The following is a 144,179-nucleotide window of genomic DNA, read 5'->3' as shown; positions in this document are numbered from 1 at the left end:
AGATTTCAAATAGCTCTGATATAGCAGAAACCACTAAATTATGAAATTGCTAAATTGGGAATTGTATTTCAACCCAGAACAAGAAATGTGCTTGAACGGACACTAAATAACTCGCCCAGCTACAGCACTAGGGACAGATTTAGCTGGATATAAATTTGAGTCCTAGTATTTAGGCGCTGGGTGACCGGTATGGATTTAGTGACAGAATTAGACTGGGATATGGCCAAAAAATAAACAGACTATTGCTGGTTAAATGCACTTGGTGTGACAGCTTCACCCTGATGTAGGCTTTAGCCAAAAAACAACCACACCATTGAGGGTTAAATGCACTTGGTGACAGGCGCAGCTTGCCCCTGATTTAGTATATGGCCAAAAAATGAACAGACTATTGCTGGTTAAATGCACTTGGTGTGACAGCTTCACCCTGATGTAGGCTTTAGCCAAAAAACAACCACACCATTGAGGGTTAAATGCACTTGGTGACAGGCGCAGCTTGCCCCTGATTTTGTATATGGCCAAAAAATGAACAGACTATTGCTGGTTAAATGCACTTGGTGTGACAGCTTCACCCTGATGTAGGCTTTAGCCAAAAAACAACCACACCATTGAGGGTTAAATGCACTTGGTCGCAGCTTGTGCTGGCGCACCACAAGACACAAAATGGCCGCCGATCACCCCAGAAAAATGTGACTGACAAACGGTCTGTGCAGCCTAAAAACAGTGAGCAATTGAGGATCAGCAGCTCAATGATCCACAGCTGCAGATCGATCAGTTAATCAAGTCCTTTGGAGGAGTTAATCTGCCTAATCTCGCCCTACTGTCGCAGCCGCAACCTCTCCCTACGCTAATCAGAGCAGAGTGACGGGCGGCGCTATGTGACTCCAGCTTAAATAGAGGCTGGGTCACATGGTGCTCTGGCCAATCACAGCCATGCCAATAGTAGGCATGGCTGTGATGGCCTCTTGGGGCAATTAGTATGACGCTTGTTGATTGGCTGCTTTGCAGCCTTTCAAAAAGCGCCAAGAAAGCGTCACAAAAGCGCGAAGAAAGCGACGAACACCGAACCCGAACCCGGACTTTTACGAAAATGTCCGGGTTCGGGTCCGTGTCACGGACACCCCAAAATTCGGTACGAACCCGAACTATACAGTTCGAGTTCGCTCATCCCTAGCAGCTATATAAAATTCATTTTGCTGTAATTGTACTTAAGTAGAGAATAAAGTTACATTGTTATTTTTGCCACACAGTGAACATTGCAAAATTTAAAGAGGTTGTCTTTGTTTTTTATATTGATGACCTATCCTCAGGATAAGTCATCAATATCAGATTGGCGGGGGTCCGACTCCTGGAACCCTCCCCCCTGCTCAGCTGTTTGAAGAGAAAGTGTTACAACTCTGCCATCCCATTCACTTCATTGGGACGGCTCCTTCCTATTCAAGTGAATTGGATGGAGCTGTCCCATTGAAGTGAATGGGACAGCTGAGATGTAATGACACCTGCTCACCGCTGCAGTTGTGATGGCAAGCAGGTAAACAGTGAAGAGAAGGCAGTGCTCATACTAGCGCTGATCGGTGGAGGTACCAGGAGTTGGCCCCCCCAACCGATTTGATATTAATAATATTAAAAAAAGCAGACAACCCCTTTAAAATGTAAGAGGACAATGGCAGAATTGCTGGGATAATTTTTTTGTGTTCCCCAGAAAGAGTTAAAGGGGTGTTCCGGTGTTATCCAAAAACTGTTAGACCATTGGGGGTCCTACTGCTGGGACCCCAACAGATCACAAGAATGGGGGGTCCCTAGCTTTTTTGACTAAGAACTTAAAGACGTTATCTAGCCTTTACTTTAAGTATTGGCCTAGCCTCATCACTTCAATGGGAGCAGTGCTTGAGTATTGAGCTTCCTCAAATACAAGGTTGATGGTGCTGTATAGTCCAATCCACACCCAAGCAGCTGATCCAAGGGGTGCACCGCAGCGGGTACGCAATACACGGGCATTGGCCGGGTGCACCTCACACCATGGATGCAGACCCATTCACCTGAATGGGTCCGCAATCTGGGAGATGCTGTGTTGAATGGAGGCACGGATCGGATGCCTACAGAAGCACTACAGAGTGCTTACATGGGTTTTTCGCACCGCACGGTGCGGACCGTCGGATGCAGATCGTGGACCCTTATTCAAGTGAACGGGTCCGCAATCCGCATGCGGCTGCCCCACGGTCGGTGCCCGTGTATTGCCGACTGCAACTTGCAGTCCACAGCACGGGCCTGGCCAGCACACGGTTGTGTGCATGAGCCCTTAGCGTGACTAAACTCCACAGTGACAATGTGATTTGCTTAACATATGTCCGGCAATCCATCTCAATTACCCTCCAACATGGTGCAGGAAATGCTGGAGGGAAACCGAATAAAGGGGGGAAAGGGGATACCGGAATAAGGCCTGGAAACTAGGGAAGGAAGATGGACACCTCCTAGAGAAAACCCTAACTCCAGTCCTGACAGATTACCAATATAAACAGGCCCCAAAGGTAGGCAAGTTCACACACCGGTACCTAGAATCCTATCTCACCCTATAGGACCCTGGAACTAATGTCAGGACTGAGTCAACCTGTTCCTCCAAAGGGAAGGACAAACAGGAGTCTCCCTCAGGCCTAATGACAAACAGGGAAAGTCAACACACACATATATCAAACAATATCTAACAATATCAAAACATATCAAAACAAAATACAAAAGGGAACGGAAACACTTATCTTTAATGAAGCTTTGGTAGCACCAGGAACTCAGCCGAGAACCAAACACAAGCTAACCACAAGTCCAACAGAAGATATAAACCGCATAGCATAGTAGGAGAAACAACCATAAATAGAGAAGGTTAAATGACCACAATAGCAACACCTGGGGAAAGAAGGTGTGGCAAGCACTAGAAACCACATAGACGTAATTTGATCCAAAAGGAAAACATGTCAGATCAAACCACGTGTTGCCAGTCTCACAGATATCCTGCCACCTGTTGCGGGAACGTCCCTATGTCTCGCTACGTCCGTGACACCTCACACATCACATGACCCTTGTCAGCCAATAGAAGCTTGCAGGCCCTTAGTCTCCACATACACACAGTTTTACACCACGTTTCCATAACAACCCAGCCATTTTTCTTCACTGCTGTGGGTCAGCTTTAAAGGGGCAGGGTGCTGTAAATGACACTGTTAAGGGAGCGGAGTGCTGTAGAGGTCACAGTCAGGGCTGTCTTTACCGCGGGGCAAAAGGGGCAGCTGCCCCAGGCCCAGTTGCTCCTGGGGGGCCCAAGCAGCACTCAGTGACCAACAAGACTTTTTAGCCTTCGCTGCCGCACTGTCGCCGAATATTGCGGCAGGGCATGGGAGCTGTGCGCTGCACACCCCAGCGCACCCCCCCCCCACACACACACACCCCACACACACATGTGCGCTTTCCCTGAATATGACTGCAGGAGCCCAGGAGCGCGACCGAAAGTCACGTGACTGTCAGAGCTTCCGTGTGAAGAGCAACGGCTCTCAGCTAGAAGAGAAGGAAGATGGCGTCAGAGGCTGCCAAGCAGATAGCGGCGGAGCAGGTGCCTCATCCCGTGTACATATAGATATATATATATTGTATGGAGAACAACCCCGCCGCCCGCTCATTTCCCAGGGCTCCGCCCTCTAAACAGTTTGTGCGTGTCAGGCACATGTCTGATGTCTCACCCTGCATCTTTATAATCTCCTGTGTCATACAATAGAACGAACTGTAATCTGTAACGTCATATAGAGGGATGATGTCAGTGCTATAATATGCCTCTTATATGTGGAGAGCGGTGATGTCACAGATGTAATATATTACTTATATGTGTAGAGTGGTGATGTCACTGATGTAATATATCACTTATAAGTAATATATTACATCAGTGACATCACCGCTCTCCACATAAAAGTAATAAATTACATCAGTGACATCACCGCTGTCCAGATAAGTAATATATTACATCAGTGAGATCACTGCTGTCCACATATACCGGTAAGTAATATATTACATCAGTGACATCACCGCTCTCCACATATAAGTAATATATTACATCAGTGACATCACCGCTGTCCAGATAAGTAATATATTACATCAGTGACATCACTGCTGTCCACATATACCGGTAAGTAATATATTACATCAGTGACATCACCGCTCTCCACACATAAGTAACATATTACATCAGTGACATCACCGCTGTCCAGATAAGTAATATATTACATCAGTGACATCACCGCTGTCCACATATACCGGTAAGTAATATATTACATCAGTGACATCACCGCTCTCCACATATATGTGGAGAGCGGTGATGTCACTGATGTAATATATTACTTATATGTGGAGAGTGTTGATGTCACTGATGCAATATAACATTATATGTGGAGAGCAGTGATGTCACTCATGTAATATATCATTATATGTGGAGAGTGGTCATGTCACTGATGCAATACAGCGCTCCAGATGGCTACCAAAATGGTCGCCAATGCGCCTTAAAATTTTCAGATGGCGACAAGACTACAGGCCTGAGGTCTATTTGGTAGTAAAATCCCAGCGCAGGCAGGCGTGATGATGTCATCACGCCCGCCTGTGCCAGGACATGGTGAGGTGTGCGTGTCTGCGTTGCACCATCCCTCACCGTAACCAGCAGCTAGTGAGCACCAGTGAAAGGACACAGGTGAGTATAAGATTTTAGCTTTTTTGTTTGGGTGTGGGAAGGCGGGATCCAGGGGGCCCAAGTAAATTCTTGCCCAGGGTCCAATTAATATTAAAGACGGCCCTGGTCACAGTTAAGGGTGCAGGTAGGGTGGCAATTCAGGCCACCCTCAAAAGACGGACTTAAAGCCATGCCACTCCCCTTCCACTCCACAGCGGGTGGGGATTGAAAAAATGAAGGTAAAAATCTACTTCTGTCAGCTGCAGAGGTGGGAGGGAGGGTGACTTTCTCCATGTAGCTCACGCTCAGACAGCACAGTGAGTTAAGGGGACGGTCCGATATGGAGGTCCATGTTAAGGGGCAGATTGCTGTAAAGGCCGCTGTCAAGGGGACGGGATGTTGTGGAAATCACTGTTAAGGAGATGGGGTACTACAGACATCACTAATAAAGAAGCGACTGCTCTGGAGGTCACTGTTAAAGGGGCAGACTACTGTGGAGGTCACTGTTAAGGGGTTGGAATGCTGTGGAGGACACTGTTAAAGGGGTGGGCGCTGTGGAGGTCTCTGTTTAGGGGGCAGTGAACGGTGGAGGTCACTGTTAAGGGGACAGTCCGCTATGGAGGTCAGTGTTGAGAGGTGGGGTGCTGTAGAGGTCACTGTTAAGAGGGCAGGGTGTTGTGGAGGTCACATTTTAAGGGACAAAGCTTAGTAGAGGTCACTATTAAGGGGGTGGGTTATTGAGGAAATCACTGTTAACAAGATGGGGTACTGTGGAGGTTACTAATAAAGGGGCGGCCGCTGTGGCGGTCACTAATAAAGGTGCGGCCGCTGTGGAGGTCATTGTTAAAGGGGAGGGCGCAGTGGATGTTATTATTAAGGGGGAAGGCCGCTGTGGAGGTCACTTTTAAAAGGGGCGGGGTACTTTAGATGTCACTGTTATAGTGGATACTGTCGATATCTTTTAACGACACACACAAACATTAAATGAAATAGATGAAATATACCCGTGCTAAGCCGGGTCCTTCTGCTAGTATATTATAGATTGTAAATCCTCATGGATATATCAGTCTGTATCTCAGTTATTTAATGTTTATTGTACTTGTATGTAAAGCTTTTTTATGCACAGAACCATGGAATTCATAGCACTAACTCCCTAAGGACAAGGCCAATTTCTTTATTTTTTTCCGTCCCACCTTCCAGGAGCCATTTGCTTTATTTTCCGTTCACACTGCCATATGAAGGCTATTTTTTGCAGGACAAGTTTTATTTTTAGATGGCACCATTTCATTTACCATAGCTTGCATTGGAAACAAGAAAATTATTTGTGGGGTGAAATTGAAAAAAAAAAAAATTCTGCCATGGTTTGTTTGGGTTTAGTGTTTACTGCACTCACTACGTGCCATAAAATGACATGGCAACCTTATTCTGTGGATTGGTATGATTATGGCGAGACCAAATCGATATAGTTTCTATTATGTTTTACTACATAAAAAAATATATCACTTTTTTATTTTACAATCTACAGAGCTGTGTGAGGGGCTCATATTTTGCGGGACGAGCTGTAGTTTTTATTTATTTTATTTTTATTTACCATTTTAGGATACATATGACTTTTTGATCACTTTTTGGTAAAACATTTTTGGAGGACAACTTGACCAAAAAAAAGCACATTAAAACATAACATTTTTTTTTCTGTTATGATGTTCACCACACACAATAAATATTTTATATTTTAATAGTTCAGACACGTACGTACTATGTTTATTTTTCTCATTGTGTATTCATTTTTATATGTAAACTTGGTAAAGGGGGGGGGGTGATTTAAAAAAAAATATTTTATGTTTATTTTATTTTTGAAAAGAATCAAAAGCCATGGGCAGATGGGTAGGAGTGTACAGTCTAAGGCCTGATTCACATGGATGAGGTCTGGATCAGTTGCGTCTGCCGCACGGATGGGACCCGTGCATTGGGGACCAAAAATTGCAGTCCCCAATGCACGGAACAGCCGCACAACTGCCGTGTGCAAGAGGCCTAAAGGAGGCAGCCACTCCCCAAAACATACAATGCTAAAAAGTTGGACCAAACAATATGAAATAAAAGACAGGTGCACACCACAATGGCTAACATGCAAAAGCAAACAAACGTTATATATGTAGCAGCACAGTTTTGTGCACAAAGACACGTGCAGACACTAGAAACACGGGTTCATCTGAATTGCATTACTGCTATACTTACTATTCAATAAAAAGGGAAACTTTTTGCACATATTTTTGATCAAATTTATGTTGGGCACATCTACCAACGGTAGCTTCTGCAGATGGGAAACTAACACTATCAGACCTGCACTATGCGGAGGTCCAAGCAGAAGAAGGCGTTTGCTATTATACTATCAGACCTGCCTCTAACTTTTTAGCATTGTATGTTTCGGGGAGTTGCTGGACTGTGCACTCTCGTCCATCTGCCCAGAGGTTTTAAGCAGAGTATAATATAGCTGGATTCTACACTGGCCAGAATTTTGTAGGTTTATTTAGGCCACCTCATCCAGAGGCGTTGCTAGGTTAAAACACTCGGGGCCTGGGCCCCTGATGTTTTGTCCCAGGCCCCGAATGTCCTGCCTGCCTGCTAGATACAACTGTATTGCCATCCTCAGGACAGCAATACAATTGAATCTAATACACTGGAAGATCTGAAGGACCTGTGGTGAAATCACAGGTCATGTGACTAGCAAAACAGGCAGTGGTTGAGAAGTACCTGCGATGATGTCACCATCAGGTGACCAGTGCAGGAGAGGGCAGCAGTGAAGAGGAGAAGAAGCTGAGGTGATGTCTGCTACATGAGGAGAGGTAAGTGAAGGGGGAGGCAGAGCAATGCTGGGAGTTGTGGTTATTTAACTGGGACTGTATGTTAGGACTGAAGGGAGGGATGTTATTTATATGGGACTGTGTGTTGGAGGTGGCTTGGGAGGGGGTCATGTTATTTACATGGGACTGTATGTTGATGGCGGCTGTGGGAGGGAGTGATGTTATTTACATGGGACTCAATGTTGAGGGGGAAATGTTATTAACATAGGACTGTATGTTGTAGGTGGCTTTTGGGGGGGGGGATGATGTTATTTACATGGGACTGAATGTTGAGGGGGTGATGTTTACATGAGATTGCATGTTGGAGGCAGCTGGGTAGGAGGCAATGTTATTTACATGGGACTGTATTTTGGGGTGGGGTTGGAGAGATGGTGTGATGTTATTTACATGGGACTGTATGTTGATGGCGGCTGTGGGAGTGAGTGATGTTATTTACATAGGACTCAATTTTGAGGGGGAAATGTTATTAACATGGGACTGTATGTTGTAGGTGGCTGGTGGGGGGGGGAATGATGTTATTTACATGGGACTGAATTTTGAGGGGGTGATGTTTACATGAGATTGCATGTTGGAGACAGCTGGGTAGGAGGCAATGTTATTTACATGGGACTGTATTTTGGAGGGGGCTGTAGAGATGGTGTGATGTTATTTACATGGGACTCTATGGCGGAGAGAGGGAAATAGTGTTATTTACACAGAACTGTATGTTGGAGGGGCTGAAGGGAGGGGAGTGATGCTATTTACATAGGACTGTATTTTGGAGGGGGCAGGAAAGATGGTGTGATGTTATTTACATGGGTCTGTATGGTGGAAACAGGAATATAATTACACGGGGCACTGCAGGGGGCATTATAAATACTGGGGGCACTTTAGGGTGACCATTATAATAGTAGGATGGAGTATAAATACTGGGGGGCACGTATTAGTACTGAGGGGTCTATAGAAAGCTTTATTACCACTGGGTGAAAAATAGGGGGCCTTATTTCTATGGGGGCTCTGTGATGGTATTATTAATACTAGAGGGCTCTTCAGCTAATGGGGGCACTCTTGGGGAGCATTATCACTGTTGGGGGCACTGTAGGGGGCAGTATTACTAATAGTGGCATTCTAGAAGGGAATTACTATTGGTGGGACTATGAGAAGCACTATTACTATGGGGGCACTCATATTTCTTCAGGATAGTATTTGAGGGTATTAGGGAGCACAGCGAGCACCAGAATAACACTGTGGGGACTCCAGGTTGGGGGATAATGATAGAAATGTGGGAAAGCTAAGATGTCTGTGTGTTACACTCTGTAGAGACGAGGTGCGGCTGAGAGAAGTTATATGAACCTAATGGAGAAGATGACAGAGAAGATCTACATCAGAGAAGACGTCACCTGGAGGCCCTGGATGTGACAGGTATGTGCTGCTGTATAGCAAGTACAGCAAAATGCGGTGTGTGTGTGGGGGGGGGGGGGGGGGGACTTAGAGAACTGGGCCATATTCATTGGGGCTTGGGCACCAGATCTTTTGAGACTCTAGCTACGCCCCTGACCTCATCATTGGTAGATGGACCCAACATAATCTTTTTATTTTTATAAAAAAAACGGTTTATTGAAAAATAAAATACACAAGTATACATACAGTAGTTCTGTCAATCCATTGCAAATAGAGCAAGCAATACATAGAGATATGTTATATACAGAGCCAGCTCAGCACATGGTCATACTAAATGGAGCCACATAGAAGTATTATAGTTGGTACATAGCATACTCAGCAGTGAGAAACAGAACTATAATCTAACAAAAACAAAACATATTTTAATAATAGTGATCTTGACTTTGACCGACCACACAGGGGCATGAGGCAAAGCATGTACGAGAAAACCGAGCAGCGTTTGCAGTCACCAAGAGTTAAATGCCTACATTTGTGGCCAAACGTTTTGAGAATGACACAAATATTAGTTTTCACAAAGTTTGCTGCTAAACTGCTTTTAGATCTTTGTTTCAGTTGTTTCTGTGATGTAATGAAATATAATTACACGCACTTAATACGTTTCAATGGCTTTTATCAACAATTACATGACATTTATGCAAAGAGTCAGTATTTGCAGTGTTGGCCCTTCTTTTTCAGGACCTCTGCAATTCGACTGGGCATGCTCTCAATCAACTTCTGGGCCAATTCCTGACTGATAGCAACCCATTCTTTCATAATCACTTCTTGGAGTTTGTCAGAATTAGTGGGTTTTTGTTTGTCCACCTGCCTGTTGAGGATTGACCACAAGTTCTCAATGGGATTAAGATCTGGGGAGTTTCCAGGCCATGGACCCAAAATGTCAACGTTTTGGTCCCCGAGCCACTTAGCTATCACTTTTGCCTTATGGCACGGTGCTCCATCGTGCTGGAAAATGCATTGTTCTTCACCAAACTGTTGTTGGATTGTTGGAAGAAGTTGCTGTTGGAGGGTTTTTTGGTACCATTCTTTATTCATGGCTGTGTTTTTGGGCAAAATTGTGAGTGAGCCCACTCCCTTGGATGAGAAGCAACCCCACACATGAATGGTCTCAGGATGCTTTACTGTTGGCATGACACAGGACTGATGGTAGCGCTCACCTTTTCTTCTCCGGACAAGCCCTTTTCCTGATGCCCCAAACAATCGGAAAGAGGCTTCATCGGAGAATATGACTTTGCCCCAGTCCTCAGCAGTCCATTCACCATATTTTCTGCAGAAGATCAATCTGTCCCTGATGTTTTTTTGGGAGAGAAGTGGCTTCTTTGCTGCCCTTCTTGATACCAGGCCATCTTCCAAAAGTCTTCGCCTCACTGTGCGTGCAGATGCGCTCACACCTGCCTGCTGCCATTCCTGAGCAAGCTCTATACTGGTGGCACTCCGATCCCGCAGCTGAATCCTCTTTAGGAGACGATTCTGGAGCTTGCTGGACTTTCTTGGACGCCCTGAAGCCTTCTTAACAAGAATTGAACTTCTTTCCTTGAAGTTCTTGATGATCCTATAAATTGTTGATTGAGGTGCAATCTTAGTAGCCACAATATCCTTGCCTGTGAAGCCATTTTTATGCAACGCAATGATGGCTGCACGCGTTTCTTTGCAGGTCACCATGGTTAACAATGGAAGAACAATGATTTCAAGCATCTCGCTCCTTTTAACAGGTCAAGTCTGCCATTTTAACCCAATCAGCCTGACATAATGATCTCCAGCCTTGTGCTCATCAACATTCTCACCTGAGTTAACAAGACGATTACTGAAATGATCTCAGCAGGTCCTTTAATGACAGCAATGAAATGCAGTGGAAAGGTTTTTTGGGGATTAAGTTAATTTTCATGGCAAAGAAGGACTATGCAATTCATCTGATCACTCTTCATAACATTCTGGAGTATATGAAAATTGCTATTATAAAAACTTAAGCAGCAACTTTTCCAATTTCCAATATTTATGTAATTCTCAAAACCTTTGGCCACGACTGTACAGTCCCGACGGTTCGGCTCCCATCAAATAAGCAACAACCAAAGAATATAGCAGTCTAGAGAATGAGCTTAGTATCAGCCTCCTAAAGTAGAGTCGTAAGCGGTCCAGACAGACCATATGGCATGAAATTTCTCAGGGTATCTCCGATGTAGATAAATCAATTGTTTATATGAAAGTAAGCTATTCACAATACGGACCCATTGATCATAGGATGGTATAATATTGTTTATCCAAATCCTAGCAATCAGCTTCCTGGCTTAAAGGAGTACTTCATGTAGGAGCTGGACATAAGAAGTGGATAGCATTAAGGTTTCCATGAGTACAAGTAAACAGAACTGGGGGGGGGGGACATTAGAGGAACAGGAACTCCTATAAGGTCACTTAGGAATTTAATAACATGTACCCAATAGGTTACATAATTTTGATCAAAAATATGCGCAAAGAGCTTCAATTTTTTATGAATAGTAAGTATAGCAGTAATGTCATTCAGATTAACCCATGTTTCTAGTGTCTACATGTGTCTGTGTGCATGAAACAGTGCTGCTACATATAGTGTTTGCTTGGTTTTGCATATTTGCCGTTATGGTGTGCTCTTGTGTTTTATTTCATATTGTTTGTGCTAGTCTAACTTTTTTGCATTATAATGTATTATGGAATTATTCACCACTGGCAGGATCTTGAGTGTCTATAGACCTGTAAACACGGAACCTTAATCACAAGCGGTTCATAAAATGTACCTAGATTACGTCTATAGACACCTTAAAGGGTTTCCCATCTTGGACATTGGGGCCATATCGCTATGATATGCCTCCAATGTCTGATAGGTGCAGGTCCCACCCCTTGAGCCTGCAAAGTGCTAGAGGGCGCAACGCGCATGCACGGCCTTCCTCAATTCACTTCTATGGGAGTGCTAAAAATAGCCAAACACGCTGGAAGTCCTATCGAAATGAATGGTAAGCGCACCGCGCAACCTTGGCCACCGCTCGGCTATTATCGGCGCCTTCATAGGAATGAATGGAGGGTGGCCACGCATGTGCAGTAAGCCCTCAGGCTCTTTGTGGGTTCCATTCTAAGTATAAGTGCGGGTCCTAGAGGTGGCATCTGCACCTATCAAACATTGGGGGCATATCACCCCTTTAAAAGGGAGACTGTCACTTCCAAAATCCTGCCCTCCAATCCTGAGAAATGCTCCTTTTTACTTTTGTGCAAATAAGGTTTACAGAGCACCATGTGCACTAGTCTTCACGACTGGTACTAAAATTTCTGGGATGCCAGTGCGGTACAAACCTTACATGGTGGTATGATTACTTTGAAACTAATTTTGTAGGTGACAGACCCCCTTTAAGATGTCCATTTTGAGTTTTGCTCATAAACCGACAACTGTGTCTCACTTCATCTTATTACATTTAAAGGGCATTTTCATTTTTCTTTCTCCATTAGTTCCTCAGCAGAAAATTATGGAGGAATGTGTTATGTACAGCATTGAGTAACATACTAAGACACCCAAACATGTAATGTTATATAAGGTTAAGTATATAAGATGTGTTGCTAGACATGACTAAACCCACGCAAAAAAATCTGTTTCCTTCAATAACTTTGAAACTCCCTACATGATGAATTCTTCCGTGTAGGTCTGTTATCAGTGCGTGACAACAACTTGCCGCCCATTCTTAAAACAAAGGCTTCAAACCATCTATAGTCTCCTCAGAAAGAAGGATTGGAAGAGGAGTTTCCTGTCTATTGAGCGAAAAGGGCAAACAACATGCCTAAGTGTCCGTGACAGGTAGCTCTCTAACACTAATTTATTTGCAGGCAACCAAGTAGTTGTAAGTTGTATATCCTGCAGAGGAAAAAGATTAGTTTTCATGATGTAGAACCAGCACAAGGATATCAACTATCTGTAATTATCAACATCCACTTGACAGGGTTCAAGGGAAAATACAACTTTTCAATATATTTTTAATATATATATATACACAGGTCCTTCTAAAAAAATTAGCATATTGTGATAAAGTTCATTATTTTCTGTAATGTACTGATAAACATTAGACTTTCATATATTTTAGATTCATTACACACCAACTGAAGTAGTTCAAGCCTTTTATTGTTTTAATATTGATGATTTTGGCATACAGCTCATGAAAACCCAAATTTCCTATCTCAAAAAATTAGCATATTTCATCCGACCAATAAAAGAAAAGTGTTTTTAATACAAAAAAAGTCAACCTTCAAATAATTATGTTCAGTTCTGCACTCAATACTTGGTCGGGAATCCTTTTGCAGAAATGACTGCTTCAATGCGGCGTGGCATGGAGGCAATCAGCCTGTGGCACTGCTGAGGTGTTATGGAGGCCCAGGATGCTTCGATAGCGGCCTTAAGCTCATCCAGAGTGTTGGGTCTTGCGTCTCTCAACTTTCTCTTCCCAATATCCCACAGATTCTCTATGGGGTTCAGGTCAGGAGAGTTGGCAGGCCAATTGAGCACAGTAATACCATGGTCAGTAAACCATTTACCAGTGGTTTTGGCACTGTGAGCAGGTGCCAGGTCGTGCTGAAAAATGAAATCTTCATCTCCATAAAGCTTTTCAGCAGATGGAAGCATGAAGTGCTCCAAAATCTCCTGATAGCTGGCTGCATTGACCCTGCCCTTGATAAAACACAGTGGACCAACACCAGCAGCTGACATGGCACCCCAGACCATCACTGACTGTGGGTACTTGACACTGGACTTCAGGCATTTTGGCATTTCCCTCTCCCCAGTCTTCCTCCAGACTCTGGCACCTTGATTTCCGAATGACATGCAACAGTCCAGTGCTGCTTCTCTGTAGCCCAGGTCAGGCGCTTCTGACGCTGTTTCTGGTTCAAAAGTGGCTTGACCTGGGGAATGCGGCACCTGTAGCCCATTTCCTGCACACGCCTGTACACGGTGGCTCTGGATGTTTCTACTCCAGACTCAGTCCACTGCTTCCGCAGGTCCCCCAAGGTCTGGAATCGGTCCTTCTCCACAATCTTCCTCAGGGTCCGGTCACCTCTTCTCGTTGTGCAGCGTTTTCTGCCACACTTTTTCCTTCCCACAGACTTCCCACTGAGGTGCCTTGATACAGCACTCTGGGAACAGCCTATTCATTCAGAAATTTCTTTCTGTGTCTTACCCTCTTGCTTGAGGGTGTCAATGATGGCCTTCTGGACAGCAGTCAGGTCGGCAGTCTTACCCATGATTGCGGTTTTGAGTAATGAACCAGGCTGGGAGCTTTTAAAAGCCTCAGGAATCTTTTGCAGGTGTTTAGAGTTAATTAGTTGATTCAGATGATTAGGTTAATAGCTCGTTTAGAGAACCTTTTCATGATATGCTAATTTTTTGAGATAGGAATTTGGGGTTTTCATGAGCTGTATGCCAAAATCATCAATATTAAAACAATAAAAGGCTTGAACTACTTCAGTTGGTGTGTAATGAATCTAAAATATATGAAAGTCTAATGTTTATCAGTACATTACAGAAAATAATGAACTTTATCACAATATGCTAATTTTTTGAGAAGGACCTGTATATATATGTATTGTGGGGACTCGCTCTGGTAGTCAGGACAAGTGGGTGCAGTACAGAGGCAAAATGCAAGTTCTTAACTCAAACCGTCAATGTTTATTCACACTTGAGGCAATCTCACAAAACAGCGTGTAACTTTGCAGTCTTGGTGTTAATTCACACACAGTGGAAAGTTCATATAACACAAGTCACCTTGCTGGCAGTTCTGCCTCCAGTAGTCCACAGCAGGCTTTAGGGGGCCTGTTTCCCCAGCGTACGGCTCTCAGCCCTCCAGCGCGGCACAAAGCCTCAGATCCCAAAAACAGAGACATCTCTGCTGAGCCCAGCTGCCTATTTAAGGACAGCCAGGTGCTATCAAAACACGGACCGGCACACACGGACCGGCACTTAAACTCCGGTCCGGTATTTGACCTCACCTGGCTGGAAACCAGTCCAGCCACACATGCTGAGAGGAAAATACCTGCCTTGCCAGACACAACCACTCACTGTGTCACAGTATATATATACAGTATATAGTTAAATCAACCTATTTATTGCATTGTTAAATCAACCTATTTATTTCTTTTGAGAATAATATTTGCTAATATTAAACCACACATTTAGGAGGAGTATGTATAATACAGAACACTCCCCTTGAGTTGCCAGCTTGATATAAATCTAGCAGAGCAATGAATGTAGAGATCTCTGGATTCATGTGAGGTACAGGGCTGGTTCTAGCTTTGTCAGAGACTGTCATGTACTATATGATGTCTGATTGTTATTTTTTATATTAGTCATGGGATAACTCCTTTAAATTCAAAATGGACCTTTTAAGGTGTCTGCAGACATAATCTACAGTAGGTACATTGTGTGAACCCCCTGTGATCGAGGGTACATGTACATGGCAAAGTTATGCAGTGATATTCTCTATGCAGGGATAGACTAGGAACTTAAAGTGGCCCTGGAAAAAATATACTAAAAGTGGCCCCATTATGTAGTCTGGTGGAAGGCAGGGCCAATACAAGTAGGTAGGACCAGCAATACCATATTGTGGCATATTATACCACCCCAACGAAGCCAAAGACCACAGTCCATTACAAAATACTGCCTCCAGCAGCACAAAATACATCTCCAAAAACTTCCACTGGCTGTGTAGGAGGAGGGCTCAGGTGGGCCCCTGGACATCGGCCTACTGGGAAACTTCCCTGTAAGGTCTATGGCCAATCTGCCCCTGTCTGTATGGCAGAATGCTGGAATCTGTAACAGAATCCCACCAGATCTCATTATACTCAATAGGATTCAGCACTGTCAGTGTTCAGCCTATGCCATATCCTTATTTTTATGCTCCTATACCGGTACAGGTGAGGAAGATGTGAACCTAGGCTAAGTCTGCTCAATAGATAGATTTGTAGCCTGATGGAGCGAAAAGTGTACAAGTGAATTAATGAATCAACATTAGGAGGATAAATTACAGTGCCTCTTCACAGCCATAAATACCATCTCAGGATCAGTAGCACTTTATATAGTCTTCATAATGAGTCACCCCACATTATTAATGAGATACCACCAGAAACAAGCAGACAGACATGTCTGAAAGCAGCTTTAAACTATCACATTTCTACCCATCTGTTAATGTCCTATCCTAAGCACTTCAGAAGGATAGTATTTCAGGAAAATATTCTGTATTGAATTTTCTGAAAGACATAGAAGGCTGAAATGATACAGTTCAGAGAACAGGGTGGGGATAGTGAACCCAACATATTTTAGGACACTTGGCACTGTTATTTTCTTTCCAAATCCAATCTATCAATACACCTTGCACAACTGATGTACTCAGGGATTAAAACCGTGTGTTTACCTTGCATAAGAATAAATCATTGGCATTTCTAACTTCGCCTTAAGAGAAACAATAAGCAATCATTTCACAAAGCGTCTTCACAGAAGCAACATTTTTATGCGTCTTTTCAACTGCTGTTTATGATATTGAATTAAAATGGTACAATCACATCTGCATTCAGAAATTCATCAGGCTGATCTGGCAGAGGAACCAGCCGCAGGAGTTCACTGTATCAGCCATAATGCTGTGCAACGCAGGATCCGCTTTGAGATTATAATGGGATCTGACGGGGATCGGACCGCTTTCTGTCGGAAATGCTGGCTTTTGAGCAGACGAAAAGTTGTACATGCAGGACTTTTTGTGCTTTGAGATTATAATGGGATCTGACGGGGATCGGACTGCTTTCTGTGGGAAATGCTGGCTTTTGAGCAGACGAAAAGTTGTACATGCAGGACTTTTTGTGCTTTGAGATTATAATGGGATCTGACGGGGATCGGACCGCTTTCTGTGGGAAATGCTGGCTTTTGAGCAGACAAAAAGTTGTACATGCAGGACTTTTTGTGCTTTGAGATTATAATGGGATCTGACGGGGATCGGACCGCTTTCTGTGGGAAATGCTGGCTTTTGAGCAGACGAAAAGTTGTACATGCAGGACTTTTTGTGCTTTGAGATTATAATGGGATCTGACGGGGATCGGACCGCTTTCTGTGGGAAATGCTGGCTTTTGAGCAGACAAAAAGTTGTACATGCAGGACTTTTTGTTCTGCCAAAAGTTGGCCTTTAAAAGAGTTTTCCAAGACTTTAATATTGGTGACCTTTCTTCTGGAATTCTAATATTATTACTGTAGCCAACTCAAATTGCCTATTACTAATTATTCTTTGATGCACAACTTTCAGAAATATTCAATTTCTGAATTTATGAGCCCAATAGCCATATTTTTCTCCATTCCTTTCCCTTCAGTGAATTTCTGCATTTATTGATTAGCGCTGTGGAAATTAATGAGATATGTTGTTGTATCTTTTATCGCGCCAATTATCAGGAACCAGCATTTGTACAAACACTCATTCCTGATCATTGCCCAATATAAATACACCACTGATCTTTCATGCTGCACCAAAAATCTGCAAATGACAGCAGCATATCGACCTGTGTAAACAGGGGATTTGCTGCCGTCAATATGAAAACTGAATGGGGGATGAAAGGGGCCATTCACATTGCACTGGGTGGTGGGAAAGGCTGTTTAAACTAGTGCTGATCAGCTTGTATATTGTTAAAAGGTGCTAGTTGTAGGCCCGACATTGACCAGTGTATCAGAAACCTAAGTCATCCTAGCTCCTCCTAGCAAGGCCAGGGCCATATTGCACAGAAACTTAAGCAAAGAGACAGTGGTCATCAAGATCAGAATATTGGTTGTACAGTGGGGAAAATAAGTATTTGATACACTGGCGATTTTGCAAATTTTCCCACCAAACGGAGCCGAAACGGAAACACAATGGAAACAAAAGCGGAACAACGGATCCGTGAAAAACAGACCGCAAAACACTGAAATAGCCATACGGTAGTGTGAAAGAAGCCTAAGGGAGTTGAATTTGAGGGTAATTGAGTAGATTGAGGGAAATGAGAATGAAGGGGTTAATCCCAAAAAGCTACTGGAATGTAAAGTATATTGGATTGTTAAATTGGAGACAACTGAATGCAGCCTGCAACTATAGAGTTTCTATCACTGGATTTATATGTATATAATGATTATTGTATAAAGGATAACATGTAGGTAATATTCTCATGTGCAATGATGTTAAAATTTTAGAGTTTGTATATAGGAGAAAGAGCCAGCCCCTCTGGTGACTAGGACAGCAGGATTGTGCATGGGATGGTGCTTTTTCCTATAGTGTGCAAGGCCGGCCACTGCTGGTGGATTGCAGGGTGGTCGTAACCATGGAAACGGGAAGTGTATAATGCAATGGAAAACTGAATGAAGACAGTAAAAGAGACAATATGGACAATCACAATACATTAGTAAGTGCCTTATATTAACTTTCTCTACATGATAAATGCCAATTGCTGAAGTGAGACAACCCCTTTAAGGATAAGGAGGATCCTGTCTGTTATGCACGAGGAAGGGGGCAGTGCCCCTGAAACATTGTATGGCAGAATCTGATAGATTATACTTCGGCTTGAAAAGGTTCTCAACACGTATCGATTTTATGGAAAAGATATGAATAAAGAAGTTTATTTAGTGAGTGGTCTGACTCATGCATGATTGATAGGCCAGAAGAAGGTGCGGTTCTGATTGTTTTGAACATTGTTCACATTCAGAGGTGGTGGAACCAATGGGCAGAAAAAAAATTAATAATTGTGCAGCAACACAGTGATTTTAGAGGTTTGACATGCACCCTGCTGCTCCTTTCATTCTCTATAGGGCCACAGGAAAGCCAAGAGTCATACACAGCTATCTCTGGCAGTCCCATAAAGAATGAATGAAGCAGCAGGACTCATGCCCGACCTGTCACTGAAGCAGATTGGGGGAATGGAACCAATTTCTTTAGATATGAGGGGTTCCAGCAGTTGGACCCCCACAGATTAGTTAGTTATCCCCTGTGCTGTGGATAGGAGATAACTTCCGAACTTAAAGGGGTTATCCAACCCCTATAATGACCCCCCCAATGCCCGGGCCCCTCATATAGGTTATTCTTACCCCGCTCCCCGGTACCTGTATCGCTTTTGATCCTCGCACGGCCATCGCTGCATCTTTCTAGCATCACCCAAAATGATAGGGAGGCTCGACCTCTTAGCGCCCTGCTATTGAAGGCTCTCCCGAGATGCAGCATCAGCCACTGAGAGGATTGTGCACTACTCAGAGTCAGAGAATCAAAGACCACCAAAGGCCGGGGTCATTTGTGACAGAAAAATAAGTTCAACAAAACCGAACGTATTAGGTCCCTTTCACACGGGCGAGTTTTCCACGTGGGTGCAATGCGTGAGGTGAACGCATTGCACCCGCACTGAATCTGGACCCATTCATTTCTATGGGGCTGTGCACATGAGCGGTGATTTTCACACATCACTTGTGCGTTGCGTGAAAATCGCAGCATGCTCTATATTGTGCGTTTTCCACGCAACGCAGGCCCCATAGAAGTAAATGGGGCTGCGTGAAAGTCGCAAGCATCCGCAAGCAAGTGCGGATGCGGTGCGATTTTCATGCATGGTTGCTAAGATGACTATTCACTGTATTTTTTTCCCTTATAACATGGTTGGAAGGGAAAATAATAACATTCTTTAATACAGAATGCTTAGTAGAAGGTCAATTGAGGGTTAAAAAATAAAAAAAAATTAACTCACCTCCTCCTCTTCATCGCGTAGTTGCCGATCTCTTCTTAATTCTTTAATCATGAGCTGCCGGCTAAAGGACCTGTAGTGACATCACATCACATGGTCCATCACCGTGGTGATGGACCATGTGATTTGACCAGGTGATAAGCTCAGTGACGTCACCACAGGTCCTTTGACAGGTCCTGAAGAAAGAACAGGAGACCGGCAGCTACTCGATCATTTGGAGGAGGTGAGTTAAATTTTATTTTATTTTTTAACCCTCAATTGACCTTGTACTAAGCATTCTGTATTAAAGAATGCTATTATTTTCCCTTATAACCATGTTATAAGGGAAAATAATTACATCTACACAACACCGAACCCAAACCTGAACTTCAGTGAAGAAGTTCGGGTCTGGGTACCACATTCAGCCCTCTTGGGCTTTTTTCAGGTTCGACTGAACCTGGGCCCAAACTGTGCACAGTTCTTTAGCTACCAGATCAGCCTTTGGAATTTGTGAGGAAGACAGCGAAAATGAACTAAAACGCAGATGGAAACCAAGATTTTTTAAAGAAAAGAGACATACTAATAGATGAGTTCACCTGTTTGTTAATGGCGAATTCAGCCAGCGGCAGATTCTTCACCCACAGCTGTTGGTTGTCGGAGACATAACACCTCAAATACTGCTCCAGAGACTGGTTCAAACGTTCAGTTTGACCATTGGTTTCCAGATAAAAGGCCGAAGAAAAAGACAAAGAGATGTTGTATTTGCGACAAAAGGCCCTCCAAAACCTAGAAACAAATTCAACACCTCTATCCGAAACCACATTCTCTGGAATTCCATGTAACCGAATGACACGATCAACAAACAGAGAAGCTAAAGTCTTGGCATTAGGCAGTTTTGACAGAGTGATGTAGTGCACCATTTTAGTAAATCTGTCCACAACTACCCATATAACCGACTTACCCTCAGACACCGGCAAGTCAGTGATAAAGTCCATGGAGATATGGGACCAAGGTCTACTAGGGATGGGCAGTGGTCGTAACTCCCCCCACCGGACGAGACCTAGGAGTCTTGGACCTGGCACAAACCTCACATGAAGACACATATGAGTGGACATCTTTAGACAAAGTAGGCCACCAATAAAACCTGGAGACAGGTTCCTTGGTGCCATTAATAACACGGAATTATGGCACTCAGCCAACAGTCGGAGACGTAAATGACCCGGGACAAATATTTTTTATCAGCAGGAGATTGTAACAGAGCCAAGTGTTGCCCTGCAGTTATTTCAGAGGAGATCGAAGCCACAATGACACCTGCTGGTAATATTGGTTCTGGTGGAGTAACGGGAGATTGAAAAGCACAAAAACTGCGGAATAAGACGTCTGCTTTAATATTTTTACTTCCTGGCCTGAAAGTAATACAAAAATTAAAACATGTAAAGAACAATGCCCACCTGCCCTGGGATTCAAACGTTTAGCAGATTCCAAAAACATTAAATTCTTATGATCCGCAATTACTGTAACCTGATGTTTAGCTCACCATTCCTCAAAAGCACATTTAATAGCAAGTAACTCTCGATTACCAATGTCATAATTTCTATCGGTAGAAGAGAATTTACAAGAAAAGAAAGCACAAGGTCTCAGGTTAGTGAGAGTTGATGGCCACTGGGAGAGTATTGACCCAACTCCATCCTCAGAAGCATCAACCTCCACAACAAAAGGCTACTCTTGGTCAGGTTGAAATAATACTGGGGCGTTAACGAAACACCTCTTGAGTGTTTCAAAAGCCTTTATGGCCTCTGGTAACCAATTCACTAGATCAGCTCCCTTCTTTGTTAAATCCGTGAGAGGTTTGGCAATAATAGAAAAGTTCTTAATACATTTTCGATGATAATTTGCGATAATTTCCTGCATATCCAACTTTTTAGTCCGGTGGCCTCTCACCGCGAACTGCCGTACTGCGCCGGAGCTCCAGCGGCACAGCGAAATAGTGGAAGGACGGATCCGACAGGGTGAACAGCCTGTCGGATCCGTCCTGCCGCAAGTGTGAAAGTACCCTTAACCCAAACGGCATCACTAAATATTCATAATGACCCTCTGGGGTATTAAAGGCCGTCTTCCACTCATCCCCCTTGTTAATTTGGATAATATTATAGCCCCCCTGATATAAAGTTTAGTGAACCAGTAAGCTCTAAGAATTTGATTAAACAGGTCTGGAATCAACGACAGCTGGTACTGATTCTTAACAGTTATCTTATTCAACTGTCTATAATCAATACACAGTCTCAATCCCCCGTCCTTCTTAGCAACAAAGAAAAACCCGCCACCATAGGAAACACTGAGGGTCTAATATGTCCTTTTTGTAGACTCTCCTTCAAGTAGTCCCTCATAGACTTCTGTTCCGGACCTGACAAATTATAATACGACTCCTAGGGTACTTAGATCCCGGAACAAGGTCTATGGCACAGTCATAACGTCTATGAGGGGGAAGGATATCAGCCTCGGACATAGAGAAAACATCAGCAAAGTCACTAATGTATGTGGGAAGAGAGTTTGACTCCTCAGAGATCCAAGCCTGAATAACAGGTAGACAACATGAATCACATTTCACCCCCCATTTCTCTAATTCACCCGTGGACCAGTTGATGACTGAATTAGGAACCTGGAGCCAAGGTATACCCACTACCTCCACAGGTACATTATTTTGAATAAAAAAAGTACACTCCAAATGACAGACCCCAATAGTCAAGGTTACTTCCAGAGTATAATATTCAACTGTCCCGTCCACCAACGGCGTGGAATCAATAGCAATGAAATGAATAGGGTTAGCAAGGGACAACATGGGCACACCAAGGGAAAGAGCAAAGTTATGGTCAATAAAATTAGCGGCAGACCCAGAATCAACAAATGCCCTCCCAGAGCCCTAACTGGAGCCAAAAGAAACAACCACCGGCAACAACACTTTCTCTTTAACCACCTTGGAAAGTACCTTACCCTTCTGGGCGTCAGGATGTGGAGATCTCCCGGAAGGAGGAACTTTAGGACATTGCCGTACCCAGGATCCGATTATCCGCAGTGGAAGCAGAAACCCTTTTGACGTCTCAGATCCCTCCTGGTCATTCTGAGATGCATGGGCTCGTCTGGAAGATTCTCCAATTGGATTCTTGAGGGTTAGGGATCGGATGTAAGCACCAGAAGTGGAGACGTCAGTTTTTCACTTTGTCTTTCCCTAATTTGTCGGTCCAGTCTAACAGCTAGAGTCATAGTCTTTTCTAGAGTGTCACGGAGGGGGTAACTGACCAACATATCTTTCAAGTCTGAGAGCCAACCAAAACTGACATCTAAGCGCTGGATCCTTCCAACCAGAGGAAACGCACCATTTCCGGAATTTGGTGCAATATTCCTCCACGGGTCTGTCTCCCTGACTAAGAGACCTTAATTGACTCTTAGCTACGGTCGACTTATCAGATTTATCGTACAATACACTTAAGGCCTGAAAAAACGATTTAACATTAGCTAGACAAGGTGAATCCATGGGGAAAGAGTAAGCCCATTCTTGCGGGTCTCACTGCAACAAAGAGATAACAATGCCTACCCTTTGTTGTTCAGAGCCCGAAGAATGTGGATGTAAACGAAAATAAAGCTTGCAGCTTTCTTTAAATGCCAGCAAATTCTTCTTATCCCCTGAAAAACTGCAGTTTTACATGAGGTTCAAGATTTTGAGCGGAAGAGGCCGCTATAGGTGGGGTTTGATATCATTCTTGCTGCTGTAGCCTCTCTGCCAAATCCTGCACCATTTAAGCGAGACCATGTACCTGATCCGTAAGGACTCGCATAGGGTCCATGATATTAGGTAAGGCCTGTGATTCTATCACGTAGGGGTGGGTACAGTAAATCCCTGATTTCCACCCGCACCTCTGTCTCTTTCTACTTGCACAGCCTGTCCTAACTGACGGCGCACAACTTGGCGGCGGTCCGTAGCTTAGATATGTGCAGGGGCCTAAAGAGTGCTAAAGTAACACTTAGAGTCAGGTACGCAAGGGAAAACACAATAGCAAGGTCGACACAAACCGAAGCCGGAAGCCAAGAGGTCACGTCAATTCCAAGGAGGTAACAAGGTCGAGGTCAGAAAACAAAGCCGAGGTCCAAACACAAAAGCTAAGTAACAATAGCAACGCTGGTGAAGGTAGAAAGACCAATCACAGGCAACCTGTGGCCAGCAGGCTGCCTGTTTAAATAGCCCAGACTGGTGAGTTACATGATGTGGCCAGCGTCACGTGACTGACATAACACAGCCCAACATAGCCGAGCGCCATTCATCATTATCGGCGCTTAGCTTTCCTGCTGCTTGTTGTCTAGGGGATGGAGGACGCCGGCCATGCAGAGCAGGCATGCGCGGCTGGATCCTCCCCGCCCCCTGGTCCCCATGAAGACAAGGACGCCGCCCGCATCTTCGCTCAGCTATGAACGCTGAATGCTGGCGGCTCAGAGAAGGGAGAGTGCGCTGCCAGCTCCCAGTGACACTTAACTATGTGTGAATTTTTCAAATGTCGCAAAAATGGCGCTTCTCACGCCCGACAAACCCCTGGTCTACTTTTACACATAAAGGTGTAAACCACATTGCACTCACGCCACATATGTTATTAAGGTGCACCAGTTCATAAAGTTAGTGCAGGCACAAAAAGCTAAGACCAGACTTAAAACTGACATAAAAACAACCTTAAATGATAAATGTATACAGTATATTCAAATGAAGGACATTTATTAAGCTCTGTACGCCACTATGGTTGCTTAAAAAAGTTGCAGATTATGAAGCACGCCATGTGTGCACCATAATTTGCAACTTCTTAAGCTTATTAGCCCTGCTAAAAAAAGGGTCGTGGCTTGACAGGAGGAGCGTCACTTTGCACCGTCCGCCTCATTTACTATAACTTTCGCCAGAAAGTGGTGGAAGTTATAGCTAAAGTCTATGCCAGCCTGTAGCTAATGTAGACTTCAGTTCATAGCATATTGTAGGGCAGAGATGCATCTGCTTCTTAATACATTAGGCGCATCTCACGCCAGTGCAGAGAATTCAAGACTGATGTATGGATGCACCAGTTTTGATAAATGTCCCTCAATGAGTTTCAAGTTTAGCATGTTCTTTGCATCACTGGTCAATTGAATTCACAAGTACCACATGTTATTGTTTTTGATCTATTGTTCATGTTCAAATGCTTTTTTTTTTCCTCAAGGAGAGAAGGGTTTATAGCATATTTTGGGAAATAAGGTATTAAGATTCTGGCTGCACATTGTTACAATATTAATATGTCTTATGAGCCGGTGTTCCTGCTTAGTCTGATGAGCGTGGCAGTGAACTCTCCTCACCCGTAACATAACACTGGCTGCCCAAACTTCTCCCAAACTGGGCTTGTTCTCTCCAAACCCACCGTTTTGGTTTTGTGAAGCAGTTTTTGAAGGCAAACTCAGGTGTGGATCATAAAAGGACATAAAGTACAAAGGACAGATACTTCTTAGGGTGGGTTCACACTAGCGTTAGGGATTCCTTTATGGCGTTCCGTTATAACCCAACATAACGGAATTCATAGGATGGAATGCAAAACGGAAGCCTTCAAGAGGCATTCCGTTTTGCTCCATCCTAATAGAAGTCTATGGGAAAATTTAACAGATTTGTCTGGGTCCCGTTATGCAAGGCGGAAAACAAAGTCCTGTCGACAGGACTTTGTTTTCCGTCTTGCATAACGGGAACTAGACGGATTAGTTTTGATTCCCATAGACTTCTATTAGGACAGAGAGCAAACGGAATGCCTTTTAAAGGCGTCCGTTTGGCATTCCGTCATAATGCAAGTCTATGGACAGCAAAATGGATCAGCCCTTCCGTCTTATGGATTCCGTTATGTTCCGTTATAACCCTGTTATAACGGAAAACCATAACGGAATCCCTAACGCTAGTGTGAACCCATTCTTACCTGTTTATTTGAATCCACTCCTAGTTTTGGCTTCAAAAAGTGCATACAAAAACCTGACCGTGTGCTGCACCCTAACATTGAACATTATAAAAACAATGCAAGCAATATGACTTTGCCATCCTCTCCACCATGAAGGGTGTCTTCCCCCACACCCTTACATTACAGTTCCAATAGAAAATATGCTGTTGACATAACGCATAGATGTGTGGAGTCCTTCTGAGCCAGATCTAGCCTTTGTATCTTCTCTCCATATTTACTAATAGAAGAGGGTCTTGAACTTGTGCCTCTCTACTATTAAGGGCTTGTTTACACGACCATTGGTGTCCCATGCTGTAAACCGCAAATTGTAGTCCGCAATGCACGGACACCTTCCGTGGGGCAGGCGCATGGGGATCGTAGACCTATTCACTTGAATGGTTCTGCAATCCATCCGTTCCGCAAAAAGATAGAGCATATTCTATCTTTTTGCAGTGCGGAGGCACGGAATGGAACCCCAGAAAGCTTCCGTAGTGTTTTCCGTTCCGTGCTTCCGTTCCGCATCTCCGGATTTGCGGACCCATTGAAATGAATGGGTCTGCATCCGTGATGCAGAATGACAACGGAATAGTGCCAGTGTATTGCGGATCCGCAAATGTGTTCCGTAATTCTGAATTCCCTAAATGGCTATTCAAAAGTAGGTTAATTTTGTATAGTGACAAGGTTTAGATTCTATACAGTAAATTACCTTGATATTAGGTAGAGTAGTGCTAACTTTGCAATTGGTGCTAATAAAGGAGAAGATAATGGATCGTGTCTTTAGGATTATTAAAGGAACATGAAAACTACTGGCCAAATACTGGGTCATGTCCGACCTTTTTATAGGCAATATTTGTAGGTGCGCAGTACAACATGATGAAATCTGTGGATCTGTGAAAGGCTGAATTCAGCTGTAGGTTACCAGATGTGCTGGAAATATACACAGAGATGTGTTATTAGCAATACAAGACAGAAGTGGACACCGTGGTCAGGAGTTTAGTCTATGACTGGACGTCAACCTGCGGGGACATTTTATTCCCATCGCTTCTGTCCCAAAGCTCACTTTTAAACAGTAGAAAACCAAAGTTATTCTCTGCTGTCAGGTGTCTCAGGACCTTCCCTGCAAAGTCTACAACGCACGCTTTTCATGCTGCATTGGTTTCTGCTTTAGATTACTTCCCTCTTTAAAACAGTAACCCTTTCATATCCAACAAGCTATCAGGCAAATGTGTTATTTGATGGAAATGAGCTGCCGTATACTGGTATTGAGCCTCTCTTACTGGGCTTCAGTGGTGAAACGCATTTTGAAGTCGTGCAACTATTAAGACTAGAATATAATCATAGCAAGATATAATAATTTTATTGTGTTATTCAGTTGCTTTGTAGCAAATATGTATGTGGTCTTTTAAACAGGAAATTATCATGAAATACAAACCAGTATAATAATAGACACTGCATTTATATTCATGAGTACATCGACAGAAGCTTCTTTTCCAGTGCTGAGCTTTGTATATTGTATTTTATTTGTAACCAGCATCCATTATGTGTAGAAAACCTCTGTGTATTCTAGGTGCAGACTATTTAGTACTATTTTTTTAAATAAATAACCTATATTTTATAGATAGGTAATAGAAACTGGCAGGGGCGTACAGAGATCTCATAGGGCTCCATCACAAAACTTAGTATGGGTCCCCCCTACCTCACTCATTTCCCAGAGTGCATGCCTCAATGGGGAATGCAAAGCACAATGCCTCAGATTTACAATTTTATTTTATTAGGCAAAATAAATTTTAATTTTAAAAAAATATTATAAAAAAAAAGTTGCTCTCACAATCACCCACTTTATCCACCTTCTGTGTCAGAAAAAAAGTGGGTCAGGTGCTTCAAATATATGGCGCTCATCTCGAACAACAAATTTCTCAATGTATTTACAGCAGACAACTGACACAGATACATTGATAAATTCTCCAGGTTCACTTCAAATATTACAAAGCTGTCTGCCTGCAGCTACCACAAGGGGGAGCTAAGTGCATAGGAATTTATACAGTGCAATAGAAGCTATTATAATATCTTTGCACAGAGCTCCCCCTAGTGATGGCAGCATGAAAATGCTGTTTCTTCACATCCGAACGGAAGCAGAGAAGAAGGAGATCAATGTTGGGTCCTCCCTCCCGGTCCAGTAACAGACACGTGGTCTTAATTTATTGAAGGAATGCCACTAGAAACTGGTGAGTAGAAGACAAACATAGGATCATAGATATTTGATTTAGACCTACTTCACACAAACGTGTGTCCCCTATGGCCATGCTGCGAACCGCAAATTGTGGTCCGCAATGCACGGGCACCGACCGTGGGCCAGCCGCATGTGAATCATGACCCCACTCACTTGAATGGGTTCCGCGACCCCTCCGTTCCGCAAAAAGATAGAACAAGTTCTATATTTTCGCGGAATGGAAAAACGATACGGAACCCCACAGAAGCACTCCGTAGTGCTTCTACTCATGTATTACAGCAGTTAATAGTCCAAGATCAAGGTGACAGATTCCCTTCAAAAGCCAAGTATACAAAAAGCCAGCATTCAAAAGCCAGTTCATCTTATATGAAAAATAAAGAAACTGTGCAAATAGTCTTAAAATAGAAATTTTTACAAATGTTGTGTTTCTACAGCTCCCGTGCAGATCTATATGTTTCCATAGTAATAAGCAGCAAGCATACCTTGTATAGTCTGATCCTGCAGTCATACTCGCTTCTATCTGTTCCTATTCTTGCTGACTTCCTATTTCGTACCTTGGTAAGTAGAAGACAGACAGAAACGTTTGTTGGAAAGTATAACTACAGGATTAGACTACTCGTTTGCCGTCTGCTACCATGGACATACGTAGGTCAGCTTAAGAACTGAAATAAAATTACAGGGAACTGTTCCTTAAAGGGGTTGTTTGTTCAGTCATTGAATATTGCTCCACCTGGAGTATACCACGACCCGATTCAGAACTTCACTCAGGCTCCACAATTATATCACACTGTATACACTTATCAGAGGTGACATCAGAACAAAAAAGACAAATAAACAGACTTCTTTAGCTGCAAGGAAGAAAGGAACTTTCCCATGTTTATCCTGAACTAACTGCAATTCCATTTTAAAAGGAGATTTCGATATATCACCTAAGACAGGGATATAAAATCCCAATGCGCCATTTTTCTACATGTATAACAAAAAATGGCGTTTATGGCATTTGCTGTCCATGTAGTTTATGGTACATTGGACAGACAAAAAGAGGAATAAAGGTAGTAATAAATGAACATAAATCTAATATTAGATGATATATGGAAATGCAGGAGGTGAATGCAGGTGAAACAAAGGAAAACAAGTATAGTGAAACTACATTTTTGCAACACTGTTATGAAATTGAAACAAAAATGGCTAGTGTTGGATTGCATTAATGAAGGTACTACTCTGGCAGAAAATAAACAGAGATTGGTACAATACGAGGCTAGATGGATAATAAAAATGGAGACACTATATCCTAAAAGGTTAAATGAAATCTGCAATTTTAAGTTATTTCTATGATCAGTATCTCAGTAACTCGTTTTAAATGCAACATGAATATTTTATGTACGTCTGTGAAAACTGAAGCTATTAATGAATATATGTAAATGTGAACTGATGATGATGGAAAGAGAGATTGTACAATAAAACTGGCTTTTTTGACACCGTATTCTTTTTTTTACAGTGTTCACCTGAGGGGTTAGATCATGTGATATTTTTATAGAGCAGGTCGTTACGGATGCGGCGATACCTAATATGTATACTTTTTTTTATTTATGTATGTTTTACACAATGATATAATTTTTGAAAAAAAAAAATCATGTATTAGTGTCTCCATAGTCTGATAGCCCTAGTTTTTTCAGTTTTTGGGCAATTGCATTAGGTAGGTTATTATTTTTGTGAGATGAGATGACGGTTTGATTGGCACTATTTTCGGGTGCTTATGACTTTTTGATCGCTTGCTATTACACTTTTTGTGATGTAAGGTGACAATAAATGGCTTTTTTGACACCTTTTTTTTTTTACGGTCTTCACCTGAGGGGTTAGGTCATGTGATATTTTTACAGAGCAGGTCATTAGGGACGTGGCAATACCTAATATGTATACTTTTTTTATTTATGTAAGTTTTACACAATGATATCATTTTTTTAAATAAAAAAATCATGTATTAGTGTCTCCATAGTCCGATAGCCCTATTTTTTTCAGTTTTTGGGCAATTGTATTAGGTAGGGTATTATTTTTGTGGTATGAGATGATGGTTTGATTGGCACTATTTTGGAGTGCATATGACTTTTTGATCGCTTGCTATTACACTTTTTATGATGTAAGGTGCCAAAAAATGTGTTTTTTTTTAACTTTTTTTTCTTACGGTGTTCACCCGAAGGGTTAGGTCATGTGGTATTTTAATAGAGCAGGTTGTTATGAACGCAGCAATACCTAATATGTGTACTTTTTTTTTTACATTTAACAGAATAAAAGCATTTGTGTCTCAATAGTCTGAGAGCCATATTTTTTTTTGGGGGGGCGATTGTCTTAGGTAGAGGCTCATTTTTTGCGGGATGAGGTGACAGTTAGATTGGTACTATCTTGGGTGGTATATGCCTTTTTGATCGCTTGGTGCTGCACTTTTAGTGATATAAGGTGACAAAAAAATGTTTTTTTAGCTAATTTTTTTTTACAGTGTTCACCTGTGTTCATGTGATATTTTTATATAGCCGGTCGATACGGATGCGGCGATATCTAATATGTCTTTTTTTCTTTTTTTCCCAATTTTTTTTTATTTTATTCTTTATTTTGGAAAAAATACACTTTTTTTCACTTGAAACCTAATTTTTTTTTAACTTTATTTTCTTAACTTTTTTCATCTTTTTTTTGTCCCACTTTGGGACTTCATCTTTTTGTTGGTCTGATTCCCTTTACAATGCATCACAATACTTCAGTATTGTGATGTATTGGCTGTAAGTGCATTACAGACTATAATACACTTACTGTCACGGATGTAGTAGGGGAGAACACTAAAAGACAACAAGAAAGAAGGGAAAAGACACTAGGCCTCACCGCTAGGGAAGGAAAAGGGTCACCACCTATAAAACCCTGCTCCTGGCCCTAACTCCTATCTGTATGGGCACCTCTCGATGGTAGAGATGCCCATACACAGGAACCTAGAAAACCCTGGTGTCCCTCGGATGCCCTAATGACAGGGCAGAGACAACTCGCTCCTTCCCTGGTGAAGGAACCAGCGTCTTGCTGAAGGGCCTAGTAAACAACAAAGGTGGGGGGGAATACAAAATACAACAAGCGGAACACTTAACTTCTGAGGCTGATGGATCATGGATGATGGATGAACAGGACTTCAACTAGAACCACACTCCAGGTCTTCCAAAAACCAAATGAAGCTATCCAGAGCTAGGAGTGATAGGTAAAGTCAGACTAAATAGAGGCAGGTAAAGGTCACCTGATCCACACCTGAACAGGAGGTGTGGACATACAGACATAGTGAAACCAAAACCAAAAAAGGCTGTCAGATCACTAATGTGCAGATAATCTTTCAGACCTTCTAAAACATGTCACTGGTGTGTCCCAGTACCCCCCCCCCCCCGTTCTACAGGTGACCTCCGGGCACCCAGGACCGACCTTATCAGGATGAGCTCTGTAGAATGCTCTTACCAGACGACTAGCATTAACATCGGTCGCTGGAACCCACATCCTCTGCTCTGGTCCATACCCTCTCCAATAAACAAGATACTGGAGGGATCTCCAGAGAACTCGGGAGTCCACAATCCTCCTGACCTGGAATTCTAAATTGCGGTCCACCATGACAGGAGCGGGAGGCAAGGAGGACGGCTCCACAGGTTCAACACATTTCTTTAACAACGATTTATGAAAAACGTTATGGATTTTCAATGCCTGAGGAAGTTGAAGACGGAAGGCTACAGGGTTAACAATGGCAGTGATCTTATATGGACCAATAAATCTTGGTCCCAACTTCCAAGAAGGTACCTTAAGTTTAATGTTTCTTGTAGACAGCCACACAGAATCACCCAATCTCAGGTCCGGACCACTCATACGTTTCAAATCAGCCGCACGCTTATACCTGTTGCCCATCTTTTCCTGGTTATTTTGGATTTTACGCCAAATAGAAGACAAAGAAGAAGAAAATCGTTCCTCCTCAGGAATGCCAGAATTATGAGCACCAGAAAATGTACCAAACTGTGGATGGAACCCATATGCTCCAAAAAACGGCGACTTATCAGTGGATTCCTGTCTACGGTTATTTATAGCAAACTCAGCTAACGACAAAAATGAAGACCACTCTTCCTGATTCTCTGAAACAAAACATCTCAAGTAAGTCTCTAGATTCTGATTAGTGTGCTCCGTCTGTCCGTAAGACTGAGGATGAAAAGCAGAAGAGAAGGACAATTGTACACCCAGACGAGTACAGAACGCTCTCCAGAATCTGAAAACAAACTGAGTCCCTCTATCGGACACCACATCAGAGGGAATGCCATGTAGTTTCATGATGTTGTCGACAAACACCGGCTCAAGGGTTTAAGCATTGGGTAGACTAGGTAATGCAACAAAGTGTGCCATTTTACTAAAACGATCGACAACCACCAGAATCACAGTCTTTCCCGAAGAATTCTGTAAATCCGTGATAAAATGCATGGACAAATGGGTCCAAGGTCTGGACAGGATGGGCAATGGAAGCAGAGATCCGTAAGGCCGAGTATGTGTCACCGTAGCACGTGCACAGGTACCACAGGCTGACACATAGTCCTCAATACACATACGCAACCCCGGCCGCCAGAATATGCGAAAGATGAGATCGACAGTCGATCTACTCCTAGGGTGCCCAGCAAGCACCGTACAGTGATGTTCCTCGAACACCTTGTGACGTAATTCGGAGGGAACAAACAACTTCCCCTGAGGACAAGAGTCCGGAGCATCCTCCTGTGCCTCCAACACCCTGGCCTCGAAATCAGGAAAAAGAGCGGATATAACCACCCCTTTAGATAAAATGGGATTAGGGTCATTAGACTCAACCCCCCCCCCCCCCCCAGGAAAGCTATGTGACAAACGTTCTTAACCCCAGGGCGGTAAGTGACGATGAAGTTAAATCTGGTAAAAAAAACAATGACCATCTGGCCTTCCTTGGGTTCAGTCGCTTAGCCGACTTCAAGTAGGCCAGATTCTTGTGATCCGTAATTACCATAATAGGATGAATTGCTCCTTCCAACCAATGCCGCCATTCCTCAAATGCCAACTTAATGGCCAGCAATTCCCTATTCCCCACATCATAATTCTTTTCAGCAGTCGAGAGTTTTTTTAGAGAAAAATGCACATGGGTGCCATTGACTGGGTGAAGGACCCTGCGACAATATTGCTCCTACCCCTACCTCAGACGCGTCAACCTCAACAATAAGTGGCTGAGACACGTCCGATTGCACCAGAATAGGGGCCGAAGCAAAACATTCTTTCACAGCAGAAAAGGCCTGAAATGCCGCAGCAGACCAGATAGAAATATCAGCACCCTTTCTAGTCATTTCTGGTAAAAGTTTAACCACCGATTAATAGTTCAAAATAAATTTATGGTAGTAGTTGGTAAACCCCAAAAACCGCATAAGCGCTTTCAGATTTTCGGGTCGATCCCAGTCCAACACGGCACGAACCTTCTCGGGATCCATGCGAAAACCTGAGGATGAGAGCAGGTAACCCAGAAATTGCACTTCCTGTACAGCAAATACACACTTTTCCATCTTAGCATACAACTTATTCTCTCTTAGGATCTGTAACACCTGTCTCACATGATCCTGATGAGTCTCCATATTAGGTGAATAAATTAGAATGTCAATAAGGTATACAACGACAAACCTCCCCACCAGATGATGAAAGATGTCATTGACAAAGTGTTGAAAAACCGCAGGAGCATTGGTTAACCCAAAGGGCATGACCAGGTTTTCAAAATGACCCTCAGGGGTATTAAATACGGTCTTCCACTCATCCCCCTCCTTGATCCTTACCAGATTATATGCCCCTCTTAGATTCAATTTAGAGAACACCTTGGCACCGACAATCTGACTAAACAAATCCGGAATCAAAGGAAGGGGGTAAGGATCACAGACGGTAATACGATTGAGCTCACGGAAGTCCAGACATAGTCTCAGGGTACCAATGGGGACTTGGATGGTCTAATATGTCCCTTTGCCAAATTCTCAGTAATATACTCTCGCATAGCCTTTCTTTTGGGTTCCGAAAAATTATACAACCGAGATTTGGGCAATTTAGCTCCGGGAATAAGATTGACGGGACAGTCATACTCCTGGTGCGGAGGCAACTCCTGATTACCACTCTCAGAAAACACATCAGAAAATTCAGAAATGAACGAGGGTACAGTTTTAGTGGTAACCAGAGAGAACGATGCATTAAGACAGTTGTCCATGCAAAAATCACTCCAATCGAGAATCTTTCTCGTTTGCCAATCAATGTTAGGGTTATGTTTGCTTAACCATGGTAAGCCCAACACCAACGGACCAGGCAAACCCTCCAACACATAACAGGAGATAGATTCCTGATGCAAATCACCTCTTAAATTAATGTCATTCACTACCTGCAACACGCATTTTTGGGCGAGAGGTGCTGAGTCAATTGCAAAGACAGAAATACTATTCTCTAATGCATTAGTAGTCGATAAATGCTTAGATTTTCACAGTTTTGGACTCTAGCGCCACCTCGGCAGACAGGAAAAAACGGGTACTACCAGTAAAAGACAAAAGTAGGTTTTCTTGCTCCCCACCCACACTACCAATAGTAATTTGGGGATTAAACTTTTTTTCTTTTTGTTTACACCTTGATGCTGCAAGTATGGACAAATATTCACAAAATTTCCCTTCTTGCCACAACAAAAGCAGACTTCTTTCACATGACCCAAGCTTTTGCCAGTAGTTCCAGGAGTAGCTCCTCCTAACTGCATAGGCTCATCACAAGGCACAACCACCCGTGTCTCTCAATCATAAGTGTCCAAGAAAGCAGTACCCTTGTTGGACAGTACGTCCTGAAGATGAGGACCCCTAGATCTCTCCCTCAGGCATCTATCAAGACGTACAGCAAGGGACATAGCTGCTTCCGATGACTCAGGATTTTCATGAAAAGCCAATGCGTCCTGCAGTCTCTCAGAGAGACCCTGGCAGAATTGGCTACGGAGAGCAGAATTGTTCCACTCTGTATCCATAGCCCATCTCCTAAATTCAGAGCAATAGGTCTCTGCAGAACGTTCTCTCTGCCACAAACCCCGTAACTTGGTCTCGGCCTGAGAGATCCGATCCGGGTCATCATAGATAAGACCCAAGGATCTAAAGAATTCATCTACCGACCGGAGGGACGGTCATCCGGTCGGCAGAGAAAAAGCCCAAGATTGGGCGTCCTCTTTAAGCAATGAAATAATTATACCCACACGTTGACACTCATCACCAAAAAAATAAGGACGCAGCCTAAAGTATAATTTACATGACTCCCTGAACCGGATGAAATTGTCACTACCCCCGGAAAACCTGTCCGGGAGAGCTACCTTCGGTTCAGGGCAGGCCTGGAACCCACCACTGGAACCAGCAGCCTGTGGACTCTGAATCTTCAAAACCATCGCATGGAGGTCTGCTACCTCCAAAGTCAGATTCTGCAGCTGTTCGACCAGTGCAGTTATAGCATCCATAGCTGCACAGATCAGAACAAAAAATGGCGGTATGGGCTCTGGATAATGTCACGGATGTAGTAGGGGAGAACACCAAAAGACAACAAGAAGGAAGGGAAAAGACACTAGGCCTCACCGCTAGTGAAGGAAAAGGGTCACCACCTATAAAACCCTGCTCCTGGCCCTAACTCCTATCCTTATGGGCACCTCTCAATGGTAGAGATGCCCATACACAGGAACCTAGAAAACCCTGGTGGCCCTCGGATGCCCTAATGGTAATGACAGGGCAGAGACAACCCGCTCCTTCCCTGGTGAAGGAACCAGCGTCTCGCTGAGGCCTAGTAAACAACAAAGGTGGGGGGAATACAAAATACAACAAGCGGAACACTGAGGCTGATGATGGATGATCAGGACTTCAACTAGAACCACACTCCAGCTCTTCCAAAAACCAAATGAAGCTATCCAGAGCAAGTAGTGATGGGTAAAGTCAGACTAAATAGGGGGAGGTAAAGGTCACCTGATCCACACCTGAACAGGAGGTGTGGACATACAAGCAACACACAGACAAAGTGAAACCAAAACCAAAAGAGGTTGTCAGATCACTAATGTGCAGATAATCTTTCAGACCTTCTAAAACCTGTCACCGGTGTGACACTTACAGCCTGTTTGCCTGTGAGATCCAGGGGGGTGGATCTCACAGGCTCTCCCGGAAAGCAGCCACGATGCCTAAGGAAGGAATCAGGCTGCCTACCTTGCCTTCGGGTCCCTGTCACAGCAGCGCGGAGATCCGATGGCTGCTTCCTCCCTGCACGGACATCGCACGTGCTGCGGTCAGCGCTGACCGCGGCCGTGCAGGGATTAATCCGCCAGCATTGGTGATTTCACCAATGTCAGCACATACAGCAGGGGCCGGGCTATCAGTGACTGCTGGACCCCTGCCGCTGATCGGTCTGGCGCAGCTCTTGCAACCGCCCGATCAGCGTGCCGTACATTGACGGCGCTGGTCGTTAAGTCACGTCCAGTTGCGCCGTACATGTACGCTGCTGGGCATTAAGGGGGCGTGATCCCTAAAATGTTGTGCAGCATGGGGTAGCAATCAGTTCAGCGTTCTCAGAATACTTACTATGCATTATAGCGATTTATTTATATGAAAAATTAAAGGACTGAAAAAATACAAGCAAAGCTTCAAAAGAGTGAGTATTATTTATACCTCACGAATAACCTTTTAAACAAGACTAATACGACTGAGTGGCCTTAAAGGGGTTGTCCCACCAAAAAAATTCTACAGTTTTAAAACCAGCACCTGGATCGGAATGCTTTTGTAATTGCATGCAATTAAATATTTAGTATAGCCACTGAGTTATTCAATAAAATGTATCTGTATGAGCGCTACCTGCTGTTTAATTTTTCCTTATTTCTTTGACCTGCTCACTGAGATGGTCACACATGCTCAGTTTCATCCTTCAACTTCATAGGGAGAGCAGAGACACGCCCCCTTAGCTGCAGCAGAAAAGACACTCCCCTTGAGCTGTCAGCTTGATATAAATCTAGCAGAGCAATGAATGTGGAGATCTCTGGAGCCATGTTAGGTGCAGGGCTGGTTGTAGCCTTTATTAAGAGAGATATTTTCATGTACTATATGATGTCTGATTTAAATTTTTTACATTAGTCATTAGATAACCCCTTTAAGACTATTTGCAAAGTAAAAATAAAATAAAATAAAAAACAAGGGCTTCTTTAAGGTAAATAAAACATGGATACATTTAACAGTCTAATTTATAGGCCACAACTGTTGATACCCATGGTATGGTCGATAGTTCTATAACACTTTAAAGTAACTTTTGTGCCTCAGCAGATGTGTTTGATCAGAAAACAAGACGAGAGCAGTGTACTTTTATAGAATTTGTCCCAAACATTTAGCATCAGATATGAAAATAATCAAATACTTCACACATTCGAGGAAATCACTCAGCGAAATGTACCAGAATTCTGGCTCAAATTATGCCTTTTAACTTTTGCCCTTGCCATGTGCCAAATGTATTGCTTTAGACACTGTTTTGTTTTCCTACAAATTTCTTACATTTTTGGCTTAATCCACCAGATGTATTAACGGAATGCACCATAATTTTGGTTCCAAATATTGGTGCAAGCTGGTAAGTCCAGCTCAACTTATATCAGTTGTGTCAGAAGCCAGACACAACTATATGTGTTCTCAAGGCCGGCTCTATCATAAAGCAGCCTGGCTGCTTGAGGGCGCGGCAAAAAATTAAGTTGCTAACTTACATTTACCTCGCTGAGCCTGTGTGCCGAGCAGTCCGGCTGCCCCCACTCACAGAGCGGCACGCAGCTGACAGGCTGAGGCAGCAGCCGCAGCAACACACACTCTGAGCTGGTGTATTTAAATCTCATTTAACATGTCTTTCAGAAAACTTTCTCCTGGGATTCGAACTCATGACCTTTCACATCAGAGGCAAGGCATTTACCCACACAGCTATGAGAGCTGTATAGCCAGTTACTTTAAAAAAAAAAAAAAAAAAAGAAAAGACTTCTACTGTAGATAACTTTGATACCTAGTGTACATACACATGACAGCTGCCCCAGCACACTGTGTATGGATGTAGCAGAGCTGGGTGTGTTGGGGCAACTGTCATGTGTATGGTTGTACACTAGGTATCAAAGTTATCTACAGTAGAAGTCTTATATACATATGTATATAAATTATTTTTATTTTTTTAAGTAACTGTCTATACAGCTCTTATAGCTGTGTGGGTAAGTGCTTTGCCTCTGATACAGAAGGTCATGGGTTTGAATCCTATCATAAACTTCTCTGAAAGACTGGCTAAATAAGAACACGAGCACCAAATCTTCAACACTAGAGGCTCGTGGGAACACAGGAAGAGGCCTGCATCGCATCGCTGACATGGAGGTAAATATAAAAGTGTTTTGTTTTTTTTTAAATACCGGACTGTTACTTTACTGCCACGGGGAGGGGGGGCTATTGGTGCCATGATACTGGCACATGGAGGGGGGAGGAGAGAGGCACTTGATACTGGCACATTAGGGGGCAGGGGGAGAGGATGGCATTATGATATTGGCACATGGGGGGGGCAAGAAATGGACATGAATCATGAGGGGCAGAAATGTGAAATGATGGAGGGGGCTAGAAATGGATATGAATCATGAGGGGCAGAAATGTGAAATGATGGAGGGGGCAAGAAATGGACATGAACCATGAGGGGCAGAGATGTGAAATGATAGGGCGGGGGGGCGCCAAAATGTAGATTTGCTTGTGTTGACAAAAATCTTTGCACCGGCCCTGTGTGTTCTGCACTTCAGTCCACTGATCCACTGTCTACACACTTCACAGCGCCAGACAGGAAAACTATGCATCTGGCATCACAACGGATGTACTATTTCTGCATCATATATAGACGGCCTATGTCACAGAAACACACTGCAGTCCTGCCATGCAATATGTACTGCATACGTGCACCCGGATTTAGGGCTCTTCCAGAGGAGCGATGTATGAAACTCATCCATGTTCAGGATGGCAAAGATAGATGAGTGTCACACAGGTGACATAATGCGCAGGAGTTTAAAGACTTCAAAGTGATGTCATAGGTTTCAACATATGGTTTGCAGATCAGACCCTCAATAGCTGAAAAGTGGACACATATTAAATCCATTAGACTGATCCCAAGAAACAGAATCTAGTCCACATCTTTGATCAATAGAGCTTTCACTGTAGGTAATCTAGGTATTGTCTGCATCGAACACTTGCTAGATAAGGGTACTTTCACACTAGCGTTATTCTTTTCCGGTATTGAAATCTGGTAAAGGGTCTCAATACCCGTGAAAAAAACGCATCAGTTTTGCCCTAATCTATTCTGGATGGAAAGCAATCCATTCAGTATGCATCAGGATGTCTTCGTTACGTCCCTTGTACGGTATTTGACCAGACAAAATACTGCAGCTTGCTGCAGTATTTTTTCCAGCCAAAATTCTGGAACAATACCAAATTAATTTCCATGGAGATGTATTAATGCCAGATCCGGTTCCAAGTGTTCCGGAAATTGCAGCGTCGATGGATCCGATTTTTGGGCCTGCGCATATAGGAGAGATATAGGAGGAGCTGGTTTCACTTTTGATCTTTAATACTTTAAATACTGGTTCCATTATTCCTGATGATACTGGATAAGATGGATCTGGTATTTCACCGGATCCGTCTAACGGATCTGGAAAAAAAGAATATCAGTTTGCATACTGTTTGGCGCATCCAGCAGGCAGTTCTGGCAACGGAACTGCTTGCTGGATTCTAACAAAGCTAGTGTGAAAGTACCCTTAGTCATAGTACTTGCAAGTAGATTTCATTTAGCTGAATTCTGAGAGTTATTGATTTTGCCAGTTCTCGCTTCCTTGGCTCTCTCCTTCAGCATATGGCTATAATTATTAAGGTTTGATACGGAGCCAGTTCATTTTGAATCAATCCCACGAGGCATCACTGAAGTGGTACAGTTAAACAAGATAAGAATCCTTGTAACCCAGGAAAAGTGGGCCTCACCGAAATAGCTGTGTAATTGAGTAATGAGCAGAGATACCTCAGAAAGCTTTCGATTGGAACACAGAATGACCCAAGAGCTGACAGCACAACTAGTTTACATTACTGCACTGAATGCTGTAACTGGCAATGCTGAGAAGCTGACAATCCGTTCTATATTGTGTGGTACATTTATTTATGACAAAACTGACTTCCCGAGAGCTCTTCAGCTGCTTATCCTGGTATGGGCTCATGCATACGAACGTATTTTCTTTCCATGTCCGTTTCGTTTTTTTGCGGACCATATGCGGAACCATTCATTTCAAACGGAAGTTATTCCATGTGCATTCCGTTTCCGTAATAACCTTGGAACACTTTTAGACTACTTTCACAATTGCGGCAGAGTGATCCGGCAAGAAGATCCGTCCGGAGAAACGGATCTGTTCTATGCTTTTTTCGCATTTTTACCGTTCTGCGCATGCGTAGATTGGAAGGACGGATCCAGCATTGCGATATTTTTACATTAATGTACATTAATTACATTTCAATGTAAACTAATGCCGCAACTGATCTGGAATCTTGGACGGAGATAATACCGCAGCATGCTGCGGTATTTCCTCCGTCCAAAACGCCGTTCAGTGACTGAACTGAAGACATCCTGAACGGATTTCTCTCCATTCAGAATGCATAGGGATAATACTGATCAGTTCTTTTCCAGTATTGAGTCCCTATAATGGAACTCAGTGCTGGAAAAGAAAAACGCAAGTGTGAAAGTTCCCTTACTTATCCAAGTACTTATCTCGTGACACATTGTACTTCATGAAAGTCATAAATTTGAGTCAATATATTTCAGTTTTTTGTGAGACAAGGTAACAGAAAAATGGCTGTTCTGGCACAGTTTTCATATATTTTTGTTTTTATATTCATCTGACAGGTTAAATTACGTGCTATTTTTATAGCGCAAGTTGTTACCGATGTGACGGTATCAAATATGTCTACTTTCTTTGTTTGTTTGTTTCAGTTTTAAATAATAAAGCATTTTTGAAAAAAAATTATGTTTTTGTGACTATTTTCTGAACACCATTTATTTTTTATTTTTCTGTCAATCGTCTTTTATAGAGCCGGTCGTTATGGACGCGGCGATACATAATATGTGTTTTTTTCTTTTTTTTTCAATTTTTTATGATAAAATCAGGGGGAAGGGACGTTTTTTTTTTATCCTGGTATGGGCTCATGCATACGAACGTATTTTCTTTCCATGTCCGTTTCGTTTTTTTGCGGACCATATGCGGAACCATTCATTTCAAACGGAAGTTATTCCATGTGCATTCCGTTTCCGTAATAACCTTGGAACACTTTTAGACTACTTTCACAATTGCGGCAGAGTGATCCGGCAAGAAGATCCGTCCGGAGAAACGGATCTGTTCTATGCTTTTTTCGCATTTTTACCGTTCTGCGCATGCGTAGATTGGAAGGACGGATCCAGCATTGCGATATTTTTACATTAATGTACATTAATTACATTTCAATGTAAACTAATGCCGCAACTGATCTGGAATCTTGGACGGAGATAATACCGCAGCATGCTGCGGTATTTCCTCCGTCCAAAACGCCGTTCAGTGACTGAACTGAAGACATCCTGAACGGATTTCTCTCCATTCAGAATGCATAGGGATAATACTGATCAGTTCTTTTCCAGTATTGAGTCCCTATAATGGAAATCAGTGCTGGAAAAGAAAAACGCAAGTGTGAATGTTCCCTTACTTATCCAAGTACTTATCTCGTGACACATTGTACTTCATGAAAGTCATAAATTTGAGTCAATATATTTCAGTTTTTTGTGAGACAAGGTAACAGAAAAATGGCTGTTCTGGCACAGTTTTCATATATTTTTTTTTATATTCATCTGACAGGTTAAATTACGTGCTATTTTTATAGCGCAAGTTGTTACCGATGTGACGGTATCAAATATGTCTACTTTCTTTGTTTGTTTCAGTTTTAAATAATAAAGCATTTTTGAAAAAAAATTATGTTTTTGTGACTATTTTCTGAACACCATTTATTTTTTATTTTTCTGTCAATCGTCTTTTATAGAGCCAGTCGTTATGGACGCGGCGATACATAATATATGTGTTTTTTCTTTTTTTTTTCAATTTTTTATGATAAAATCAGGGGGAAGGGCCGTTTTTTTTTTTTCTTGAAACATATTTTTTTTTTACTTTATTACTTTCCCACTCTGGGAATTCAACTTTTGGGGGATCTCATCCCCTCTGCAATGCATTATAATACATCTGTATTGTAATGCATTGCCTGTTAGTGTATTACACTGTGTAAGGATTCTTTCAGGCCTCTTTCACACGTCTTTTTTTTCTGTTTACGGGCCTTTTTTTGCGTTCCGTATACGGAACAATTAATTTCAATGGTTCCGTAAAAAAACTAGAATGTACTATGTATGCATTCCATTTCAGTATTTCCCTTTTTCCGTTCATTTGAAAGCTAGAACATGTCCTTTTATTGCCCGCAAATCACGTTCCGTGGCTCCATTCAAGTCAATGGATCCACCCAAAAAATTGAACACATACGGAAATGCATCTGTATGTCTTCCGTATCCGTTCCGTTTTTGGGGAACCATCTATTGAAAATGTTATGTCCAGACCAATTTTTTCTATGTAATTACTGTATACTGTATATGCCATATGGAAAAACGGAATAGAAACACAACAGAAACAAAAAACGGAACAATGGATCCGTGAAAAACGGACCGCAAAACACTGAAAAAGCCATACGGTCGTGTGAAAGACGCCTCACATGAGCGAGTATTTCACGTGGGTGTGATGCGAGAAGTGAACGTGCAGTAGCCAGGTACGGGTGGATGATATTCTGTATTTGCTGTGACGCCAATTGCAGCATGCGCAGGGTACTATCCCAGGGCCTTTCCAAGGTGTTATAACGTACGTCCCAGATTAGGAATGCCAGAGTGGGGTAATGGCCTATAATGTCTCTATAGTTTTGTGGGAGGTGTGTCACAGTGTCTCCTACCTGGGCACGTCCGGACTGCAGCAAATTTGAGTGTAGTGATAGTAGGAGTAATAGAAGAACTTTGCAGAATAAATGATGTCCAGACCTTTAGATGAAGTTCAAACGTTGCTTTACTTAAAACAACTTGCATCCAAACAGTATACAGCTTTGGTCTCTTGGTCCCAGCAGGTTTTGACAATGATTGGCAGGAATGAGTACTTCTGAGTTAAATGTGGAGCTTGCAGGATAAACGTCTGATAGCTCTGTAACTGTGGCAAGATTAGCTTCTGCACTTATCTGTAGCTTCTGCTGTATGGGGACAGACTAGCTGAGGAGCAATAGGCTTCTCTAAGGACTCTGGACTTCTCTCACAGATGGATTCTCAAGGAATGCTTTCTTCCTGGAACTCTGGAACTTGTCTGTAGTTTCTGCTTTCTTCATCCAGCAGAGCTGAAGGCGATCTAGCTGGGATATATATGGACATGTCTCAGCCGAGACTATGTCCTTGCTGTCCTCCCTAAGAAGGGGTTCTCCTGGACACTAACACACAGCTTTCCCCTAGCAGGGGTGGCTGGTACTCTCCACTAACTTCCTTCTCCACCTATACTGCAGGATGTGGGTCCAGCCCACCTCTACACAGAGGGGGAGCTAAGCTGGAATAAACCATTCCAGCTCAGATACACTAAACTGTAACTTGTACCTGTCAATGAGTTGCTGCCACCTACTGGTAACCAGGCTAATTACATGAACAATTGCATTTAAAGGGAACCTGTTACCAGGATTTTGTGTATAGAGCTGAGGACATGGGTTGCTAGATGGCCGCTAGCACATCCACAATACCCAGTCCCCATAGCTCTGTGTGCTTTTATTGTGTAAAAAAACAACGATTTGATACATATGCAAATGAACCTGAGACGAGTCCTGTCCCTGACTCATCTCAGCGACAGGACTCATCTCAAGTTAATTTGCATATGTATCAAATAGTTTTTTCTTACACAATAAAAGCACACAGAGCCATAACTGCTACCTCTGCACCCCCTATAGATATGTTTGCTTGTGATACGTCAGAGGTTAATGTTTGAAAAAAGAGCAATATATTGATGTCATCTGTCATCAGGATAGGTCATCAATATATGATTGGTAGGGTTTTGATACCCAGGACCCCACCAATCAATTGTTTGCAGAGGAGGCATTGCTCCATCTGAGTGTCACTTCCTTTTCATTACACTGCACTTCTTCTCGCCCCTCCACAGGAGACGACACATAGTGTGATGAAGAAGAAGCACCGACCCCCACTGATCAGATATTGATGATGACCTATCCTGACTAAATGACTGAACAATATGCCAGTAATGTAGGTTACGTTAGTGTTTACTCCATACTTTCTTTCCCCTATCGTCCTCCGGCAGCACATCATGGGTTGATAGTGTGACATCTTCTTTCTAGGACCGCCCACCTAGTAAAAAAACAAGTAATCAATTAATTAATTAAATTAATAGCCTCCCCTATAAGGGTCACCTCCCAGAATGCCTTGGCGTGTTTTTTATTTGTCCTCTTCAACATAGGATGTAGCCCACCTAAAGAAGAATTCTGTTGGCCGCATACCTTGACACGGTTTAAGGCCCCTGGGGAGTGGGAATAGCCATGGTGTCCCCTGGCTTCCCTCCCGACCGCTCCAGCGCCATCCCCGAAGTCCCTGGGTTCTTCAGCAGCGGGGCTTGGTTCTCCGGATTACAGCGCGATCTCCCTACCGGAAGTCAAGTGCCGGTTTTTCGCCTGTGGAACGCATCGTGACACGCAGGCGCTTCCGGATGACGTCATAGGCGTGCCGGCCCCATTTGAGCGCCAAATTCAAATTGTATAAGGTATTTAGAGCGGATTTTAGCTGGAGCTCGGTGCCCTTTGTACCAGGCAGCAGAGCTCTAGCATTTAAAAGGTATTGTTTTGGATCTCTTCATACTGTCAGGAGAATATCTGTTTCTCTTTCTGCCTCCATGATTTATTTTACCTCCCTTGAATTTCAGATGTCCAGCGCATCAAGCAGGGGGGAAAAGAGATCCAGAAAGAGCAGACACAGGATGTGTCAAGCCTGTGAGCAACCGCTCCCTGATGATTTCCCGCAGGATTTATGTCAGGTGTCACCGTGATACGCAAGATTCCTCGCCATCCAAAAAGAAACAGAAGTCTCAGTCATCCCTCTGTATTTCCTGTCTTCACCAGTTACCCGCGGATCATTCCTCCAATATTTGTGAGGATTATATTCAGCCAGATAATCCGTCAGATGCCGAAACAGAAAAAATTATGTCTCTGTTCAAAGCGTTCCTCAAACAATCTAAAAAGAAGGGATCAAAGAAGCCATGTTTATCCCCATCATCTTCTGAGGAGTCTCTTCGTTCGGAAGGCAAGATTTCTTCTGATTCAGATTCGCACTTCATAGAAGATAATTTTTTGTTTAATAAAAAAGATGCGAACCGTTTAATAAAATAAGTTAAAAATATCATGGAAGCCAGTAAGGAGAAATCCGGTACTCGTGAGGAGGATGATCTCTTTTACTTCCCTAAAAAGAAGGCTCCCGTGTTTCCCAGCCACCCGGTTCTAGATGCAATAATGCATAAAGAATGGGAGCAGCCGGTAGGAAGGATTAATCTAGGATCTAGATTTAAAAATATCGACAAGACTGATCCTGCGGAATCCACAAGTTGGGAGACTCCCGCCAGAGTAGATTCAGCAGTAACCAGATTAACAAGAAAATCTTTCTTCCCTTCAGATGATTCAGCATTGTTAAAAGACCCTATGGAGAAAAAGGCGGATGCTCTACTTAAGAGATTACATACGTATCTCGCTTCCATGAATAAAGCAGCTATGGCCACGGTACCTGTAGCCCGTGCTCTGAGGATTTGGCTTAGCCAATTAGACAGAGACATTGAAGATGGCGTTTCCAGGGAAGATTTACTCCTGCAACTACCGTCTTTGAAGCTGGCAGCAGAATTTCTTTGCGACTTTCCAGTTGATTCCTTAAGGCTTATTGCTAAGAACATGGCACTCGCTAATTCCGTTAGAAGAGCCATATGGCTAAAACTCTGGTCTGGAGACCCCTCTTCAAAGAGTAACCTGTGTTCCCTTCCCTTCGAACCTGCCAAATTATTCGGCTCTCATCTCGATAAACTTCTTGAGGCCAATATGGAAGATAAAGCGTTACATTTTCCACAGCCTAAACGCAGAGATAAAAGATTTCTTCGTCCCTACAGGGGTCAAGATTCCAGGAGATCTACCTTTAGAGGCCGTTCCAGTCATGGAAGATCTGGCCGTAGAACCTGGATTCCTACGGCGAAGTCTAGAAAGAAGACCGACGATAACAGATCTACCAAACCTGAATTCTGACGCCAGAGGTCAGAAAGTGGGAGGACGCCTGGCATTCTTCTACCCCAAATGGCAGCAGATTACTTCAGATTGTTGGGCACTGAATGTTGTTCACAATGGCTATGCTCTAGCGTTCAACCATCTACCAAGAGACAGGTTTCTTCTCAACGATGGAAGAGACCTAGAGATCATCCAGCTTTTAAAAGAATTCGTAGAAAAAGGAGCCCTAGAACCAGTTCCAGTTCATCAAGAATATTCAGGCGTCTACTCCAGAGTCTTTCGTGTTCCCAAACCTGACGGAAAAAGCCGCTTAATTATAGATCTCCGTTATGTAAACCGTTGCATGAAAAAGATCCATTTCAAAATGGAAACAATAAGGTCCATTACTGCGGTCCTCAGGAAGAATCAGTTTATGTCCTCCCTGGACTTAAAGGACGCATACCTCCACATTCCGATCCAGTTACAATCAAGAAAATACTTTAGAGCCGCCATCAGTATGGGGAAAAGAACGATGCATTTCCAGTTCAAAGCCCTCCCGTTCGGCTTGTGTTCTGCCCCAAGGATCTTCACAAAGATTGCTGTCATTGTTGTTGTGGAACTTCGTCTTCAGGGGATTCAGATCTTCCCCTATTTGGACGACTGGCTTGTCATTGCAGAGTCAGAGAGTCTTCTGCAGCATCATCTAGAAGAGACCATAAAACTTCTCCAGTCTGTAGGATTCCTGTTAAACTGGGGAAAGTCCGATCTGATTCCTTCCACTTCCAAGATTTTTCTCGGCTTCCTGATAGACACAGTCTCCATGAAGTTATACCTTCCTCTACCAAAGATGGAACTATTAAAAAAGGAAGTAAAGACACTAATATCTCTGCCGTCACCGTCCGTCCACAGAGTTATGAAAACACTGGGACGTCTGACAGCTGTTGCGGATGCAGTGCCTTGGGCGAATATCCACACCCGAGATCTTCAGCAGAATTTACTCCAGTCTTGGCGGCGCAGCCGTTACCAGTTGGGGGCAAAGGTGAAGTTATCTTCCTCCATAGTACAGAACCTCAAGTGGTGGCTTCACTCAAGCAATCTGATCAAAGGGAAGAATTTCCAGTTTCTCTCCTCAGTAACCATCACAACGGATGCATCCGGCCAGGGCTGGGGAGCGCACCTCCAGAACAAGTGGGTGCAAGGCCGCTGGTCCCCCAGAGAAATGAGACAGTCTTCAATTTACAAAGAATTGAAAGCTGTACTGTTAGCACTTTACAAGTTCAAGACCGAGGTGTCATGGAAGTCAGTGCTGATCCGTTCAGACAATCTTGTCACGGTATTCTATTTGAACAAGCAAGGGGGCACGAGGAGCAGGCTCCTGCTGCAATTATGCAAGAAGATTTTCGAATGGGCAGAATCACATCTTTCGGAGTTGAAAGCTCTGCATATCAGAGGCTCCTCGAATACTCAAGCGGATCTTCTGAGCAGGAAGATAGTCAACCAAGCGGAATGGGAACTAAATCCTATTGTCTTCCAAAGCATTGTAGCCAAATGGGGTTGTCCGTCCTGGGATCTGATGGCATCTGCAACGAACAAGAAGTTAAGCAGGTTCTGTTCTCTGAAGATCTCCGACAATCCTGCAGTGGTAGATGCTTTCTCAATGAGTTGGAAGAACCTTTCCGCCTACGTTTTTCCCCCAGTTCCTCTCATTCCGAAGACATTACGGAAAATAGTAGAAGAGAAGCCTCTATTTATAATAGTGATAACCCCCTTTTGGCCAAGGAGGTCATGGTTCCCGCTCCTCCTTCATCTGTCCAGAGGAGAATTCTGGAAGCTCCCTCCACGTCCGGATCTTCTTCTCCAGAATGGCCTATATCATCAGAGTCTAGACCGTCTACATCTTACCGCCTGGAAGTTGAAAGATCTAAATTAGAAGCAAAAGGTCTCTCACAATCTGTCATTAATATTCTAAAATATGGAGGAAATTTGTTTCCTGGAGTTCTGATTCTGGCCATAATGACCTTGATGTCTCTTCAGTACTGCAATTTCTTCAAGATGGGTTTCAGAAAGGTCTCAAACCCAATACCTTGAGAGCCCATATGACTGCCATTAACTCCATGACAGAAAATAGATTCCTTCATCACCCTCTAATCCTCAGGTTCTTCAAGGCAGTTAGAAGACTACAACCAGTGCTTAGGGATCCTACACCTTACACTTATTTGGGACCTTTCCTTAGTCCTAATGAGCCTTTACAAGATGTAGACCTCAAATGGCTTTCTTATAAGGCTTTATTACTCATGGACGTCACTTCCGCTAAGAGGCTGGGAGAACTACAAGCCTTGTCGTCCAGATTTCCCTATGTACGCTTTTTACCAGATGGAGTCCTATTGCGTACAATTCCGACTTTCCTGACGAAAGTGCCTTCTTCAGCTAACAAGAATAGGGAATCATTTCTCCCGGTATTTTTTCCTGATCCAGTTAATGAGCAACAGATACTTCTGAATACTCTAGATGTTAAAAGAACATTGCAAATCTACCTCCAAAGAACTAAAGACTTCAGGAAAACCGAAAATCTTTTTGTTCTCTTCGCTGGTCCAAGAAAGGGACAACTGACTTCTAAGGACTCTCTTGCGAGGTGGATAAAGTCCACAATTATGGAAGCCTATTCTCTTGAAGCCCTTCCTCCACCCTTTCCAATCAGGGCCCATTCCACCAGAGCTGCAGCAACCTCCTGGGCAGAAATGACGCAAGTTCCCATTGAAGATATTTGCAACGCCGCATCATGGTCCTCGTCTCTGACGTTTGCTAAGCACTATCGTCTGGACATCAATGCTAGGAGCTCAGCCTTTGGTACTGGGGTTTTGTCAGCAGCCTTGGATGAAAGTCCCTCCCTATGAGATCTATAAAAATCCCATGATGTGCTGCCAGAGGACGATAGGGGAAAGGAAAAATTCGTACCTGGGATTTTACTTTCTTTGAGTCCGGAGGCAGCACAAGTTTACCCTCCCTAATAAATTGCTTTTGTGCAAATGTTTGTCTGAGTCTATTTCTTTAACACGCCGAGGCATTCTGGGAGGTGACCCTTATAGCGGAGGCTATTAATTTAATTAATTAATTGATTACTTGTTTTTTTACTAGGTGGGCGGTCCTAGAAAGAAGATGTCACACTATTAACCCATGATGTGCTGCCTCCGTACTCAAGGAAAGTAAAATCCCAGGTACGAATTTTTCCTATATCCACTCACTTAAATGTACCATGTCATTTTTCAACATATAGATACATCATGTGTGATATGTAATGTTCCTTTAACGGGAATCTGTCACCAGTTTTATGCTGCTAGGTCCTAACAGCTCCAGTGCATGTTAATAATTCCCCATATTCATGAGCTCATGGCTCTCCCCGCCCACCAGCCTCTGATTGACAGTTTTTTTTTTCCATTTGAATTAGTAGCAGGTGGATGGTGACGGCCATGAGCTTGAATTTTGGCAGTCTGAAAAGCTGTAGTGAGAGCACATATCTGTGAGATGACACAGCAGTATCCTGCAGACCTAGAGTTAGGGCTCATGCACACAAACATATTTTTTATCCGCTTCCGTTCCGTTTTTTTACAGGTCCGTATGCGGAACCATTCACCTCAATGGCTCTGCAAAAAAAAAAAAACTGAAATTACTCTGTGTGCATTCCGTTTCCGTATATCTGCATTTCCGTTCTGCAAAAAATAGAACGTGCCCTATTCTTGTTTGTTTTGCAGACAAGGACAGGCATTGTTACAATGGATCCTCAAAAAAAACGGATGCAATACGGATGTCACACAGAGGCCATCCATTTTTTTTTTTGCGGATCCGTGTTTTGCAGACACTAAAATACATATGGTTGTGTGCATGAGCCCTTAGTAGTAAGCAGGCAGAAAGTGTTTTTTTGGGAAAAAGTTGCTTCTTGAGACTGATCCACCCATAGTCCTGCATTTCAGGCAGTTAGCAGCGAAGCTAAGTGTTGCTTGCCAATTGCCACACCATCTCAGGGCGTAGATAGGGCCATAGAGCAGATGAGCACCACAATAAAGACATGTGGCTTAAATCAGGGTTAGCCAATTTGCACTCCCTAATTCCAGCACCCTGAATCAGAAAGAGACCTGTAAGGAAGGCAGGTTGGGCCTTGAAAACCTGCCCGCCAGATGCCGTGTCAAGAGACAGTGTAAAATGTGACACAATAAAACAACCTGAAGAAACGTCAGTGCACAAAGTGCTGTGTGTGCCATGAGGAGAAGCCATCTTCGTTGGTCCCAAGCAGGAGAAGACTGAGAGACAGAATGTCATCACTCAGGGAAGTTGAGTACAAGTGGGAGTAAGGCCTGCATTCAGGGGCATAGCTAAAGGCTCATGGGCCCTGGTGCAGGAGTTCAGCTTGGGCCCCCCACCACCACCTTCCCTAGGTCATTAATATCAGACTGGCAGGGGTGTCGGGAGATCAGCTGTTTGAAGAGAAGGCAGTGCTGATATGAGAGCTGCTTTCTCTGCTCTATTCACCTACTCACCGCAGCAATTGAAGCAGAGCAGAGAAGGCAGCGCTCGGACGAAAAATAATGCGGACAACCCCTTTGAAGACATACTTGGAAGACATTACATACAGCGCTACAGAACATACAGGGTAATACAACTCCACATATGTACCTCTTCCATCCAGTGATGTCTCCTCTGATGTAGATATTCTCTTTCCTCATCTTCTCCTTCAGACCAGACTGCCATGGTGACTTCTTTCAGCCGCGTCTTGTCTCTGCAGAGTTTAACAAACAGTATATGAATGTGCAGGGTGATATATCTACAGTGTTGAACAAAGTCAATCACTTGCAGTATAGACCCCAAAAACAAAATGAGGGAAAAAGAGCGCCAAACCCCTTATCAAAGTACAGTTAGAAATAAAATAGAATTGGAATAGAAAGCACCACTCGCAGTGATAAAATAATATAGATGGTATAGTAAGTAATGATAAAAATGTGAAGTGCCCAACAGGGCAATTTCACACAAATAACACTCACTTCCCTGGGGGGTAGTCATCAGGATAAGCATAAAACACCTGTGACTTGACCCCCCCCCCCCCCCTTCCCGGCCAGGATCGCATGTAGAGTCGTAGTGATGGAAGGCAGCAAAAATCCAGTGCTCCTGAAGAAGGGGAATTGTTGTCCCCGAAATGCATCGAGCCACATATGTATATTAAAGGTGATTGATCAGGAGCACTGGATTTTTGCTGCCTTCCATCACTACGACTCTACATGCGATCCTGGCCGGGGGGGGGGGGTTCAAGTCACAGGTGTTCTATGCTTATCCTGATGACTACCCCCCAGTGAAGTGAGTGTTATTTGTGTGAAATTGCCCTGTTGGGCACTTCACATTTTTATCATTACTAACTATACCATCTATATTATTTTTATTATTTCTATAGGGTTCTAGTCGGTCCTATCTATATAGCTGTGTATATTCAGGGTCTTCTACCCGGAGTACCCACTATCTTTACTCCACGCTATTGTTTTATGATACATTTTGTGCAATATAGTAGTTATCACTGCGAGTGGTGCTTTCTATTCCAATTCTATTTCATTTCTAACTGTACTTTGATAAGGGGTTTGGCGCTCTTTTTCCCTCATTTTGTCTTTGGGGTCTATACCGCAAGTGATTGACTTTGTTCAACACTGTAGATATATCACCCTGCACATTCATATACTATCCTGTTAAGTGCCTGTAATCACAAACACTTCTTGGAGCTGCCTCCCCCTCTCTACTCTCTTCTTTTCCTCATCCCAACCACCCCTGTCGGCACCCAGATTTTTTCATTCCTTTGGGATACGCTGTGATCCCTACGGGTCTGAAAGCTTTTTTTCTCTGTTCTATATGAGTTTAACAAACAGACATCTTACTTTCCTACTTTTCCATCATCCTCCTCACCTTTTCAACGCCCCATTCTGCTCCCCCCCCAATCCCCTATACTGTAGAAACAGTCCCCCTGAAAATACTGTTACCACACAGATAGTGTGCCAGTACAAAAAAAAATACCCCCTTACCTTTCAGATCAGACTCCCATATCAAACCCCAGGTGAGACCCCCCTATCTCAGTCTAGACCCCCTTTAGATCTCTGTCAGACCCAAATTAGACCCCCATTAGACCTCAATGTCGGATCCCGCCCCAATATCAGACCTCAGATAAGACCTCCATTAGACCTCAAGACCCCCATATAAGACACTCAGACCTCTAGACCCCCATTAGACCTCAGACTAAACATCCAGACCCCCATTTCACCTCCAAACTCCCATATATGACACCTATTAGACCCCCAATCAGACCCCTGTTAGACTTCCAGACACCCATTCAGACCCCCATCAGACCTCCAGACCCCCAATCGGACCCCCATTAGACCTCCAGACCCCAAATCAGACCCCCATTAGACCTCCTGACCCGCAATCAGACCCCCATTAGACCTCCAGACCCCCATTAAACTTCTCTAGACCCCTAGTCTCATTAGATCCTTCAGACCCCTAATCAGACCCCCAATCAGACCCTTTAGACCCCCAATCAGACCCTTCAGACCCCCAATCAGACCCTTTAGGCTCCTAATCAGACCCTTCAAACCCCACACAGACTCTTCAGACCCCTAATCAGACCCTTCAGAAACCCAATCAGACCCTTTAGACCCCCAATCAGACCCTTTAGACCCCAATCAGATCCTTCAGATCCCCATACAGACACTTTAGACCCCAAATCAAACCCTTCAGACCCCATGTCAGACCTCAGATCAGAATATAAAATAAATAAACAAATTTACCTCTCCTGCTGTGCCGCTCCTATTCCGGTCAGGTCTCCTGGGCTCTCATCTTTTATCAGGTCCCGCGCTGCAGTCACCTGACCTCCTGCAGCGTCAGGTCAGAGTGCGCTATGTACGTACTGATGCTGCAGGCAGCCAGGAAAGAGCAGCACCGGCCCGGGAAGAGTGAGCAGGAGGAGGAATAAGTACTGTACATAGCTCACAGCGCTTCTCTCCCCCTCCTCATGCAGACTAGTGAGAACTTTCGTTAGTATTCCCTTTATAACATGCAGTGCATCTTATAAAGGGAAATATACAGCACCCCTGGCAAGGGGGGCCCTCTGCACCCCCCTGGCTTAGGGGCCCAGTCGCAACTGCGACCGCTGTGACCCCTATAGTTACGCCAGTGCCTGCATTACGCCAACAGATTATCTGACCAATTGCTGTCCAGTCAGACCAATAGTTGGTGTATATAACAAAAGATCTGTGTGTGTAAACGGCCATCTGACCAATAATTGGTCAGAAAATATGTTTGATAATCTGTTGGTGTAATACAGGCCTAGGCCTCTTGCACACAAACGTTTTTTTATTTCCGTGTTCATTCCGTTTTTTTGTGGACCGTATGCGGAACCATACACTTCAATGGATCCGGAAAAAAAACGGAAGGTCCTCCGTGTGCATTCCATTTCCGTATGTCCGTATTTCCGCATTACGGACAAGGATAGTACTGTTCTATTAGGGGCCAGCTGTTCCGTTCCGCAAAATACGGAATGCACACGGATGTCATCAGTATTTTTTGTGGATCCGTTTTTTGTGGACTGGAAAATACAAACGGTCGTGTGCAAGAGGCCCTAAGCTGTTGCCACTTAAAGAGGCAGTGTACCTATTTAGCCTACAGGCTCTGAAAAGTCTGTGCCCTCATTGAGAGACTGTTGTAACCATAGGAGACTGTAAACACTAAGCCAGTTGCCTTTTCTGAGAGCTCTTTGGTGCATATTTATCAAATTATTGATGGCACTTTGTAGGGTAAGGGAATGAACCATGCCAACATTAATTTACGCACAACCTTAGCCTTCATATTGTCGTGAGTTAATAGAAAGTAAATTCAGATTGTAAACCCCTGCGGGCAGAGTCCTCTGTCCTACTGTACCATTCTGTAACTCATCTTGTTCATGCTCATTGCAATTGTCTGTATAATGTATGTATATCCCTTCTCATATGTACAGCGTCATGGAATGAATGGCGCTTTAATAATAAATAATAATAATAATATATATTATAAAGAATAATAAAAACTATTTGTTAAATTTGTGTAAAATACTACTAACTGTAATCCAGCTTTAAATTCTCTAATAGTTATACTGTTGATTAAAATGCATATAGTGTGATTGAAACAAAGATGATTTGTAATTGTATAATTCATTGTATCAGTTTATTTTGTTAGTTCACATATGTTGGGAACAATGGAGCACAGGTAAGGGAGGAGTATATGCACACAACACTAAGGGCTCTTTCACACGAGCTGATGCCGTGTGTGGAATCCCCTGAGTGAAATAGAGTCAAGCCCCGCTCCGGACAGCAGAGACACGGAGCTTTGATCTTTTTACTACAAAATCACGGTGACAACTTTATCTCACTGTGATTTTGTAGTAAAAAGATAAAAGAGAGGCACGGAGCATTATCAGTCATGTTAATGCTCCGTGTCTCTGGTGTCTGGAACGGTGCTTGGCTCTCTTTCACGCAGTAGATTCCACGCACGGGATCCACTTGTGTGAAAGAGCCCTAAGGTGTCTTCTGACGGAGTGAAAGTTCAGAATGGACAGTTAGGCCTCTTGTACACGAACGTGTCAAATTGCGGGCCGCAATGCATGAACACCGACCGCGGGGCAGCCGCAGCGGATCGCGGACCCATTCCCTTTATTGGGTCCACGATCAAGGCGTTCCGCAAAAAGATAGGACATGTTCTATCTTTTTGCGGAACGGAAGTACGGGATGAAACCCTATGGAAGCACTCCGTAGTGCTTCCGTAGGGTTCCATTCCGTGCTTCCGTTCTACACCATTCCAGATTTCTGGATTTGCGGACCCATTGAAGTCAATGGGTCCGTATCAGTAATGCGGAATGCACACGGAACGGTGCCCCTGTATTGCGGATCAGCAAATGCGGTCCGCAATACAGCCAAGGGGCGCACACGTTCGTGTGCAATAAGCCTTAAGGAGGAGAAAGTTAAGGGGCAGTCAGGAGAGTAAAAAAAGGACAGGACAACATTTTCTGTCTGACCTATGAAGAGATAGAAAAGTATAGTATAGAAGAATTGGGGGACATATTGTAATACGCCCCCTCTAGTGATGAAAAACAGGATTACAATTCTATATGATACACCAGGATATCATTAGGTGTTCAGTAGTAGTCAGATCTGATATCTCCACAGTGAACCTTTACAAATTGCCTTTTACTGCTGGATTGTATTCAGAGTGTGATCTTTGCAGTATTTTAGATATTTAGAACTGTTCTTATTAAAGAAATATCTTCAAAACCTCCAATCCTAGACTACTGTGCAACGTGACATTAGACATGTAAGGATACCTCACTTTTAAACTCCCATCCTCTTACCTTTGGCGTAGTCGGTAGGATGAATTTAATATCAAAAGAACACAGAGTAAGTGCTATAACTACAGTATAACACCAGTCAGCTGATGCAGACAGCTATAATGAGAGTACCAAAATATGACAGCACATTGCACCCGCACTGAATCCGGACCCATTCATTTCTATGGGGCTGTGCACATGAGCGGTGATTTTCATGTATCACTTGTGCGTTGTGTGAAAATTGCAGCATGCTCTATGTTGTGCGTTTTTCACGCAATGCAAGCCCCATAGAAGTGAATGGGGCTGCGTGAAAATCGCAAGCATCCGCAAGCAAGTGCGGATGCGGTGCGATTTTTTACGCACGGTTGCTAGGAGAGGATCGGGATGGAGACCCGATCATTATTATTTTCCCTTATAACATGGTTATAAGGGAAAATAATAGCATTCTTAATATAGAATGCTTAGTACAATAGGGCTAGAGGGGTTAAAAAAATATTAATAATAATTTAACTCACCTTCATCTTTGCTGTGTACAGGAAAAGGACCTGTAATGACGTCACTGCTCTCATCACATGGTCCGTCACATCATCCATCACCATGGTAAAAGATCATGTGATGGACCATGTGATGAGCGCATCAAAGGTCCTATTCCTGTGCACAGCACAGATGAAGACAGAAGAGATGCCGGCTGCGCAATCAAGTGGATTAAGGTGAGTTAAATTATTTTATTTTTAACCCCTCCAGCCCTATTGTACTATGCATTCTGTATTAAGAATGCAATTATTTTCCTGTATAACCATGTTATAAGGGAAAATAATACAATCTACACCTAACCAGGGGCGTACCTAGAGCATTTGGCACCCGGGGCGAACCCTTTGAATTTCCTCGTGCTTCCTAAAATAATGGTGACCAGGTTACAAAGTGAAAGTAAGAAGCCCGGCAACGTGAGATCACTCATAATACCGTGCAGCCAGCCAATCCCCTGTGATGTCACAGGCCTATAAAACCCTCATCCCTCGTGGTCTTTGCCATTGTCCTGTGAGCTGAGCATCAGGAGTAACATGATTAATAGTAGAATATTGGAGAGGGAAAGTGCAGGGAGACTGCAGGTAGACTTATTCTGAGTCTGGCTTTTTTAATTCCTCCATCCTTTATCCTCATATTCTACTGGCTTTACTTCTTCCAAATCATCCTTTAAAGTCTCCATGTCCTAGAAAAATCAGCAAGATGCAGAGAGAGGAGTAGCTCGATGTTCCTGATGACATATTCTCATTAATATTAGATGATGTGGAAAAGGAGGAAAAGCAGATGGCAAAAGAAGGGCTCCTACCTGTAGGGCAGGAAAGCGCTGGGTTGGAGAAGTGGGTATGCCACAGCTTGTTAATATTCTGTGTTTACTGCAGGAGATTGCAGGGCAGAACAGAAATAATATGCATATTGTCCCTCTACCTAATCAGCCAAAACCCATACCAGTAACAGCCCCTGTTTAAAGGTGCCACACAGCCATTAACAATGAAGACTGATTATAAAGTGTGGTCTTTATTATTACATGAAAGGCAGCTGAGGGCTAATTGGCCTTCAGAGCAGCATGGCCGGAACCCGCCTGCAGCACGGCTGCTCTGTGTGGCCGTACCATAAGGCAGAGTGGCCTGATTTATAGCAATTCCTGACAAATTGAATTTCTTGGCTAACTTTAACAAATTTGCTGAATAGAAATTTTTCTAAACTTCACTCATCTCCAAAGGTCAGCATGAGGGTGAGTTCAACAATTTTAAGTTGGTCTACAAGGATTATGGAAGAGGTTGTCACAAAAGGATTCTGACGGATGTGGAGCGGTGCTTGAACCAGATTGTGAGACCAACTTATTTAAGGACTTCATAGTCACACTTTAAAAAAAAGCCATAAAAATAGGTAATAAGAAAAAGTTATAGAAATACAGAGAGATGAAACTGATAAGATCAGTGTAGCCACCAGAGGCGTACATAGGAATCACTGGGCCCCATAGCAAAAATCTGAATTGGGCCCCTTAACCCCGCCTACTACCCACCATGGCCCCTCCCACTTCCTGACCTTGCTCCTCCCATGCCACACCCCCATTAAATACATTTATACATGACCTACAGAAACTGTTAGGGGTTTCCTGGGGGTGACCTGTCACATGGGATATCTGCTGCAGCCTGCAGGTCTCCTTATTTGGGGTGCCATGTTAGGCTACTTTCACACTTGCGTTCGGGTCTCCGCTTGTGAGTTCCGTTTGAAGGCTCTCACAAGCGGCACCGAACGGATCCGTCCAGCCCTAATGCATTCTGAGAGGAGGATCGGATTTGGGAGGCGATTTAGATGAACTTGGAGGCGTTATTAGTTTTCAAATTTAGCCGGGCACGGCACTTCAGAGGGGCGTTCCTGGGCACAGTGGAGAAAGAATAACGCCCCTCTGGGCTCCTTACAGCGTCATTTACATATCATAAGAATCGATTTTTTGAAGAAATGACAAGACTCACAATCAAAAGAACAAGACAGATGGAAAAAAGGTACTCATGGATCCATGTTTAATAAAGTACCTTTTTTCCATCTGTGTTCTTCTTTTCCATGTCAGTCTTGTCCTTTCTTCTAAAAATCGATTCTTAGGATATGCAAATGACGCTGTAAGGACTGGAGCCCAGAGGGGCGTTTTTCTTTCTCCACGGTGCCCAGGAACGGTGCCCCTCTGAAGTGCCGTGCCCGCCTAAATATGAAAACTACTAACGCCTCCATGTTTAGCTGAATCGCTTCCCAGAGGCGTGGCTAAGTCCTCAACACCCGCCCCCCTCCTCAGCGCCGCGCTCTGCAAACACCCGATCCTCCTCTCGTCGGCGTCCCAAATCCCGCGCAGGCGCAGTGCCGGCGATTGCCTGCGCCTGCGCTCTGATAATACGGCTGAGGGCAACAGCTTCAACATCGTCACTGGGATCGGCGCATGCCCAGTGACGATGTTGAAGCTGTTGCCCTCAGCCGTATTATCAGAGTGCAGGCAATCGCCGGCACTGCGCCTGCGCGGGATTTGGGACGCCGACGAGAGGAGGATCGGGTGTTTGCAGAACGCGGCGCTGAGGAGGGGGGCGGGTGTTGAGGACTTAGCCGCGCCTCTGGGAGGCGATTCAGCTAAACATGGAGGCGGAGGGGGGGGCGGCGCGGAGATGAGTTGATGTTGGGGCTAGGGCCGGGCCCTGGGGAGAAAAGCAGGCTGCAGGTCATGAGTGGGCAGGGCTCAAATAGTGTGGGCAGGGCCTTATCTGCGCTACGGACCCCCCAGTGCCGCGGGCCCCATAGCAGTGGCGTGGTCTGCCTCTATGGGCGGTACGCCACTGGTAGCCACACATGTAAGGGTGCGTTCACACTTCAGTTATTTGGTCAGTTATTTCAATCAGTTAGGCCTCTTTCACAGTACTGTTTTATTGTACGTTTTGCGGCCCGTTTTTTGCATTCCATATATGGTCCGTATACGGAACCATTCATTTCAATGGTTCTGCAAAAAAAACCAGAATGTGTTCCGTATGCATTCCGTTTCCGTATTTCCGCTTTTCCGTTCCGTTGAAAGATAGAACATGTCCTATTATTGCCTGCAAATCACAGTCCGTGGCTCCATTCAAGTCAATGGGTCTGCAAAAAAAACGGAACACATACGGAAATGCATCCGTATGTCTTCCGTTTCCATTCCGTTTTTTCTGAACCATCTATTGAAAATGTTATGCCCAGCCCAATTTTTTCTATGTAATTACTGTATACTGTATATGCCATACGGAAAAACGTAACGGAACAACGGAACCATGAAAAACGGACCGCAAAACACTGAAATAGCCATACGGTAGTGTGAAAGAGGCCTTATTGTGAGCCAAAACCAGTAGTGAAGTCTCCAAAGAGATCAGGTGTAATTAGTTGATCTGCACTTGTTCTGTGTTTTTGACCCACACCTGGTTTTGGCTCACAATAACTGATGGAAATAACTGATCACATAACTGAAGCGTGAACGCAGCCTAAACTGTTAAAAAAGGAATAAGTCTCAAGATTGATCAGGAACCAATACAAGCACATCTGAATGGCATAGCTAGAGCAAGACTCTGTTACGTCCGTTCCATTTTTTTTGCGGCCCTTAGGCTGGGTTCACACGAGCGTGTCCGGATTAGGTCCGGATGCGTCCCAGTGTATTGCGGCAAACCTGCGATTTGGTACGCAATTGCAGTCAGTTTTGACTGCGATTGCGTTCCGATGTTCAGTTTTTATCGCGCGGGTGCAATGTGTTTTGCACGCGCGTGATAAAAAAAACGACTGTGGTACCCAGACCCGAACTTCTTCACAGAAGTTCAGGTTTGGGTTCGGTGTTGTGTAGATGTTATTATTTTCCCTTATAACATGGTTATAAGGGAAAATAATGGCATTCTGAATACAGAATGCTTAGTAGGTGGTCAATTGAGGGTTAAAAATAAAATAAAAAAATTAACTCACCTCCTCCTCTTGATCGCGTAGTTCCCGGTCTCTTCTTTACTTCTGATATGATGAACTACCGGCTAGGACCTGTGGTGACGTCAGATCACATGCTCCAATCACATGGTCCATCACCACGGTGATGGACCATGTGATTGGAGCATGTGATCTAACGTCACCACAGGTCCTTTAGCCGACAGCTCATCATTAAAGAAGTAAAGAAGAGACCGGGAACTACGCGATCAAGAGGAGGAGGTGAGTTAATTATATATATTTTTTTAACCCTCAATTGATCACCTACTAAGCATTCTGTATTCAGAATGCCATTATTTTCCCTTATAACCATGTTATAAGGGAAAATAATACAGTGAATAGACTGTCACCTAGCAACCATGCGTGAAAATCGCACCGCATCCGGACTTGCTTGCGGATGCTTGATAAACGCACAATATAGAGCATGCTGCGATTTTCACGCAACGCATAAGTGATGCGTGAAAATCACAGCTCATGTGCACAGCCCCATAGAAATCAATGGGTCCAGATTCAGTGCGGGTGCAATGCGTTCACCTCCCGCATTGCACCCGCGCGGAAATCTCGCCCATGTGAACTCAGCCTTAGGCCTCATGCACACGACCGTTGTTGTGGTCCGCATCCGAGCCGCATTTTTTGCGGCTCGGATGCGGATCCATTCACTTCAATGGGGCCGCAAAAGATGCGCCTACCATGGGGATCACGGGTGGCGGGGAATCAGAGTTCCAGGCCAGAGAGGGAGCGTGAGAAAGAGAGACCACATCCAAGGGAAGATTCATTTTTTTTAATTTAAAATTATAGAGTTGAAATATGGGAGAAATTATTAAAGCGTAAAAGTGTGAAAACTTTTCAAAGTTTAAGCATTGAATGAAAGGATGTGGCGCGCATTAATTACTGAATAATATATTAAATTTTATTCCCTGTCACCTATGCATAGCAGGTGTTTATTCACGTCTAAAATTGCATAATGTCAACCCAAGAATGTCACAGAAAAATTATTGAAATGTATTAAGCACCCCAAAATTTGTGAATTTCACCAAAAAATGTAACTGACAATAATTTTTTTTTAAAACCTGTCTACTATGTATAGCAGTGGTACATCACACCCAAAAATTGGTGAACTTCACCGGAAAATGTAACTGACTATCGGTTTGATGTATGCAAATGTGCAGCACTCCACGTTTTTGTATCCTTTGAGTCCATAAAAAAAATGCATATGTTAACGTACATTTTTTTTCTACCATAGAACTCTATGGTGAACGGACGCCACTGTACGGCATCAGTCTGAGGCATCTGTTAACGCATACATTTTTGGTATGCATTAAATGGATGTCAAAAATGTGATGTGAACCCAGCCCTAGTGTCAGAATAAGCACCAGTACAAAGCCGAGCAGCTGAGCGGAGAGGGGAGGCCGCCATGTACTGACAGAGCGCACCTGGTCCTGGTGGTCAGTGGTGAGGACTGTGCTTCCCAAGGATCATTTTCTACTGGGAAATACAGGCCACAGTATAATACACTAGAATCTATATAATATAAAGATATTAGCCCTACCCCCGAATGATAATACAATTAGGTTGTCATTTATTATATAGAAATACGTCTATGTTAGGCTACTTTCACACTGCCGTTTCAGGGTCCGCCTGTGATATCCGTTTCAAGGCTCTCACAAGCAGCCCCAAACGGATCAGTTTAGCCCAATGCATTCTGAATGGATGCGGATCCATTTAGAATGCATCAGTTTGGCTCCGTTCCGCCTCCATTCCGCTGCTTGCAGCGTTTTGGTGTCCGCCTGGCAGTGCAGAGCCATACAGATCCATCCTGACTTACAATGTAAGTCAATGGGGACGAATCCGTTTACATTGACACAATATTGGTGCAATTGTAAACGGATCCGCCCCCCATTGACTTTCAATGTAAAGTCAGGACGGATCCGTTTGACTTACACTTAGACTTAGACTTTTTTGACTAAGTGTATGCAGACGGATCAGTACTGAATGGATACCATTGTTTTCATTTATAGGTGCGGATCCGTCTGTGCAGATACCAGACGGATCCGCACCTAACGCAGGTGTGAAAGTAGCCTAAGGCGTATTTCTGACACAGATTGTGGCGCAAAGGGGTGGGGGGCACAGTCACATGACCCTGTGACATTATAAGGTCCTTATGGTGAATACAGTTCATACACCACCATAATGAGAGGCAGAAGAGTGAGACAGGGGTGTGATTATGTGGCTAGAGATAATAAATGTAACTTTAGGCCAGTACAGGCCCCAAAAATTAGGCAATAGGCATTCACCTGACAGCAAAGAACTTTGGATTCTGTGGCTGGAGGTACATTAGGCGGTCACAGGATAAATATGTAACTGTCGGCCAGTACAGGCCCCAAAAATTAGGCATTCACCTGACATAAAAGGTCTTTTGTGCTGCTGTATATACATAAGGCAAGGACCAATCTGGGATGAGGAAATTCAATTACACGTGGTCATCACAGGTGTTGAATTCCTCCTAGATCCATGCCTCATTCATTTTAAAAAATGTTAGATAGTCCACACTGTCGTGAGCTAGGCGAGTGCACTTATCGGTCACGATCCCCCCTGCTGCGCTGAACGTCCTTTCAGACAGAACACTTGATGAGGGGCAAGCTAAGAGTTCCATGGCAAATTGTGCCAGCTCTGGCAACAGGTCAAGCCTGCACACCCAGTAGTCCAGGGGTTCCTCGCATCTCAGGGCGTCCACATCGGCCGTTAACACCTGTCGGTCTAGGCGTTCCCTGAGGCTGGATCCAGAGGACGGCTGTTGATGGGTTGGCTGCAAGAATGATCTCATATTCAAAGTGACCAACACATCTTCAAACCGCCCTCTTCTTGCATGTGCGGTAGGATTGGTACCCACAACTGTTTCTCTATGGGTGGAAAATCCTCTGCCAGCGCCCATAACAGCAGAATGCAGCAAGGCCTGGAAGTTGGAGTTCGAGCGCGTCGGGCAGTCACAAATCAGACGTCTGACAGGCAAGTGGTGTTGCCGCTGAACGTCAGCAAGGTGATCCATGGTCATGTAGGATCTTCTAAAATGGCAAGAGATTTTCCTGGCCTGCTGCAAGACGAATTTGGCAACGAATCGCTGCACGACTAAGTTCAGGACGTGTGTCATGCACGGCACGTGTGTCATTTTGCCCTGTTTCAGCGAGCTCAGCAGATTGGCACCATTGTCGCACACCCCTTTACCAACTGTCAAATTGAGCAGGGTTAGCCACTGTTCGTCCTGTGACCGCAGAGCTGAAAGCAGTGCAGGACCGGTGTGGCTCTTGACTTCCAGGCACAACAGTGCAGCACAGCATGGCAACGTCTCACCTGGGACGTCGAATAGGTTCTGGGGAGCTAGGGGGTTGCTGTGGAAGAGGCGGTAGAAGTGGAGTGGAAAAGGAGGAGTCAGCTGAGGAGCAGATGGAGGATGGAGTAGGGGGAGGAGAAGAAGAGGCAGGCCTGCATGTAATCCGTGGCGGTAACACCCTATCCACATGGGTGCCACAGGTTACATAATTGATGGCCGTCAGAAGGTTCACCCAGTGGGCAGTAAAAGTTATGTACCTTCCCTGTCCCTGTTTGCTAGACCACATGTATGTGGTCAGATGTATCTTGGCACCGACACTGTGTGCCAGAGATATATTAACTTGCCGCTGAACGTTGGCATATAGTTCAGGGATGCCCTTCTGGGAGAAATATTTCCTTCCGGGGACCTTCCATTGCGGTGTGCCAATGGCCACAAATTTTCTAAAGGCCTCAGAGTCCACCAATTTATATGGCAGTAGTTGGCAGGCTAGCAGTTCCGACAAGCCAGCGGTCAGCCTTTGGGCAAGAGGATTATCCGGCGTCATCATTTTTTTACGCTCAAACCTTTGGGCCACGGAGGCCTGCCTTGTGCCAGATGAACGCGACGATGGCATGGTGGAAGAAGAGGCAGGACATGGAGCGCCGGGAGTGTGGCTTTGTGGGTTCTGACGGCATTGCTCCCACTGAGCTTGGTGATGGGAGGCCAGGTGCCTTCTTAACGGGGTCATCCCCGAGTGAGTGTTGGGCTTACCGCGACTTATGTGTTGACAGCACAGGCTGCAGGTGGAAACACTATTGTCAGCAGCTGACACATTAAAAAAAGCCCAAACTTCGGAGCCATGTGCCGGCGTCCAGGGAGCGCCAGATGTGACCTTGCATGGTGGATGGCTCGCTCCAGATACATTTGCAGTCTGCTTTTTGCCTCCTGTGCACTGCGAGTTCTGCCTGCTTCTCCTCCCTATCTGCTGCTCCATCTCTCCCTCTAAACTCCCCTCCTCTTCCTCTCTTGTGAGCACCCACGTGACCATTGACACATCATCATCGTCACCTTCACTACCACTGACATTAGAGATCTCGGAGCAGGCAGCAACACTGCGGCTGGGCCGAGCTAGGTACTGTGGTCAGATCGTTGGGTGGCGGCCGTTGCTACCTCCTCTTCCTCATCCAAGGCCAAGAATGGCTGCGCATCGGTAAGGTCTGGGAATGGATGGGAAAATAATTCCACTGACTCGAGTGGAGGGGCTATGGTGGTGGTGGTGGTGTCTTTGGGGGTGCACAGAGCAGAAAGTGAGGAGGGTGCACATACAGAGGATGCAGAAGGCTGAGTGAGCCACTAAACCAACTCTGGTGCTTCCTTTGATATAATCGCACGCACCTTCTCCAACTTCCCACTTAGGCTCTGGCCTGGTGCACCTGACCGACCCCTACCACCCCTGCGGAACAGCCTGCATCTTCCTCTGCCTGTCATTTTCAAAATGACCCTGTGCCAAAGTCCCTAGAGAAGAGCAGTATTTGGGGAAACTGATATATGGCAGGCCTCAATCAGTTGTTAGTTGAAGCTGGTATATCACCCTCAAGCAGTAATTTTGTGGACGCAGGTATATGGAAAATCTCTATTACTATTTTTTGGAAGCTGATATATGGCAGGCCTCAATCAGTTATTAGTTGAAGCAGGTATATCAAAACCTGCAATCTGTATTTTGCGGACGCAGGTATATAGAAAACCTCTATCACTATTTTGTGGAAGCTGATATATGGAAGGCCTCAATCAGTTGTTAGTTGAAGCTGGTATATAACCCTCAAGCAGTAATTTTATGGACGCAGGTATATGGAAAACCTCTATTACTATTTTTTGGAAGCTGATATATGGCAGGCCTCAATCAGTTAGTTGAAGCAGGTATATCAAAACCCACAATCTGTATTTCATGGACGCAGGTATATGCAAAACTTCTATCACTATTTTGTGGAAGCTGATATATGGAAGGCCTCAATCAGTTGTTAGTTGAAGCTGGTATCTCACCCTCAAGCAGTAATTTTGTGGACGCAGGTATATGGAAAACCTCTATCACTATTTTGTGGAAGCTGATATATGGCAGGCCTCAATTAGTTGTTAGTTAAAGCTGGTATATAACCCTCAAGCAGTAATTTTGTGGATGCAGGTATATGGAAAATCTCTATCACTATTTTGTGGAAGCCGATATATGGCAGACCTCAATCAGTTGTTAGTTGAAGCAGGTATATCAAAACCCGCAATCTGTATTTCGTGGACTCAGGTATATGGAAAACCTCTATAACTATTTTGTAGAAGCTGATATATGGCAGGCCTCAATCAGTTGTTAGTTAAAGCTGGTATATCACCCTCAAGCAGTAATTTTGTGGACGCAGGTATATGGAAAATCTCTATCACTATTTTGTGGAAGCTGATAGATCTCAGCCCTCAATTCAGTATTTTCTAGAAGCATACAAATGCATTATAATATACTTTCTATGTTAGAAAGTATATTAGAAGTATATCACACCCCTCTGTGCATCACACCTATCGTTAGCACAACGTTACCAGTCCTTAAAAGGACTTTTGTGTCCCTATTAGCTAGAGTTTGGTGTCCCTAAGTTCATAACAGCCTGTCCCTGCTCCAAAATGCAACCTCTCCCAACACTGGCAAAACACATAATGTAAAATGGCTGCCAGATCGGGTTCTGTTATAGGGTTGGGGGGAGGTGTCCATGTGCTGAAACATCTAAATTGGCTGTTCTGTCGCACCTGATGGGTCAAAGTTCGGCGCAATGCAAAAGAATATGGCACGCGTGGACATCGCCATATGTTCGCATGTTCGGTGGATTGCGAACGCACAAAGTTCTCTGCAAACCGTCCGCCGGGCAAACTGCAAGGCCATCACTAATCACCCACAATGCAATGCATGCAGCCAATCAGCAGCCAGCCAGCCCTGTGATGTTACAGCCCTATAAATAGTCTGAGCCATCTTGGATTCAGCCATTTTCCATTGTACTTAGTGCAGGGAGAGATGTTAGCAGGCGCTAGGGACAGGGGTAGAAAAGACTTTAAAACTTTTATTTGGCTGAATAGAAGTACAGGGAAAAATCATTAGAAGTCTAGGGAAGGATTGGGAGGAATTATTCCACACTTTAAAAGGAGAACAGGGTCCAATAGGGGAGTGTACAGCCTGGGTAATAGGAGCAATCCTATTACACCTTGCTGCACTGACTGGGGATCCAAATTGCCATTACACTGCTGCTTTTAGGTTTGCAATAGATGATACCTCTGTAATTCCAGCTTGCTTGTTATTGGGGTGCAAGTGCTGTGTGATACAGCCATTAACAGGGTGTGTTACTAGGAAATATTTCTACGTCTTATTAGCCATTGTGCGGTGCAGTTATATGTTTTAAAGCCTTTTTTGTGGTGTATTAGTGGAAAAAAAGGCTTGTTAGCTGTTGTTCGGTGAAGTGACAAAATTAAAGCCTTTTTTGTGGTGTATTAGTGGGGAAAAAAAGTCTTATTGGCTTTCCAGAGGTCTAGTTATATGTTTTAAAGCCATTTTTGTGGTGTATTAGTGGAAAAAAAGTGCTTAATTGCCGTTCAGAGGTCCAGTTATATATTCTAAAGCCTGTTTTGTGGTGTATTAGTGGGGAAAAAAGGCTTGTTAGCTGTTGTGCGGTGAAGTGACAAAATTACAGCTTTTTTGGGCGTGTATTAGTGAATAAAAAGTCTTATTAGCTGTTCAGAGATGCAGGTATATATGTTTTAAACCTTTTTTTATGGTGTATTAGTGGGAAAAAAGGCCTGTTAGCCGTTGTACGATGAAGTGACAAAATTACTGCCTTTTTTGGGGTGTATTAATTTCCTTTTTATTTATTTATTTGATCCAACAGTATGTCAGACAGAGAAGTAACAGGCCCTGCACAGGGGAGGGGCAGAGTCCTAAATGTTTCTGGCGCAGGCACAGGTTGTAGCAGAGTAAGGGGGTGTGGCAGCAGGGGTCACTTTGAGAGGCCTGAGTTCCCGGTGTCATTTAGTGGTCGTGTCTTGACCAGCAACCAAGGGGTGCTTAAATGGTTGACTCGGTCATCCACTTCGTTCCAAGTGACATCAGACACCCCCAACCAACAGTCGGTGCGTTCGTCAGACACAACCCTTAGTTGGCATTGCCCGGCAGCAGGTCCTGTGCCCTCACCTGTTCTCAACCTGCCTCTGTCCTTTTCTGTTCTCTCAGCCAGACAAGTATTATATGCTGTGGGCTCATCTCCACTACACAGTGAGGACGAGCTACTAGAGGACAGTCAGCAGCTACTGCCCAGCCAAGAGAATGCTATAAGAAAATACCATCAGCTCTACACCAAGTAAAAAAAGTATCAATAAAATGATCTGGGGCATTGTCATCAGAGAAACCACCAGTCCATGGGTAGCACCAATAGTATTAGTCCAAAGAAAAGATGGGACTATCCGATTTGATGTGGATTATAGGGAACGAAATGCATGTATACACACAGATGCATAACTATTGCCAAACATAGAAGGATCATTAGCAGCAATGCGTAAGGCTCGATATTGAATCACCCTAGATCTCGCAAGTGAATATTGGACAGTCAAAGAAGTAGATAGAGAAAAGACAGCTTTCATTACCCCAATGGGTCTTTTCAAGTTCAAGCTAAGGCCTTTTGTATTGAATAATGCACCAAGTACATTCCAAAGACTCATGGAGCGCTGCCTAGGAGATCTTAACTTTCAATCTGTCATGATTTATCTAGATGATATTATATTTTCTAGCAACTTTGGAGAACATGTAAAACATCTGGATAGAGTCCTAAAAGACTAAAGAGCTATGGACTAAAGCTGAAACCTGCCAAATGCTGATTGGCAAGGAAAATAATCCAGTACTTAGGCCATATGGTTAGTGCTGAAGGAGTTACACCTGACCCAACACAGTGACTCAGGTAAGGTCATTTTTAGGCTTAGTGGGTTATTATATACACATATATCAAGATTGTTGCAAGGATTGATGTTGTGAAGGACTACTACATGGAAAGAAAAAATTAGCCCATGAATAGAGTGACATAATTAGGTAGATGAACAATAGAATGCCTTTAAGGAGCTGAAAAGATGTCTTGTTAACGCACCACTTCTGGCCTATGTAGGTTAGAGTCCCTAATCTATCATTCCAGTTATACAAAGATGCCAGTCTACAGGGATTAGGGGCTGTTTTATCTCAAGTACAAAAAGAACAAGAAAAAGTTATTGAAAACCTGAGACCAACTTAACATAATCCCATAAATTATAGTTCTTTCAAATTGAATCTATTGGCCATCGTGAGGACAGTCAATCAAATATATACAGAGTATCTAACAGGAGCCTAAATCAACATCTATATAGAAAAATATCCATTTGCCCATATAAACACAAGCAAAGTATGTGCTCTTGAACAATGCTGGGCTGCAAGATTATTGATTTTTGATTATGTCATACATCATAAACCAGGAAGGAACAACAATAACACTGATGTTCTATCACGATAACCCTATGAAACTCCTAAATGAGACCCAGACTAGGAGTAAGAAAGCATTAAAATCCCTCCCCTCTGTGTAACCCCTGTTCCATCGTATGATTGCAATCCCATCATATCCAGTGACTATTTGGAACTATGTGTAAAAGGAGAATGGAAACAGAAAGAGGACCTTGATATACAAAAACTACACACATGGATACAAAATAACACCGACACGGTCAGGCATAAGAAGAAGAGCTGACAGAAAGAGGAAAATTAATGATTTGACAGTGGGAATGACTCCAAATCCATGAAGGAGTCTTACATAGAAAAACATGGATAGCTAGGGACCAACAGTAGGTATTACTGTTACCGGCTGGAATAAGTGTGTATATTAATACATATGGACATTATTGTTCAGAGAAGACAAAACAGAGGGTTAGAGAAAATTTCTATAGTCCAAAACTGACTCAAATTATTGGACAAGTCTGTCAAAGCTGTGCCAAGTGTATAGTCTATAAAAGACAAGAACAAATCAATATCATACCACCACAGACTATAATTACCCGAGAACTATTTACGTTATTGACAGTAGATTTTTATCAATATATGAGGTACGACCAGCAACTGCAGAGGGCCCTACAAAGATGCTTCGCCCTTGTGGATTCACAATTCCCACCCATAAGGATGATGAGTATGAAGCAAAGAGGAAGGGACTTACTAAGACCACCACATGAAAAATAATAGAATGGATCCCTTAACTTACAGAGAATAGGATACCAGTAGAAGGAGAAAGAAACATTAAATGAAATAGATTAAATATACCCGTACGAAGCCGGGTTCTTCTGCTAGTTGTGTTTTAACCCCTTCCCGACATATGACATAAGAGAACATCATGGTGGTAGGTGCGTTCCCACATTTTGACGTACTATTGCGTCATGGTGATCGGGAGGGCACTGGAGCCTGGCCCCTGCTGTATCTGCCGGCATCGCTGTACAAGCCAATGCCGGCGGATTAATCCATTCTATGCCACGATCAGCGCTGACCGCGACATAGAAGGGATTTGATGCTGGTGAGGGAGCCCATCGAGTCCCCATGTTGCTGTGAAGGCAACCTGATGCCATGCAGAGGCTGCCCAATGCCCTGCATGGCATGGGGAACTGTCTTCTTCATCCAGCCTCAGGTCCGGTCTCCTAGGCAACCATAGTGTATTACTCAGTGTAATACACTAACAGGCAATGGATTACAATACAGATGTATTGTAAAGTATTGCAGTGGGGATCAGACCCCCAAAAGTAAAGTCCCAGAGTGGGACAGAAATAAAGTTTTAAAAAAAGTCAAAAAAAGAGTTTTTAATAAAAAATATAATGTTTCAAGTTAAAAAAGAAAAAAACGCTCCTTTACCCTGATTTCATATAAAAAAAAATAGAAAAAAAAGAAAACACACACATATTAGGTATCGCCACGTCCGTAACTACTGGCTCTATAAATATATTACATGATACACCTCGTCCGATAAACACCATAAAAAAAAGCCATTTTTGTCACCTTACATCATAAAAAGTGCAACACCAAGCGATCAAAAAGCTTATACCCCCCAAAATGGTACCAATCAAACTGTCACCTCGTCCGACAAAAAAAGAGACCCTACCTAAGACAATCACCCAAAAATTAAAAAAACTATAGCTCTCAGAACATGGAGACACTCAAACATCATTTTTTTGGTTTCAAAAATGCAATTATTGTGTTAAAGTGAAATAAATAAAAAACAGTATACATATTAGGTATCGTCGCGTCCGTAACAACCAGCTCTATAAAAATATCACATGAAAAAACATTTTTTGTCACCTTACATCACAAAAATTGCAACACCAAGCGATCAAAAAGGCGTATCCCCCAACATAGAACCAATCAAACCGTCATCTCAGCCCGCAAAAAATAAACTCCTACCTAAGACAATTGGTCAAAAAATAAATAAAGCTATGGCTCTCAGACTATGGAGACACTAAAACATCATTTTTTTTGCTTCAAAAATGCGATTATTGTATTAAAACTTAAATAAATAATAAAAAGTATACATATTAGGTATTGCCACGTCCATAACGACCTGCTCTATAAAAATATCACATGACCTAACCCCTCAGGTGAATGCTGTACAAATAAATAAATAAAAACTGTGCCAAAACAACAATTTTTTTTGTCGCCTTGCCTCATAAAGTGTAATAATGAATGATCAAAAAATCATATGTACCCAAAAATGTGCCCAAAAATGCAAAAAATTTGCCTGCAAAAAATTAGCCCATGCACACCATATTTTTTTTCTGCCAATCGTTTTGATTGGCAGAAAAAAAAATGGCGTTCAGAAAATGGAGACACAAAAACATATTTTTTTCAAAAATGCTTTATTATGTAAAACTAAAACAAACAAACAAAGTGGACATATTTGATATCACCACATCCGTAACAACCTGCTCTATAAAAATAGCGCATGACCTAACCTGTCAGATGATGGCATTTTTTGTTACCTTGCCTCACAAAAAACTTAATATAGAGAGATTAAAAATCTTATGTCATATCATATCTTCACATATGTTAGGAACAGTGGAGCACAGGCAAGGGGAGAAATATGCACAGGTGTCTCCTGACAGAGGTCACGGTTCAGAAGAGTCAGAGAGGAAAACGTTAAGTCAGGACAGGTCAGGCTGCCATTTTCTGTCTGGCCTATGCTATTGATAACATAGATAAGAAAAGAAGGCAGTCATTGAAGTGACAGAAAATAAAGGTATAGGAGAATCGGGGGACATATTGTAATACGCCCCCTCTAGTGAAGAAAGATAGAATTACAATACTATATGATACACCAGGATATCATAAAGTGTAGTAGTCAGATCTGATATCTCCGCAGTGAACCTTGACTTTGTAAACTGACTTTTACTGCTGGATTGTATTCAGAGTGCGATCTTTGCAATATTTTGGATATTTGGAACCGATCTTATTAAATACTAATCTTCAAAACCTCCAATCCCGGACTATTATGCAATGTTACTTTAGACATAAAATGATATACCTTATTTTTACCCCCCGTACCCCCCCTCCCCCGCCCGGATAATTTGTAACTTTTTACTTTTATTGCCACTTTCAAAAGTAGTAAAGGTGAGGCTTAGTGAAGGGGGGGGGGGGAGGCGTGGCATGTCGGATTTACTATTACCTTTGTTTGTTTCATTGCAAATCCATTGTGGTAGTGTATAGAGCCAAAAATAGGAGGTATAGGAGAATCGGGGGACATATTGTAATACGCCCCCTCTACTGATGAAAGATAGAATTACAATACTATATGATACACCAGGCTATCATAAAGTGTAGTGGTCAGATCTGATATCTCCGCAGTGAACCTGGGCTTTGTAAATTGACTTTGTAAACTGACTTTTACTGCTGGATTGTATTCAGAGTGCGATCTTTGCAATATTCTGGATATTTGGAACTGTTCTTATTAAATTGTAATCTTCAAAACCTCCAATCCTGGACTATTATGCAATGTGACTTTAGACATAAAATGATATACCTTATTTTTCAAAAGTAGCAAGGGTGAGGCTTAGTGGGGGGGGGGGGGGGGATGAGTGGCCTGTCAGATTTACTATTACACCACAGTAAACTATAGTTCCAATCTACAGCAGCTCATTACTGGAGTAGATTTGAATTGCTAAATTTCTGGTGTACGTACTTGTTAGACTCATAATTTAACACTTTTGGAGCATCTTTACCAGTTGGGGGGTGTCCATACATACTCTCACACTGTCCAGTTAAGGTTACCAGTGTCAGGCTGTGTAGGGACACACCTCTTTACCAAGGGGAATAGTAACACCCAATTGCCAATTTATTCATATATTTTTAAGATACAGTCAGGTCCATAGATATTGGGACATCGACACAATTCTAACATTTTTGGCTCTATACACCACCACAATGGATTTGAAATGAAACAAACAAGATGTGCTTTAACTGCAGACTGTCAGCTTTAATTTGGGGGAATTTACATCCAAATCAGGTGAACGGTGTAGGAATTACAACAGTTTGCATATGTGCCTCCCACTTGTTAAGGGACCAAAAGTAATGGGACAATTGGTTTCTCAGCTGTTCCGTAGCCAGGTGTGTGTTATTCCCCCATTATCCCAATTACAATGAGCAGATAAAAGGTCCAGAGTTAATTTCAAGTGTGCTATTTGCATTTGGAATCTGTTGCTGTCAACTCTCAAGATGAGATCCAAAGAGCTGTCACTATCAGTGAAGCAAGCAATCATTAGGCTGAAAAAACAAAACAAACTTATCAGAAAGATAGCAAAAACATTAGGCGTGGCCAAAACACCTGTTTGGAACATTCTTAAAAAGAAGGAACGCACTGGTGAGCTCAGCAACACCAAAAGACCCGGAAGACCACGGAAAACAACTGTGGTGGATGACCGAAGAATTCTTTCCCTGGTGAAGAAAACACTCTTCACAACAGTTGGCAAGATCAAGAACACTCTCCAGGAGGTAGGTGTATGTCTGTCAAAGTCAACAATCAAGAGAAGACTTCACCAGAGTGAATATAGAGGGTTCACACAAGATGTAAACCATTGATGAGCCTCAAAAACAGGAAGGCCAGATTAGAGTTTGCCAAACGACATCTAAAAAGCCTTCACAGTTCTGGAACAATATCCTATGGACAGATGAGACCAAGATCAACTTGTACCAGAGTGATGGGAAGAGAAGAGTATGGAGAAGGAAAGGAACTGCTCATGATCCTAAGCATACCACCTCATCAGTGAAGCATGGTGGTGGTAGTGTCATGGTGTGGGCATGTATGGCTGCCAATAGAACTGGTTCTCTTGTATTTATTGATGATGTGACTGCTGACAAAAGCAGCAGGATGAATTATGAAGTGTTTCGGGCAGGGGCGTACACAGAAATCATTGGGCCCCATAGCAAGAATTTAGATTGGGCCCCCATGCCCGTTCCTAGTCCCTCCTACTATGCGCCCTGGCTCCTCTCACTACCCTCCCTAACTTCTCCCCTGCCCCACCTCATGCAGAAGTATTTTGTTCTACAAAATGGCAGTACTCATGTCGGAACCCAACAGACCCATTAGGCTACTTTCACACTTGCGGCAGGACGGATCCGACAGGCTGTTCACCATGTCGGATCCATCCTGTGGCTATTTCGCCGTGCCGCCGGACCGCCGCTCCGTCCCCATTGACTATATGGTGCACGGCGAAAGTCGCCGGACTAAAAAGTCAGCATATATTGACAAGAATCTGGGGCGTTACATGATGTAATAGCACCCAACTTTCCTGCTGTCCAGCATGGCACATGCTTAGAGACATGAGAAAAGTCCTCTGTGTCATGCAGGACAGCTGGGAGACACTGTCATTACTCGCTATCCTGCATAACACATGTGCAGACAGGAGTCTCTGGGAAAGCTGGGTGCCCCCCCTGCCTTTCCCTGTTCTTATTATCTGCATTTATGCCTTGCAGGATAGCAGGAAATCTGACTGACATTACATGATGTAACAGCACCCAGCTTTTCTGCTGTCCTGCATGGCACATGTGGAGAGACGAGAATAGTCTGAGAAAGCTGAGTAACACAGCTCCCACCTCCCCTCATATCTTCTCCTGCCTCTGCACTTGTGCCATGCAGGACATCAGGAAAGCTGAGTCACATTACATAATAGCACCCAGCTTTCCTCCTGTTCTGAATGACATATGTGCAGAGGAATAGCCTGGGAAAGCTGAGTGACACCCCCCCCCCCTCACTGTCCTCACTGTCCTCACTGTCCTCACCTACAAGTGGTCACTTACTTCATTACTGGTGGGGTAGTGGCAATCCAGAGAGGAATCAGGCATAATGGAGCTAACAGGCGGGAGGCGGAGCTAGCCGGTGGGAGGCGGGGCTAGGAGGCGGGGCTAGGGGCGGGGTTAGCAGACGGGAGACAGGAATATAGACGGGGGCGGGGCCTCTCCTCCGCTGCGGGCCCCTCTTTCTCACGGGCCCCATAGCAGCTGCGTGGTCTGCCTATATGGTAGGTACGCCACTGGTTTCGGGCAATATTATCTGCTCATATTCAGCCAAATGCGATGCTTTACAGCGCAGATGGACAATGACCCAAAGCATACTTCAAAAGCAACCACAGAGTAATTTTAAGGGAAAGAAGTGGAATGTTATGCAATGGCCAAGTCAATCACCTGACCTGAATCCGATTGAGCATGCATTTTACTTGCTAAAGACAAAACTGAAGGGAAAATGTCCCAAGAACAAGCAGGAACTGAAGACAGTTGCATTAGAGGCCTGGCAGAGCATCACCAGGGATAAAACCAAGCGTCTGGTGATGTCTATGCGTTCCAGACTTCAGACTGCAAAACCAAGTATTAAAAAGTGAAAGTTTGATTTATGATTATTATGTCCCATTACTTAACAAGTGGGAGGCACAGATGCAAACTGTTGTAGATCCTACACTGTTCACCTGATTTGGATGTAAATACCCTCAAATTACAGCCGACAGTCTGCCGTTAAAGGACATCTTGTTTGTTTCATTTCAAATCCATTGTGGTGGTGTATAGAGCCAAAAATGTTAGAATTGTGTTGATGTCCCAATATTTATGGACCTGACTGTAAATAACAAGATTCACTCATCACAGATTTCTAAGAAAAGATGCTCCATTGCAATTTCATTGGGGAAAACATGAATTTACTAAAACAGACACTTCAGGTGTATCTATTCTAAACAAATCAAAATCATTGAAAATTTTGCCCCAAAAAAATCAGTTTTTCAGAGTTTGCTTTGGCCAAATCACTCCCAATGGCACCTGCCATTTCACACATCAGAAGACAGCATGTTAGGGCGGGGGATGATATTGAAGGAGGATCACATGGCACCACCCTGGCCAGTGGGCTTGCCCATAATGCCTTGCAGTCAGCCTCAGCCAATTAGGAGGGACTATACTGATTATACTGACACGCATCATAGGCGCTATATGGCATCCCAACCATGAAATGCAGATGTCTTCTGGGGTTATACAGTGCTGTGATAGGATGTGTGACGGAGATAGAAAGAAAATAAGTCTTATTGTTAAACCAGGGTACAGCTAGTTTAGTGTCAAAAGTGGTACAATACCGACTATAAATGAGTAATGGAAGCTCTTAGCGCACATACGTGTCGGGCCCATCTACCATGCGTCAAGGTGCCTTGTAGAGGGGCCCGACACGTATGTGCGCTAAGAGCTTCCATTACTCATTTATAGTCGGTATTGTACCACTTTTATCTAGAATTACCCCCATTTCTTAGCTCTATTGTTTGTATATATAACGGTGTGCAGCCATTTTGTTTTTTGTAATTATGTTTGCTTTATGGATATGCACCTGTGATTCTGAAGGTTTTAGTCTAAATTTTCTTTGAATCAGGCTACCAGTCATTTTTATTGAGTGCGGCAGCAGTATTTAAAGCTATACCACTCAATTGTTTGTTAATTTGTGTTTCCTCCATGGGCAACATATAATTCACAATCACAGACACAAATCTTTTACAGTATAAATCCCGGTGTTCATAGTATACAACCTGATGCATATTTCTGCATCACACAAACCATGTATTGTATTTGATTCTGTCCAATTGACCTTATTTTTTTTTAAAGATATGTTTCTCAAAACAGATTCAGTTGATCACAGACTAGGAAATCTAACTTTGGATTGCAAAACACGGCACCTTAATAGGGGGCTAGTTTGATACATCCTTGCTATAAGGACCCCTTGTCTCTATGTATAGCACTGATGTTTTATCATCATGCGCATGTCATATCATTAAAATAGATAGGTTATTTGTAAAATACAGCTCCATAATGACTTGTGTAACAGTTATATTTATAATAAAATATACAAGGCAATGTTATATTTGTTTTATATAGCCTGTATATGAGTGTAGATGCAAGCCTCTAATATTGTACATGATTACATTACTACTCTGGCTTTTCCTATAGACTGATTTAGTTTGCAGAAATATCAGTTGGCAACTGTAAAGAAAAAAGTGAACCACATCTAAGTAGGAAAGATCAAAACATCATGGTTTCAACTGCTATTATAAAACAAGATTATCTCCCTGACACTGGATCTTTCAGGAACTGAGCAGCAGTAGGCGTTCTCGTGATAGGATTATAGTGGTATCATCTAAAATAACTCCTCATAATGAATAAATGCCCCATTGCTCTCATAAACACACTCTGTAAGACTTTCAAAGTTTCAAATAATTTATGTGCCACGGTCTACTACATCTCCATAGCTCAGTCTGTTTCTGTTTAATTCTGGGATACCTAATTGCAGTGGAACACTTTAACACCGTTAAATTAAAACAAGCTCGGCTACTAGCTTGTTCTTGCCTAGGACCTGGCACAACTTCAAAAAAGTTAAAACCCAAAGCAATCTCAGATGTTAAATTCCTACCAAAATATTCAATGTAACAAAGGCCATGCAACATATCATTATCAGACTGAACTAATGCGGAGAGGGGGAGACTCACGAAACGAGATATTTCATCTGCAAAGTGCTTTAATGGCATTCAGTGTCTATTTGGAATAGTTTTAGCCACATTAAAGCTCAGAGTTTGGAGCCCAGCAAGGAAGTGTTTAAATGAGAATACGGACAAATCAGCATAATTTGATGTTTGTGTATTATTTTACGCCGCGGCGTTTACATTCTCATCACGTGTCCTTAAAAATGGCTTTGAATGATCTCACTTCTTTCCAGCCTTTGAAAACGAACTTACGAGTTAGAGAACGTAAAAAAACATGTACCTAAATAATGGAGTTTAACTCAGAAGTGACTGATAAAATGAATCAGCTCTAGTCAGTGGCGCACCTTCCATAGAGGCAGATCCCATGACTGCCATTGGGCTACAGGGATGGAGGAGAGTCAGGCGTTAAACTCCTTTTTCTGTCCACAGCATGAAAACACTGCATTTTCATGCAGAATGCTCTAGAGATTGTTACAGCTTCCATTACAGTCAATGGTAACTGCATAATTTTCTTGGCACTGAGCTCCATCTAGTGGTCGATTTATGCAGTTTCATAATACACCAAGGGAGTTGTATGGGGAGTTTTAATTATTTATCTCAGTTGTGTGATATAAAAATATTAAGAAATACATTGTTTTTGAAGCACCTGTTCTACTATTTCCGACCTAGAAGTTGGATAGAGTTAGGCAGGGCTGACTTGTTTACTACAATTTTTAATAACATTTTTTTCTACATAGATTTGTCAGAAATCTGGGGGTCGCACACTGCGTTCCATGTTGTCTGGGAGTGTTTGAAGCATGCGTACTGGGAAACCTATTGGGGCAGGAGGGCCCATACTAAGTTCTGCTATTGAGCCCTCTGAGATCTGTGTACACCCCTGGCTCTAGTGTCTTAGCTTCACAGACCTATTTTGTTTAGCTGACAGTTTTTCTTTCAAGATTAATGTGCTTATGAAAACCGTGTGCGTTACTCCATGAGGCAAGCTTGAAATCCATCAACATTACCATCATAATGACACAATGCTGGGAGAGCAAACGAAATGACAAACAGAATCTAGTTTTCACAGAGACCAGTGTGTGTTAAGGGAAATGGTCTGTAGCAGATCCTGGCCCAGATCCAAAAACTATTCCAGCTTGGTTTTTAACACTGAAAAAAAAAATATATATATATAAGGGACGTCGACTTATAGCAAGAAAGCTCCTCTCTGGTAACATTAATCTTCATGTGTTGTGCAAGTGGTAATTTGCCTAATATGTCATATCAGTGGTGTAATAATGCCTAGTAATATTGTCGATATGAAATATGACACATTCCACCTGCACCTCTCGGGTGGTGATCCCAGTATTTCTGCTGCTGAAACGACACTGACTCTCAGGGGAGAGGCTAGATTATTTTTTATTGCAGGCATTAAACATGTCAGTGTGTAAACATGTATTACCTAAGACTTGGATTTTAGGTTGTTGACACATATGGTCATTTAATCACATTTCTTTTGTCTTAAAGGCTGATACTATTCTTTGCACATTATTATTTTATAAGCTATTTAAAAAGAAAAAAAAAAGATAGAATTGCTTTGAAATTTGAATATAATTACTTATATAGTCAAAAAGATAATTTACCATTAGTTTACAAAAATTCCAAGATTCTAATTTGGTTGAATCTGCTGTCAAATTCCATACCGTCTGAATAAATTCGTCCAAAGTGCCTCAGTTGCCCTGAAAAGTCATGTATGATACTCTGTGGTCTTCTAGGACTGTAGTATCCATCCCCTTTAATGCCAGGAAGGCATTAGTAATGACAAAGTGACAGTGACATATATGGCTATGGGTAATTACATGGTAGCCGGTTCAAAATCAGCCTGTCCAAAAATACACTGCAATGTCAGATGTTTTTAAAAATGAAGTAAATGGTCCAAAAATATCCAATTTTGGTGGAAAATACCTACTTCTCCTGATTTGTAAAATGGTGGCTGCCATTTTGAGTAATGTTTAGGATTCTCAGAAAGTAGAATCTTTTGGGAAATTTGTAACAAATTTCATTGATTCTCTACTTACCATTCATTGATATTGTTAGTTTCTGTGATAAGGCATAGAGCTATAAATTATACATGGGAGAACAGGGGCAGCTGCAGTTCATGAATATCAGGACTTCAGCCATTGACACCTGCTATAGGGTCATACAATTTAGCCAGTTTTCATATGCAATAATTTAACAGCTATAACTTTTTATTAGTTCAGCTAGCTATGTGATTTTTTTTTGCAGTTTTTTTATGGGAATAATTCAGATTTCTTTTCATATCATTTATATACAAATAATTACATTCTTAAAGGGGTTGTCTCATCTCAGACAATGTGGGCATATCGCTATGATATGCCCTCCATTATTCTTATAGGTGTGGGTCCCTTTATTAGGAACATAGCCCTGCAAAGTGGTGGATGGAGGACTCTGGTCCGGCCACCACCAAGCTCTCTCTCCATAGAAGTGAATAGGACTACACTGCGCATGACCAGCCACTGCTCCCATTCATTTCTATGGGCCCCGCAGACATAACTGAGCCAGCACTTGGCTATTTTTGTCGACCCCATAGAAAATGAATGGAGGGCGGCTGCGCATGCGCAGAGCACCCTCCACCTCTTTCGGGGCTCTGTTCTCAATATAGGTGCGGGTCCCAGAGGTGGAACATGCACCTATAAGACAATGAGGGCATATCCTAGCTATAAATCCCCATTGTCTGAGATGAGAATAACCCTTTAAGGCTTGTGCGACACTAGCAGAACAGTCCTCTGGAGCGCTCAAACAATAGTGTGAAACTAGCCTGGGAATTTTTAGGCTTATAAATTAAACAAATTTTTTATTTTTTTTTTGTTTGTTTTTGCATTTCAGCTTTTTTTCTTCGTGATAATTTATTATCCTAAAATAGACATTTTTGCATTCATTGTTGTCCATTTTTTCATAATTGGTTCTTGGCTAGTGGTATTAAAGGGGTTGTCCGAGTTATGAAAAAAAATAATGTAGCACTGAAAATCTGATATATAACTGAGCTAAGCAAGTTTTATGCAGAAAAAAATAATATTTTTCCTCATTTCCCTGGTTCTTTTTTGTCCCTTTGTTTACATGCAATAAAAACAATATCTGCCCCTCCCCCTGCTCTGCTAAGGGAGTGGATACAAGAGCTGCCCTGAGTAACATGTCTGCCTGCTGGGAGACTCTACAGCATGTTGTATGTGTAGGACTACAAGTCCCAGCTGTATAAGGACACTGCTAAGGGAGTAGATACAAAAGCTGTCCTGAGTGCTGGGAGACTCTGCAGCATGTTGCATGTGTAGGACTACATGTCCCAGCTATATAATGACACTGCTAATACACACAGGATCTTCCACCTACCTTCTTGTGTAATGCTCTCTCTAGTATATCAGCTCCAGTGCCCAGAATTGTCCCTGCCTGCAGAGCTGTGCAGCTGAAGGGGTTAAGTATCCTAGCAAAGAGTAGACTGCAGTGAAGGGGGCGTGGCCAGCACAGTGAGGTCTCGTTTACAGGCTTGTAAACGACCTTTATCAGAGCAGGGAGAGAAGCTGACATCACAGGTCATGTGACCCTCAGTGAAATCTGAGAAACCAGCCACCGGAGATAAAGTGAGTGAATTGGAAAGCTGTTACATTTGCTTAGTTAGGAACATAGAAAGAACAAAAAAATAACTCGGATAACCCCTTTAATGATGATGAACTTTTTTTGGAGGGGTGCATTATGTTTTTGAGTAGTTTTTAAAACTGTTTTATTTTTTTATTTTTATGGTCTGTCCCTCAAAGATCAGAAAAGAGGGGGACTTTAACTTTTTAACACTACGCTTTTTCATTGTAACTGGGGCTGCATAGTTGCCCCAGCTAATGGATAAATCTGCCCAGTACAAGTGACACTTGTCACTGTTAGGCCTCTTTCACATGGGCGTCATGTTTTTTGCCTGGATAAGATGCGGGTGAGTTGCGGGAAAATGCACGATTTTTCCACGCGAGTGCAAAACATTGTAATGCGTTTTGCACGCGCGTGAGAAAAATCGGCATGTTTGGTACCCAAACCGGAACTTCTTCACAGAAGTTCGGGTTTGGGATCGTGGTTGTGTAGATTGTATTATTTTCCCTTATAACATGGTTATAAGGGAAAATAATAGCATTCTGAATACAGAATGCATAGTACAATAGCGCTGGAGGGGTTAAAAAAATTACCATGGTGATGGATCATGTGTTGACTGGAGTAACGTCACCACAGGTCCTTTTCCTGCAATCAGCAAAGAAGAAGACAGAAGAGATGCCGGCTGCGAGAGCAAGTGGATTAAGGTACTATGCATTCTGCATTCATGTTATAAGGGAAAATAATAAAATGATCAGGTCCCCATCCCGATCTTCTTCTAGCAACCGTGCGTGAAAATCGCACCACATCCGCACTTGCTTGCGGATGCTTGCGATTTTCATGCAGCCCCATTCACTTCTATGGGGCCTGCGTTGCGTGGAAATTGTACAATATAGAGCATGCTGCGATTTACATGCAACGCAGAAGTGATGCATGAAAATCACCGCTCCAGTGCACAGCCTGATAGAAAGGAATGGGTCAGGATTCAGTGCGGGTGCAATGCGTTCAACTCACGCATTGCACCCGTGCAGAATACTCGCCCGTGTGAAAGGGGCCTTAGGGCTGTGCTGTGTCTAGTTATACCCAGTAGCAGCCTAACAGAACAGGCATCTTGGTGACCATTAGTGTTGGGCGCGAATATTCGAATAGCGAATATTAATCGCAAATATCGGCACTTCGAGAATTCGCAAAGATTTAGAATATAGTGATATATATTTGTATTTTCGAATATTCTAGATTTTCTTTCATCTGAACCCATGATCCCTCCCTGCTTCTTGCTTGTGGGCAAAGAGAAGGCTACAATATCTTTGTCTGAGCTTAGCAACGTCCATAGCAATCAATAGGAAAGTTGCCTACCAATTACTATATAAGAACCTCCCCAGCAGCCATTTTCTATAGTTTTTTGGAGTTCTGAGAGAGGCAGCAGTCTCATTGCTGTGCTCTGTGCTTTCCATTCATTACATTAGATAGATAGTTAGATAGCTTATATATAATACAGATAGTTAGTTTGAGTGTAGGTTATATCCTGATATAGTGTAGCTGATTCCAGTGCAGGGTGCTAGGTAGTGTGATAGGTTCTGCTGTCCATACATACAGGGCCGACTCCAGGTTCATGTGGGCCCTTGGGTGATAAATCCCAGTGGCACCCTTGAGGCATTTTTTTAACATTTATATGTCACCACAGTGACCCTCTATTCACAATAATGACCCCCCAGTCGCCCTCCATTCAGAATAATGACCCCCAGCAGCCCCCACACTGGGGGTTATACTGTTTGGAGGGGGAACTGAGGGTTATTATAATGTATGGTGGTCACTGGGGGTCATTATATTGAATGGAGGGTCATTGGGGATCATTATACTAAATGGGGGGCACTGGGGATCATTATACTGTGTAAGGGGCCCTCACAGTGTAATGACCCCTCCAGTGGCCCCCTCACATACCTATCATTGCTGGAGCGCAGGGGAGCAGGCTGTCCTGTCATTCACTAACCGTAGCTCATCTCCCTGTGCTGATTCTCTCCTCAGGCCTGCTGCAGCAGAGAGACATCACCGCTGGGCCGGGCCTGGAGGAGAGAAGGAGCTGTGCAGTGATGTAGCTAGAACTGACTGGGCCCCACAGAAAATTTTAATACACCCCCCCATTGGTTTCACATCACGTTTTTCCTATCGGTTTGATGTATACAAATGTGTAGCACTGTTTTTGTATCATGAATTAAACAGTAAAAAATGCATCCGTTAACCTATATGTTTTTTTTACAATGGAACTCTATGATGTACGGACGCCACTGTATGGCATCAGTCTGAGGCATCTGTTATTAATGTATACCTTTTTTGTATACTTTAAATGGATGGCAAAAATGTGATGTGAACCCAGCCCTAGTGTCAGAATAAGCACCAGTACACAGCGGAGCAGAGAGGGGAGGCCGCCATGTACTGACAGAGAGCTACCTGGTCCTGGTGGTCAGTGATGAGGACTGTGCTTCCCAAGACTCATTTATCTATTGTGAAATACAGGGCACAGTATAATACACTAGAATCTATATAATATAACATTTTAGCCCTACCCTGTAATAATAATACAATTAGGGGGTCATTTATTAAATAGAATACGTCTATGTTAGGCGTATTTCTGACACAGGTTGTGGCGCAAAGGCCCTTAGCACCGCAATCTGCAACTTTTCCCCACTCATGCCAGGTTTAAAAAAAGGGGTGTGGGCAGGGATAGGTATACAGTTATGGCCATCCAGTTTTTGGATACCACCGCCATACAGTGACAGGATAACACCTCTGTACAGTGACCAGATAACACCGCCATACAGTGACCGGATAAAAGGATATAAGGGGGCACAGTACAGGGAATAAATAGGGGCACTGCACAGGGTTTGGTAAGAGGGCACAATGCAGGGTATAAGGGGGCACAGTATGGGGTGGGGGGCACAGTCACATGACCCTGTGATGTTAGAAGGTCCTTATGGTTAATGTGGTTCAGACTCTACCATAATAAGAGGCAGAGGAGTTAGACAGGAGCCCGGGGCCCTGGATGGACAGGAGGGGTGGTCACAGCAAATAGGTGGAAGGGGCTCTGAGGGGGATTCATACAAGAAGTAGTGGCAGGAGGTCTGTGCAGGGCAGCAATAGGAGATAGGAAGGTGTAACAGGAGCTCTCGATACATGAGGGAGGAAAGGAGACAGCAGGGTCTCCATGAGGATGAGATAAGACAGGATATAAAGGGGGGGGGGGGGCAGGTGTCATGGAGGCAAACTGCTTAATGAGGCAGTAAAACAACCAAATAGCATGAAGCTGCTGGCATACAGCATCCAGCAGGAACTCGAAGAGTTCAGCCGGCTCACCCTCCAGTCCCACAGAGAAGAGACAGTCACAGTGCAGACTCACAGACTGTGTTCACACTTCTGCTCCAGCCCTTGGGTCTCTCTCCTCAGGCAGCACGTCTTGTGTACAGGGGGTGTGTCTGAAGCTCTGCAGCAGCCGGCCTCATGTGACTATCAGAGGGCCCACAAGAGGGGTACTGCGTAAGGGAAATTACAGCAGTGTCATTGATGGAAGCTCTCATAGCAGCTCAGAAAATATAACAAAAGTGACCCACACCTGTATTGCGCGCCCATTACGTGAATATTACATTGCCGATTTTCACAATCAAGAAAATAATCGTGAATTCGCAAATATATGATGAGTATTCTACAAGATATTTGCAAAATATTGCGAATTTCAATATTGCCCCTGCCGCTCATCACTAGTGACCATGTGGCCAGTCACATGATCACCAGGATAAATAAGGCCGTAGCACTGCTCTGGCTCTATACTATACACATCACTCATTGAGAATTGTGCCCTGCAGTCTTTAACAGTGGGGGACACACAATTTGGCTGCCCAATCAGTGCTCATCTGGCTAAATTCTGCACTATACATGTACTACAGCATGTTCTTTAAACACCTGAACTGTCTGAATATACTGTATAGCAGGTGGTACTAAAAGTTTCACTAACTTTTCACATAACTTTACATAAATCAATTGTATGCAGAACCATAAGAAACTCTGTAAAAGATTTATCAGTGAGATATGTCTAGTTGTCATGTTGTCAGCTCTTTACCTCTCCCCCTTTCTTGCTAATTGCTTTTCACTTTCAAAAATGCCTTAATCCTGTCCTAGACAGGAGCAGCCCCAGAAGAGGCTCATATTACACATGTTAATGCAAGTCAATGAAGAGGGAAGGGGGAGGAGTGAGCAGGAGCACACACAGACAAGCAGACCGCTGTAGCTATTTAGGCTTAGATATAAACTTTATTATTCACTACCGTACAGGTCAGTACTTCTCTGTAATGCCTTTCATGATCTTGGGGCTGCTTCTGAGTAAGTAAGAGAAGGTTAGCAAGCAGATTCTCCTCTACTTTCCATGTGCAGTGTATGGCTAGTCTCCTGCCATCACCTCTGGAATAACAGCAAACTACACATTCAACATGCACATAGGAAAGCTGAAAATGACAGATACAAGTGATATAATGGGCAGAAATAGTTTTATACATTATCTACACATACTGTATTACTGTAAAGATGTATTAATGTAAAAATTATTGAAAGATTAGTGGCACCTTAACCATTTAAGAAAATGTTAGGGCAGCATAAATCTTTAATTTCAATGGTATTTTTGTAATGCTTCGGTTTCCCTATAGTGGCACTTTTAGGAAGCTGCTCAGTTTATAGTTTTTATTGATTACAGGGAGTATTCAATGTAGCAGAATATCCTGTGATAAGCTGATTGCCAGGAGACTTTTCTAGCAAAAAGACACTATAATGGTGGAGTGTCCTATTGAATTGAACAGCAAGATCCTTTGTTAAAACAAAATCTATAATACCAGGGAATTGGTAAAACCGGTTTTAGCGCAGCCAACTATAGTACTAAAAACCGCTAAGCAAGCATAAGCAGCAGATATACCTGCACTGAAGCCTGGATCACATGTAAGAAATATTGTGGAGGTTACAAGATCATCCGATTCCAAAAATTGCATTTCATGTTTTTGAAGATTCTTTTGACCCTTGGCTATCACATTGTCCATTCTGAAAAACATTTTAAAAAGTGCCCATTTATTCTTTGAAAAGTTGATATACTTCAAATACAAATGCAAAGCCTTTGATAAAGATTGATTATTCACTGAAGGTTATGAATTACACACAGTTGCTTCAATACATTTGTCATGAGAGTTTATTATTTATAATTGCACACTTGAAAATTTTCCTGAAGGGGTTGTCCAACGAAAAATATTCTACAGTTTTCAAACCAGCACCTGGATCTAAATACTTTTGTAATTGCATGTAATTATACATTTTGTATAGCTACTTAGTTATTCAATAAAAGGTATCTGTATAGTGCCACATAATTTCTTATCTCTTTGTCGGCTCACTGAGGTGGCCGCACATGCTCAGTTTCATCTTTCAACTGCCTCCTGAGCTGTGATAGGGAGAGCATGGACACGCCTCCTGAGCTGCAGCAGAGAAGACACTCCCCTTGAGCTGCCAGCTTGATATAAATCTAGCAGAGCAATGAATGGGGAGATCTCTGGATTGATGTGAGGTACAGGGCTGGTTCTAGCTTTGTTAGAAAGAGATTGGCATGTATTATAAGATGTCAGATTTTTTTTTTTTTTTACATTAGTCATGGGATAACCCCTTTAACTATAATCTAATGTGAAGGAAATATTTAACCAGTGATCTAGGCTTTTAGAAATCAGTCAGTTGTTACAGTTTTGATTACTAATCCCATAGGCCTATTTCTGGTTGCTCCAGTCTCTGGTTTAGGCCCCATGTACACGACCGTGTTGCTGATACGTAAAATACAGATGTCGCCTGTGTTGCATTCACATTTTTTGTGGACCCCCTGACTTCAAGGGGTAAGTGGTCCACATTTTACAGACAAGTATAAGACATGCTCTATCTTTTTATACGGATGCAGAAAGAAAGCTGATCATCCATGTACTTTCTGCATCCATATGTCCGTTTTATAAAAATATAGACTATGTCCACAAAATGCTCACCATGGACCCATTAACCAAAAAAATGGGTCCGCACATACAATGTAGATGGCACATGGACTACAGGCGTATTTTGTGGATCTGCAATTTGTGGACCACAAATATAGATATGGTCATGTGCATACTTTTATGCCTTTTTCAATGAACATTTAACCTCAATTGTAATCATGGCATCTGATTGGTCACATAGACTGCAATGGTATTTTATTTCAGCCTGTTGTTCAAGTCTCTTTAGGTAGACTAAAAATAAAGTGAAAAAATATCAAAGAAAACACAATTAAAAAGTCAAATCACATCAAATAAATGTCTGAAAATGCCTGAATACCATATTGGAAAAAAATTGAAATGCCTCTCCTGTTTTAGTAGATTTGCCTGCCACAAAAAAAAAATACAATAATAAAGTCATACATACCCTAACAGATTACTTTTACATAGTTCAGTATCTAAAAAAGTTAAACTGTTATTTAAAGTTATTCACTATCCACAGACTAGGGGACAACTATTCCATCAGTGGGGGACCTACCACTGGGACCTCCACCTATCACAAGAACAGGGACCTCATACCCCATGGAGCCCTCTAAAATGAATGGAGCGGCAAGTGGGGCATGGAAGTAGCTGCTCCATTTATTTCTACAGGAGTTCTGGAGATAGCCGAGTACAGCGATATTATTTGAGAAGAAAGATCTGATCAGGATAATGGACAGCAATAATGTGGCTGCACTTTAGCACTACAATTATGTTAATCTAATGGAGATCAAAGTTTAGTTCATTTGGAACGCTAGAAGTCTGGGAAAGATACAAAAGGCAAAATCTGGTCAAATTAAGGCAGTCTAAATAAGGCCTTTTTCCTGTTTTGGTGGTACAAGATGATTGGTACAAGTCTACAAGATTAATGAACATCATATTATATATAAAGAAATATATCATATATCCATCATGTCTGCGGTTTACCAATAAGCTGAAGTAGGTTGTTCGGAAAAGCTATTACCCACAATCGCCTCTTAAATTACTGAGAAAAATAATATTTGGTATTGGCATATTCATACTTCCAACTTGAACCCTACAGAGAATCAGTAGAAAGACTTAAAGGAGTTCTGCATTTTGTTTAAACTGATGATCTATCCTCTGGATAGATTATCAGCATCTGACTAGTATCAACTGGCCTGGTTGGGGCTAAGCCCTATTGAAATGAATGGAGCTTAGCTGCGTCCAGGCCAGTTGATACTAGTCGTGACGTCACTGGGCATGCGGTAAACAGTGAGAAGGCCACGGCGCTGCTGGAGCACCGCTGCCTTCTCATGCAGCTGATTGGCAGGGGTCCCGGTTGTCGGATCCCCGACGGTCAGATGCTGATGATCTATCCAGAGGATAGATAATCAGTTTAAATAAACTGCAGAACCCCTTTAAACAGTGCACAAAAATCTACTCATAAACTACTCAATGGGGATGTCTTGTGAAAAGGTATGTATTTTCTTGGAGAAGAACTAGCTAGTACCTAAGAAAGGTTATGCAAAATTGCTTTCTTACAGAAGAAACTGCTTCTCAATAAAGACTTGAAAGATTTTTTTTATTCTGGAAATAGCACCACTTTTGTCTATCTTCTCTGTCCGGCATTGCTGCTCACCTGAATAGAAATGAGCTGCTATACTAGACACAGCCAATGAAAAAGTTTGGCACTGTTTCTAAGGAAAAGAGCAGAACCACTTTCTAAAAGTCCAACAAGTATGTAGATCGCATAGTCTTTGTATTCTGGAATATTATGTGTTTAAATATACTCTCTCATATTGAACATGGTAGAAAGAAAAACTGAAGAAAAAAGAGCTCCAAGGAGGGTGCGCCTCCTAAACAATACTCCACCCGTTCCAATGAAGATAAAGGGACATTAATCTTTATTTGATACAGCGCATCACCATTTAAGACCAATAGACAACATGTTTTGGGGTTAAAACTCCATCATCAGGTCAAATGGAAATATACTATTTGATCTGATGATGGGATTTTAACCCCCGAAATGTCTATTGGACTTAAAGTGTAACTGTTATTCTTTTTTTTTTTTATTTTTTATGTATAGGCGCAGTGATACTGACCATTCTTTTAACATACTTTAATTACTGAAATCGTACATTTCTATTAGAAAAATAGCTTAAAGTGGGCCATTGTGTGCATTAGCAATGCTCCGTCTTCTGTTTACTTAACTGTGGAGACACGCTGCTGACTGCTGCCCTGCCCTTACTGCCTCTCCGAATGTATCTATATATATATATATATATCTACTGTATATATATGTACAGAGAGGCAGTGAGGGCAACAGCAGTCAGCAGTGTGTCTCCACAGTTAAGTAAACAGAAGACGAAGCATTGCTAATGCACAAAATGGCCCACTTTAAGCTATTTTTCTAATAGAAATGTACGATTTCCCTAACTAAAGAATGTTACAAAAAAAAGTATGACATTTACACTTTAAATGGTGATGTGCTGAATAAAGATGGAATTTCCTTTATCCTTATTGGAATAGATGGAGTATTGTTTGGGAAGCACACTAACCTTGGACTTCTTTTTTCTTCAGTTTTTCTTTGTGTCTCGACTATCCATCCCAAGGGTCCTCCTCAGTGGGTGAGTTCCTGGTAACTGAATCCTGCATCCTCAAGCCCAGGTGGGCCTCCATAATGCATGACAGTTATGTTACACACAAACCTCTCAGGTGAGCACCTTTCTCAGGTGACCACACAGTATAGACATCATTACCCCAAGGAGACCTGTGTCCTTCTTTCTAGTTTTTGAATATTAAACATGATGTCTGAATTGCCCGCAGCAAGTTTTAGAGCAGGAGAAGCTGAGCAGTTTGTTACATAGTTTTGTAGGAAACAATTCAGTATAACTTGTATTTTATTCCTTTAAATCCCTATGTGTTCTAAACTTAAGAGTCCAGTGGGTACTAAGACCGCCTACTGGACTCCTAAGCATAGAAAGAGCATGGATGTAAATGTACAAAGTACACGTTATACTGAATCTTTTGCCACCAAACTATATATCAATCTGCTCTGCTCCTCCTGCTCTATATCATAGTGCCCACAGATGGGCTGAACCTACAATGTGACAGGTTCCCTTTAGGCTGCATCACAACATCATTGCAGCATTTGTATGGACACAATAGAACAAACAGTTATTGTTCTTCAGGATAAACCAGATTTTGCAGAGATCATTTACTTTATTTCATAAAAAGAATTTTTTCCCACATATTTAGAAAGGGAAAAATAGAAAATCAGCCTTTGAAATGCAGAGCAAAGATTGACAAACAGTTGACTGCTATGGGTTGCAATGGGTCAAGTCAGCAACAAAGCACAACAAGGCGTGTAATACAGTGTTTAAACACTCACACCCTTCACGTTTAGTGGGTATCTCAACTGACAAGGGTGTTTGCGAATGCTACAAAATGCAAAAAACCATGAAGAGTTTTATTTATTGGGTCTCATTACATTTCCATGCATGATATTGAGCAAATAAAGTCAGGGCAGAGAATAAAGGGACATACTTGGATCCTTCCACAAGCTGAGTTTACAAATATGTTGATACATGTATGTTTTTGTGATAGCCTAAGTCAAACAGACAAGACATGAAGACAGATGTCTTAGACTTCTCATTCTATACCATGTGAGCACATTGTACTGCCCTTATGTGCATTTTATGACAAGCTCAAATTTTGGGCTGTAGAACAGTTCCACAGCCAGGCAAGTATAGAGAGATTGAATCACCAGAAACTAAATACAGGTAAATAAATGATATATTCTAATGCCGGCTTCAGATATATCAGTTGTGAGCAGCCAGTTGTTTTAGGCAGGCAGCTGGACACAGCGGATGTATGTGTACCCCACTTCAGTGCCCAGGCATGGCTTCTATAGACTAAGGGTAAATGCACATGATCCGGATTGCATGTGGATTTTCAGTGCAGATTTGTGTGCTGAAAACCCACACCGTCATTCATGTATATTGTATTCTATGAGAATTTGAAATTCTCATGCAAACAATGCAGATTTTTTTCTGTGCGGGTTTTGACCTACGGTGCGGATTTTAAAATCCACGGTATATCAATTTAATTTATTTTTCATAACCAGATTTTCTCCATTCACTTCAATGGGGAGAGTAAAATCTGCACCAAATCCGCACGTAAATCCACACCAATTGATGCGGATTGTCCGGACGCATTTCCCTGCGGACACCTGCGGATTTCATTACTGATTGTCTGTACATAAATCCTGAATGTCTACATTTACTCTAATAGTGCCAGAGAAGAAAGCATAGCATTCAGAAATTTTCTGTCTGGCGTCAGACAGTGATGCGTCAGAAGTATGTGAACGTATGGGATCGGTTCTGACTTCAGTTCTGCTTTATGGGTGGGCCTAACCAGGTCATTTTATTTATCATTAGGGATGAGCGAACTCGAACTGTATAGTTCGGGTTCGTACCGAATTTTGGGGTGTCCGTGACACGGACCCGAACCCGGACATTTTCGTAAAAGTCCGGGTTCGGGTTCGGTGTTCGTCGCTTTCTTGGCGCTTTTGTGACGCTTTCTTGGCGCTTTTTGAAAGGCTGCAAAGCAGCCAATCAACAAGCGTCATACTACTTGCCCCAAGAGGCCGTCACAGCCATGCCTACTATTGGCATGGCTGTGATTGGCCAGAGCACCATGTGACCCAGCCTCTATTTAAGCTGGAGTCACATAGCGCCGCCCGTCACTCTGCTCTGATTAGCGTAGGGAGAGGTTGCGGATGCGACAGTAGGGCGAGATTAACTCCTCCAAAGGACTTCACTTGATTAATCGATCGATCTGCAGCTGTGCATCATTGAGCTGCTGAAATTCAAATGCTCACTCACTGTTTTTAGGCTGCCCAGACCGTTTGTCAGTCACTTTTTTCTGGGGTGATCGGCGGCCATTTTGTGTCTTGTGCGGTGCTGCGACCAAGTGCATCCAAGCTGCGACCAAGTGCATTTAACCCTCAATGGTGTGGTTGTTTTTTGGCTAAAGCCTACATCAGGGTGAAGCTGTCACACCAAGTGCATTTAACCAGCAATAGTCTGTTCATTTTTTGGCCATATACTAAATCAGGGGCAAGCTGCGCCTGTCACCAAGTGCATTTAACCCTCAATGGTGTGGTTGTTTTTTGGCTAAAGCCTACATCAGGGTGAAGCTATCACACCAAGTGCATTTAACCAGCAATAGTCTGTTCATTTTTTGGCCATATACTAAATCAGGGGCAAGCTGCGCCTGTCACCAAGTGCATTTAACCCTCAATGGTGTGGTTGTTTTTTGGCTAAAGCCTACATCAGGGTGAAGCTGTCACACCAAGTGCATTTAACCAGCAATAGTCTGTTTATTTTTTGGCCATATACTACATCAGGGGCAAGCTGCGCCCGTCACCAAGTGCATTTAACCCTCAGTAGTGTGGTTCGTCAAGCTGTGACACCAAGTGCATTTAACCAGCAATAGTCTGTTCATTTTTTGGCCATATACTACATCAGGGGCAAGCTGCGCCCGTCACCAAGTGCATTTAACCCTCAGTAGTGTGGTTGGTCAAGCTATCACACCAAGTGCATTTAACCAGCAATAGTCTGTTCATTTTTTGGCCATATACTAAATCAGGGGCAAGCTGCGCCCGTCACCAAGTGCATTTAACCAGCAATAGTCTGTTCATTTTTTGGCCATATACTACATCAGGGGCAAGCTGCGCCCGTCACCAAGTGCATTTAACCCTCAGTAGTGTGGTTGGTCAAGCTATCACACCAAGTGCATTTAACCAGCAATAGTCTGTTCATTTTTTGGCCATATACTAAATCAGGGGCAAGCTGCGCCCGTCACCAAGTGCATTTAACCAACAATAGTCTGTTCATTTTTTGGCCATATACTACATCAGGGGCAAGCTGCGCCCGTCACCAAGTGCATTTAACCCTCAGTAGTGTGGTTCGTCAAGCTGTGACACCAAGTGCATTTAACCAGCAATAGTCTGTTCATTTTTTGGCCATATACTACATCAGGGGCAAGCTGCGCCCGTCACCAAGTGCATTTAACCAGCAATAGTGTGGTTATTTTTTGGCCATATCCCAGTCTAATTCTGTCACTAAATCCATACCGGTCACCCAGCGCCTAAATACTAGGCCTCAAATTTATATCCCGCTAAATCTCTCGTTACCGCTGTCCTGTTGTGGCTGGGAAAGTTATTTAGTGTCCGTCAAAGCACATTTTTTGTTCTGGGTTGAAGTACAATTCCCAATTTATCAATTTCATAATTTAGTGGTTCCTGCTATATCAGAGCTATTTGAAATCTATCCCTAAAAGGGTATATAATATTCAAGGTGCACATAGGGTCATTCAGAATAACTTCACACACACGCTACTGTGCATTTCCAAGTCTAATTCTGTCGCTAAATCCATACCGGTCACCCAGCGCCTAAATACTAGGCCTCAAATTTATATCCCGCTAAATCTCTCGTTACCGCTGTACTGTTGTGGCTGGGAAAGTTATTTAGTGTCCGTCAAAGCACATTTTTTGTTCTGGGTTGAAGTACAATTCCCAATTTAGCAATTTCATAATTTTGTGGTTCCTGCTATATCAGAGCTATTTGAAATCTATCCCTAAAAGGGTATATAATATTCAAGGTGCACATAGGGTCATTCAGAATAACTTCACACACACGCTACTGTGCATTTCCAAGTCTAATTCTGTCACTAAATCCATACCGGTCACCCAGCGCCTAAATACTAGGCCTTAAATTTATATCCCGCTAAATCTCTCGTTACCGCTGTCCTGTTGTGGCTGGGAAAGTTATTTAGTGTCCGTCAAAGCACATTTTTTGTTCTGGGTTGAAATACAATTCCCAATTTAGCAATTTCATAATTTAGTGGTTTCTGCTATATCAGAGCTATTTGAAATCTATCCCTAAAAGGGTATATAATATTCAAGGTGCACATAGGGTCATTCAGAATAACTTCACACACACGCTACTGTGCATTTCCAAGTCTAATTCTGTTAGTAAATCCATACCGGTCACCCAGCGCCTAAATACTAGGCCTCAAATTCAAAGCATGAACTGCAGTGGAGTAAACACCTTAAAACCAAGGAAGTCACTCAGGCTCCCCCTGCTACCTCTTCTGCTGCTGCCGCCTCGGCCTCTTCTGCTGCTGCCGCCTCGGCCTCTTCCTCCGCCTCTGGAGCAACGTTGGCACCTGCCGCCCAGCAAACAGGGGATGTACCACCAACACCACCACCACCACCTCCGTCACCAAGCGCCTCAACCATGTCACACGGCAGCGTTCAGCTCTCCATCTCACAAACATTTGAGAGAAAGCGTAAATTCCCACCTAGCCACCCTCGATCCCTGGCCCTGAATGCCAGCATTTCTAAACTACTGGCCTATGAAATGCTGTCATTTAGGCTGGTGGACACAGACAGCTTCAAACAGCTCATGTCGCTTGCTGTCCCACAGTATGTTGTTCCCAGCCGCCACTACTTCTCCAAGAGAGCCGTGCCTTCCCTGCACAACCAAGTATCCGATAAAATCAAGTGTGCACTGCGCAACGCCATCTGTGGCAAGGTCCACCTAACCACAGATACGTGGACCAGTAAGCACGGCCAGGGACGCTATATCTCCCTAACTGCACACTGGGTAAATGTAGTGGCAGCTGGGCCCCAGGCGGAGAGCTGTTTGGCGCACGTCCTTCCGCCGCCAAGGATCGCAGGGCAACATTCTTTGCCTCCTGTTGCCACCTCCTCCTTCTCGGCTTCCTCCTCCTCTTCTTCCACCTGCTCATCCAGTCAGCCACACACCTTCACCACCAACTTCAGCACAGCCCGGGGTAAACGTCAGCAGGCCATTCTGAAACTCATATGTTTGGGGGACAGGCCCCACACCGCACAGGAGTTGTGGCGGGGTATAGAACAACAGACCGACGAGTGGTTGCTGCCGGTGAGCCTCAAGCCCGGCCTGGTGGTGTGCGATAATGGGCGAAATCTCGTTGCAGCTCTGGGACTAGCCAATTTGACGCACATCCCTTGCTTGGCGCATGTGCTGAATTTGGTGGTGCAGAAGTTCATTCACAACTACCCCGACATGTCAGAGCTGCTGCATAAAGTGCGGGCCGTCTGTTCGCGCTTCCGGCGTTCACATCCTGCTGCTGCTCGCCTGTCTGCGCTACAGCGTAACTTAAGGCCTTCCCGCTCACCGCCTCATATGCGACGTGCCCACCAGGTGGAACTCCACCTTGCACATGCTGGACAGACTGTGCGAGCAGCAGCAGGCCATAGTGGAGTTTCAGCTGCAGCACGCACGGGTCAGTCGCACTACAGAACAGCACCACTTCACCACCAATGACTGGGCCTCCATGCGAGACCTGTGTGCCCTGTTGCGCTGTTTCGAGTACTCCACCAACATGGCCAGTGGCGATGACGCCGTTATCAGCGTTACAATACCACTTCTATGTCTCCTTGAGAAAACACTTAGGGCGATGATGCAAGAGGAGGTGGCCCAGGAGGAGGAGGAGGAAGAGGGGTCATTTTTAGCACTTTCAGGCCAGTCTCTTCGAAGTGACTCAGAGGGAGGTTTTTGGCAACAGCAGAGGCCAGGTACAAATGTGGCCAGACAGGGCCCACTACTGGAGGACGAGGAGGACGAGGATGAGGAGGAGGTGGAGGAGGATGAGGATGAAGCATGGTCACAGCGGGGAGGCACCCAACGCAGCTCGGGTCCATCACTGGTGCGTGGCTGGGGGGAAAGGCAGGACGATGACGATACGCCTCCCACAGAGGACAGCTTGTCCTTACCCCTGGGCAGCCTGGCACACATGAGCGACTACATGCTGCAGTGCCTGCGCAACGACAGCAGAGTTGCCCACATTTTAACCTGTGCGGACTACTGGGTTGCCACCCTGCTGGATCCACGCTACAAAGACAATGTGCCCACCTTACTTCCTGCACTGGAGCGTGATAGGAAGATGCGCGAGTACAAGCGCACGTTGGTAGACGCGCTACTGAGAGCATTCCCAAATGTCACAGGGGAACAAGTGGAAGCCCAAGGCCAAGGCAGAGGAGGAGCAAGAGGTCGCCAAGGCAGCTGTGTCAATGCCAGCTCCTTTGAGGGAAGGGTTAGCATGGCAGAGATGTGGAAAACTTTTGTCAACACGCCACAGCTAACTGCACCACCACCTGATACGCAACGTGTTAGCAGGAGGCAACATTTCACTAACATGGTGGAACAGTACGTGTGCACACCCCTCCACGTACTGACTGATGGTTCGGCCCCATTCAACTTCTGGGTCTCTAAATTGTCCACGTGGCCAGAGCTAGCCTTTTATGCCTTGGAGGTGCTGGCCTGCCCGGCGGCCAGCGTTTTGTCTGAACGTGTATTCAGCACGGCAGGGGGCGTCATTACAGACAAACGCAGCCGCCTGTCTACAGCCAATGTGGACAAGCTGACGTTCATAAAAATGAACCAGGCATGGATCCCACAGGATCTGTCCGTCCCTTGTCCAGATTAGACATTAACTACCTCCCCTTAACCATATATTATTGGACTCCAGGGCACTTCCTCATTCAATCCTATTTTTATTTTCATTTTACCATTATATTGCGAGGCTACCCAAAGTTGAATGAACCTCTCCTGTGTCTGGGTGCCGGGGCCTAAATATATGCCAATGGACTGTTCCAATGTTGGGTGACGTGAAGCCTGATTCTCTGCTATGACATGCAGAATGATTCTCTGCTGACATGAAGCCAGATTCTCTGTTACGGGACCTCCCTCCTCTGCCTGGGTGCTGGGCCTAAATATATGCCAATGGACTGTTGCAGTGGTGGCTGACGTGAAGCCTCATTCTCTGCTATGACATGCAGACTGATTCTCTGCTGACATGAAGACAGATTCTCTGTTACGGGACCTCTCTCCTCTGCCTGTGTGTGTGCTGGGCCTAAATATATGCCAATGGACTGTTGCAGTGGTGGCTGACGTGAAGCCTCATTCTCTGCTATGACATGCAGACTGATTCTCTGCTGACATGAAGCCAGATTCTCTGTTACGGGACCTCTCTCCTCTGCCTGTGTGTGTGCTGGGCCTAAATATATGCCAATGGACTGTTGCAGTGGTGGCTGACGTGAAGCCTCATTCTCTGCTATGACATGCAGACTAATTCTCTGCTGACATGAAGACAGATTCTCTGTTACGGGACCTCTCTCCTCTGCCTGTGTGTGTGCTGGGCCTAAATATATGCCAATGGACTGTTGCAGTGGTGGCTGACGTGAAGCCTCATTCTCTGCTATGACATGCAGACTGATTCTCTGCTGACATGAAGACAGATTCTCTGTTACGGGACCTCCCTCCTCTGCCTGGGTGCTGGGCCTAAATATATGCCAATGGACTGTTGCAGTGGTGGGTGACGTGAAGCCTCATTCTCTGCTATGACATGCAGACTGATTCTCTGCTGACATGAAGACAGATTCTCTGTTACGGGACCTCCCTCCTCTGCCTGGGTGCTGGGCCTAAATATATGCCAATGGACTGTTGCAGTGGTGGGTGACGTGAAGCCTCATTCTCTGCTATGACATGCAGACTAATTCTCTGCTGACATGAAGCCAGATTCTCTGTTACGGGACCTCTCTCCTCTGCCTGGGTGCTGGGCCTAAATTTATGAAAATGGACTCTTACAGTGGTGGGTGACGTGAAGCCAGATTCTCTGCTATGGGACCTCTCTCCAATTGATTTTGGTTAATTTTTATTTATTTAATTTTTATTTTAATTAATTTCCCTATCCACATTTGTTTGCAGGGGATTTACCTACATGTTGCTGCCTTTTGCAGCCCTCTAGCTCTTTCCTGGGCTGTTTTACAGCCTTTTTAGTGCCGAAAAGTTCGGGTCCCCATTGACTTCAATGGGGTTCGGGTTCGGGACGAAGTTCGGATCGGGTTCGGATCCCGAACCCGAACATTTCCGGGATGTTCGGCCGAACTTCTCGAACCCGAACATCCAGGTGTTCGCTCAACTCTATTTATCATCTTCTAAATATACAAGTAAGGCTACTTTCACACTAGTGTTTCTATTTTCCAGTATTGAGATCCGTGCTATACCGGAGAGCAAACCGCAGCAAGCTGCAGTTTTCTTTCTGTCATGGGATGCAGAGCAAAACAGATCCGGCATGACCCACAATGCAAGTCAATGGGGACGGATCCGTTTAACTCTGACACAATCTGACACAATAGAAAACTGATCCATCCCCCATTGACTTTCAATGGAGTTCATGACGGATCCGTCCTTGCTATGTTAAAGATAATACAACCGGATGCAGACTGTTGTATTATCAGTAACGGAAGCGTTTTTGCTGAGCCCTTCCGGTGCGCTAGTATGAAAGCCTAATACTACAAGTGATTCTTTATTAAATGCATTTTGTGCCTTTCTCCAGTTTATATGTAAATGGTCAATTGTTGCTAGCAATATTATTATTATTATGTTATACTTTATTATGATTACTTCTATGATTAGTTGTGGCACTTTTTGCTCAAATGTAAATAAAAGCTGAGAAATGTTTTTCCCCCACAATAATGCCTCTTGTACATCGTCTTATTATCTTTTGGGAGACACCTATGTCATTTACCGTCAAAAAATTACTTGCTGGTTGAATAAAAGTAACTTTAAGTCAAAATTTGCCAGAGGTATGAATAATTATGGGCAGCACTGTATATATGGTTTTCAAACTGATTGTTAATTGCTGTATGGTTTTCAAGTAAATCTGCTATTTAACTACATAATACTGTAGCCATGAATAAAGTCTTAAAGGAGTTGTTGTACCATTAAATGCTGTTTTAATATAATTCCGGATGAAAAATAGTTATTTTTATTTACTTTCTGTTACAAAAATACTTGAGTTGTGAGATATTCTCTTTACTTTGTTGGACTCCCTGTTGTTTAATCTGTATAGTAATACTGAGGTGGTCGCACATGCTCAGTTCCATTCTTCAACTGCCACCAGCTAGATCTACTTTAAGGAGCGATGAGAGCTACTTTAAGAGTGCTAAAGCAGAAAGGACGTGCCCCCTGAGAAAGGAAATGCTCCTTGAGAAAGGACACATCCCCTGAACAGTCGGCTGGAAAAAAAATCTAGCAGAGGAACTGGGGCAATGAATGGGGAGATTGCTGGAGCCATGGGAGGTACATTATTGGTTCTTGTTAGAGATTGTCATTTACAATATGATATCTTTTTTAGTGATTTTCATTTTCTCCAGCAATCATGGCATAACCCCTTTAATGGCCTTTTATTCGCCAAACCATATCACAATTCACACCTGAGAATCACATGAGCTTCCCTTTGGGTTTTAGAATAATGCAACAGGTCATATTCTGATTACTATGACAATTTTCTGACACAATTGTATCAAAAAGAATACTGTTCAGACCAGTTACTACAGATGGGGCAAACTCATTGAGTGCTCAAGGTGGTGGTTTCAGAATGTTCAGCAGGATAATTGTGGAATAAACAATCATTTATATAATTGACACATTAGACCTTTCCCCACCGGTGTTTCTGTGCATTTATTAATATAAGGAAACAATAAATTGTGTCCCAGATGACTTGCCTACTTTGTCTACCCCTTGCCTCCTCCAGGACCATAATGATCTGTTGTTACAGCAACACTTTCAGCAAATGTGCTTGTGCTTACAAAGTAAGAAAAATTGATATATCCCTGTTATTGTGGGATATCGAGTGCACATACTGTATCCATGTAAACAGAATATAATAAGGGTATAGGCAACCATTTTTTTTCTGCCTGCATGTTGCACGCAACTTTCTAAATAGAGACCAGTCTTCTGGCTGCTACTGTCATCAGCTCTCAATTTGGTTCGACTGCTCTCTTCCATTAGACATACAGAGACTTGCAGACATTCTTTTGTTCGCATGATTTATTTCTTTACGACAACAAGCTATATCCTATTTTTAAAGCATTTTGAACACTGAATGGGAAACACCATTTTAGCAACAAGACAGATATGTTATTTTCTGTTGTTAAATATTCCAGAGAGACAAAATACTTCATTCTACTAAACTTTAAAACAACAGGTAAAACAACAAAAGATTAATGAATACAAAAAGATCACACTGACTCAGGAGCATACTGGTGCTCTATACGAATGTGCATTGTGGGTGTGAAACATTATGACAAGTGAATGACTTTCACAAATGGCGGTGATGACAGACACATTCATTTACAATGTATGAAATGTAGCAATTGCTCTTTTGAGAGACATATTAATTGCATTTCTGCTGGTGACATAGCTCTTCACTGTCTGAAGAGCCATATGCTGTTGCTTTTTATTGAATCTATTGATCAAAAGTGTTCCATGGAATTAACATTGTGTGTTTTGTCTACTGTACACAAAGTATTAGATCAATTTGTATTCAATCTGTGTGATGTGTAGTTTCATTTTTATTTTAGCTCCAAATATCTGGGCAGATTAATCTTTTATTTTTTTTTCTGATACAGAGATTCAATTCCATTTCTTTCTAAGACAGAGGTCCAAATGCCCTTCTTCCTGATACAGAGGTCCAAATATCTTTCTTTCTGAGACAGAGGTCCAAATGCCCTTCTTCTGATAGAGGCCAAATGCCCTACTTTCTGATACAGAGATCAAAATGCATATCTTTCTGATACAGAGAGCCAAATGCCCTTCTTTATGATATAGAGGTCCAAATACCGTTCTTTCTGCGACGGAGATCCAAATATCCTTCTTTCTGAGACAGAGATCCAAATGTCATTCTTTCTGATACAGAGATCTAAATGTCCTTCTTTCTGATACAGAGATCCAAAGGCCATTGTATCTTATACAGAGATCTAAATGTCCTTCTTTATTATATAGAGGTCTAAATACCCTTCTTTCCGAGACAGAGATCCACATGCCCTTCTTTATGATATAGCAGTCCAAATTCCCTTATTTCTGATACAGAGGTCCAAGTGCCCATCTTTCAGATACAGAGATCCAAATGCCCTTCTTTCTAAGACAGATATCCAAATGCCCTTCTTTCTAAGACAGATATCCAAATGCCCTTCTTTCTAAGACAGATATCCAAATGCCCTTATTTATGATATAGAGGTCCAAATGCCCATCTTTCTGATACAGAGGTCCAAGTGCCCATCTTTCAGATACAGAGGTCCAATTGCCTTTATTTCTGATACAGAGATCCAAATTAGCTTATTTCTGATACAGAGGTCCAAGTGCCCATATTTCTGATACATAGGTCCATTTGCCCTTCTTTCTGATGCAGAGATCCAAATGCCCTTCTTTTTGATACAGAGGTCCAAATGCCCATCTATCTGATACAGAGATCCAAATGCCTTTTTTAACTTCACATAAGTTTGGTGTCATGCTAAAGTTCCTGCTACCACCACTTGAGAAAGCACACCACACTGGTGTCTGCAATTCCCATTCGAACAAATAATAAATCTGTCTTTAACAGGCCAATTTTATAATATTCTTCTGGCTGTGTAAAGAGGGAAATGATATATTGTATCAGAAAAACTGAGCTGTGATCCTTAGGCCTCATGCACACGACCGTGGGGAGTTTTGCGGTCTGCAAATCATGGATCCGCAAAACACGGATGGCGTTCGTGCGCGTACCGCAATTTGCAGAGCGGCGCGGACAGCCTTCAATATAAATGCCTATTCTTGTCCGCGGGACAAGTTATATCTTTTTAGCGGGGCCACGGAATGGAGCAATGGTTGCGGACAGTACACGGAGTGCTGTCTGCATCTTTTGCGGCCCCATTGAAGTGAATGGGTCCGCATCCGAGCCGCTAAAACGGCGGCTCGGATGCGGACCCAAACAGCGACCATGTGCATGAGGCCTTAAAAAATATATATTGTATCTTTACAAAAAATGTTAAATAAGCTGAAATTCTGTTCCTAAATTGAAGTATACTGTATTTTACAAAAAAATAAAAATACCAGACAAGTTGGGATTCACTTGTTTGGCTGCACAGCTGAACTGTGTAGTTTGACCTCTATTTGTGGATGAGAAATGTTCATCCATACATGTGAGGTAGAAGCAGCCAAAATTAAAATCAGCAAAATAAAATTTTAATACATATTTGTCATTAAATTTTCAACACGTGCAGAATTCATATCAAAATTAAAATAAAATCCTTTAACTTTCAATTTCGAGCATGGGGTAATATGTGACAAAAATAAGATGAAAATGTAAAAATTCCTTTGTCTTTTCATTTAAAATTTTTAAAATTTAATTTTTATTACCTATCCTGCTATTTTATAGTCAATATTAAAAATAAAATGAAAACTAGAAAAAAAAATGTAAAAACGAGAGTTTGACATTCATTTTTCATCTTTATTTGTGCCAAAATTCAAATGAAGACAAAAAACAATTTGAATTTTCATTTTCAAGTTGTCATAATATTCAAATACATACAGATTTGTAAAATTAGCATTAGTGGGTAACATGTGAGTGAACATGTGAAAAGATGTTAATGACCAATATTCTTACATTCTAATAGAGGGCACTCTATTAGAATAGCGGGAGTGTAATTTCAGTAGAGGGCGCTCTCCATAACAAGGTCAGCAATTTTGGGGTCACTTATATTTGTGGTTGCTCCTCCTATCCTTCACCAGTCTGATGTGATCGGTGGTCCCGCCCTCCTCCTCTGCCTCATGAACCTCAATGGCTTGTTCCTTTCCGTGTAATATCTCTAGACTGCTAGAAATGCTATGTATAAGAAAGCAATTAGCCTACCTCTTTCCACATAAGCTCGTCTAGCTCACTCTGTAGGGCTTCAGACTGGGTGTAACAAACCCCGTTAGTAGTAGCGTCTGGTTCGTCTGGTTTACCCGAATGGAGAAGCACGCAGTGAGTATAGCCCTCCGTTCGGTGCTGGTTCGGTAGATTCCCAAGGTGTAACCGCCAGCAATGTCAGCGGTATTACTCCCACACACATCACAGGTACCCAAACAACAGCCGAAACGTGATGAAGGGTGTAAGAAGACTCTGTTTTTTTTTTACCCGAACTTGTATTTATACTGTACCCCCTGAAAAGGGGGGGAAAGCTTCCCCGGGGGAGGCAAGAAACAACCAATAGTACATGCGTTACAGTTTGGTTTCTCCCTTTGTTTGCCTGGAGACAATTAGTCCAGACACTGTATAAACTAACTATCGCCAGACAATAAACCCATGAAAATTGCCCCATAGACAAATTACAGGGTACAATTACAGGCCACACAATACGCATACAATACGCATACCTTCACAGGTCTTCCCCTTTGTCTGCCTGGAGATAATTAGTCCAGACACTGTATAACTTAATTATCTCCAGACACTAAAGCCACGATAAGTACCCAATAGACAAATTACATGGTACAATTACAGGCCACACATTACGCATATCTTCACATGGCTCCCCCTAAGTCCATGGGTCGGCATATCCATCTAGACCCTGTCGGGTTGGCTCAGAGATGTCCGAAGAATGAAAGTTTTGATGTGTCCAAGTCCGGTTGACAGGACAATCCATCCTCATTCCCATGTTGTTTGCCTGGCCTGTACTGCATAGTAAAATTGTACGGTTGTAAGGCCAGGCTCCAGTGTAATAGTCTTGGATTGTCCCCTGAGACGCGGTTCAACCATACAAGCGGATTGTCATCAACACAAAGGAGTGACCATACAAATAGGGTTGGAGCCTCTTTAAGGCCCACACCAGAGCTAAGCATTCTTTTTCCACAGTGGCGTAGCTGACCTCCCGGGGTAACAGTATCGTGGATGCTCCAACCCATCTTCCCCCACCTGGCTCAGCACAGCTCCCAGCCCATACATGGAGGCATTTGTGTGCACAAGAAAGGTTTTGTTATAGTCTGGTGCTGCCAGCACAGGTGCCTTGCTGAGGGCTAACTTTAGTTGCTGGAACGCTTCTGTGCACTCCGGAGACCAGGTTACGAGCTTGGGAAAGGCTTTTTTTGTTAGGCCCTATGCCCTAAATATTGGACCTCCGCCATTCCTAAATGGCATTTGTCCGGTTTTAACGTTAGTCCGGCGGTCTGGAGGCGCTCTAAGACCCTGGCTACATGTTCTAGATGGGATTCCCATGTGCGACTATAAATGGCAATGTCATCCAAGTACGCACATGCAAAGTCCTGAAACCCCTCCAGAAATCTGTCAGTCATTCTCTGAAAGGTAGCCGGCGCATTCCTTATTCCAAAGGGCATAACCTTGAATTGGTATAGCCCGAATGGAGTGACGAATGCCGACTTGGGAATGGCTGCTGGCTCCTGAGGGATTTGCCAGTAGCCTTTGTATAAATCTAGCGTGGTTAGGTAATGACCCCCAGCCATCTCATCTAGTAACTCGCCAATTCTAGGCATGGGGTATGCGTCTGTTATAGTGCGGTCGTTGAGCTTCCGGTAGTCTACGCAAACCGAGTCGTATCGTCTCGCTTTGGCACCAGTACTACCGGAGAGACCCAAGGACTTTGGGATGGCTCTATCACCCCTAGCTGCAGCATCTCTTGTATCTCCGCTAGCATATTATCTCGAACAGCTACAGGGATACGGTAAGGCTGCTGTCACAGGGGGGTGTCTCCCTGAGTCTCTACTCGGTGGACTGCAGCAGAGGTATACCCCGGGACAGCAGAAAACATCTCCTTGTATCCCTGTAGTAATTGAGAGGCTGTCTGTTTCTCCTCAGGGTTTAACCCCTCGCCTATTTGCACTTGATCTATAGAGATAGGGTCAGTGGTGAGTAAATCTGGCAGGGGTAGGTTTTCACTATCTTCCCCTGCCGGCGCGCACACCGCCGCTATATCCTCTGACCATTTGTAATAGGGTTTTAACATGTTCACATGAAAGGCACGTCTGAACCTCTCATCTGAACTCTTGCACACTATGTACGTAGTGTCGCTTAGCTTCTCTACTACCTTAAAAGGGCCTTGCCAAGATGCCTGTAATTTGTCCTGCTTAACCGGCTTCAGAGCCCAGACTTGCTGACCTATGTCAAAGACCCTATCTCTGGCACCCCTATCGTACCATCTCTTTTGGCGTGTCTGAGCCATCTGCAGGTGTTTCCGAACAGATTCGGTGAGCGCCCACAGCCGGTCCCGAAACTCCAGCACATAGTGGACGATCGATACCCCCTCCTCCCCTGTATTGCCCTCCCAGTGCTCCCGTATGAGATCCAGGGGTCCTCGGACTCTTCTTCCGTAAAGTTCGAAGGGGGAGAATCCTGTGGATGCCTGGGGCACTTCCCGGTAAGCAAACAGGAGGTGAGGTAGGAATCTTTCCCAGTGAGGATTAGACACTGTGAAGGTTCGTAGCATCTGTTTCAGAGTGCCATTTAACCGTTCACAGAGTCCATTTGTCTGAGGGTGATAGGATGTACTGAACAGGAGTTTCACGCCACAACTTTTCCATAATTTTTGGGTCAGATGGGACGTGAATTGCGTCCCTCTGTCCAATAGAATTTCCCTCGGGAATCCTACTCGGGTGAAGAGCCTTACTAGGGTTTGTGCCACGGTTTCAGCCTCTATATTGGACAGAGCCACAGCCTCCAGATACCGAGTAGCAAAATCTACCACCGTGAGGATGTAGCTCTTTCCAGATATGTCCGATTTGCGGAGCGGCCCTACTAAATCAATGGCTACCCTGCTAAAGGGTTCTTCAAAAATAGGGAGGGGGTGAAGTTTAGCCCTCTGGCGATCCCCCCTCCTACCTGTCCGCTGACATATCTCACATGTCCTACAGTATAGTTTAATGTCTTGAGAAAATTTGGGCCAAAAGAAGGTCTGCGTTAACCAATCCTTTGTTTTGGTCACTCCTAAATGCCCAGCCAACGTAATATCGTGGCTAAGCTTTAGCAGTTCTGCTCTAAACTTCCGGGGTACTACTAGTTGCCGTTTAACTACTTGGGTATCTCCCTTCCCGACTCCCCCGTTATCCCATACAACAGCCCCTTTTCCCAACTAAACCGTTCTTCCCCCTGCTCTTCCATGGGTTTCTCTGCCTCCCTCCTGTAACCTGGTAAGGTGAAATCCCCCTTCTGAGCCTGCTCAAACCCTGCTGGGGTATCCCAAAAGGGAGTAGGGGTCTAGGGGGGCAATAGGGATGATTGTCCTACCTGAGGTTCCTCCGGGTGTGCAGGTTCTCTCCTCCGTGCTTGAGCCCTGGTAGTAAAGGGTAACCCTTCCATTGGAGATTGGCCAGCCAAATGGGATGTAAGGCAACCCACATCATTCCCCAACAATACTTCGGCCGGCAAAGTTTGCATAATGCCCACATCCATCTGTTTACTGCCGGTGCCCCAATTCAAAAGCACCCTCGCTGTAGGAAGCTTGTGGATAGCTCCCCCTGCTACTCGAACTGCCACAGTGCGGTTGGTGCGAGCAGACGGTCGAATTTGGTGCGGCTGAATAAGGGTAATTGTGGCCCCAGTGTCTCGTAGAGATTCGGCCTCCTCCACATCTACGGTAACCCACTGTCAGTGATTCCGGTTGTCAGTTTCCGCCTATGCCGTATTGGCCTCGTACAAAATGTTCCACTGTTCTTCACTGGATGCAGGGTGGACATTAGGCTCCTGCTGGTAACAGTGAGCGGTGGACTTGTAAGGATGTGCAGCTGGTGAGCCCCCTCTGTTTCTGAGTGGACAATGGGGCTTAATGTGCCCAGGTTGGTTGCACAGAAAACACACTTTGGGTTGATGCCTGGGGTTTGTAGTTGCTTGGTAGGGTACGGGCTTTTGTATTAGGGAATAAGGGACAAACGGTTTGGAACTGGCTCGTACCTCTTTGACTTCCGACTGTCTGGTGTCCTGATACTCATCCGCCAATTTTGCTGCTTCTTCTACTGTTTTTTTTTTTTTATCTCTCACCCAATGTCTGAGATCCTTCTCCAGATCATCATAGAATTGTTCCAACGTGAGGAGCTGCAAAGCATCCTCCAACGTTGAAGCTTGGGATCCCTGCAGCCAGTTGTGTGCTGCCCTCTTTAACCTGCATGCCCATTCGGTGAAAGAGTCTTTCCCAGTCTTTTTTAATTCTCTGAATTTCAGGCGATACGCCTCTAGGGTGATGGAAAATCGAGACAGCAGTACCTCCTTTATCTTTTGATAATTCCGAATGTCCTTGTCCGGTACTGCTCTATAAGCCTCTGCCGCCCGCCCAGTTAACTTGCTGCTGAGTACTGCGACCCATCTTTCTTCCTCCAGTCCCTCTAACATGTATTGGCGTTCAAAGTCTTTTAAAAAGCTGTCAATATCTGCTCTGCTGTCATCAACATTTTTAAAAGCAGCATGATTTACCTTTTTAGGATATCCATTTGTAAATCCAGGGGAATGTAGCGAGTCCCCTTGCATTGACCCGGTTCTGAATCACCTGTACCACAGCCCCTTCTGAGGGATTTGGTCCTAGAAGCCGAATAAACCTCTGCAGTTTCTTTTCCAGCTCATCTGGTTCCGTATTCCCTCTCTCCATATTGCTGGCTCCGTCACTCTGCGTCAGTTCGGCAATTAGTGCAGCTTTCGACTTGTTACTTGCCGCAATCCCTCGAGCTTCCAGCAAGTCTTTTAATGTGGTTCTCTTTAGTAGCTCGTACTGCTGAGACATTCACTTATTCTCCTGTCCGGGACGTCCCTTCGGGATACGACATCCCTCTGCTTGCCACCAATTGTAACGAACCCCGTTAGTAGTAGCGTCTGGTTCGTCTGGTTTACCCGAACGGAGAAGCACGCAGTGAGTATAGCCCTCCGTTCGGTGCTGGTTCAGTAGATTCCCAAAGTGTAACCGCCAGCAATGTCAGCGGTATCACTCCCACACACATCACAGGTACCCAAACAACAGACGAAACGTGATGAAGGGTGTAAGAAGACTCTGTTTTTATTGACCCGAACTTGTATTTATACTGTACCCCCTGAAAAGGGGGGGGAAGCTTCCCCGGGGGAGGCAAGAAACAACCAATAGTACATGCGTTACAGTTTGGTTTCTCCCTTTGTTTGCCTGGAGACAATTAGTCCAGACACTGTATAAACTAACTATCTCCAGACAATAAACCCATGAAAATTGCCCCATAGACAAATTACAGGGTACAATTACAGGCCACACAATACGCATATCTTCACAATGGGTTGTGGGTTCAGAGTCCCCCTGTGACTTGTTCATTTTTTTCTTTGATAAAATGTTTTTCTGCTTTATTAATAATTGCTTGTAACACACTATATTCACAAATTATTTTCTTAGAATTGACAAAAGCAAAGAAAATAGTACTGTCAAAGCTGCCCTCATTTATGAACAGTTATATGCCATTCTCTGACTTCTTCTCTGCTCAGGCCAGGTCTAAAAAAAATTTACGTCTGATTTAGTCGTAGAAAATGGTCTAAATGTAAGACAGCAAGGAAGCTGACTTACATTTAGAATCGGCAGTAGATACACCGAATTTATGTAGAGGCCGTTGCCTCTACTTAACTCCGGTGGATCCACTGCCAGCGCAGGGACTTATTAAGACCGGCATCTAAAACGCTGATCTTAATAAATGTGCCCCTAAGTTTTTTCAGTAACTGCTGCATGACCAGTAGTTCTTGTTTCACATGAGTTTTAAATGCATGAAGCACTCAGGCCCTTTTAAAGTTCTCTTACTTTAGAACAAGTGTAGACCTATGGACTCCTATCACTAATAACGGGGTCGGTCCGTATTCAGTCAAGACTGCTACATGTGATATGAGATAGAAGTCCTGTTCAATGTGAACATATTCTTAGCTTAAAAGAAAAAGGAAAGCCTAATATATATATATATATATATATATATACTGTATACATAGAGAGGGCGAGATAGTTTGTATGTTCTCCTCATATTTTTGTGGGTTTCCTCCGGGTACACATTCCAAAGACATACTTATAGGGAACTTAGATTGTGAGCTCCACTAAGGGACAATGAGTGATGATTATGTCTGTAAAGCGCTGCGGAATATGTCCGCGCTATATAAGTGAGTAAAATAAAGTATACATGAAAATTTGATAGTACTGAAATTAATAAAATATATTGAATAACAAAGTTAAAGATAAGCAAATAAGTTAAAATGTGCTTCACAGTGATACCTTCATTACAATAAATTTTGTACCAATTCTTATTTCAGCAAATTCCGATATTAGTTATGTGCTACTAATGTTTCCGTCTGGTAGGAATATGTAACTATTGTTATTTATTTTAAACTGATAAATATACACATTCATAATTTCAGGCTCCATTGACTTTTATGGAAAGCTGTAACAGTAAAGTTTCATTTTTGAAAATTTTACTCCCTAAAATTCTGTTTCTCTTGCGGAAATATTCCCTGTCTATATCCGTAGGTCACTATGTGTCCATGACATAGGACAGGATTTAAAAAAAGTCAAACAACAGTTAAAAAAAATATAGATATGAAAAGCAATCTTGCAATTTGCCAAAAAATTTACAAAATTTAGTATGTGAAGTACCACCTGTCCACATATAATGCTGCCACTGAGCAACCAAATAATGCTGCCTTACACTGACCAAATAATATTTTCATACAATGACTGAATAATAGCCCCACACAGTCCCTAAATAACATCACCATGCAGAGACTGAATAATACCTCTGTGCAGTACCTCAATAATACCACTATAAAAAAGGATGGAAAAACAGATCTCAGATGAAAATGGCTAAAAACGGATGCCAACTGCGCATTATGGATGCTTAAAATACAGGACTTTATATGGCGTATAACTGTTACTTAAAGAGTAATTAAACCTTTATAACAATTTTTAATATGATGTCCCTAATGCCCTAATAAAACTATTTCTAATGTACTTTATTAATAAATTTAGTTTTTTCTTATACTTTTACTTCCCTAAAGCGCACCATTCACTGCACGCTTAAAACTCAGTTCTTCGTACACTGGGTACGGGAGTGTGAAATTTATGAATGGGTAGCAGCAACGCTGTGAGTACGGGCCGTAGCACATATTTACTAGGACATTAGGGACATCATATTAAAAACTGTTATAAAGATTTAATTCCTCTTTAATAATTCAAATTATGGACACAGCTTCTCTACAAACCTCATCTTTGGAGCTTGTATGTAGGAACCTAAACATTACTGTTAATATAAAAAACAGAATATGGACATGTAGCTTCAGCCCCCCTTTTCTACTTGTTTTTCTGTTTAAATATACGCATTAACGTTTTGAAATTTTAAAATAAAAACATAAATAAAAGCATTCTACAGGGCATAATCATGATGCAGATTAAGCCAACAAATGCAGTAATGATTGACAAAGTAGCATTCTAATATATGACATTTGCAATTGTTCACTGACGCTTTCTTCTCCGTCAGATCCAGAGCATTTTGACATCTTTGGCAAAACTTTTGGCATTTTGGCTAATCCTGTGTCCTGGAGATATTTGCCTTGAGAACTCAATAGTTGAAAGGCAAATAATAAAAATCTATTTTGTCTTTTTATGATTATGGTATTTCAACTGGGTGGGGTCTAGGAATGTCTAGCAAACATGAAGAGGGTCTATTTGTTTAATATACCTGAAAACCTGGAAGGCTACCAACAGAGCAAAAGAAAGCTACACTGATTATGTATTTGGCAGTGCACCATGAGGCTGTCACAGGTGAAAAAAACGTGAGTGTTGCAAACAAAATGACAGAACAGAAAGTACACTATTTATATATTTGCCAGCACTCTATCACAACTAGACAAAAATCCCCAAAATCAGGCACAAACCAATAGATATATAAATTATTTAAACGCTAGCAATATATGAGCATGTCTCAAATATGTGACACATTTTTTATTTAGCAGACACTTTGAGGAAAAAATAGGGTAGGGAAGCAAAGCCTTAGGCCCCATGCACACGGCCGTGTTTCACAGCCGTGTGCGGGCAGTGGAACCGCGGCCTGGATCCCTCCTGAGAGCAGGAGCGCACCGCGTCACTGGTTGCTATGACGCCGTGCGCTCCCTGTTGCCGGCACAGAACAGTAATACACTGGTATAGATCATACCAGTGTATTACTGTATTGCGGCGGCAGCAGGGAGCGCACGGCGTGCATGGGGCCTTAGTTTGGAATTTAAGAGAGTGATTGCTGGTGACTGTTTAACCAAAGTAACACATGGAATGGGTGGTCTTCAGAAAGATGTTTAGTTTGGAAAACATAGATTAAGAGTAATGGTATAATACCAATCAGAGATTAGTAAATTGATTTGGCACAAGTCAAATTAGTTAAGAATTTCCCCAAAATTCTGATTTCAGCAAATCCAAAAAAATTTCGATTCGGTCTGCATGAATCACTCAAAATGACAGCTGTCTTTTTGTAGTGTAGAAGACAGAGAAGAAGGCATTTTTGGACAGTTTTTTTTAACTTTAAAAAATTAACCACTTAAAGGGGTTGTCACACTTGTGCGCATAGGCCAGTCCCTATAGTGTGCAAGCATGGCTACTGCTGCTGGATTGTGGGGTGGTCAGAACTAGTGGATGTGAGAAGTGTATAATGTGATGGAAAATGAATCAAGCCAGCAATGGAGGCAATATGGACAATCACAATACGAGTAAGTGCCTTGTATTAACTCTGTCTAGAACTCCATTAAAGGGTTTTGTCACAAAACATATTCTACATTTTTCAAACTAGCACCTGAATCTGAATACTTTTGTAATTGCATATAATTAATTAGTATAGACACCAAGCTACTTAATAAAATGTATCTGTATAGCGCCACTGGTTGTTCATTTCCTTCTTTTTTGTGATGATGATTCTACTCGGAGCAAGACAAGCCAGAATCATAAAATGCTGTTTGATCCTTTTTAAATCCTGTCTGCTGAAAGTTAATTGTCCGTAATATGAAAGCTTAACATATACCTTCATACTTACTTTGTACTTGGTCGGGACTTATCTACTTTATAGCCACATAAGCCAACGCACAATAAGACGTACAGCAATCAAAGGCTGACGGTATATATCATGTAGATAATCATCACAATGATATCATGCTTCTGGTATTCAATTAATCAATCAAGGGAAGACAATGAGGTGAGATGTATCCATGTGATAACAAAATACCTAACTGATCAGTCAGGCAGAGTAGTGAGATGGTTCTCTATCTCTGGGAGATACCTCTTTACATGTTGCTGATCAGTCAGAAATTGAGAAAAATGTAGCGTGTAAAGATATATATACATATATATATATATATATATATATTAGATAGGATAGAGATAAACGGCACTGTGAACAGTTAAAGGGGTTATCCGATTTCTGAAACATCCCCCCTATGTGCCGGGCCCCTCACAGGTAATATACTTACCCCGCTCCCGGCGCCGCTCCTGGTCCCGGCACCACTACTGCTGCTTCTCCCTGCACACAGATGAAAACATCCGGTGTCAGGAGGAGCAGGCAATGGCAGGCGGGTATGGGAATGAGCCTCCCTAGCGTCACCTGCGATGCTAGGGAGGCTGGTCCCTGTCCCCACCTGCCATTGGCTGCGCCCCCCGGACATCGGATGTTTTAATCCGTGTGCAGGGAGAAGTAGCAGTGGCAGTGCGGGGACCAGGAGCGGCACCGGGAGTGGGGTAAGTATATTACCTATGAGGGGCCCGGCACATGGAGGGTGTTTCAGAAATCGGATAACTCCTTTAAGCAAGTTGAAGATGAAATGATCTTCAAAAGGCATACATTTTAAGATAAAACACACTTTTAAACATTTTAAGCAATATCAGTGTGTTATTTATTTATTTTTTTATTATTTTTTTTTTGAGTGAAAAAAGGAAAGGAGTACCTTGCAAAAGTGAGATGTGAGCGCTCAGATAACTTTGACCAAGGTCTCATACCTTAAATAGCCTGTTAATGTTAAGGCTTGTTCACAATCATCATTAGAAAAGGCCAGCTGATGCAAATTTCAAAGCTTTATAAATAACCAGACTCTTTTTACCTAGTCCCAAAAAAAAACAGCCATAAGTTCTTCTAAGCAGCTGTCTATTACTCTGAAAATGAAAATTGCGGAGGCCCACAAAGCAGGAGAAAGTTATAAGAAGATAACAAAGTGTTTTCAGGTTGCCATTTACTCAGTCCAAAATCTAATTAAAAAATGGCAGTTAACAGGAATAGTGGAGGTCAAGAGAAGGTCTGGAAGACCAAAAGACCTTCAGGAAGAGTTAGCAGTCTCTGGAGTTGTGTCTACTATTCTGCAAAATCTGGACAAATATGGCCTTCATGGAAAGGTCATCAGAAGAAAACCTCTTCTGCATCCTCACCACAAAATTAAGCATCAAAAGTTTGCAAAAGAACATCTAAACAAGCCTGATGCATTTTGGAAACAAGTCCTGTGGACCTGTGAGGTTAAAATAATACATTTTGCCAACAATGAGCAAAGGTATTACAAGAAAGTTTAGAGGCGGAATATTAGTGATAGGGACCCATCCGCGGAATCCACCTTGACGCGTGGTGGATAGGCCCCACACAAGTTTGATCAAAACGTGCGCTAAGAGCTTCCATTGATTTCAATAGTAGCTATAGTACCACTTGAATTTAGAATGATCCCCATTTCTCAGCTTTACTGCTAATGTGTGTGTGCAGACATTATTTTTTTATTTATTATGTTTGCCTTATGGATGTGCACCCATGACTATGATTATGAATAAGAATATGCCAGTCTAAACTGTCTTGTAATATTTATCTGAGGGTGGCGCCTCTTTTAGACTGAGCACACGCCCATCTGCCTGGAGCTTCTGAGTAAAGTACAAATGAAGCTGGTTCCTTCACTGCCCTGATAATGTGGACTTGAATAAGTCCAAGAGAGGCGGTATATTAGTGATAGGGACCCGTCCGCGGAAGCCACCTTGACGCGTGGTGGATGGGCCCGACACAAGTTTGATCAAAATGTGGGCTAAGAGCATCCATTGATTCCAATAGTAGGTATAGTACCACTTGAATTTAGAATGATCCCCATTTCTCAGCTTTACTGCTAATATGTGTGTGCAGCCATTATTTTTTTATTTATAATGAGCAAAGGTATGTTTGGTGGAAAAACGGCACAGAATTTCATGAAAACAACACCTCTCCGACCATTAGGTATGGGGATGGATCAATTGTGCTTTAGGGATGTGTTGCACATGTGTTGGAACTGTAAAAAAGCTGTAGAGGATGGCTTCTACAATTGGATGATAATCATAAGCAGACCTCAAAATCCACAATAGACTACCTCAAATGATGCAAACTGAAGGTTTTAACCTCACAGTCCCCTGATCTGAACATCATTGAAAATCTTTGGATAGACCTCAAAAGAACAGTACACGCAAGATGGCCCAGGAATCTCACTGAACTGGAAGCCAAAGAAAAATGGATGAAAATCCCTCAAATAAGAATTAAAAGACTTTTGGCTGGCTACAAAAAGTGTTTAACAGCTCTGATACCTGCCAGGTTGTTACTAGGCACAAACCATGCAGGGTGCCCAACCTTTTGCTTTGGGTGCTTTTCCTTTTTTGTTATTTTGAAAATGTTAAAACTGAAAATAAAAAAATTGTTTCTGCTTAAAATACAAAGGGACAGTGTCATCTTTAACTTTATGCCTTTTGGGGATCATTTCATCTTCAACTTGCTCATCTGTTCGCATTAACAGTAATTTTAACAGAGGTGCACAAACTTTTGCATGCCACTGTAGATAGATAATAGATAGATCCATAGATAGACTGGTTGATATAGATAGAAACAGGCATTGAAATCAAGACACACTCTGAGTTCCATCTCTTTAGCTTCTGTGTGCACAGGTGCTCTAACAATACAGAACCTGAACTATAAGAGATTTTCCACCTCTACGCTTTGTGAATGACTGGAAAAGAGTTTAAGATCTGGAGAAGCAAGGATTTAGAACTATCTGTGTGCACCTTGTAATAGGACCTGATAGTCACTCCCAGGAATACTGCATAGACCACATCATTTAATCAGCAATACATGCTTGATGTATATCTTTTCTTATATTACACTGTCTCTTTAAACTCAGTAGTCTGAAGTTGTAATATGTCGTTCTAATCTTGTAAATAAAGGTCTGAATAACAAATTGCTATATTTCAGCGACCATGAAGCATTAAGTCATTGTTGTGAGTTATATATCCTAAGCTGCAAATATATAACAAATATAATGATGGAATAATCCTAAAACCAATCATATTTATTAATAAGTCTATAATATCAATGAGTCAAATCCTAAGCTCAAAACTACAAATAGAAAGAAAATATAGTGCTAAAAGAATGGACGTTATTCATACAAAAATTACAATAACAATGTGCAATGGAAATATATTAGTATATAATGCATCATCCTTCATTAAAAAGAATTACACAGATCTTTAATACGCCACGGATATATCTTCTATAAAGATGAACTTGTCAGATGTTCCCGTCTTTGGCTGTTGAGTGATGTCCAGAATTATTCCCTTATTTATTATTTCTCTGTCAACAAACTACATTATTAGAATTTTTTCATCTGATTTCATTTGCAGATGTGAAGAACCTGTCAGACCTACAAAATGAAATTCCTTTTTTTTTCCTATGTATTTCTGTGTCTAAGTGCAGTAATAAATATGGCATTTAAGAGAGAAGGTAAAATAAACATGTTGCATAAATGACAGAAAAGGCACAATGAAGATGATTCACGATGACCTGTGGAGATGGGTCTCACGGCATATTAATGTATGGCAGCATGCAGATATGACACTATCTTCATTAGACATCTGAAAATACAGAGATGGTTAGGTGTGGAAATAGAATAATGCAGCCGCAGCCAGACAGGGAGTTATCTTCTGTTATTTTCTACCTGTGCATGCAATCATTTTTCCCACGGAACCTCCACGTAGCCGGATGGGGGTGTTGACGGTATGGTATTTGGTTAAACAAACTAATGAACATGATGACTGCTGTAACACATAGTGGTGGAGCTGCTCAGAGAGGACCTCAAATTTTCCTCTCTTTTTTTTTTTTTGTTTCCTGCCATTAACTCCTTTTGGACTGAAGAATGTTGTGACTTTGTTTTGGGGGTTTTATTACTCTTCTATACAGATGAGATAATTGATTCTAAATGAATATAATTCAGACAGATTTTTGTAAAAATTTGAGTTTTATTCCAATTTGAAGTTTTTGGTGATTTTTAATTGGCGAGAGAAGAGAGAATATAATAAAAATACATTGAAAAAGTCAGAGAAAAACTATGAGTCCTAGGAGATCGCAGAGTGGCACGTTAGATTCGGGTAAAAAACGATTTGGACCCAACCCAAAGCCGTCAACCAATTCAACCAAATTGAACCTGAACCAAATCCTAACCAATTCGTCTCCACTCTTATCTTTCAGTTGATACAACTGTATGGGGCCTTTATCTTAGCATTTCAATTTAAAAAAATTACTTGGTCAAAAATGCGGGGAAAAAAGCGTTTCCACCATTGTGTTTCTTTATTTTAATAATTGTTTCATTCCAATAGTTTATTTTTTAACTATAATGTACTGACATATATATATATATATATATATATATATATACTGTATGTATAGAGAGAGATCTTATATGAATCCTGAGGTATGTGAGGGAGAACGGCGAGGCAGGAAACCATTGAGCTCCCTGCTCATCAGTTAACTGGAAAGTTTCCTGGTGGGGTATATGGCCAATCCACCTCATAGTATATCTATAACCAGACAGCCCTGGGCAGGGAGTATGTAACTGCCAAAACAGGGGTTTTTTCCTCCATTTTAGATTATTGAATAAAGAATGTAGTTTTAAAAGGGAAATCGTTGATTAGGGCATAGGGTTGTTTTGACCTTTGGGCAATTTGTATAAAATTGCATATTTATCCTTCACCCACTGTGACAGATATTGGTGAATTTCTGCTGATATAGTACTGATGACATCACCAGAGATGCCTATTTATCTGTGCTCTTTTATCTCAACCATTATCAGTGTTGACCGTGCCATAGCAATCACTATGACGAGAATGCTGGTTATGGTATGGTAGCTGACACCTTCATCTTGCTGTGATAAGCGTTGTGTGGCAACAGGTTTATAAAAGTTATAATGCTGCCAAACGTTTTATTGTGTGTAATAAGTTACAGTAGATATAGGCCACATGCATACAACACGCATACGCCCACACATTGAGGTGTGAAAATATAAACTGATGAAAAGACACTCAGCTGAAAGCAAGTAAGCAAGACAAGCATTTTCCAAGTGCAAAGATGCAGTGCTGGAGCAGTCATTCAACAGATACCAAAAGCCCATGACTAACCCCATTGACTAAGTGCAAAGAGGTATCTCCCAAGGAAAGAGAATCATCTCTCTAGCGCCACCTCGTGGATCTGGTTCCCTGTAAGTCAAATCCAACTTTACTGTGGAGAGCTTCCAGTGAGTCTCCATACAGGGCTGGTATCTTTAAGAACCTTGCCTAAGCCCCATCGAGTAAGAAAAAGGTCCATCAGATTCTGTTTTGTCTTTAACAGAAAGAATACTGCTGCAGTGTTCACATAGCCTAACCTGTACTAGAACATGGACAACTAGAATGTTCTAGATTGCTATAGCTACCATTTCTACAATTAATTTAGCATTAGTATGACAATGTAAAATGTTTTCCTATCTTACTTCAGTTGTGCTCATTCAGCTCAGAGCTTAAAATTGTGACAGTTTATTACTTAAAGAAGTTGTCCCATCTTACAAAGCTACATTCATTTTGTTCCTTTTAGCTTAATAATAAACATACCATATGCATATTACTTTCGCTATGGCCGTTTTCTCTCCCTATTCCTAATTCTAGTCCCTTTGTTTATCGCTTGTTGCCAGGGGTTACAGCCACTGCAGTGATATTTTAGCGGCGGCCGCGATTGCACAGTGTCTTCCATTCCTTGATCTCAGCTGTAGTGGCTGGAACAATGGAAGCACATATATTCACCCATGTTTGGCATCTCCCACCCTGGCCACCTCTCTGCTGCTCCATAAAAATCAATTGAACTGCTCCTGGTCATCCTAGGGCAACCACACTTACCATGGCCAGTTGTGAAGACTCTTTAGGAATCTCTAGCTGGAGACACTAATGATAGAAACAGTTAGTAGCTGCATCGGGAGAGTGCCAGAACAGTCAAGCAGTGCAATGACATCAACAGAGCGCTGCTTGCTTCTACTATCAATAAGATTTGTTGGTAAACTCCCCCAAAAGAATCATTGCTTCCTGGTCCTCTTCACCCAGCACCGGCCCTGCACCAGGTCCTCACAGTATACAGCTAGAAGACTTAGAGCACATAGAGGTGCACTATGACCTGACACTGTGCAATGTCAGGATGCAGTGCTGTGCTGAAGAGCTAGAGTGATGGCGATGTCTGAAGGGGAAGAAGAGAGGTGAGTAATTTTTTTTATCTGCTCTGACGTCTTCATTTAGGGGACAGAGGGGTGAGGTAGGGACTACAGCAGTCTGATTTGGGTCTGTATAAATGTGAAGTTTGATCTGGGGTCTGTGTACAATTGGCATCTGATCTTGTGTCTCTGTAAATTTGGGGTCTGATCTGAAGTCTGTATACATTTGGGGTCTGATGAGGTCTGCATAAATTTGGGGTCTGATCTGGGGTATGTATGAATTTGCAGGTTGATTTGGGGTTTAATCTGGGGTCTGGATGCTTTTGGGGGCTGATCTAAGTTGTGTGTGAATTTGTGAGCTGATCTGGGGTCTGTATGAACTGGGGGCTGATTTGGGGTATAATGTAGGCTCTATGAATTTGGGGGCTGTTCTGCAGTCTTCAATAATTTTGGGGTCTGGTCTGGAGGTCTGTACTCATTTAAGGATCTGTAATCATTCTGCGGTCTGGTCTGTATAAATTGTGGGTTCTGGTTTCAGAGTTTGTATTAATTTAGTGGTCTTTTGTGGTCTATTTTTTTGTGGCATTCTAACCAGTTTTCAAAAATAAATTTAACATGGCTGGACAACCCCTTCTTAATACAGACCGTATTAAGAAGGGGTTGTCCAGCCATGCTAAATTTATTTTTGAAAACTGGTTAGAATGCCACAAAAAAATTGTGATATCTCTCAGATCCCACTGTCCTCACCACTAGGGGAGCTCTTGGCGTCATTCCAGGCATGACTGGCTGAGGTGAAGCTCAGGGATGGTGACTGCTGTACATGTGATATATGTGGATATTCCACACATGTAACACAGAAGAGTGAGGATCCTGTTTTGGCTGCGAGAACTGCAACTGCACTTCCTCACTGTACAACTATAATTATATCTTACTTCAAATGAGTGTGGCCCATTAAGTGGAAATTTATCTGTGTACGGCCCATATATCCAGCCAGGTTTAAGACCCCTGAGCCAGTTTTTTTTTAACTAAAAAAGGCAGGTAGGTAAATGTCCAAGACAACATGCTTAAATGTCATCTTTCAAAAATAAGTGCTTGGGCTATGATGTTTGAAACAGCATAGCTGACCGGCAAATGTGGTTAAAAAATTGTTCTGAAAGTAAAGGAGTTGACTGCAAAAAGGTTTAAGCCTCTGCTTTTTCTGACTTCAGTTGTGCACAAGGGAGAGAGGTGTTATCAGTGATTGATAGTATTCCCTGTGTAATTGTGTATACAAAGATAGCTGTCAGTCACTGATAGCTGTACACAGGGTAGGTGTTATCAGTGATTGACAGATTTTCTCTGTGTAAGTGTGTATATAGAGATAGCTGTCAGTCACTGATAGCTGTACACAGGGGAGGTGTTATCAGTGATTGATAGTATTCCCTGTGTTATTGTGTATACAGAGATAGCTGTCAGTCACTGATAGCTGTACACAGGGGAGGTGTTATCAGTGATTGACAGATTTTCTCTGTGTAAGTGTGTATACAGAGATACCTCTCAGTCACTCATAGCTGTACACAGGGGAGGTGTTATCAGGGATTGACAGATTTTCTCTGTGTAAGTGTGAATACAGAGATAGCTGTCAGTTATTGATAACATCTCCCCCATGAACAGTGAAATCAGAAATAGCACAGACATAAATGTATTAATTACAAGTTATACTAAATAATTTCCAACAAAACTATATATTATTCTGCTCAGCTCTTCCTGCTCTATAACATGCTGCCTGTAGATTGCACTGCATTTCATGACAACATGTTCTCTTCAAGCCAGTTATTAGCAAATAAAACGATATTACTATAAAACATACTAGTACTCTGCTGCAGATAATTACCAAATAGTAATTATTTTAAAGAATCCAGATCTGCACTGGTCCAGCTTCTCTAACGTCTAGTAATCAGCTGTTATTTAAGCTCACTTTATGCTACAAGGAAAATGCTAATGAATGGCCGACCATGCCACACCCACTAGAGTATGGTATTTGCATATTAAGTTTTCCTATAGGACCTTGTGAGATCTGTATAAAGATATGCACAAGCCAAAAATATGCAGTAAACATAAAAACATAAGCATGTCATTTGAAGATAAATGTATAACCTTACTTTATACAAGGCTTTGTTGGGGAATTATATGGGTCATACAAGTAATTTCCTGAAATGTTAATGAACGTAATGTAACACATCAGCTAATATTTATATTACTTTTGACAAATTTCTAGTGGATATAGGAGACAAATTGCCATATTTCTATGCTATTGATTACTAAATCACATTTTATAACAGCAGCACACATTTCAGGACATCTTCAGTTACCCGGGGATATCAATTCACAGAGGAATTTCCATTTGAATATTATTATCTTGACACACAATATAGATATTTACATAGGACAGTAGTTTGCCAAAAGTTTTCTCCTACTTTTGTAAGTGTGATGACTGATGAGCCCACAGTGTATTAATTGTCTTATTATTCACACAATGGGAATGTGTTTATAGGAGTTTCTCTGTGGTTGTGTTAACTCCGCTCCTTGGTGTTACATAGATAGAAAAATGAGCATGACAAGCAGCAATTACAATTATTGGCCAGCCTAATTATGTTGCCACCAAACAGCAGCACATTTTCATGTTTTTCTTTATTAAGTGCTTCCTTATGTCAAATCTCAGAAAACATTCCATGTGTGAAATGGTGTAAACTTTTAAAGATACATCTGAGAACATATGTTGATGTGAGTAGGTTTATTGTTGTGTTGCAGTATAAATGACATTTCAATTCTTATATATTATTACATAGTAAAGTGGTTGTCTTAGGCTACTTTCACACTAGCGACAGGATGGATCCGACAGGCTGTTCACCCTGTCGGATCCGTCCTGCCGCTATTTTGCCGTGCTGCCGGAGCGCCGCTCTGTCCCCATTGACTATAATGGGGGCGGAGGCGAAGCTCCCGTGCAGCACGGCAGTGCACGGCGAAAGGCCGCGGGACTAAAAGTACTGCATGTCCGACTTTTTAGTCCGACGGCCTCTCATCGCGAACTGCCGTGCTGCGCCGGAGCTCCGCCCCGTCCCCATTATAGTCAATGGGGACGGAGCGGCGGTCCGGCAGCACAGTGAAATAGCGGCACAACGGATCCGACAGGGTGAACAGCCTGTCGGATGCGTCCTGCCGCTAATGTGAAAGTACCCTAATTAGGAAAATCCATTTTTTATATACCTGTTAGCAGGAGTGTACACAGAACTTAGTATGTCCCCCAGACTCACCCAGTTTCTCAGTATATGTGAAATAATCCCAGGCAATAAGGAACACAGATTTCTGGTGAAAATGCAGTGAATCTATATTGGGAACAGGAGATGCAGCCATGTGGTCTACCTCCATGGTAGATATGCAACTGCCTATTAAGGAATTCTGAGTCTATAGAAGGGAGTCCCAGGAGAAATTGTAAAAGAGCATTTCTCCCTCTGAAGCACCTGTCCTGTTCTTCATTGACTCGTTAAAGGGACTGGGAAGTGTGTAATGATTCATTTCCCCTGTGGAAGTACTTCAGCACATTACTTACACAGTTGATCACTCACTGGGAGTCCCAGTGGAAGAAACCATTGTGATCTGCTTATTGTGAAGGGACATTTCCAATAAGCAGGTATTGTCCAAACTGGAGAACCCCTGTAATAATTACAGTTTTAATTACTACACTTTCCAGCTTAGCAGACCATATGTATATATATATATATATATATATATATATATATATATGTATATATCAATTAGTTAATATTTTAAAACACTCTGGTCAATGGTAGATAATCTAGTCAGATTTTATGGTCATTCACTACCGATAATGTGGCTTCCTGATGTTTCCTGTAGTCTCTGGCATAGTTTTCCAGCCTGGTGATACTGATGGGCTATCCTCAGGATAGGTCATCAATATTAGGTCAGTGGCAGTTCGAAACCCAGCACCCCTATTGATCAGCTGTTTTTACCAACCGCTTTCACCAGAAAATAAATAGTGGATGAAGCCAAGACCAGAAGCCCATAGTGTAGTTGCGTTGCTGGAGTTCAGCTACTATTCGCCGCAGCTGATTGGTGCATGATCTCATGTAGATAGCCTATCCCGAGGATAGGTCATTTATATTATTAATCAGAAAAAGGGGGAACGACCCACGGGGGTGTCAGGAAGAAAGAGGGGGGGGAGGGGAGGTCCCGTACCCACCCAATGCACCCACAGTGACACCCCTGATAGATAACTCGGCACAAGCTCCCGAGCACAATGTCAGAAAAGAGGAAAATGGAGCCTGGAGTGCCAGATAATGAATGTTATCATTTTTTTATTATGGCATAGCAAAAACATCAAAATTATATACAAGAGATGCAGTAAGACAAGGAACAAAAAGGGAGGAGGGAAGAAAGAGAACGGCGCCACCCTGGGAGGGACACTCCGGTCGTGAGTGATAATATGGAGTAAGCGGAATAAGAATATGGTAAAGGAAAAATAAATTACCCGCAGATACACAGTGTATACTAGATACAAAGGGGTGAGTCACAAAATAACTGCAAGGCCCAACACGGGCATAGACATATGCATCCAGCCAAGCAGGACAAATAGCAAGTGAGACTCACCAATATCAGACAGGGAGTGGACCAACCAGGATGGCGCTACCCCAACGCGCGTTTCGGCGTGCCTTCGTCAATTAGTTAATATTTTAAAGCACTCTGGTCAATGGTAGATAATCTAGTCAGATTTTATGGTCATTCACTTTTAGACATACCGAGAATGTGGCTTCCTGATGTTTCCTGTAGTCTCTGGCATAGTTTTCCAGCCTGGTGATACTGATGGGCTATCCTCAGGATAGGTCATCAATATTAGGTCAGTGGCAGTTCGAAACCCAGCACCCCTATTGATCAGCTGTTTTTACCAACCGCTTTCACCAGAAAATAAATAGTGGATTAAGCCAAGACCAGAAGCCCATAGTGTAGTTGCGATGCTGGAGTTCAGCTACTATTCGCCGCAGCTGATTGGTGCATGATCTCATGTAGATAGCCTATCCCGAGGATAGGTCATTTATATTATTAGGCTGGAAAACCCTTTTAAATATACATCGGGTCTGAAAATTGAGGACAACTCTTCCTTAAAATGAGCTATTGTCAATACATGCTGGACCATCTGGATCATGTCTGGAAACTGTATTATAGTGCTCCAAGATGACAGAAGAGTGAGCTATCTTATGCCCTATTAGGATTTATACAGATTGAGCAGTTCTAAACTTGAGGGTGATATCACCTTGCAAAAAAGTCAATTAAAAGTTTCTTACCATTGTTTACTTAGCTAATTAAGGATCATGATGAGAATCGCTGCATTTGTATGTTAGAAAATATTGGTGACCAACGAATTGGATGCACCATTCCATGTAACTGGTCAATTTTAAATTGGTGAATTCTGAATGTAGCAACATGATAGTGAAGGCAGTCTCGGTGAAGGCTTGTTTCATCTTGTCAGATACAGTCAAGAGCTTGTTTGTTTTGGCTAAGTGAACGAGAGATGATAAATTAGAATGTAAAGCACTGTACAACCATCCTAATGCTATAGCAATGCCAAGATGATTGAGGTCAATAGTGCTTGTATCAGAACAAGAAGCCAAATATAGTCCAAAGAAAGAGGCGAACATCCCTGGATGACAAATCTATTTTGTACAATAATGTTGCCTTCAGCTGTAAATCATTTCTGTATTTTCTTTTGCATTTTCAAGTTAAGATGCTGCCACACAGAGTAGTTGTGATTCAGTTGTGATGCAGTTAGGTTATGAGTAAGAACTGGTAAGTTCGAAACTTGTTAACCGGGCGGTGGAGAGAGTTGATGTCTGTATAGCTGTATTTTAACCAAAGACTAATAAAGATAACGGCAACATATACAACCCTGGATGCTGGAACTTCTTTTCTGTGTTTGCACCAAGGACTTGTCCGGTCGTGCAGTGGGATCATATGGTAAGCTGGAATGTAATCTATTCAATGACTCAGTTAGGGTATGACCACATGGCACGGTCATGTGATGCTTGCAATGCAGCTGCGCTGCATTTAAATACCACGCAGCTCTACGGGCTGTAACAGGCCCTAATAAATCTAATGAGACCAAACTTCTCCGTGGGTCTTGTGGGGACTCTGGTAGACAGGATTAGCGGACGCAGTATAGAGGCAACAACAAGTTCTTTGGATCAAAACAGTTCAGTGTTTTATTGACACTTTAGGCAAGTGACAAAATGAACAGTCATATTCAAACAAAAAGTCACCTTGCGGTATTAGTGGTAATTCACACCATGCAGCAATTCTGCCTCAAAGAGTTCTTGCTGACAGCAGCACCAACCTGTTTTCACGTCAAACAGGTAGCAAGCCTTCATCCAGACACCAGGCTCCCAGATCCCAACACAGTGAGCTCTGCCAGACTCTGGTTCCACACTCTCCAGGATCCCACTTCCCAGGATCCCACTCTCCATCCTCTCTCAATCTGAGGTTTCTTTTAATCTCAGGTGATTGTGGCACCAGGTATTGCCTCAGGCCTGGCAACTGATGGGGAAGATATGGAAAATCCTGACATACACCTCCCCTAACAGCCATGAGGCCTGCCACTGCCTCACAGTCTGTATAGTCAATTTTCACGTGGTATTGAAGGGGCCACCCGGCCATTAACAATATAGACCTACCAAATAGTGCGGTCTCATTAGTTCAATTAGAGCCTTCTGGGACCCATGTGCAACAAGACCACACCAGGTGGTCGTACCCTTACTGCATCAACAAATATGTTTTCACAATGTAGTTAAAGAATTTGGCCAGTTGCAATTATCTAAATGGTAAAAAGTTTAAACCTAAAAGTGTTCATTCCTTACAGAGTAATGAGGGAGGAGTTGTAGAGAGCAATGAGGAGAAAGTAAAGCTATTAAATATTTTTTCTTCACTTTATTCACATAAGGAAAATGAACTGTCACAAAAACTCAGGCCATCACAGTGCCGAATTACATGCACACTAGCACGCAGCACCTCAGCCTAGAGGTTGCTAGCTCAGGCAGGATAGTGACTGTTTGTAAAGCTCCGTTCCTCACACTAGAGGAAAACGGCGCTAGGCAGGGATCTCTATCACTGTTTGTTTGTCCATTACCTCGGTTAGTAAAATAACACTGAGGCTTTGGGCTCTAGTATTAACCTGGTGCACACAGCTCCTGATGAAATGCATCCCCAATGCATGGAAACGCGTTGAGCTGTTGCCAATAAGGGACATGTCAGGGCAACTATTGCTCCTTTAATCCACCTGGAGTGATTGCTATTGCTCTGCCATAGTCCAGCACCTGTGATTATTAGTGCAGTGAGAGTCTGCGCGCTGGCTCTCACTGTTTTGGAGTGGTGTTTGGTGAAATTCCCATACCAATACATCCCCTCGATACCTTTCACCCTGGGATACACATCTTGAACCCTGTGGTGGAATGAGCCCCTTATGCTAGTAGCTTGTGAGACTACACTGGCAATCCAGATGGTGGTGCTATTTGGTATATATCAGTGTTTTCACAATTGTTAAAGTCAGTTTTGCACATTATACTGACGGTTGATACCCCTTATTTCTTAATCAGACAATTAATAAAGACATTATTATTTTGTTTTAGCGCCTATCCCCATGTTATTTGCTCTATTGTATTTATAGGCGTATATTCAATATATCATTTCAATTTATTCCATAAATGTCAGATAGCTGAAGGTTCCACCTCTGAAGTGAACAGAGAACAAGCCATACATGTGCGGCCACCTTCCAGTCACTGCTATGGAAGTCCTATAGTAGTGAAGGGAGGGATGGCCTTGTTTGTGTGGCTTGCTCTCCATTCACTACTATGGGCCCCTCCAAAAATAGCTGAGTAGGCTCAATCGACTGTTTCTGGAAATCCTGTAGCAGTGAACAGAGAGGGCGTGTCCAGTTCTGAGCCCCATGCTTGAGATAGGAGGTATGACCTGTATCTTTCAGATATTTGTGACATATCATATTGCCATCTCATTGACATATCATAAATGTCCCAGATGGGAATAGTCCTTTAGGGTTTATGCACACCAACGTATTTTCTTTCCGTGTCTGTTCAGTTTTTTTATTTTACGGATCTGTTTTTTGTGGACCGCAAAATACATACGGTCGTGTGCATGAGCCCTTTAGCTAGGAAGTTTCTCTACTTTTCAGGGCTAGTACACGGTGTGGGAGGGGGTATGTGTGATCACTGGTGTGACAACTGGATTGGCAGAAGTTGCAGTTGTAACAGTGCCCAGTGCCACTTAAAGAGGACCTGTCATCTCACCAATAAACTAAATCTGACACTATACTTTGATCGCTTGCTTTCTGCTGATTGCAGAGAATTTCGCTCCATACATAACTGGAATTGTTAGGGCAAAGCCCCTACTTCTATGATCTGCTAGGGTCCAAATCAGATAAAAGTACGAGTATACTCGGGAGAGATAAATGACACAGGCTCAAGGTTGTATCAGAATAATGTCTCGCTCATCTTTATTGGGCGGATACTAAATATTTATACCCTTTTTCTAGAACTCAAGCCAAACACAGATATCGTCATTTTACGTAAGCATCACATGATTCATACTAACTTATTTTTGATGCTTGCAAGTCAAGCATATTTGATTACAAAAAAACTTATCTTAGCCTTGAAAAGTACACATACTTGAGAACTAATAAGCAATTAACTTTGTCTCAAATACACACGGCTCAGCAATTCTCAATTCTGACCTAAAATAAACCAGCAAAGTAAAATGGAACCCAGGATACAAAATGAAGGTGCAATCCCTCACAACACCATTAAATCCTGTACCTATGTTAATTAACCCATTCCCGACCGTCGTATGCATATATACGTTGGAGGTCAGGACTTTAAAGATTTGCAAGCGCAGAGGGCGCCACAGCTGACCACTTCATGTGTGAGGTCAACAGCCGGGAGCGCTCCCAATAAGAAAGCAGTAAAATTCTGTTAGACTCCTATGCTGATGGATTGGAGTCCATGAGAAAAGCAGTCTAATGATTGCATGTTATTAGGCAATCATGGGATTTATTAATCGCCTCTGGACCGCCTAACGCAGGATTGCGGTCCGAAGGCGGGCGGTTTAGGCTCCTTCACGCACCGGCGCGTGATCTCGCGAGAGGCGAGATTTCCTGTGAACGTGCGCACACACTCCATGGATCCGCAAAACACATACGGACGTCTGAATGGAGCCTTACAGGGGGGTGATCAATGACAGGGGGGTGATCACCCCATATAGACTCCTTGATCACCCCCCTGTCATTGATCACCCCCCTGTAAGGCTCCATTCAGACGTCCGTATGTGTTTTGCGGGTCCACAAAACACGGACACCACATATCTGCAAAACACGGACACCGGCAATGTGCTTTCCGCATTTTGCGGATCCGCACATTGCCAGAACTATATAGAAAATGCCTTTTCTTGTCCGCAGTTGCGAACAAGAATAGGACATGTTCTATAGGCTCTACAAAAAACGCAGTGTTCACCCGATCAGGCCTGATCTTGTGCGCACACTTGCGTTCAGTCCGCCCCACCACAGTGACATAATTTTTTTTTCTGATCACTGCAAAAAAAACGTTAAATTGCTGCGGCGCTATAAAAAGATCACTTTTGAGGGGCATGGCGAGTTCATAGAAGATTTATTTTTTTTGGCACAAGTTAGCGGAAATTTTTTTTTTTTATTTTTATTTATTTTTTTCTTACAAAGTCTCATATTCCACTAACTTGTGACTAAAATTTAATCTCACATGAATTCACCATACCCCTCACGGAATCCAAATGTGTCAAATGACAACTTTGTATAAAAAAAATGGGGAAAGTTGTCTTTTAGAGAGATATTTCTCTCACCCAGCATGGGTATATGTAAAAAGACACCCCAAAACACATTGCCCTACTTCTTTTGAGTACGGCGATACCACATGTGTGACACTCCTTTGCAGCCAAGATGCGCAAAGGGGCCCAATTTCCAATGAGTACTTTCAGGATTTCACAGGGCATTTTTACGAATTTGGATTCCAAACTACTTCTCACGCTTTAGGGCCCCTAAAATGCCAGGGCAGTATAAATACCCCACATGTGACCCCATTTTGGAAAGAAGACCCCAAGGTATTCCGTGAGGGGTATGGTTAGTTCATGTAAAAAAAAATGTTTTTGTCACAAGTTAGTGGAATATGAGACTTTGTAAAAAAAAAAAAAAATTATAATTTTCCGCTAACTTGTGACAAAAAATAAAAACTTCCATGAACTCACTATGACCATCAGCGAATACCTTAGGGTGTCTACTTTCTCAAATGGGGTCATTTGTGGGGTGTTTCTACTGTCTGGGCATTGTAGAACCTCAGGAAGCATGACAGGTTCTCAGAAAGTCAGAGCTGCTTCAAAATGCGGAAATTCACATTTTTGCACCATAGTTTGTAAACGCTATAACTTTTACCCAAACCAATAAATATACACTTATTGAATTTTTTTATCAAAGACACGTAGAACAATAAATTTAGAAAAAAATTTACATAGAAATGTAGTTTTAATTGAACATTTTTACAACCGATAGTGAAAAATGACTTTTTTTGCAACAATTTCTGTAAATTTCGATTAATATAAAAAAAAGTTAAAATGTCAGCAGCAATGAAATACCACCAAATGAAAGCTCTATTAGTGAGAAGAAAAGGAGGTAAAATTCATTTGGGTGGTAAGTTATATGACCGAGCAATAAACCGTGAAAGTAGTGTAGTGCAGAATTGTAAAAAGTGGTCTGGTCATTAAGGGGGTTTAAGCTAGGGGAGCTGAGGTGGTTAAAAAGTGTAAAAAAAAAAAAAAAAGTTTTTAAAAATATATATTTTTTAAATATATAAAAATTTAAATCACCCCTTTCCCCAAAATAAAAATATATAAACAATATAAAAAGAACATCATGGACATCACCGCGTGAGAAAACGCCCTTCCTATTAAAATATAAAAATAGTTTTCCCACAAAAAAAATTGAATACAAAGCGATCAAAAAGTCATACACATCCCAAAATGGCATCAATAAAAAGTTCTGATTTCCCTGCATAAAATGAGCCCTCACACAGCTTATTAAACAGTGGATATAAAAAGTCTACACACCCCTGTTAAAATGTCAGGTTTCTGTGACGTAAAAAAAATGAGACAAAGATAAATCCTTAAAAACACAAATGCAATCGCACTCTGCAACCAGCACTCTGCCCTGCCTTTATGCTGGATGTTGAATAAGGCATTGGTGTACATTTTGGCCAAAGCGTAATAAGCCACTCACCACGTCAAGGTCGCCTCTATGAGTGGTCCCTAACAATAGTTCCTACCTGTTATGGGCCATGACAGCCACACAAAGTCCAGGGAGCGCAGGTACAGCATGCATGCCAGGCACACTCTGCTTTTAACCCCGTCCGGTGACATAACAGCTTCCATCAGATCCAGGGATGCAAGTACCAACATGCTTGCTGAGCCCACTATATACTTCTCCTGGAGCCAAATGGCTACTGGTAGGCGCTATAAAAGCAGACTCAGTTTTATACTGACTTTAAAAAGCAGCCTCCAGGGCAGACTAACTGGTTAGGTGTACATGACTGCATGGAGATCGCCACGCCTCCAATATATACTACAAAGAAAAAAATGTGGGGGGTTCAGTCAGCACAACCCTGTATGCAGGTGCACATTGCTATGGCGAAATACACATACAAACACAAAAACACAAATGCAATCGCATTCTGCAACCAGCACTGAAATCCTTTCAGAACTTTTTTACACCTTTAATGTGACCTATAAACTGTACCACTCAATTGAAAAACAAACTGAAATCTTTTAGGTGGAGGGAAGAAAACATTAAAAAAAAAAGTGGTTGCATAAGTGTGCACGCCCTCTTATAACTGGGGATGTAGCTGTGTTCAGAATTAAGCAATCACATTCAAAATCATGTTAAATGGGAGTCAGCATACACCTGCCATCATTTAAAGTGTCTCTGATTAACCCCAAATAAAGTTCAGCTTCTCTAGTTGGTCTTTCCTGAAATTTTCTTAGTCGCATCCCACAGCAAAAGCCATGGTCCACAGAGAGCTTCCAAAGCATCAGAGGGATCTCATTGTTAAAAGGTATCAGTCAGGAGAAGGGTACAAAAGAATTTCCAAGGCATTAGATATAACATGGAACACAGTGAAGACAGTCATCATCAAGTGGAGAAAATATGGCACAACAGTGACATTACCAAGAACTGGACATCCCTCCAAAATTGATGAAAAGACAAGAAGAAAACTGGTCTGGGAGGCTACCAAGAGGCCTACAGCAACATTAAAGGAGCTGCAGGAATATCTGGCAAGTACTGGCTGTGTGGTACATGTGACAACAATCTCCCGTATTCTTCATATGTCTGGGCTATGGGGTTGAGTGGCAAGACAAAAACCTTTTCTTACAAAAAAACCCCATCCAAGCCAGGCTACATTTTGCTCAGATTTGGCGTGTTTTTGCAAAGAAGGGTGGGCAAATCTTGCCAAGTCAAAATGTGCCATGCTGATAGACTCATACCCAAAAAAACTGAGTGCTGCAATAAAATCAAAAAGTGCTTCCACAAAGCATTAGTTTAACCTCTTCAGGTACCGGTACGTCATGTTGTCCTGGTACTTAAGGACACATGACGTACCGGTACGTCATGTATGGTTCCGATCACCGCCGCCCGGCGGGCAGTGATCGGAACCCGGTGCCTGTTCAAATCATTGAGCAGGCACCTTGGCTAGATGCCCCGGGGGGTCCTGTGACCCCCCATGTCGCCGATCGCAGCACACCGCAGGTCAATTCAGACCTGCGGTTTGCTGCAGTTTCGGAAGTTTCTGATTCCCGCGGTCTGTGAAACTTCAAATAAGCTTTATTTTTAAGTTTAACCCCCCCTGCTGCCCTCTCTGTTATCTGCCAGCGGGCGCAGCATTGGGGGGTGCAGGGAGTGAGCAGGGAGGGCGGGTGGCGGGGCAGGCGGTGCGGGCGGTGCTTGGGGGGCGGGCAGGCATGTGATCATCCGCCCGCCCCCTCTCTCAGGATAGCCGAGTGGTTTTTCAGAGTGTTTGCACTCTGCTCGAAACGCGGGACATCTGTGCTGGCACAGATGCCATGCGTTTAACCCCTTCCATGCCGCAGTCCGTAGGGACTGCTGTATGGAAAAGTTTAAGAAGGGAGGGAGCTCCCTCCCTCTCCCATCGGGGGCTGCTGTGCCTTTTCAGCCCCCGATGGGAGAGGCAGGGGGCCCCCCTCCCTCCCCATCACCCACTGCTCTGCTGTGGCAGCGAGTGATGGGTACCATGGCGTCCGGCTGTCCATGGTACTGATCAGAGGCTGTCCATGGTGCTGATTAGACTTCTGCTAAAGGCAGAAGTCTAATCATACTTTGAAAAGTGAAAATACAGTACAGTACACTATATAGTGTACTGTACTATATTATACAGACATCAGACCCACTGGATCTTAAAGAACCAAGTGGGTCTGGGTAAAAAAAAAAAGTAAAAAAAGTAAAAAAAAAAAAGTAAAAATAAAAAAACACATTTATCACTGATTAAAAATGAAAAAGATAAAATTCCCTACACATGTTTGATATCACCACGTCCATAATGACCTGATCTATAAAATGGTCATGTTACTTTACCCGAACGGTGACCGCCATAAAAATAAAAAACTATGATGAAATTGAAATTTTGCCCACTTTACTTCCCAAAAAAGGTAATAAAAGTGATCAAAAAAGTCATATGTAGTACCAATCAAACCGTCACCTCATCCCTCAAAAAATGAGACCCTACCTAAGATAATCTCCCAAAAACTGAAAAACTATGGCTTTCAGAATATGGAGACACTAAAACATGATTTTTTTTGTTTTTGTTTCAAAAATGAAATAATTGTGTAAAACTAAATAAATAAAAAGTATACATATTAGGTATCGCCACATCCGTAATAACCTGCTCTATATAAATATCACATGACCTAACCCCTCAGGTGAATACCGTTAAAAAAAAAAGCTATTTTTTGTCACCTTACATCACAAAAAGTGTAATAGCAAGCGATCAAAAAGTCATACGCACCCCAAAATACCGTCATCTCATCCCGCAAAAATCATACCCTACCCAAGATATTTGCCCAAAAACTGAAAAAACTATGTCTCTCAGACTATGGAGACACTAAAACATGATTTTTTTTTTAAAAAAGTCATTGTGTAAAACTTACATAAATAAAAAAATAGTATACATATTAGGTATTGCCGCGTCCGTAAAAACATGCTCTGTAAAAATATTACATGATATAACCTGTCAGATAAATGTTGAAAATAACAAAAAATAAAAACGGTGCCAAAACAGCTATTTCTTGTTACCTTGCCTCACAAAAAGTGTAATATGGAGCAACCAAAAATCATATGTACCCTAAACTAGTACCAACAATACTGCCACCCTATCCCGTAGTTTCTAAAATGGGGTCACTTTTTTGTAGTTTCTACTCTAGGGGTGCATCAGGGGGGCTTCAAATGGGACATGGTGTAAAAAAAAAAACGGTCCAGCAAAATCTGCCTTCCAAAATCGTACGGCATTCCTTTCCTTCTGCACCCTGCTGTGTGCCCATACAGCGATTTACAACCACATATGGGGTGTTTCTGTAAACTACAGAATCAGATCCATAAATATTGAGTTTTGTTTGGCTGTTAACCCTTGCTATGTAACTGGAAAAAAATTATTAAAATGGAAAATTTGCCCAAAAATTTAAATTCTCAAATGTCATCTCCATTTGCCAATAACTCTTGTGCAACACCTAAAGGGTTAAAAAAAAGTTTGTAAAATCAGTTTTGAATACCTTGAGGGGTGTAGTTTCTTAGATGGGGTCACTTTTATGGAGTTTCTACTCTAGGGGTGCATCAGGGGGGCTTCAAATGGGACATGGTGTAAAAAAAAAAATGTCCAGCAAAATCTGCCTTCCAAAAACCATATGGCGCAACTTTCCCTCTACGCCCCCAATGTGTGCCCGTACAGTAGTTTACGGCCACATATGGGGTGTTTCTGCAAACTACAGAATCGGGGCAATAAATATAGCATTTAGTTTGGCTGTTAACCCTTGCTTTGTTACTGGAAAAAATGAAAAATTTGCCAAAAAATCTAAATTCAGACATTTTATCACCATTTGCCATTATCTCTTGTGGAACACCTAAAGGGTTAAACTACGTTTGTAAAATCAGTTTTGAATACCTTGAGGGGTGTAGTTTCTAGAATGGGGTCATTTTTGGGTGGTTTCTATTATGTAAGCCTCACAAAGTGACTTCAGACCTGAACTGGTCCCTAAAAAGTGGGTTTTTGAAAATTTCTGAAAATTTTTAAGATTTGCTTCTAAACTTCTAAGCCTTGTAACATCCTCAAAAATTAAATATCATTCCCAAATTGATCCAAACATGAAGTAGACATATGGGGAATGTAAAGTAATAACTATTTTTGGAGGTATTACTATGTATTATAGAAGTAGAGAAATTGAAACTTTGAAATTTGCAATTTTTTACTAATTTTTGGTAAATTTTGTATTTTTTTATAAATACAAATGTTTTTGTATTTTTTTTACTTCATTTTACCAGTGTCATGAAGTACAATATGTGATGAAAAAACAATCTCAGAATGGACTGGATAAGTCAAAGTGTTTTAAAGTCATCACCACTTAAAGTGACACTGGTCAGATTTAAAAAAAAATGGCCTTTTTTACATCACAGAAACCTGACATTTTAACAGGGGTGTGTAGACTTTTTATCTCCACTGTACATAAAAGTTAAAAAGTTATGGGCGTCAGAATATGGCGATTTGTTTTTTCCAATGTTTTAAAAAAATAAATCTGTTTTAAATTGCAAAAAAGCTATACATTTGTGGTATCATGAGAATGTAAGTAACAGATTAGTTTTACCACATAGGAAATGCAGTAAAAGCAAAATCTATAAAACTGTGGCAGAATTATTATTTTTTTATTATTCCACCTCATTTGAAATTTTTTTCCCACTACATTGTATGGAACCGTAAATGGTGAAATTAGAAAGTACAACTTGTCCTACAAAAATAAGCCATCATACATCTATGTGAATGGAAAAAATAAAATTGCTTCGTTATGGCTTTGGGAAGGCTGGAAGAAAAGGAAAATCGCCGGTCAGAAAAAAGGTTAAAAAATACATTTACTTATGTATTTTACTCATTTATAAAGCACTGACATATTCCTCAGCGCTTTACAGACACTAGCATCACTTGCTGTCCCCTATGGGGCTCACAATCTATGTTCCTTATCAATATGTCTTTAGAGTGTGGGAGGAAACCTGAGTATTCCCACACAAATACAGAGAGAACATCCAAACTGCATGCAAATGTTGCCCTTGATCAGATTAGAACCCTGCTAACCACTGAGCTACCGTATTACCAGGACTGTTGGAGAATGACGTAAATATGTATCTCTGGGGCTGTATGTGAGGGACTATTTTGTATGCAGAGAATTAAGGGGTCATTAAGAGCTAATTGCAATACATCTTGGGTTATGTAGGTCCTTAATGAGCTATTGCTAACCCAAAAAGGGAAGAAAAATCTCAAGATAATGAGCTAAGTGTAAAACCGCTGTGTCACTTGAACAGATTTGTCTTGGGGCTGCTCCTAAGAGCTTAATCTAAGTGGCCCCCTTGGTCTTCACCATTTAACCCTCTATACAGGGATCTAGACTCCACTGCAGAGGGACCACCAGGTCATTCCCTCTTGGAGCAGTTTTTGTTTAGTAGTAGACTGCAGACCCACAATTGTGGGCTCAGACTGTCCAACAGCAGAACAGTTGAATAACCTGGTTTGCCCCTGAGCAAGGTTCCCCACCCCCTGCACAAGTAACACATGACACAGTACACTGACTGCACTACATATAGATAGGCAGCATATAGCATCTCAACCAGCCTATGTTTGTATAAAAGATTGGGTAGGCTAACAGACTACCCATTTATTATTATAGAAGCATCAGTTGGCTGAGAAGATTTCTAGGTACAGAGATATGTCAGACAATATCCTCTTTCCCCAAGTACCTGCTCTGTCAAAGTCGCTGCAGGGACTCCTAATCAGTCATCTTGTAGTGACTCGCTGCTGCTGCCGCTGTGTTAGCAGGTAATATTTGCATGTGGCTGTACAGTGGGCTCCCAGAATTAATTTTATTGGTGAGACCTGAGCACTCCACCGAGAGACAACATTGTGAAACACCAAGCGGTCAAGCAAAACTGTAGTCAGGGACAAGCCGTGGTCAGGGCAGGCAGAGTACATGCAATCCAAAGTCAGTCCAAGGGTCAGGGCAGGCAGCTAAGGGTAAGTACAGAGATCAGGTAGAGGTCAGGTCAGGCAGAGGAGGCTTGAATCTAGAGTGAGGCAGAAGCCAGTAGACAAGAGAGAAATAAGACAAGTAGCACACGTTTGCAGGAAACTAGAGACCTAAGAACCTATTGCCTAGTCACCCCACGGAGGACCCTCGTCCCCACGGTATTTTAAATATCCTAGCGAGGTCTGCCATAGGCTGGAACTGATTAGGAGAACCCAAGAGAGCACACATGTGCACCCTACTGGCAAAACAAGGCACAGCAGCAAGAAGTAGGCCACAGCCCGCGTGGAATAGATGGGGAAGTACTACTCTGGTGTCTTGACCTGTGGAGCAGAAGGGCAGGCATTCTGGCATGTCTGAACCACTGAAAACCTGGAGTGGAGGAACAGGTAGGCCTTGTAGTAACATTTAGTTATACACAAAAGAGAGGATGTATTAGTGCATAGTATTATATCGTGTATCATAATAGAAATGTACTTAGATCATTGTGGTCCTTTAGACCGAGCGGTCCTAGAGCCGGTGTCCTCTAAATAAGTTTATGTCTGTCACTACCTGCAAAAGACTGTTAGAAAAAAATCATATGTGTCACTCTGGTTTAAGTGGTCAGAAAATTTTCAAGGGGTATTCTCATCTCAGACATTGGTGGCATATCACTAGGATTTGGTACCAATGTCAGATAGGTGCAGGTCCCACCTCTGGGACTCACTCCTATCTCCAGAATGGGGCCCACAAAGCAAAGGAGAGTGCACTGCACATGCGCAGTGTGCTCTCCATTCGCTTCTACGAGAGTTCTGAAAATAGGTGAGTGAACGTGCTCAGCCATTTTCAGAAGTCTCATAGTGGTGAAAAGAGAACACACCACACATGCATGACCACCTCTCCCTTTACCGCTATGGAACTGCATGAAACAGCTGAGTCAACGCTGGGCTATTTTTGAAACTCCCATAGCAGTGAATGAAGGGTGGCCGCGCTTGCGCAGTGCACTCTTCTTCACTTTGGTGGGGTTGGTATGGAAATAGGAGTGGGCCCCCAAAAAATACCCACATCTGACAGTGGTAGTATATCCATGTCATATGCCAGTGATGTCTGACACCCTTTAAAGGTGACACATTCCTTATAAAGTGCCTAGGGCAGCATGAACTCTACGTACGGCCCTGCAAACAGTAATTCATACGGCAATCCTAAATAAAATGAACGGCAACAAGCAACTACCATGTGGTTTTGCTGTGTTCTTAATAAGTAAAAAATCCTTTCTGTAAAATGTTATACCGCATTTCCAACAGCAGGTGGCACAAATGTACAACTTTTTGTACTGTATTGTCCCCAGGAACATTCTCCTTTACAGCCAGAGGCTGAAGTCCTGTCCATCTTGACACCACTGAGGTGCCCTTTAGAGGGGAGAGCTGACAGGGGATTACGTCATTTTTGCTTCTTGTTTAAAACAAAGTTCTTTTGATTGTCATTTTAACTTAAAAAAATGCAATATGTGAAGATACGCTTAACCAGCCCAGTCCCTGTGTCAGCTTGGTATGTTTTCAGCCAAGCTAGTTCCAAAAATAATCACCATAATCACCAAAAATGGCGAGGATGTGATAAACGTAAGGTAATTTTCATCATACAATGAAAAAACATTTTTACATAAAAACAGGATACTGTTTTTATTGTTTGCTAAATTACTGTAATTCCAATTATTCTGTAATTTTTCTGTAATTCCAATTATTTTAGGACACATGGGGCAAATTTACTAATCCCATAGATCAGAGATCAGCAACCTTCGTCACTCCAGCTGTTCTAAAACTACAACTCCCAGAATCCTCCTTTCACTTCTATGGGAGTTACAACAATCGAGCAATTGTGAATGTTGAGAGTTTTTAGTTTCACAGCAGCTGGAGTGCCGAAGGTTGTTGACCCCAACTCCTATAATGCCCCCCAAAATGCCCAAGCCCCTCTTACAGGTTATACTTACCTGCTCCCCGGCACCCGCATCGCTCCGGATGCCCGCACAGCCGTCACTGCATCTCCCCGTAGCGTGGATAAAAACATCCGGGGACAAGGGAGGGGGGGGGGGGAGTTGGGCAGCCAATAGCAGGCCTCAACGGGGATGAGCCTTCCTAGCATCATCCACAATGCTGGGGAGGTTTGTTCCTGTTGCAGCCTGATATTGGCTGTCCCCCCACCCCGTCGCTGAATGTTTTGATCCGCGCGATGGGGGGATGCAGTGGTGGCCGCACGGGCATCAGAAGCAATGCGGGTGTCGGGGAGTGGGGTAAGTATAACCTGTATGAGGTGCCTGGACATTTTGGGGGGCATTACAGGGGTTGGATAACCCCTTTAAGGCTACTTTCACACTTGCGTTCGGAGCGGATCCGTCTGGTATTTGTACAGACGGATCCGCTCCTATAATGCAAACAATGGTATCCATTCAGTATATTTTACTAAAAAAGTCTAAGTACAAATTGTATTCAGACAGATCCGTCCAGACTTTACATTGAAAGTCAATGGGGGCGGATCCGTTTGAAAAATGCACCATATTGTGTCACCTTCGAACGGATCCGCCCCTATTGACTTACATTGTAACTCTGAACAGATCCGTTTGCCTCCGCACGGCCAGGCGGACACCCGAACGCTGCAAGCAGCATTCGGGTGTCCGCCTGCTGAGCGGAGCGGAGGACAGACGGTGCCAGACTGATGCATTCTGAGCGGATCCGCATCCACTCAGAATGCATTGGGGCCGTACGGATGCGTTCGGGGCCGCTTGTGAGAGCCTTCAAACGGAGCTCACAAGCGGAGCCCCGAACGCTAGTGTGAAAGTAGCCTAAGTTAGAATTTTACACCAGAACTGTAGCACAATTATGTTGCAAAACATTGGACCTTAGGCCAAGCCTAAAATGACACCTGGCTTGTGAAAATCAGTTGTGGCATTCCCAAGAAAAACTACTGCAATGCTAAAGAGAGCTTCAGTCTACTGAGGGGCAGGGCCTAGCTCCTTGTTGTACACCTCAGCTCCTCAGCTTTCCAGTGGTGGCCACACCCCTTGGTTCAACGAGGCCCTCATTTGCATAAATAACAAAAGTCATTTTTTTTCTGGGGAATGTCGCAATCGATTTCCACAAGACAGGTATCATTTTAATCAGCAGGATCAAACCCTACCAGCAGGCAGTATGCTTGATCTAATAGGGTTGATCCTGCTGATAGGTTTGCTTTAAGAATACAGACAGGGCTCACTCTTCTCCACGTTCAAAGTGTAACTTTCAATGTGGAGATAATGTTCATGGAAATGTAAAACATGCAGTCATAGGGCCAGATTTATCATTATCTCAAGTCAAAATAATGGAGTGAAAAAGTCACACATTTTTGCGCAATCGCTAAAGCTGCGCAAAAATTTGTGACTTTTATTGGCTCTGCGCTATGCTCGCCAGTTTTCTGAAAGTGGGCGTGTTTTCTTATGTAAATGAATCTCTAGACAGATTTACTATTGCGACAATTTAAAAAAAGTCGCAAAAAATTGCGCTATTTCACTCCAGTGAGGACCATGCTTATCTTATGTGACTTTTTAATAGAACATGCAACTTTTTCGTAAAGACGTGCGGCCTTTGTAAATCCGCTACTGAAGGATAAACTGCTACCATCAAACCACATTTATCACAGTATTAAAGGACCATTAATAAATCTGACTTAGCCAATGGTGACTTCGGACATATGCCACAGTGGAGTAAGATGTAAGTGTAATGATAAATCTGGCCCCTTGTCTTTTGGAGAACTAAGAGCCCAGTTACTTGGGCAGATAATTGGTCCGATTATTGGGATTGAACGTTTGTACAAATGCTCATTCCTAGCAATGAACCAACAAACGAGCAAGCGTGATCTGATCGTTTATGCGACACAAAAAAAAAAAACATTTGTTGGCCGCACCAGGAAAAAACAGGGATATGAACGAGTGGGCAATGATTGGGAGTGATGCTCCTATAAAGGCTCATTCCCAATCATTGCTCAGTGTGACGGCCCATATAAATGGATTCTCACAGTGCATTTTATCTTTTCCAAAATATGCATGAGACAAGGAATAAGGGACATGACTTTATGTAAAAATGATGAGTATGAATGGAAGGTTCATTGGCTTCTGCACACACGTCTGTCTAGGAGAAGTGATGCAATTCTGAGCTCACTGAATATATTGCCAGAAGTGCTTGTGACCGTTGACCATCCTTGCCATCCAATATTTCTGTATTGGCCAAGTCACTAAAAAGACATTTTCAATATTCTTTATAAAAAATTTAAAACGCATTGATAGGCCTCAAGATTACAGTTCAGTACTTACAGATAATATGGTGATATGTCACAGACTGTCCAGTAGATGGCACCATTTATCTATCTGTACCTAAAGCAAGGAGAGACTGTATATTTGTCTGTCAGGAGCTTAATAAATGTAACTGATCTTACACGGGACACAGACGGAAGAAACCTCTAAAGGTTTACCCACTTTTTTTTTACTTTGCTAAAACTGTGAACAGATCCTGACAACTATATATCTCTGCATTTAACCTTGTTATAATTTGAAAAACTGTAAAAATGTGTTGTGCATGTTTATCTTTTTTTCAGGGTTCTTCCCTTTTGTGTTGATCCTTTAAATTAGAAATATATTTGATCATTAGTGGCATGAATTGTGTAATTCTTCATCTCACCTAAAGATGGTGCTGCAGGGAAATGGAAATACAAAATATTCTACAGTCTAACAGTAGGTAGTACTGCAAAGATGTCTTGGCTCCACTCATTGCAACATGAACAAAATGCTAAAATGTGTAAGTGTATGTGTAAGTCATATCTTGCCCAAACAAAATGTAACTGTTCCCAGGGGTATTGGATGCCAGAAAGCCAGCCGCCCAGGGGCAACACTGAAGCCGGCGCTCTGAGCACCTAGTGATATCACTAGTGCTACAGGAAGTAATATGGACTTGCAAGAGGTGTTTTGTAAAATAGTAACATTTTCCTTCAGTTTTTCCCTGACGAAGGAAAACACTGCTATTGTCTGGAGCGCATAGGACTACTGCAGGTCCATATTACTTCCTGTAGCTCTAGAAACATCCCTAGGTGTTCAGGGTATCAGTTTCGAAACCCGGAGTGTTTGGCCACTGTCTGGGGCACTTTCTGCAATCAGTGCATCTCACCACCGGTTTCCATCATCCAAGACCCCAGGAAACAGTTAAATACCGGACTGGAGGAGTCCCGGGCCATAGTTGAACCTTGCAGATTTTGAACACAATGAAGTGGACTGCTGAGGTTCAGTCTTCATAGAGATAAGGGATTTTATCAAGGTAAGCGGAGGTTCTCTTCTATGTGCGGGGCACCTTCTCCGCACTATTGTGGGAGATACCTATGCATGGTTTGGTGTCGTCCGGTTTCCAGAACTTAGGGTTGACTAGTCATACCAACTGATTATGATTTGAGTTTCTTGCTTGATTGATATGAATGGGGTTGTTTTGGCACAAGCACATAGATTTCTTTAGTGCAAGGAAGAAAAAACAACACTTGCGCCAGCACCATCTGTATTGCTGTCCATGCACGGACTCACTCCAGCTAGAAACAAAAGTAAATGTCCAGCACAGGAAAATAAAATCTTGATGCTTTATTGGACAAATGATTAAAAATCCATCTCCAGAAATCCAGTGTACATTTAAGGCTGGCACGTTTTGGCATTTATGTTACATGAGGATGCCAGGTATGTATATATATAAGAAAAGGTGTACCATGGACAAATCACCAAGTGGTCTTAATTATCTGTCACGTGTGTTTATCTCAAAGGTTGTACTTCTCTAGCTATGTCCAACATAGATTTCTTCGAGTTCCATTCAGATGAGTTGTCCATTTGCAGAAATTTCTTCAACTAGTGTAATTGGTTTACCAAGAGTCCAGAATAAAACCACAGATTAGTGTTGATCGAGCACCAAAGTGCTCGGATGTTCGGGTGCTCGGGTCGAACACCTCGGGATGCTCGGGTGCTATACCGAGCACCCGAGCACAATGAAAGTCAATGGGAGAACCAGAGCATTAAACCAGGCACCCCCTGCTCTGAAGAGGAGAGGGTGTCTGGTTCATAGGAAAAGGTCAGAAAATTATGGAAACACCACCGAAATGGTTCGGGAACAGCATGGGGAGGATGTCTGGATGCATCTTGGACTCCCAGGTCGCTGCTGGGAACTATGTTGTCCGAGTAGTACGCTACTTTTACAGACTGACAATAATACGCCCAAAACCGAAGATAAAATCGATTTTAGAGGAAAATTTGTTAGGAAACATTCTTTCCTGTGTATTTACTTGTATATAAAGTGCAAGTGCTGCCAAAAATTACAAGGAAGAGGCACTCCGATAAGACCTGTATATCACATAATAATAATAATAATAATAAAATGTATTTATATAGCGCCACCACATTCCGCAGCGCTTTACAAATTCATAGGGTTCATGTACAAAACAAAAGTAACTGGCTAATATGCAACTGAAACACTAGAAGTCAGGGCCCTGCTCGCAAGAGCTTACAATCTATGAGGAATTGGGGGTGACACATAAGGTAGTTGATTGTGATAAGTAGGATTTGAGCCATTATTTAACTGACTGGAGTGGTGCCAGCCGATCTGCTTCAGGTTTGGGACTACTAGAGGATTGAGTTTAGGCCATAGGAGTTGGTTGGGGAAAGGTTTAGTCTTGGAAAAGTCATTTTAGGTAGCTTGATAAGCCTGCCTGAAAAGATGTGTTTTTAAGGCACGTTTGAAAGTAGAAAAGTTGTGTATTGACCTAGTATTCCGGGGCAGAGTATTCCAGCGAGTTCGAGAAAAGTCTTGAAGACGGGAGTGAGAGATCCGAATTATGGAGGTTATTAATCTTAGGTTGCTAACAGAACGGAGAGCACGAGTAGGATGGTAGATGGAGATGAGGAAGGAGATGTATGGAGGTGCAGCACTGTGGAGAGATTTGTGGGTGAGGGTGAGAAGTTTGAACTGTATTCTGTGGTGGATGGGCAACCAGTAAAGTGACTGGCACAGACTAGTAGCATCAGTGTAGCGGTTAGATGGAGGGCCTCATTCACATTGAGGTACAATTGTTCAGGTAGTGGGACTTCTACACTCATAAAGCCTATGCACTAAGTGAAAGGGCTTCCAAAAATTACAAGGAACTGGTACTCCAATACATCCTTTATTACACAAAAATTATGATTGATGGCCTGCTGGTGACCCTCAAAAACATTAGGAGCAAGGGTCTGCTGGTGACCCTCTAAAACATTACGGGAGAGGGCCTGCTGCTAAACTGACCATATAAAACATTAGGGGTGAGGGTCTGCTACAGAGCTGACTCTCTAAAACATTAGGGGCGAGTGCCTGCTGCTGATCTGAGCATCGAAAAAATGATGGGCGAGGGCCTGCTGGTTAGCTGACCCTGTAGAACATTATGGTTGAGGGCCTGCAGGTGAGCTGACCCTCTAAAAGATTGTAGGTGAGGGCCTGCTGGGGAGCTGACCCTCTAAAAGATTGTAGGTGAGGGCCTGCTAGGGAGCTGACCCTCTAAAACATTATATGCGAGGGCCTGCAGGTGAGCTGACCCTCTAAAAGATTGCAGGTGAGGGCCTGCTGGTGAGCTGACCCTCTAAAACATTATATGCGAGGGCCTGCAGGTGAGCTGACCCTCTAAAAGATTGTAGGTGAGGGCCTGCTGGTGAACTGACCCTTTAAAACATATGCGAGGGCCTGCAGGTGAACTGAACCTCTAAAAGATTGTAGGTGAGAGCCTGCTGGTGAACTGACGCTCTAAAACATTATATGCGAGGGCCTGCAGGTGAGCTGACCCTCTAAAAGATTGTAGGTGAGGGCCTGCTGGTGAGCTGACCCTCTAAAATTTTATATGCGAGGGCCTGCAGGTGAGATGACCCTCTACAACATTAGGAGCGAGGGCAGACTAATAAGCATGTTGATATGATGGAAGAGGAGAAGGAGGACAAGAAAAGGAAGAATTAACCATATACCCTTTAAGTGGTGGAAGCGGTGCATGGGAATACAGTGTATTCAGTACATTATAAAAAACACATTTAAAGTGTCTTTATGTTCAGCCGCTTTCCTCTGGTAGAATAGAGAAGTCAGGGGCAATCCAGGCCTTGTTCATTTTTATAAGAGTCAACCTGTCAGCATTTTCAGTTGGCAGGCGGATGCGCTTATCAG

Source organism: Bufo gargarizans, chromosome 4 (genome assembly GCF_014858855.1).
Source record: "Bufo gargarizans isolate SCDJY-AF-19 chromosome 4, ASM1485885v1, whole genome shotgun sequence".
In the NCBI taxonomy this organism is placed as follows: Eukaryota; Metazoa; Chordata; class Amphibia; order Anura; family Bufonidae; genus Bufo; species Bufo gargarizans.
This window is presented reverse-complemented; position numbering follows the sequence as displayed.